Source organism: Thalassophryne amazonica, chromosome 3 (genome assembly GCF_902500255.1).
Source record: "Thalassophryne amazonica chromosome 3, fThaAma1.1, whole genome shotgun sequence".
NCBI lineage: Eukaryota > Metazoa > Chordata > Actinopteri > Batrachoidiformes > Batrachoididae > Thalassophryne > Thalassophryne amazonica.
In genome coordinates, this window is record NC_047105.1 from 39,407,041 (window position 1) to 39,528,936 (window position 121,896).

Below are 121,896 nucleotides of genomic sequence, written 5' to 3' on the forward strand. Positions count from 1 at the left end.
ATTATATGCAAATATTGCCGTTTTGTGCTTGTCCCACACCCAGCCTTTTGATCTTCAATGATAAAAATGAATGGTAAAGAAACGTTTTTTCTAATGTTTTTAAAAATCTCTGAATAAAATATCAGTAAAATAATCAAAACATAATTGGGGTATTCAATGTCATACAACTGTTGTGATTTTTTTTAAACAAAATGTAGTTGTCCCACACTATTGCCGTAATTTCCAGCATAACACTGTAATGTCCCTTTAAACAGTTTGTATGAAAGATTGTTTGGGTAGTTTCTATGGAGATAAACAGTGACATCAGAGCACATGTATATAGCGCCAAATCACAACAAACAGTTGCCCCAAGGCGCTTTATATTGTAAGGCAATGGTGTGGTGGAAATTACATTTACAAGGCCAATAGTGCCCATAGTTAAAGAATCACCCACATAAGCAGAGGGCAAATGTTAGCTCTCCCTAGTTTCTCCGTGATCAAAGTCACACGCATGGATGCATGCATACACACAGAGCCTACTTGGCTATTTAATATAGATGCCCCCAAACTATTTTCACCACACATTTGTGTGTGACGTGTCCCACCTCCATTTTGGACATGCTGTTTTACACGTCAGCTGTATCAAATTACTCCCATGAATATTTCAGCTCTGAATTAATCCATAGGAATCCACTGATCACAGTGAATTATCCTGAAAGTGTTTGAAGTTTCTCCAGAAGATATATTGTCACAATGCAAGCCTGATTTGTCCCGTTGCAGCAGGATTGTGAATAAGCATGAATATAAGCAACAAACCCGATCAGTTTCGTTTCCTCAGGAATGCAGCTCCAAACTTGCAACTTTGCACTGTGAGCCATTCTGTCATTAGCATCACCACGTGCACTGGATGGCAACTGTCACCTGAGCATTAGCAGATGGCATTGCGGTGGCAATCAGGTGTGTGCGCCTGGTGGTCTCTGTCAGCGTGGGTGCAATTCTGTCACTAAAAGGTCTGACAGAGGGCTTTTCAAAGGTCTCTCTCCTGGATCCCATTTTGCTGTCGTGGCACAATGTGACTATCTGTGCCTGTACAGCTGTCCAAATTCATTCTCTCTGCTCACACACTGCTCAGAGCGTAGCATTTCTGCTCATTTAATCCAGGAAACAGAAGCTCTATGAATTAATTTTTCCAAGTCAAGCAGAAGCATGCGCCACACCGCAATAAATCATTTATTGCGGTGTGGCGCTAAGTTTCCAGTGCGCTACTTCGTTGTATGTTATTAAGGGGCTCATATTGTGAAAACTTTTTTTTCCAGTAAAATATGATAGAGGATGGAAAATGCAAAAGGTAAGCCCACACTTCACCTTACTCTGGCAGATAGGTGGGTTGGACCAGTTGTCTACCTACATTAGGTAGGTGGCATCCGGTCCTGGACCAATCCTGTGGTACGGTGGATTTGGCAATTTTTGCGGATTTAAATACAGGTGAGCCCCGTTAACTCACACACTTGTAAGTTGCGGCTTTACTTGCAGTCAGGTTGTGTACCCCGAAAATTTAGACTGCCTATAAAAGTCAATTTTGATTTGATCGTTTTTGTGAAGGATTGTTAGTCTGGACGATTCTGGACGAAGATTTCTTCTTCGCCCTCCAGCTGCTGCAGGTCAGCGATGAGGGTGAAGGATTCTGTGCGGAAGATTCCTGATGATTCAAAGTTTTTGGATGCAGATCCTTACTAGATCCTTACTGTTCAGATTGGGCCAGAATTTGTACATGTGCCCACCACACACGCCTATGTGGCGGGCACATGTATAAATTCCAGTCGAACTGGCAGTAAGCATCTAAAAAGTCGCATCGAAAAACTTTGAATCGCCAGGAATCTTCCACACTCAACAAAGCCCCCATCGCTGATGTGCAGCAGCCGAAGGAGGAACAAAAGGATCCCAAACCCACTCCAGATGAAGAAATCATCACCATCCAGGAAGGAATCACACTTCAAATGGTTGAAACGATTATCATATGACAAGGTAAGCTGATTTTAAGGGGGGGGGGTTTGGTCAACTTAATTAACTCGCAGTTTCACATAACTCGCAGTTCAATTTTGTGGACCCCAACTCGGGCGAGGTAACGGGGGCTCACCTGTACTGGGTCAAGAGACACAGAATGAGCAGTCAGTCGGGTACCTCACTTTGTTCAACCAGAGTCATGAACTCCCCAGAGAAACAAAGTGGAAAACTACGTTGGTGGCCTGAGCTGGATTTTATACTTGGAATTTGACAAAATTGAGTTCAGTACATCTTGACATATTCGCATCCCAACACGATGTGTGGCAGTAGCTTATCATCCCAAACTTGACTTGATTCATGCCAACTATCCTCAATGTCTCACAATTCTGTGCACGTAGAGACTCACCCAACGTAAGCAAAACGGAGGGCTGAAACTGCTCATTTAGGCTTTCTTGCCATATGTCACAGAAGACCAGATTTTGTTTCCTGCTTGCTCTGTGAGACGCACCAACCAAGCCAGGCAGTGCTCTGTCTGACATGACCAAATTATCTGTAGGAGAGTGATAGACTCTTCAGCCATTAAAATACTTTTCACCCTGCTGTTGGAAAAGCAGAAGTGACATTCAATTTAAAGCAACAGGCACATAAACAGATCATTCCTCAGAGAGCAAACATTAATATGTGTTTCTGAGACAAATGGTGTATAGTATAGGATGGTTAAATTGAAACAACCATCTGAAACAACCGTCTACAGCCATTTGACTCCACTTAATACTGGTCATTTCCCAAAAAGGCACTTCTGTGTTTATGGATTGGTCTGTGTATGTTGACTGTGTATTATATGTGGGTTTATGTGATTTATCTTTAATTTTAATCCTTAATTTAAATATAAACTTTAATTTGATTGGTTGAATTAGGCTTCACTGACATGGCCTTTATTCTAAATTACATCATTTGTCTGACTGTTCTTGTGCGTCTATCTGTTCTGAACCAGTATGAAATAAGATAAGAAAATACAATTTCAAATTGTGTTATATCTTTTCTCTCATTACCATAAATGGATAATTTTTTGAGGGTTATTTGTTTAAATTTTACCAAAGAGAATGTCTCAACACAAGGGCCTTATAAACCTGTTTACGTAAGGCACGTCTAAGACCCTGTTCAGACTGGAGTTAACAATCTGTCTTGAATCATATTCGGGCCAAATCTGGCTTAAGACATATGTTTTTTTTCTGAATCTAAATGGGTTGAGCTGGATTCACTGAGGTCTGAACCCAAATGTGGCTTGAATCTGGTTAGTTTGGGGATCATAATGTCATACTTCTGGGTTCACATGGTCAGCATTCAGGTTGTGTACAAATTCCCACCAAATTCTGAAGTCAACTTCACCCAAACTTTGTATTGCATCTTGTTTGTCTTTGGTAGTAGATGGTGATGGCCGCAAAAAATCTGGAGACCAGGAAATGCAAAACAAGTTGGGCAGAATATATCGGAATCAGAACATACTCAAGGACATTGCTGCTACACGAGCAACACATGGGCAAAATAAGTAGGGATGAGGCAGAGCCGATCCAATATTGGTATCGGCTTCCGATACCAACATAATTCACGGATCGGAAATTTCCAATACAGCCTTCTGAGTTTTCCAAGGAGCCACCTGTGTGTGTGCTGAAATGTCTTGCTGACTGCTCTGCTCAGGTTGCTGCTGACTGCAAAGGAGGGGGTTTCCTGAACGGAGGTGTGTCTCAATGAGACAGCGGAGTAATGAGAGATGCCCCCTGTTCAAGTGATCCCTTCCGCAGTTTGCAGCCAGAGCACTAACCCCGGTTGCTGACCAACGTTTCATCACAACCAGGAGGAAGGGTGCGATGATTTATCCAAACTGACTCCAAATATGAGTAAATTAAGTACTTTTATTTATTTTTGGGTGGTTTTTGTGGCAATTTGGAAATCATCAAATCTAGGGTTGTATCTTAGATGTACCTTCTGGCAAATTGTAGCTGAACTTTCAGGTCTTTCTATACTACTTCATCATGAAGATGTATATTTGGGGATACAAAATATTCTCATACAAAATCAACAAAAATGATAATAATAATATTAAAGCAAACAGAACTGTGGTATCAAAATAGTATCGGTATCACCAGATATCCAAATTCAGGTATCAGGATGGGATCGTAAGTGAAAAAATGTGGATCGCCGCATCCCTAATAAGAAGACAGCAAGCCAGCATTGTGTCAAGATAAAGAACATCACGAGAAAGCATAAAAAGGGGAAGGAGAACAATGCAAAAAGCAAAAGAATTTGGCTTGAGCCGGAATGAGTTTGGACGTGCGTTTACGATGAGCCGGATTTGAAAAACAGGTCTCAATGCTCTTCGACAAGAAAGCAATCCAGGTTGAATCCTTCTCGAGCTGGATTACCAACTCCAGCCTGAATGGGATCTATGTATTGTACTCTTGAAATAAAGCCATGCTGGATATTCAACCAGATTTTTCGATGGTGAAAAGCATTTTTGCTTTCTTGTGACACACGATATGAATGCCCTAGCTACATCTCATTTTCAGACCAGCGTGTAAATGGTGTGGTGATGTTAGAGGTTGTAGGCCCTGCAAGTGAAAATGACAACTGCAGAAGGTGGAAACAAGCAACGACACAATTGCACTCTGCACTACTTTGTGCTGGGTAGAAAAATTGTTTCAATTTACTTGCACCTTTACAAATGCATATAAATAAATGGATCATAAAATGAAGTACAACAATGGTGGTATGCTTACTTTATGATGTATGCAATGGAGTGGAGCCCAATTCAATGGAAGTCATAGACTTCACGCTAATGTATCAGACGATAAGCACCGAGACAATGGACTTGAGAGCCTTTTGCAACTTATTTACCTACTTTTCTCTGGTAAAAGAACAGGAAAAAGTATGATGAATATTCACAAAATCATATATTACAGTATCACTGAATCCCAAAAGAAATTGCATCAATGTGTCAGACATATAAAGCATGCTGCACACTCTGAATGCAACCATGCTTGATGTCTGATACATATAAAGTATGTTGTACTCTGAGTGCCTCTAGCAAGACTGTTGTCTGATGTATTTGTGCTGTAACTGAAATTGTGCTGCCATGTTGGACAGGTCGCTATCGAAAAAATGATTTTAAATCTCAGTGAGCCATTCATCATCGTACTTTACCTCAATCTTCAACAGATGTGTCCTATGGTGGCATGGTGGCTTAGTAGTTCACGCTGTTGCCTTATAGCAAGATGGTGATGGGTTTTAGCTCGGTGACCTTCAATATTTGGTTAAAGGTCACTCATCATCAAATTTGACCTCGACCTCCAAGGGATGCTTCTCTGCTGCAAATTTGGCAAACTTGTACAAGCGAAGCGCCGCACAACTGCGTGAAGCTCGCTCATGGTACGCTGAGTCCCAAACAGGAAGTGCCAAATTTTGAGTCCACAGTGAAACAGGAAATGTCAAATTTTGAACACTTCCTGGGTCCCATGAGATCTCATCTTGGGTGACCCAGGAAGGATCTTGCAGGAATTTGGTGGGAAGTTGAGAGTGAAACAGGAAGTGCCAAATTTTGAGTCCACAGTGAAACAGGAAATGTCAAATGTTCAACACCTTCTGGATCCCACGAGATGAGATCTCATAGAATCTTGCAGGAATCTGGTGGCAAGTTGAGACTGAAACAGGAAGTGCCAAATTTTGAGTCCACAGTGAAACAGGAAATGTCAAATATTGAACACTTCCTGGATCCCACGAGACGAGATCTCATGGGATCTGGCGGGAATTCGGTGCCCAAGTTGAGACTGAAACAGGAAGTGACAAATTTTGAGTCCACAGTGAAACAGGAAATGTCAAATGTTGAACACTTCCTGGTATGGGTGGAGCTACAGCGGTGACCAGTGTTGTGCTAGGCTCCCCTGAAATCTGATTGGACACAGATGATTGACATATCTTCTTTGTCTTTCGGCTGTTCCCGTTAGGGGTCGCCACAGCAGATCAATCATTTCCATCTCACCCTGTCCTCTTTATCTTCCTCTGTCACACCAACCACCTGCATGTCCTCTCTCAGCACATCCATGAACCTCCTCTTTGGTCTCCCTCTTCTCCTCCTGTCTGGTGGATCCATCCTCAGCATCCTTCTCCCTATATACCCTGGGTCCCTCCTCTGCACATGTCCAAACCATCTCAATCTCGCCTCTCTGACTTTGTCTCCAAACCGTCCCACCTGAGCTGTCCCTCTGATATGTTCATTCCTAATCTTGTCCATTCATGTCGCTCCCAAAGAGAATCTCAACATCTTCAGCTCTGCCACCTCCAGCTCTGCCTCCTGTCTTTTTGTTAGTGCCACCGTCTCTAAACCATACAACATAGCTGGTCTCACTACTGTCTTGTAAACTTTCCCCTTCACTCTTGCTGATATTCACAAATCACTCCTGCCACCTTTCTCCACCCACTCCACCCTGCCTGTACTCTCTTATTCACCTCTCTAACACTCTCTCCATTAATTTGAACAGTTGACCCCAAATATTTAAACTCATCTACTTTCACCACTTCTACTCCTTGTAACTGCACTATTCTACTGGGCTCCCTCTCATTCACACACATGTACTCAGTCTTGCTTCTTCTGACTTTCATTCCCCTTCTCTCCAAAGCATATCTCCACTTCTCCAGACTAGACTCAACTTGCTCTCTACTCTCACTACAGATCACAATGTCATCTGCCAACATCATAGTCCATGGGGACTCCTGTCTAATCTCATCCGTCAACCTGTCCATCACCACTGTAAACAAGAAAGGACTCAGAGCTGATCCTTGGTGTAATCCCACCTCCACCTTGAATGAGTCAGTCATTCCGACTGTGCATCTCACCGCTGTAACACTATTCTTGTACATGTCCTGCACTACCCTAACATACTTCTCTGCCATTCCAGACTTCCTCATACAATACCACAACTCTTCTCTTGGCACCCTATCATAAGCTTTTTCTAAGTCCACAAACACACAATGTAACTCTTTCTGTCCTTCTCTGTACTTTTCCAACAGTATTCTCAGAGCAAACATTGCATCTGTAGTGCTCTTTCTCGGCATGAAACCATATTGTTGTTCACAGATCTTCACCTGTTTTCTAAGCCTAGCTTCTACTACTCTTTCCCATAACTTCATGCTGTGGCTGATCAGCTTTATGCCTCTGTAGTTACTGCAACTCTGCACATCACCCTTGTTCTTGAAAATAGGAACCAGCACACATCGTCTCCACTCCTCAGGCATCCTCTCACTTTCCAAGATTTTATTAAATAATCTGGTTAGAAACTCTACTGCCATCTCTCCTAGACATTTCCATGCCTCCACTGGAATGTCATCTGGACCAACTGCCTTTCCACTCTTCATCCTCTTCATAGCAGCCCTCACTTCTTCCTTGCTAATCTCTTGTACTTCCTGATTTACTCTCACCACATCATCCAGCCTTTTCTCTCGCTCATTTTCTTTATTCATCAGCTCTTCAAAATATTCCCTCCACCTTCTCAGCACACACTCCTCACTTGTCAGCACATTACCATGTGCATCTTTTACCACCCTAACCTGCTGCACATCTTTTCCAGCTCTGTCCCTTTGTCTGGCCAATCGGTACAAGTCCTTTTCTCCTTCCTTACTATTCAACTTCTTGTACAGCTCGCAATATGCCTTTTCCTTTGCTTTTGCCACTTCTCTTTTCGCCTTACGCCGCATCTCCTTGTACTCCTGTCTACTTTCTTCATCTCACACACCAATTAGCTAAACTGCAGGATTGTCTTACAGACATAAAGACATGGATGACCTCTAATTTCCTGCTTTTAAACTCAGATAAAACTGAAGTTATTGTACTTGGCCCCACAAATCTTAGAAACATGGTGTCTAACCAGATCCTTAATCTGGATGGCATTACCCTGACCTCTAGTAATACTGTGAGAAATCTTGGAGTCATTTTTGATCAGGATATGTCATTCAATGTGCATATTAAACAAATATGTAGGACTGCTTTTTTGCATTTACGCAGTATCTCTAAAATTAGAAAGGTCTTGTCTCAGAGTGATGCTGAAAAACTAATTCATGCATTTATTTCCTCTAGGCTGGACTATTGTAATTCATTATTATCAGGTTGTCCTAAAAGTTCCCTGAAAAGCCTTCAGTTAATTCAAAATGCTGCAGCTAGAGTACTGACGGGGACTAGAAGGAGAGAGCATATCTCACCCATATTGGCCTCTCTTCATTGGCTTCCTGTTAATTCTAGAATAGAATTTAAAATTCTTCTTCTTACTTATAAGGTTTTGAATAATCAGGTCCCATCTTATCTTAGGGACCTCATAGTACCATATCACCCCAATAGAGCACTTCGCTCTCAGACTGCAGGCTTACTTGTAGTTCCTAGGGTTTGTAAGAGTAGAATGGGAGGCAGAGCCTTCAACTTTCAGGCTCCTCTCCTGTGGAACCAGGTCCCAATTCAGATCAGGGAGACAGACACCCTCTCTACTTTTAAGAATAGGCTTAAAACTTTCCTTTTTGCTAAAGCTTATAGTTAGGGCTGGATCAGGTGACCCTGAACCATCCCTTAGTTATGCTGCTATAGACTTAGACTGCTGGGGGGTTCCCATGATGCACTGAGTGTTTCTTTCTCTTTTTGCTCTGTATGCACCACTCTGCATTTAATCATTAGTGATTGATCTCTGCTCCCCTCCACAGCATGTCTTTTCCCTGGTTCTCTCCCTCAGCCCCAACCAGTCCCAGCAGAAGACTGCTCCTCCCTGAGCCTGGTTCTGCTGGAGTTTTCTTCCTGTTAAAAGGGAGTTTTTCCTTCCCACTGTCGCCAAGTGCTTGCTCATAGGGGATCGTTTTGACCGTTGGGGTTTTTCCGTAATTATTGTATGGCCTTGCCTTACAATATAAAGCTCCTTGGGGCAACTGTTTGTTGTGATTTGGCGCTATATAAATAAAATTGATTTGATTTGATTTGATCTCTCCAACTATCCCAAAACTTTTTCGCCAACCTCTTTCTCCTTATGCTTTCCTGGACCTCTTCATTCCACCACCAAGTCTCCTTGTCTTCCTTCCACTGTCTAGATGTCATACCCAGTACTGCCCTAGCTGTCTCCCTCACCACATCTGCAGTACTTTTCCAGTTGTCCAAAATTGCTTCCCCTCCAACCAGTGCTTCTCTCACCTGCTCGCTAAATTTCACACAACAGTTTCACACACAATTTCCTTCAGCTTCCACCATCTGATCCTTTGTTGAGCTCTCACTCTCTTCTTATTCTTTACCTCTAAAGTCATCCTACAAACAACCATCCTATGCTGTCTAGTGACACTCTCTCCTGCTACCACCTTACTGTCTGTGATTTCTTTTAGCTTGCATCTCCTATAAAGAATGTAGTCCACCTGTCTGCACTTTCCTCCACTCTTATATGTTACCGTGTGCTCCTCCCTTTTCTTAAGGTAGGTATTCACCACAGCCATTTCCATCTTTTTTGCAAAATCAACTACCATCTGTCCTTCCCCATTCCTATCCTTGATACCATATCTACCCATTACTTCCTCATCACCTCTGTTCCCTTCACCAACATGCCCATTGAAGTCTGCTCCTATCACCACTCTTTCATGCTTGGGCACACTCTCCACCACCTCATCTAACACACTCCAGAAATCTTCTTTCGCCTTCATCTCACAACCTACCTGTGGGGCATATGCACTGATGATATTCATCATCACCCCTTCAATTTCCAACTTCACACTCATCACCCTGTCAGACACTCACTTAACCTCCAACACACTTTTAACATACTGTTCCTTTAAAATGACCCCAGCACCATTTCTCTTCCTGTCCTCACCATGGTACAACAACTTGTACCCACCGCCGATGTTCCTGCTCTTACTTCCCTTCCACTTGGTCTCTTGCACACACAATATGTCTACCTTTCTCCTCTCCATCATATCAGCCAGCTCTCTCCCTTTACCAGTCATACTACCAACATTCAAAGTCCCCACTCTCATTTCCACCCTTCTAGTTTTCTTCTTCTCCCGCTGTTCGTGGCAACGTTTTCCTCCTCTTCTTCATTGTCTTCGCCCAGCAGTAGCCCAATTTCCACCGGCACCCTGTTGGGCAATTGCACCGGTGGCAGACGTTGTTAACCCGGGCTGCGACCGATCCGGTATGGGAATTCCATTCTGAGTCTGCATAGTTGGGTTGGCTTGTTTTACGCCGGATGCCCTTACTGACGCAACCCTCCTCATTTATCCGGGCTTGGGACCGGCACTCAGAATGTACTGGCTGCATACCCCATGTGGCTGAGTTTGATTGACATATGATGGCACTGAAAAGAGCTGAATTTTGAAATCGGTGATATATATTGACTGCTAGGACCTCCCTGTATAGTAATTGGCAATGTGTACCACAAGAAGTTCTAATCAACCTTAGTAGAAGAAAAATGTTTGCGATTTGAATCTGAACACATTGTCTGAACCACGGACTCCAAAGTTATATCGGTGAGTGAAGGACTGTATTTTATGCCAGAAATGAGGTCCAGGTTGTTAAAAGCGGCATTTCTCCTTTATTTCTGTGTAGGCTCTCAGTTGTCCAGGTGGTTTCCATAGTAGAGAAGCTTGAGTCTTCGACTGGACTGGGTTGCTTGACGCGAGGATGTTTGGCTTCAAATCGCAGAAGCTTCCTCAGCTAAAATTCTTGCTCTGACTTCTGTCTGACCCTTGTCGAGAAGAACAAACAGAAGCCACAAAAGCTGGAGTTTTAAACCTAACCAGACACCTCCTACCGAGAGGCAGACTGCTATTGGCTAGTGATTAAACAATTGCTTTAATTATTCATTTGAAGCGAAACGTCCTCGCGTCAAGCAACCCGGTCCAGTCGAAGATTCAAGCTTCTCTACCATTTCTCCTTTATATATATGTGTGTTTCTCCCGTGATTTTAATGAATGAAATGAGCAGCGCTGATTTATGCTCTGTTGGCCTATATGACATATAATGTGAAGATGCTCAGGCTGAAAGAAATACAGGTACAGTGGGGTAAAAAAAGTATTTAGTCAGCCCCTGATTGTGCAAGTTCTCCTACTTAGAAAGATGAGAGAGGTCTGTAATTTTCATCATAGGTACACTTCAACTTTGAGAGACAAAATCAGAAAAAAAAAATCCAGAAAATCACATTGTAGGATTTTTAAAGAATTTAATTGTAAATTCTGGTGGAAAATAAGTATTTGGTCACCCACAAACAAGCAAGATTTCTGGCTCTCACAGACCTGTAACATCTTTAAGAAGCTCTTCTGTCCTCCACCTGTTACCTATATTAATGACATTGTTGTGTGGGCCGCCAGAAGAGGAGGTACTGCTGGCCCACCACCAGAGGGCGCCCTGCCTGAAGTGCGGGCTTCAGGCACGAGAGGGCGCTGCCGCCATGGACACAGCCGAGGGTGACAGCTGTCACTCATTATCTCTTGACAGCTGTGACCCATCTACTCAACATCATCTCACTCCATAAAGACCAGACGTCATCTCCACCTCGTTGCCGAGATATCGTACTTCTATGGAGGTAACATTCTCTGCCTGTATTAATTGATTCCAAGAGCTATTGTGTTGCAGCTGTCAACCAGAGGACCGGCCTGGGTCGCGACTGTTTTGTCCTACGTCCCGTCAGATAAGTGGTTAAACAGACGCTGCACGAGTGTGTGTTAGAGGTGGAGGTGGCATTCCCACCGTTGTTGTTACGGGGTGTACACACACCCACACTTGACTGTCTTTGTTCTTCGCCAGCAGTACCAGATCCGACAGTCGGGGACGGTGATCACCTGGGAATTCGGGACTTGGCGGCTCCAGTATTCACCAGGTTCGGTGGCGGCGGAAATCGTGTGGTTCCGGCTCTTCTCAGGACAGACGTCTTCTATCCTCGAGCCTGCCAACACGTCACCTTTGTGGATTGACTGTTATCAGATTCTGAGATTGTCTGTGCATTCGTTGTGCACCTTCACAACATTAAATTGTTACTTTTTTGGCTCATCTATTGACCGTTCATTTGCGCCCCCTGTTGTGGGTCCGTGTCACTACACTTTCACAACAGACATCTGTTGGAACTGGTTATCTGTATAAAAGACACCTATCCACAGCCTCAAACAGTCAGACTCCAAACTCAATCATGGCCAAGACCAAAGAGTCCTCGAAGGACACCAGGAAGAAAATTGTAGACCTGCACCAGGCTGGAAAGAGTGGATGTACAATAGTCAAGCAGGCTGGTGTGAATAAATCAACTGTGGGAGCAATTGTAAGAAAATGGAAGACATACAAGACCATTGATAATCCCCCTCGATCTGGGGCTCCACGCAAGATGTCATCCTGTGGGGTCAAAATGATCATGAGAACGGTGAACAAAAATCCTAGAGCTACACGGAGGGACCTGATGAATGACCTGCAGAGAGCTGGGACCAAAGTAACAAAGGCTACACACTACGCAGAGAGGGACTCAAATCCTGCAGTGCCAGGCGTGTCCCCAAGCTTAAGCCAATATGTGTCCAGGCCCATCTGAAGTTTGCCAGAGAGCATATGGATGATCCAGAAGAGGATTGGGAGAATATCATGTGGTCAGATGAAACCAAAATAGAACATTTTGGTAAAAACTCAACTCGTCGTCTTTGGAGGAAGAAGAATGCTGAGTTGCATCCCAAGAACACCATATCTACTGTGAAGCATGGGGGTGGAAACATCATGCTTTGGGGCTGTTTTTCTGCAAAGGGGACAGGACGACTGATCTGTGTTAAAGGAAGAATGAACAGGGCCGTGTATCATGAGATTTTAAGCCAAAACCACCTTCCATCAGTGAGAACATTGAAGATGCATCGTGGCTGGGTCTTCCAGCATGACAATGATCCCAAACACACTGCTCAGGCAACAAAGTAGTGGCTCCATAAAAAGCATTTCAAGGCCCAGGAGTGGTCTAGCCAGTCTTCAGACCTCAACCCCATAGAAAATTTGTTGAGGGAGTTGAAAGTTCATGTTGCCCAGTGACAGCTGAAAACATCACTGCTCTAGAGGAGATCTGCATGGAGGAATGGTCCAAAATACCAGCTACAGTGTGTGCAAACCTGGTGAAGACTTCCAACAAAGATTATGTTACAAAGTATTGCGTTGAACTTTTATTATTGACCAAATACTTATTTTCCACCATAATTTAGAAATACATTTTTTAAAAGACCTACACTGTGATTTCCTGGAAATTTTTTGCCATTTTGTCTCTCATAGTAGAAGTGTACCTATGATGAAAATTACAGACCTCTCTCATCTTTATAAGTAGGAGAACTTGCACAATCAGAGACTGACTAAATACTTTTTTGCCCCACTGTAATTTACTCCTCCTCTGTTCTGTATAAAACCTGTGTAACCTCTTAATTTTGCTCTCTATTGGACTTATTTTTAAATAACCTCTTAATTCTGTTCTCTGAGTGACACCAGGATTGCATTTCACCTCAAACTAGACATGCCACTGCGCGTTTCTCAACTGCACTCAAAAGTATTGGAATACTTGGTATTTCACATGTTTTAATTTGTCTATGGCATTTCAAATACAAATAAATAAATAAATAAATCTAAAGTTATCTTCCTTAAACTCAAACTGAAAGCAAATCTCTACAACTAAATTAATTAAAAACTATAAAATCCAGCTTCCTGATGAAGTGGTGTAGAGGAGCCTTTTCTTAAAAAGAAGACCTGAAAGTTCAGCTACAATTTGACAGAAAGTACATTTGAGATGAAAGCCTAGATTTGATGTTTTGGTGAAAGAAACTTTTGTATTTCTTCATAATTGATGTAAATAAAGTCCAAGACATATTCAGTCACTTGGAAATGTTCATGTTTCCATCCCCTGACTTGTCTGAAGAAAACTGGCAATAAAACTGATTATTATTTACAAGTATTATCAAGTTTTACAGATTTGCTTTCAGTTTGAGGAAGATAGATTTTAGAAATTTTTATTCTTTATATTTTTTTGTATTTCTTGTACTTCAAATGGCATAAAGAAATTAAAATGTGTGAAATACCAAGTGTTCCAATACTTTTGGAGGGCATAGTACCCTAACCTTATGATGAGTGCAAAATGAGTGTGGTATTATTACTCTTTTGTTGTTGTTATTATTCATTCAGCTGCTCCCGATTTTTTGTTCGGGGTCGCCACAGCGGATACAGCCAGATCTGCATTGGTAATTGGCACAAGTTTTACGCCGGATGCCCTGGAGAAACACACACAGCCACTGGTGTTCCAGAGGTCTCCCATCCAAGTACTAACCAGATCCTACTCTGCTTAGCTTCTGAGATTTCTATCAGGCTGACACAGAGCAGACCGGCTGTTACTGTTTTCTTCTTCTTCTTCTTCTTCTTCTTCTTCTTCTTCTTGGTTGTCGGCAGGCTAGGCACGGTCATGTTATTGTTTTGTTAAGAATGTATAATTTTCACTGTTGCTGCACTTTGTGTGGAATCATAGTCATATCGTATTTCATATTGATATGACAATATTGTGATATGATAATTTGGCCACATTGTACAGCCCTACTGTCAACTAGCTGAAAACTTTGAATATTAATTTACATCTACATTTTAAAAAATGCTTAAAGTGGCAGGGGATTAAGAGGGCTGTAATTGGGGGGAGCTGGGGAGCTTTGAAGGTTTTTAGTCATGCTAATGCTCCTCAGAGGCATTTACATAAAGCCTGAGGGACCTAAATGAGATGGTGAGGACTTTCCAGGCATGTGAGATGCAAATAAAAAAAAATTTAAAAACACTTAAAGTGGCAGGGGGTTAAAAAGGCTGTAATTAGGGAGATCTGTGCCCCCCCCCCCCCATAACCTGAAGGTTTTTAGCCATGCTATTGCTCCCCAGAAGCATTTACTGAAAAAAAGTCTGAAGGACCTAAATGACATGGTGAGATGCTGAAGAGGTTCGCTCGTTCATTTCCGCGACATATGCATCTTCTCAAAACCATTAAAAGCCATAGGGAGTAGCTTCAGATGGTCGGATGTACAGAGGGACATCATCATTTTGACTGGTCCCATAATTTGTAGCATACTATAATATTATGATTAAAATACATTTCTTTAGGCTTCTCCAGCACGTAGTATCATTGGCATTATTTTATTGATATACAGAACAACTCCAAATCAACTAGGACTTTAATTAAGTGCTGTAGAGTTGTTTTCAATTGCAGATAAACTGATTGCACAGCCTGTACACAAATAAGACAAGTACATCAGAGCTCGCAGTACAAATCAATGTGGGAGTCATTTTGAGGTGTCATTTTTCACTACTGCACTGCTATACTTGATTTTAAAGTTCCTCCACCTGTCAAATCCCACTTTGTGTTTCTGTCCGCCAAAGAAGCTGATCAAGTAGCTTACTGCTCAATATTTTCCCACCTTGTCTGGAGTGATGCTTTGCCTAATATGGATCTTAAATGAGCACCACTTTATCTATGGTACTGCAATTTATTATGAGTGCTAATCATAAGTATTCTATTAATTAAAGACAGATAACCTATAATTACGGTGCTATTTACAGCCCAGCTGTGATCACAGTAAGTCATAAGAATGAAGATGACACAACAGCTGAAGGATTTCAATTAAGTGACTAAAGCACAAACATGTGAATATGACACTGATGCTTTTGCCACACAGGCTGAGTACTGACAGTAATCATCTGTGGATCTCTTGTGTCTAGGGGGGCCACAGTGTCCTGCTTCACATATTTAACCTGAAAACCACTGTCAAATTTCGTATGCCGACTCAGCGGGAGTCATCAGCGGAATGATGGGCTGAGGTTAGAGAAGCAGACTGGTGACAACAGGGTGCACACCTGCACCATTTCACTGATTTCTCTCATTTAGAGCACTTAGAGTGGAGGAGAGTGGTGGATATAATTGAGACTGAATTGTTGTTTCAAATCCATGACTGGAAGGATGAACCTGGGTTGGGTAAAGAGTAAAATGTTCTCTAATTCAAGGAAATGTACTAAGCAACTGGGTAAATCCTATGACACACAAGCTGTTACATCGCAAGCAGATCTATCCATCCATCTAGCCATCCATCATTGTCCACCACTTACACTGTGCCAAATTACAATGGCGGCAGGCCAAGCACGCCAGCCCAGACATCCCTCTTCTCAACCTCATACTCCAGTCCCTCTTGGGGTTCCCAAGACATTCCATAATAGCCAGATGGTATATACTATATAATCTTCCAGCGTGTTCTCAGCCTGCCCTGGGATCTCCTCCCAGTTGGATGTAACATCTGAATAAAGATGCCCAAAAAAACACAACTGACTCTCATGCAACTAAATTCTGTGTTTGTCACAGTGCTAATTGATTTTGTGATTGGAACAAGTACAGCAATAAAGTCTGAAATTTTACTTAAAAGAAACAAAATCTAGAATGGCCCACAACAGAGATTTAATGTCATGCTGAGATCAAATTAAGTCCTTGATGGGATGCCAGTCCATCACAGGTTACTACCCCCAGCCAAGGCTGGTACCTATTTATAGCGGGATTAATTGGCACAATGCAGAGGAAGTGTCTTGTCCACAACAGATAGGTAGCCTGAGCAGAAATTGAACACAGGTCTACATACTGGGAACTTAACTCCTATCCCACTGAGATAGGAATAGAGCATTTGAGATAGCAAACTCAGAAGAGAGAGGTTTTCATGTGTGGAAATAATGTGTCCAAAGACATCAGTGGGAACAGCAGTCATCCTTGTACAGTTCCCTGAGCTGAACCTTTTTAACACCACATTCCCAGAACACTTCAACTTCCTCCCAACATCCAATCTCCTCCTCATGCATTCTGTTAGGGTGTCAGTTTTCAGACCCAGTCTAAAACGTTGAAACTTTAACCCAAAAAGTTTCTGTATGAAATTTAGTGGTTACATCCTTGATTGTTTTTTGGGGGGGGGGGATTTAGAGCCCACTAGATACGGTTTATTTGTGTGTGTGTGTGTGTGTATTATTATTATTATTATTATTATTATTAGGAACAATAAAAAAATCATAACAATAAAATAAAATAAAAAACATAAAAATAGTATGTTAACTAACACTTCATTATCAAACCCTTCTGACAAAGAAATGCAGTTGAGGCTTGATGTTTTACAATTTAAATAATTTAATCAGATTATCAGATAAGATTATTAAACAAGAACTATATTCTCAATTATGATGGATTGCCTACTCCGGGTAAGGAATACGGTCTTGCCCCAAGTGAAGGACTTCAAGTACCTCGGGATCTTGTTCACAAGTGAGGGGATGATGAACGACCTGTGGTATCGTTCCTTCTTGCACTGAGGGTGCCTTCTGTCTGTCACTGACGGAGCTGCTCAGCTCCACTACAGTCAAGTGCAGGGGGTGAGAGGAGTTGTCCATGATGGATTTGAACTTGGCTAACACCCTCCTCTCAGCCACCTCCTCAGATGAGTGTATTCTCAATTATAAACATAACCAACAACCAACCCTTCAATGTGACATGGGTTGTTCTTGGCCCAACCTAGCTGCCAGCAGAGGGACCTCTTGTCTCTTGTCACTGTAAAACGCCCACTCTTATTTAAAAATTAATGGCAGCTGGTCACTTTCAATTCAGTTATAATTGTATTATATATAGCGTCAAATCACAACATAAGTCATGCCAAGGTACTTCACAAGGGTAAGGTCCAACGCCCCTGAGCAAGCTTCGCCTCTCTTGTAGCTAATGTGACCAAGGGGTGACGGGGTCCCAGCCATGCTTCACAGAATTGTAAACAATGCTGTTGGAGCCCCTCTGCTTAATAAACTACCTAATGGCTCCATTTCCAACAGGCAAAGTGTTTTTATGCATAAAATATTTGGCAAAACAAAAAAAATGTATGAGTGTGAAAGGTTCATATCAGCTGTCGCTTTTATTAAGCAGACAGAAAAGACCTTTTAATCGATAATGAGCAGTGTTGCCACAGTTACTTTGAAAAAGTAATCCAATTACTGATTACTGATTACTCCTTGAAAAAGTAACTTAGTTACTTTACTGATTACTCAATTGTAAAAGTAACTAAGTTAGATTACTAGTTACTTTTTTAGTTACTTTTCCCAGCTGCCGAAAACAACCCTCTGCCACCTCAACATGACAAATACCTGTTTTGCCAAAACTCACTTTATAGTCACCCTTTCTTGACTTCAATGAAAATAAATACTTGTTTTATAAAAAGTAAAATAAAGACCTCTTTCTTGACCTCATATTTAACTGTTGACAGCACTGTAACAGTAAAACTTGCAATTTCGAACCTACATTGTTTATAAATGTAACTATTAAATTCTAACATTTTTCTAACATTTAAATTCTCTATAAACATTTTTCTTGTCGAAATTATTATTATTTTAAGTAATATTAGTAGTTGTAGTAAAAAACGGCTTCACAACTGGACCTTTAATCTAGGGGTGTTGTGGGGGGGGGCACATCCTTGCCCCACGCCCCCATTTCATCTGGATTCGCCCCTGCTTTGGCGTTTGAGCACAAAGAATGGATAACATTTATTTATGCAGAAAACATGACCAGATTTACAGGTAAGAAAGTTTTATTGCGTTTTCACATCATGTGGTCCTCAGAAAGAGAGTTTAGGTGCATTTGAGTGGAAAATAGTGTTAGTTGTTGACGCGTCGCGGAGGATCAGCTGTTTTTAACGACCAGATACAGAGTGGCTCAGCTCAGAATTCTAAATAAAGGAGGAAAAACAGTATAAAAATGTCTTTGTAAAGCTCAGTGCAGGTGTGCTGATCACCGCGCTTTAAGAGGTGAGGAAGAGCCGAGCAGCTGCAAAAAAACGCGGATGAAAAGCTCACAGCGCACTGAAAGTGGGCAGTTCAGTCGAACCCCGACCTCCTGCCCACAGACCAAGTTTAATGCTGCTATCGACCCACAATGAAAAATAATAGTAACGCACGGTGACATGGAGAAGTAACTTTAATCTGATTACTGATTTGGAAAGATTAACGCGTTAGATTACTCGTTACTAAAAAAAAGTGGTCAGATTAGAGTAACGCGTTACCGGCATCACTGATAATGAGTATCTGTAATCAGTGCAGTGGGCTTTCAAACATGACTGCAATACAATGCATTCTCTTTTCTCTTAATTAAGGGTAAACAGCATGTTCACAGTGAAATAAACGTTTCATTCATCCTGGTATATATCGGCATGTAACCATTTTAATAAGGTTTGGTGGTGCAACCATACAGATACAAAGTTGAAATAAGGCAGCGTGGAGTGTTGTAGCACCAACAGACATTCAGTATCTCCAGCAAATTCAGCTGTAGTGGGCTGCTGCTGCCAGTGGAGGATGTGCATATTTGCTTAATGTTTTTCCTCGGTGGAGCAGAACCATAGTTTGTTTTAGGCCTGTCATGCACTGTTGGGGTAAGATGCCCTTAGCAAATATTGATAATCATCCACTGATGGTAATGGTAATAAACCACCTTTGTCATTGCACTGAGGCGTGAGAGAGCAGAATGGATTGTCCAGGGTATTATTTTTCCCTTTCTTGGCCATATTTCACTGCTACTCCCAGAAACAAGCTCATTGCATATTCTGCAGAGCACATATGGTGTTGTATTAAAAAATCTTCAGTTAAATCCAGCGTTATGAAGCGGCAGGGGCAGCACTTAGAGGCCCAATGCAGCAAAACAATTTAATGTCAGTCACTAATCTAGTTGCAGGTGTTCATAAGAGCAACGCTCAGTTAAACCAAATTGGCTTTCACATGGTTATTCAAATTAGTTTAAAATCAAGTGAAATATGCTTATCTGGCCAGAATCGTCGAGATTCAACTCCCTCCTTTCTCCAATATGTGGGACAATGTCAGGATGGGAGCAGCTGAAATAAAGAGTGAATTTACTGTATATTTAAATCAGCCCAGGAAGCAGAATAAAATGCGATCAGGGTTTGTGCTTTTCACACTCCCTTAAGCAAAGTTTTGGTGGGATGACACATGGGCCACGAGAAGTATCCAAACCAGTATCTCAAGAGAGTGACAAGGTAATAAGTTAATGTACTGCCCAAGCTGCAATTAAACAAAAATTATAACCCCAGACTGTATGTCTGACATACCACCGTTTAAGTCTTAAACCCCCACTTTAATCTCCGTAATAAGCATAGAAAGTGACTTTTTGCATTTTTGTGTTTCCGACTGTGATTAATTCAGTGTGTTAGAAGAGAAGGTGAAACCTTTGAAGTTTCTTCAATAAATATTGGTCACTCAATACTTCTGAAACACAAGGTAGGACTGGGCAGCACGTTAGTGTCATAGTTATCACTTGTGTGATAGTGCACATTGTGTATTATATAACAGCTGAGTGGATCCTTGTCATTTGATTGGTGCTTTGTATGTCACATGACATGGATTATTCATCCCATTTGTGTTGCATTGCATTTAGAGTGCAATTTGCTTCCAGTTAGAGTGCAAATTTGGTTCCATACATTTGGTACCATTGCACTCTGCGCACACACACACACACACACACACACACACACACACACACACACACACACACACAACATACGTGCATGCACACACACACAAAACAAATCGACTGCGGTGTAAGCTGTCTGGAGGCTTTTAGCAGGAAGTTAGAATGAAAATCGGGACTAATTTCTGACGTGATTTTTTTTTTTTTTTTTTTTGGCTGCACTGAGGAAAGTACACGGTCTTTTTTTGTAGTACTCACACACACAAGCGCTTCTCCCAGTTGTGTGAGCAACAACGATGATTTTATTGAGCTAACTGAAGGTGCTAGTTCTTGTAACACACACACAAAAATCCACTCAGCTGTAAGCTGTCTGGATGCATGAAGAGCTGTTCAGATGAAAAGCTGACGTTATTTTTGGCTGTACTGAGGAATGACATCAAGTCTTTTTTATGGAAGTACGAAGACAGTGCACAGCATCACCGGACTATACGTCACAATTTGGAGTCCTATTTAAAGTTTGTGTTGGACTTTAGCAGCAGTGGAACACCAAAATGTAAGTCCCTATTCTGTTGTTCATGAATTAATAAAATATCAAATGACAAGGATCTGTTTTAGCTGTTATATAAAACAAAGAATGAATGTTTTTACAATCTTTCAATGGAACAAATATTTAATTCGGTGAAAGGTGAAACATACCATTCAACTTGGCTTCGCCTTGTTGAATGGTATGTTCCAGCTTTCACCTCATGAAATATTCGTACCACTGAACTCATAAACATTCATTATTTGTATACTATCATACCAGTGAGATGGTTTGTGCAATACCACCAATCGCATAATACGGTGCATCTGGAAAGTATTTGCAGTGCTTCACATTTCCAAAATCGTTGAAATTCATTTTTTTCTCAAAATTCTACACACAATACCCCATAATGACAATGTGATTTTTAAAAAAATTATTAATAATAAGAATAATAATTACAATAGGGTCCTCAGGCCCTAATAATTATAACAATAATAATAATAACTAAGAACTAAAATTGTGCCTCCTCTATTAAGGCCATGTCTTCTAAGGCACAGTCGCCTTGGTTCAATGGTTACTTGTGTGACCTTAGGCAGAAGGCTAGAGGTTTGGAATGGAAATGGCAAAGTTCCAAATTAGAGGTGTTCCACCTTGTATGGCGTGATGCTATTTTAGATTATAAGCATGCACTATTGGCTACAAAGCAGGCCTATTATTCTGATTTGATTAATAAAAACAAGAATAATTCAAAGTTTTTGTATGACACAGTAGCATTTCTCATTCATGGACAGCCACCTGTTGGTTGCTCTCCTTTTTCAGCACAGGACTTCCTAGATTATTTCAAGAAGAAAATAGAAGATATTAGGTCAAGCATATCTCATTATGCCTTAGTCCAGCCACTGCACCCTGCTATTGTGGTGGGTGCTACTATTGAGGTCTTTCCTAGATTTACAGAATTTAACAGTATCTCACTAGGCATGCTGTGATGTTGACAAAAAGTACAACCTGCTTATTTGATTCCATACCAACAAAATTGTTTAAGGACTTATGGCCCATTCTTGGACCGACTGTGCTGGAAATTGTTAATCTCTCACTAACTTCTGGATCTGTTCCTAAATGCTTTAAATCTGCAGGAATTAAACCATTACTAAATAAATCTAATCTTGACCCTAGTGTATTGAAAAATTATAGGCCAATATCAAATCTATCATTTTTTGTAGCAGGGGTGGTGGACAAGTGGTTAATGCGCTTGGTTTCAGTGCAGAAGGTTCCGGGTTCAAATCCCACCGCTCCCACATTTCTCCATGTAATGTGGAGTTGCGTCAGGAAGGGCATCCGGCGTAAAACTTGTGCCAATTCAACATGCAGATCCACCTTGGATTTGCTGTGGCGACCCCGAGTGCAAACAAGGGAGCAGCTGAAGGGACTTACTATCAAATCTATCATTTTGTTCTAAAATTCTGGAAAAAGTGGCTTCACAGCAGCTCGTGGACCACCTTACTGAGAGTGATCTTTTTGAGCCATTGCAGTCTGCTTTTAGAAAGTGTCACTCCACACAGACAGCACACACTAAAGTAGTGAATGATCTTCTGTGAGCAATGGACTCAGACACCACCATGGTTTTGGTGGTGTTAGATCTGCTGCGTTTGATACTGTAGATCAGGGGTAAGCAACCTGTTCCAGAAAGAGCCATGAGGGTGCAGGTTTTCTTTGCAGCCACTGACTCCACCAGGTGATTTTACTGATTAATATCACTTTGAGCAGATGGAATCAGTTAATCAGTGAAATCACCTGGTGGAGTCAGTGGCTGCAAAGAAAACCTGCACCCTCATGGCTCTTTCTGGAACAGGTTGCCTACCCCTGCTGTAGATCATCATATTCTACTCGATAGGCTGGAGAATCATTTTGGGATTACTGGAAGTTCCCTTGCGTGGTTGACGTCATACCTGTTCTCATTGTGTTTTGTACAATAACACTACTTCTAATCTTAGTGATATGAGTTCGGGGTTCCACAGGGATCTGTCTTGGGCCCCTTGCTCTTTTCCCTGTATGAAGCACCCCTTGGGCATATATTGCAGCGTTTTGAGATTGCCTTTCATTGCTATGCTGATGATACTCAATTGTACATGCCAATAACTGCTGGTAATCTCAGTCAAATAAAATCTTTGGAAGATTGCCTTGCATCAGTGAGAAGTTGGATGTCTAGTAACTTCCTACTTTTAAATTCTGATAAGACCGAAATGATGGTTCTTGGTCCAGCGAGGCAACAGCATAAATTTGACCAGGTAGCACTTAGCTTGAGTTCGTGTGTTATGCATCATACGGAGAAAGTGATGAATCTTGGGGTAATATTTGATCCTATGTTGTCTTTTGACCTCCGCATTAGAGACATCATGAGGACTGCTTTCTTCCATCTGCAAAATATTGCGAGGATTCATCCCATCCTGTCTATGGCTGATGGTGAGACTTTGATACATGCATTTATCTCTGCTCGATTGGATTCTTGTAATGCTTTGTTTTCTGGTTTGCTGCAGTCCAGTACTAGGGGTCTTCAACTGGTTCAAAATGCTGCTGCCAGACTCTTGACACAAAGCAGAAAGTTTGATCATATTACCCACATTTTGCCATCTCCTCACTGGCTACCTGTCTCTGCGAGGTCGGATTTTAAGGCTTTGCTGTTGGCCTATAGAGTCGTTCATGGACTGGCACCGGCCTATCTGACTGAATTAGTTAAACCTTATGTACCGAGCCTGAGCTTTGCATTTACGGGATGCAGGACTGCTCTGCATCCCAAGGGTGAGGAAAAGGTCTGCTGTACAGAGAGCCTTTTCATACCATGCTCCTGTTTTGTGAAGTGCTCTCCCGGCCACAGTGAGATTTTCAGATTCTGTGGAGATTTTTAAGAAAAGACTAAAGACATAGCTTTTTACCCAGTCTTATGGCTAGCATCCTTTTAATTCTTTTAAGTTCTTTTACTTTTTATTGTGTTTTATTGTGAACTTTTAACTGGATTTTTGATGTTTTAATTTGGCTTTTTATTTTATATTGTTTTTCAGCTGTTTTTATGTGAGGTGCCTTGAGGTGACGTCAAGGTTTGGCGCGATATAAATTGAATAAATTAAAATTGGATATAAATAGAACTTATTGTACATGTACATAAGTATTCACAGCCTTTGCCATGAAGCTAAAAATTGAGCTCAGGTCCATCCTGTTTCCAATTATCATCCTTGAGATGTTTCTGCAGCTTAATTGGAGTCAATGTGGGGTAAATTCAGTTGATTAGACATGATTTGAAAAAGCACACACAGTCTACATATAAGGTTGCATGTTGACAGTGCACGTCTGAGCACAAACCAAGCATAAAGTCAAAGGAATTGTCTGTAGACCTCTGACACAGAAATGTATTGAGGCACAAATCACAGTGGCAGACCTTCAAGGGTACAGAAACATTTCTTCTGCTTTGAAGGTCCCAATGAGCACAGTGGCCTCCAAAATGGAAGACGTTCTGATCCAACAGGACTCTTCCTAGAGCTGGCTGCCCGTCTAAACTGAGTGATCGGGGAGATGGACCATCAGGAACACGGTGGTCACTCTATCAGAGCTCCAGCATTCCTCTGTGAAGAGAGGAGAACCTTACAGAAGGACAACGATCTCTGCAGCAATCCACCAATCAGGTCTGTATGGTATAGTGGCCAGACGGAAGCCACTCCTTAGTAAAAGGCACATGGCAGCTCACCTGGAGTTTGCTAAAAGGCATCTGAAGGACTCTCAGGCCATGAGAAATCAAATTGTCTCATCAGATGAGACAATTTTTTTTTCTCATGGTCTGAACTCTTTGGCATGAATGCTAGGTGTCATGTTTAGAGGAAACCAGGCACCATCCCTACAGTGAAGCATGGTGGTGGCAGCATCATGCTGTGGGGATGTTTGTCAGCAGCATGAACTGGAAGACTAGTCAGGATTGAGGGAAAGATGAATGCAGCAATGTACAGAGAAAACCTGCTACAGAGTGCTCTTGACCTCAGATGACGATTCATCTTTCAGCAGGACAATGACCCTAAAGCATGGTTTACACATAGACGGTTTTGTCGGCGGGTAGTACGTAGACCGTAGTTCCGGCTGTTTTTGCGGTGGAAGGGGCGGAGCATTTCGCCGGCATTTTGACCACCGTACTAGCCGCAAATACGCGGATAAAACATCGCTAAATCCACCGAATAAAGCAGCGTTTTGACGCCGTAGCATCCAGCACACGTCAGACAACGGGGGTTAATACCCAGTTCTATCCTTTACAATTGCAGGTTAAGACGCGTGTGAGAATGGCGGTGTTCTGCTGCCGCCGATAATGCCCTGTGTACTGCTGGATTTATCCAGGCAAATCCTGCGTTACTCCAGGAACTTTTGCATATAGGCACTGCCCCCAGAGTATAATAGGCTGAAGCAGCAGGAATACATGCATCTGTCACTGCAGGGGGAGGGAGATCATACTCAGCCTTTTCTTCTCCTTTTCCCCTCCTCAACGTGTTGCTCCGTCTCCACCACAGGGCTACTCTCTGCTTCTGAACCAGACCTCTTGGTAAGTCCTTGCCGCTGTCAATTTTCTTTTAGGAGGCATACTGGAGCTTCTCTGCAAAAATATCTGGAGCTGGCCGCGAGTGAGAGGCCTGCATGCAGCGCGCTAGCGTTTTTATATTGACCGCCGCCTATCGGCCGTTTGGAACACCGTTACCGGGAGGTGGCGTTTAGAACGGCGTACTGTCCACTAGCGCTGCCGTTTTGTCTGCCTCTGTCGCTGGTTAAAACGCCATTTTACACGCCGTTGATTAGGGATACAACGCCGGCCGCCAATTACGGCGGTGTAAACTGCAGCACTATAGGAAGGGGCAGGATGAAACGGCGATTAAAAAGTATCAAACGCCGTTGTTCGCGTTGTCTCCGTCATCACGCGAATTCTCCGGGAGCACTCCCGGAATTATTCGACATGTTGAATAATTTTTTCAATGATTCCCGGTAAAGCCGGAACTAAGCCATGCCCCCTAGTGCCGGCGTTAACAACGGCGTGTGATCCTTAAGACAGCCAAAAACGTTTCCGGGACGCTTCCAGGAGCTCTTACCGTCTATGTGTAAACGGGGCTTACGCACACAGCTAAGATATCAAAGGAGTGGCTTCAGGACAACTGTGTGAATGTCCTTGAGTGGCCTAGCCAGAACCCAGACCTGAAACAGATTGAACATCTGTGGAGAGATTTGATAATGACTGTGCCCTGGTGCTCCCCATCCAACCTGATGGAGGTTGAGAGGTGCTACAAAGAGGAATGGGGCAAAACTACTCAGATAGGTGCACTAAGCTTGTGGCATCATATTCAAGAAGACTTGAGGCTGTAATTGCTGCCAAGGGTGCATCAACAAAGTATTGACCAATGGCTGTGAATACTTATCTGCATGTGATTTCTTTGTTTGTTTGTTTTTTAATACATTTCCCCAAAAAACTTTTGTCATTATGGGGTGTTGTGAGTAGCATTTTGAGAGAATAATGAATTTACTCCATTTTGAAATAAGGCTGTAACATAAATTGTGGAAAAAGTGAAAGCGCGGTAAATACTTTCCAGATGCACTGTAATAGACACACCTTGAGCCAATTTTTACTTAGTTATTTTTAAATATACCAGATCACTTACTAGGGCATTCCCTTCCCTTACCATTACTTTGCATGGATGCTGATACACCATATTGGTTCATCAAAGGCAGACAAACCATGAAAACTGGGGTGATAATGTCATTATCTGCCTACTTTGGCCACTCCAGAACAGGATATTGTTTTGTGATTTTTTTGTTTGTTTGTTTTTTAATCCTGTGGTATCATTACACTACTGTGTTCAGCAGCTGTATTTCTGGGTAAGTATAATGTTTGGCTTTTTGAGATATATTTTATTGATCTCACAGTGGAGAAATTATGTTTACACTCCAGTTACCTCAGAGAGCAGTTAGTCCACAATTATTACTTGTTTACCATAATAATGGCACACATCAGAATTAAAGACAGCACATACACATTTGACATTGTTTATGTGCACTAAATTTGAAGAAGTCCGTTATCCGAATTGAGGCAAGTGGGTGAAGGTCTTGCAGCAACCCTGAGTTGTGCCTCCATCAGCTTTGGGGGGAGGAACGGGGACCAGCTGCAGCTAAAACTGCGCCGCCCCCACAGAAGGGAAGGGATGACGTGAGCAGAAGCCGGAGCAGGGGGTGTGTGATGGGGGTAGGAGGGGGGTGGGGAGAGGGAGTGGAGCATGCTTCAGTCCTGTGAAACAGTTTATCGTCTTTGTGAGTTGAGATAAGAAAACAGCCAAATGTTCACCCATGCCAAGACATTCCTCTGGAGGAAAACAGCAGGGCAATTTGTCCTTCCGGCTGATAATGATGTTGTGGTTTGAGCAGTGAAAAACACTTTTAACAGCTTCACTTGAACAACCAAATCCCAATTATGAATTAAGAATATTCCCCGGCCTCCGAAATCTTCATCTTCATCTGCAAGGCACACATCTGCTCCAAGATGTCATCCAATTTGCAGTCTGACTTCAAGAGTCATCGCAGTCTGAGAACGCACTGCCTTGCCCACCTCGTTAATCATGACGGACAAGCGAGGGGCCGTGGTTCTTGATGCCGCCGTCTTGCCAATTTTCCGGTAGATCAGGGCAGCACATAAGCCAGAAAGTACCAGCCCTGCCACCATAAGACCAAATATGAATAAGTCCTCAACAGAGAAATGCACAAAGCATGCCACACGCCATGACTCCAAGGTGTCGAGAACATAGCCCGCAGGATACGTTCCATCTGGGCAGGTAGAATCCCCCAGTCATGACGTTCTTGTAGAAAAGATGTTGTCAATAGCGTTCAGAGACCAGCTGATCAATTCCATGGTTAATCCAATAGTAGTCCAATAGATCCAGTATCCAATATAATTTGAGGAATTCACAGTCTGGTGAATTAGGGACTTGAAGGTTAATGCAGAGAGCAGCGATAAGGGAGAGTGGAGGAGATGCGACCGCCCTCGTCGGAGTCCCAAGCTGAAAAGCCTTGGGACCCCAATAAGACTTTTGTCTTATATTTTGGAAAGGTTAGCAAGAAATAAGCAATTACAAATCAAAATATGCTGTTTTTGTCGTTTATACCTCTGAAATGATTTACTAGACATCTTGTCAGGGTTTTAGCATGCTCGTGGCACAGGAATGTCACTGTGAAATACTCTGTACTGAAACAAATCAATCAAACTTTGGTTCCATCAAGCATGTAGGAAAAGCTCACATTAACAGATGCTCTTTGTTTAATGGTAGTGCAGTGTAAATGATAATAATGATAATGTTATTCCACGCCCTATGGTATGGACCCTCTATATTTTTTTAGCAGCCCTCGATTTCATTAGATTTCATTGCCTCGGCAACCCTCAGGCTGCTAGGCACATGATGTAACATGACATCAGATGAAATTATGACGAAATAATGAAAAAAAAATGCCAGCATCCATTAACTGTGTGATTAATAAGCATTTCAGCTGTGATCAGTACTGGAGCTCTGCTGGGACTGTGATCACAGCCACTGACAAAGTGGTCTGTGGTTCTGATTCATCTTCCACCTCCACTTCCACCTCCAGTGTTCTGGTGAGTCAAAATGCTTTCTGTATTGCCATTCGCTGTTTTAACATTTCACATAATCCCCCTGGCGGCCCCCTCCTCTTCCCAAAATGCACCGCGGCACCAGCCAAGTTCCAACATTTCAAAGCCATGTAAACAATGGCTAGCAAGGATGTGGATGGTGTTAATTCAGCGAGTTCAGTGCGATTATGATGATGACACATTCTCCCAAGTTGAGAGTGTTTTCTGGAGGAGGTGTAGCACCTGTGATGGACTTCTGCCGTGCCCCGATGTTGTCTTGTTGTCCATACTTCATGAGGTGTGTTTACATTGCGGCCTAAACTGGAACGCTGCTGAAACCAACCTTTCGCGTAAGTCATGGACCGCAAGACGGTGCGAGATTCGCAACTGCAAAACAGCGAATAACTCATTATGAACTAATTTAACATGCACATAACTGGTGCGCATAATGTCAACTGAATATCAAGCTAATATAATATACTAATACTTTCATAAAAGTATGAAAAACTATCTAATACTAATAACTGAATATAAAGATAATTAGAATATCATGTTAGTATTGATGTGTGTGTTTAGTATGTAAATATTGGATTTGTTGCACTTGTATCTCTCATCGCATTCCCCAGTCCAGTGGATTTATAGCTCGAGCTTCTCTCTCCACATCAAATCTCTCTCTTTATCTCCTCCTTTATCTCCCCTTCTCTCTCTCTGTGTATCTGCAGAAAATATTTCTCTCCAGGGGACATAAAGCCGATCAGTCAGTCCACTACACCGCCTTCCCATCCAATCTGTCTCACTCGATTTTATCATTGCGCCTCTGGTGTTCTGTGTGTGTGCCTTTCTGTGTGTGTGCTGGGGGCAGGGTGGGGTGGGGGGGTGCTCAGAAGGTGCAAAGCAGTCAAATCCAGCGGGAATTGAACAGCATGTTAACAGAACCTGAAGCATATGTGGGCTTCCTGGCACAGGCAGAGAGCTGGTTGAGGCTGAATGGGCCCACCGCTGTTGACCACAGCGAGGAAAGGACAGGTGATCTGCTCGGGTAGAAACTTGCACCTGAGGATACCAAATTATGGCCAGTGGGGCGGTCAGACAAAAAGGCGCGAACGCCGCATTTGCTTTCACTGTAAAACCTGCATTTAAAAGCGAATTGCACAGAAAGCACTTAGGACGGTGACCTTTCCACTCGAGGCAACAACATGCCACATAATGCATGACAGAAACCTTTTTTTTTTCATTTTTCATATTTTTCTGAAACGAGTTGTGAACTGCAAAGAAAAAGGAAAAAGAAATACTGCATCTCCAGCAGGAGCGCTGCGAGAAAATGTCTAGATAGCGAAATGAACGTATGTGTAAGATACGTGGAATTAGTCCAGAAATCCCAATTACGCACGGCAGTAAAAATACAGTAACTATATAAATAAAACAACTTCTCAGCCGTACAGCCGTGTAAACAACCACTCATTTATTATTTAACCTAGAGACACTGTTTATCGCACATGAAGACGATTCAAAGTAACGCGCGATAGTAAATGATAATCTCTCAGTGAGTTCGCTTTCGATACTTTATTAAAATGCCGAGGATGTTTGCATATTTAATCTATTACACTTTATCACACACAGAGAAAATGTTCACCATAACACAGGATACTCGCTCCACAAGTATTGGACCTTAACAAGCTGAGGAAATGCCTTCAAGGGAACATTAATGAGCAATTTTCTGATAATACAACCCCATTCCCCTTGCAGCCAGTGTAATACCAACAATTCATTCTGAGTATGGCACAGAAATACTTTATTTTTCTCTCTCTCTGGCTCCATTTTAACTGCAAACAGGTTGGAAATGATACCATCACCACCAGCTAAAAAGATAACAATCAAAACACAAATAAAGACAAATAACTGCAGCAGACTGCTGTTCATGCTGTGCTGTCCAGAATCGTTGATCTGCTCTGTTCTGGCATATTTCAGCCGCATATATTTTGTTTTCCATGTTCTTCTTCTGCAAACCAAGGACACTATCACGGATCTCAATGACAAGTCATACGGCTGAAAAAAAAAACAACTTCAGAGGCACTAAACCGACAGCACCGTCACGCTCGCTGTTGCTGGAGAAGAACTTACCTTTTAGGATGTTTCATCTTTTACGTTCCCATCAGTTACGTCTCTGCACAGATCAACACCTGATATGTTGTTTTTTCCTGCTGAGCCAGTTTGGCTGCAGACGGTGATTAAGCCATGTGCATGTGCAGACAGCAAGAACATCTTTGCCATTACGGAGAAACCCTGCATGACGTCACTCAAAGCTTTTCTGTAAAGACACGAAAGAGCCATTTTAAAGTCCAAAAATTCCAGATCTGGGTGTCGCTATGTTGGGGACACCGTGCATGACCTGGGCAGGACAAATCAAACCCCAACACACCCCTATCTTTAAGTGTGAACCAGCTAAGCTAATAAGCGAACCGCAGTTCAAATATTTATTACATCCGCCAAGCACGTACTAAAATCATTGGCGTTTATTTATTTATTTGTCTGTCTGGCTGTCAGCAGGATTACGTCAAAAAAAGTTTCACCACAGATACATATTAGGTCATGGAAGACCTCATTAAATTTTGGACATGATCTGGCTCCGGATCCAGATTCTGGATCAATTTTCACTTCATACATGCTTTGAAGGATTACTTTTAGCAGGATTACATCAAAACTACTGCACATATTTTGACAAAATATTCACCACAGTTACATATTTAGGGCATGGAAGACCCCATTAAATTTTGGAGGTGATCCGGATCCGGATTCTGGATAAAGTTTCACTTTATAGGCTTTTAAGGATTACGTCAAAACTACTGTACAGATTCTCACCAAATTTGCACCACAGATAGATATTTGGAGGTGATCCAGATCGGGATTGGTGGACGTCAGAAATCTCTGACATCTGGTTGAATCATACTTTTGGAAACTGGGTGGCAGTTCTCATGAAGGTTTGCTTTGGTGTGGGCATTAAAAATTATGACCTGCTTATTTTCTCAGCAATCGTGAGTTCATTGGCCCAAGCCTCATTAAGCTACGAATAGCTGCTAAAAAAGTGCCAAGGCCGTTAGCATCCAAAATTAAGATGATAAATTCACTTGACAGGACTAGTTATACACTTGGAATTCGTTGTTTTGTACCAGGCTGTAAATGTATTTATTTCTGCTGTAAAGCTGGACATTTCAACATGGATTTCTATGCGAACCTGCTTTTAAGACAGCCTGAAGCAGCCAGTCAAGGAACTGCAACTTTTTCTAGGACTGGGTGTGTCTGATTTGGGACAGTTGAAGCTTGCTTGATTTTAATGCAGGACCAGATTCAGAAAGTAGCATATTATGAACCCCTGATATAGCAAGATATTAGTTTTCTGCAGTGCCACCTTTTAGTCCAGCTCTGTCTGCAGTCCTGTCCCGACTGAAAGTGGCACCATTTTACAGTTTGCTGACTTCCACCAGTTGTGCTCCCCCCCCCCCCCACCTGCCACACACACACACACACACATGCACACCACAGTTTGCATTGGAGCTGCTTTTGATAGGATGCAGCATTCATCAAATAAACAAAAGAAAGCTTTTACACAATGGTTAGGGTGAAAGTCACCGTAAAGAGGAACTATGGAGTAATTTTAGGTTTGTCACTTTGGTGTCAGCACCATCTGTGCTCTGCTAGATTGTCTAGTTTGGTGTGGATGTGCAGGAGAGACAGGGCAAAAGAGTGTAAGAAAGAGGGCTCTGTGGAGAATTCTTACTTTTCAAGAAGAGTTACTCAACAAGAAAATAATTCATGATTATTTTATTATATTTGCATGGTAATGTGTGGCTTTTCCAAGCATGCACATTTTGACCCTGTGGACGGGCACCTGCAAACACCAAACCCCATAGCAGCCTGCTATCTGAATGCAAGTTGTCAGCAAGATATCATTTCTCAAGGTCAGGTAATTTCATGTGAAATAAAAAAAAAATGCATTTGCTGATTCTGGCAGTAAGCACGATCAAGTCATATCTGAAAGTTGCATATTCTTTTGTAATATTTTACTGCCACCTACTGTTACAGTACTGCAAAGCTGGCTTACAGAGCAGACTTGATGCTATCAAAGCATGTGGTTTACATAAAAAAAAATTAATAAGACTATCTTTATAAAGTGATATTCCACACAGCAGTGGTACAGTATTTCTGCATCTACAGAAAAGGCAAAGCCGTACACAACAAAAGACACATATCTACTAAGTCTGAACAACATAATGTGTGACAGCTACAAGTTTGACAAATAAGTAAAACTGATTATTTCTGTGAATATTATAACCAAAAGCAAGAAGGAGGAAAAAAAACACAGGGATTTTCAGCATTTGTCTCCAGTTTGTGACTCATCCATCTCTGGAAGCAGGTGATTGGTGTGCACTCAAGTTCAATTAGGTGACAACACTCACCAACTGACCATTTCATTAGGTAAGCCTTGCTATTATTAGTTTGGACCATATTTTGAATTTAGAACTGCATTAATTGCCTTATTCTTTGTGCCACTGATTCAACCTGGTGCTGGAAACAGTCTTCAGAGATTTTAGTCCATATTGACGTGACAGCATTATGCTCTTGCCAAGCCATGAAATGGTCACCACCAGATTGACTTGTCAATACGAGGGAGGATGGATCCATGCTTTAATGTTGTTTAGCCCAATTTTGGTCCTTACTGTCTCAATGTCAAAGCAAAAATTAAGACTCAGGCCAGATGTCTGTTATCAATCTTCCATTGTCCAATTTTGGTGAGTCAGTGCCCACTGTAGCCTCAGTTACTTGTTCTAAGCTGACAAGAGTGACACCCAGGGTGGTCTTCTGTTGCTGTAGCTCATCTCCTTCAAGGTTCTTCATCTTGGACATTCATAAATGCTCTTCTACACCTTGGTTGAAGCGAGAGGCATCATTCTATCAGCTCAAATCAGTTTGGCCTTTCTTAATTGCTATCAACAAGGGCTTTGAACCTTGGACTTTTCTGTAACGACCCTGGAGATGTCTGCATGTGAAAATCATAGACAGTGAGCAGTTTGTGAAATAAACCAGCCCATCTGGCAATAAAAACTCTTGTAAATCTACTTTTGTCCTCGTTTTGATGCTTGGCTTGTATTTCAGTGGATTTTCTTGACCACACTGTCATGCCAAGATTAATTTTAGTTTCTGTCACATCATTGGTTGATTACATATTTGCTTAAATGACCAGTTGAACATGTGCACCAGTAAGAGGCCAGTAAGTGTACATATTTCTTGTTTGTATATTCCATATTCTTGTAGATGGTGAACCAAAGTCCCATCTCTGTCAGTGACTTTGCAGCAATTTAGACTCAAAATCTTCTTTAAGATGGATTTCAGAAGTCAAACTCATCGAAGTTAAGAAGGTTGTTGGCTTCAGACCAAGCAGCATGCTGTGCCCCGTCCATCTCTGTGGCAACTTGGTTCCCACTGACCAGAGCGTGGTTGCTCCCACCAATAGTCGCATCACAATCAGGGCACTGTCGTTTCTCCATCGCCCCTCCACACTCTGTTATGACATACACATGGCCATTTGGACATTTGTACCAGTGCCCCGGGCGCATTTTCATAGCCGACACGATCATCTTCCTCTCGTCGTCACTGATGGCCAGGCTTGCGAGTGGGAACCGTTTGTTCAGTTCCTGCAAGGCATCTTTCAGTTGGCTTTCATCATCTTCTGTGAACTGGCCACTTTTTTCCAAGGTGTCTCTTATGGCTTGCGTGTCAGATTCCACTTTTTCACCTTCTCCCCTTGTTTCTGCCACGTGGTAATGGGCATCTAGTTCAGCCAAAAGGGTGAGTCTTATCAGCTCCCTCTGCAAATCAAAGAGCTGCTGATCTGTGAACCTTTGCTCGTGGTGATTAAGCCAGCCCTGATACTCTCTAACTTTTCTCTGAAATCTGAAGTTTGTCCTGACTGGTGGTCTAACAATCTGTTTCCTGAAGCCTAGGGTACGAGTGACGACTTTATGTTCGTACATCTTCTCTAACTTTGCAAGTTTTATTTGGAAATCCATCTTGTTTTCCAGCACCCACAGGTCATTTTCTGAGAGATGTTTTTTTTCTAGTAATTTTTCAATGTGCATATATCCAGATATCCACTTCATTCCACTGATGAGCCTGTTGTGGTCCCACTTCCTTTTGAGGGCCAATCTGTTCTCTTGAATATCTTTTGGATCTCCATTTATCTTCTTCTTTACCATCTCAATCTCAGCCAGACTCCGGTTGATTTGAGATCCATAGCGAAGATTTTTGCGGATTGGAGTTAGACATCGGGGACATTGTTTTAGCTTTATGACAACTTCCTCTTCTTCAGTTGCCTCTTGGCTGTCATCAATTCCCATGTATTTGTCCATGCCTGTAGACTCAAAGATATGTCCACAATCCTCTAGCTGAATGAAGAATGCATCAGGGTCATCCTCTGTTCCAAAGAAAATCTCTGTAACCTCATCATGGTCGCAGACGCGACACTTATTTGGACATTTGTCTCCACACAGACCAATGCACGGATGGCCACATTTCAGGATCTTGAGGCAGGGTTTCCTGCATGGTGGACGATCACAAGGCTCATGGCAAAGCTTACTGCAGGTTTGGTGAGGGCAGCTCCATTCACAAGGCTCCATGCAGGGAGCACAGGGGTACCCACATCGATTCATGCACTTACTGTGGAAGCACCGATTCTCACATGGCATCTGACATGGGGGGCAATCACGAGTGCAATTCTCCTTGCACTGATGGGAACAAATCAGGAGATGTTTACACTGATGACAACATGGAATATGGTAGCGTCCCTGATGACAGCTGTGGCAAGTACCGTGACACATGTGGCCACATTTCAGTTGATGCTTACATGCGGTCTGACATGGTGGGTCACTTTCAGAATGTTGGTAGAAGCAAGCACCTTCTTGGGTGTGTCCGCATTTTAGATTTAAGGTGACGATGACCAGGCATCTAACAGGGCATGGTGCTCCACAGAATGAATCACATGGGTGGCCACACTCCAGCATTTTCTGGCAAGGCTCCTTGCATTCAAACATGCTTGGGTCCTGGTGGCAAGGGACCATTTGTTTGTGTTGGCACTGTGGTATGACCTTCTCCACTTCAATTGGACATTTCTTTGGGCATTCTTTATGGCAGACAAATGGACACTGGTGTCTGTCATCACATAAAATATTCGGACATTTTTTTGCACACTTGTACATTTTGTGCTCTGCATCATAAGGGTGACAGACTCTCGTGCATACATGGCCACAGTCCAAACGAAACTCACAAGGCTGTGTGCATCCGCCCTCTGGGGCTTGTTTGAAATCGTCTGCACAAGCAACGTTTACCTCTCTGTTTGGGTGGTTGTAACAGGACAGGGTGAGAGCATTTCCAATCTGACCCTTTTCCCTCAATGTGTAGAAGATGTTGCTCCATAACTTGACTTGCTCCAACATTTCGCTGTTGCCGATGCAGTAAAGACCCTTCTTGGCACGTGACAATGCTACGCAGACACGATTGGCTATCTTCAAAAAACCAACTTTGCCCTGTGCATTGCTGCGGACCAGAGACAACAGGACAATGTCATTCTCTTCCCCTTGGTACTTATCTACTACATGCACTTTGACACCTGTGAACTGTCTAGCTGGCATAAGCCTGCGCAGACAGTGCAGCTGACCCGTGTAGGTTGTGAGGATGGTAATTTGTTCTGGTTCGTAGTCCTGCAAGAGAAAATAGCGGCAAAGAGCAACAACAAACAAGGCCTCGTGTTTGTTCTGGTGGCTCTTGCCATCTTTGATTTCTTCTTCTGGGTGGTTGTGCTCCACAAAGAACAAGTTGGTATTGATACCCTGAAAGAAAAACATTTAGTTGAAACTCAAAACACGAGAATCAGACTTAGGAAATGTTGCTTTATTATCATTATTATTATTAATATTTATATCAGCTATCAATATGTATTCAGCACCAACACAGTAAAATACTAATTCTAAGACAAGAATAAATAAAATTTTACACACGTGTGTGTATATATACGAGGGCTGTCCGTAAAGTATAGGTCCTTTTTATTTTTTTCAAAAACTATATGGATTTCATTCATATGTTTTTACGTCAGACATGCTTGAACCCTCGTGCGCATGCGTGAGTTTTTCCACGCCTGTCGGTGACGTCATTCGCCTGTGAGCACTCCTTGTGGGAGGAGTCATCCAGCCCCTCGTCGGAATTCCTTTGTCTGAGAAGTTGCTGAGAGACTGGCGCTTTGTTTGATCAAAATTTTTTCTAAACCTGTGAGACACATCGAAGTGGACATGGTTCGAAAAATTAAGCTGGTTTTCAGTGAAAATTTTAACAGCTGATGAGAGATTTTGAGGTGATTCTGTCGCTTTAAGGACTTTTCACGGTGCGAGACATCGCGCAGCGCTCTCAGGCAGCGTCGTCAGCCTGTTTCAAGCTTAAAACCTCCACATTTCAGGCTCTATTGATCCAGGACGTCGTGAGAGAACAGAGACGTTTCAGAAGAAGTCGGTTTCAGCATTTTATCCGGATATTCCACTGTTAAAGGAGATTTTTTTAATGAAAGACGTGCGGACGGGTCCGCGCGTCGGGACGCAGCCGACGCGGTGCGGCGGCACAGGAAAAACACCTCCGTGTTGATAACCATTTGTTAAAATCCAGTTGGCTTTTGATGGCTTTCAGTGGAGTGAGTATATGAAAAATTGTTTATCAGCTGGAGATGTTCCAACTTGTCCTTAAGGCTTCCAGCAGAGGTGTTTTTCCTGTGACGGAGCATCGCGGCGGCTGCGAGCCGACGCTGCAATCCGCCCGCACGTCTTTCATTAAAAAAATCTCCTTTAACAGTGGAATATCCGGATAAAAATGCTGAAACCGACTTCTTCTGAAACTTCTCTGTTCTCTCACGACGTCCTGGATCAACAGAGCCTGAAATGTGGAGGTTTTAAGCTTGAAACAGGCTGATGACGCTGCCTGAGAGCGCTGCGCGACGTCTCGCACCGTGAAAAGTCCTTAAAGCGACAGAATCACCTCAAAATCTCTCATCAGCTGTTAAAATTTTCACTGAAAACCATCTTAATTTTTCGAACCATGTCCACTTCGATGTGTCTCACAGGTTTAGAAAAAATTTTGATCAAACGAAGAGCCAGTCTCTCAGCAACTTCTCAGACAAAGGAATTCCGACGAGGGGCTGGACGACTCCTCCCACAAGGAGTGCTCACAGGCGAATGACGTCACCGACAGGCGTGGAAAAACTCACGCATGCGCACGAGGGTTCAAGCATGTCTGACGTAAAAACATATGAATGAAATCCATATAGTTTTTGAAAAAAATAAAAAGGACTTATACTTTACGGACAGCCCTCGTATATACACACACACACACACACACTATATCTGGCTGTCATTATTGAAAGTTTTTGGACAGTGGCATGTTTTTTATAATTTTGCCCAATCAACCACTTTTTGCCCAATCAATGAAACAATCAAAATGTGCTTGTAGTGTGGACTTTCAACTTTAATTCTATAATAATCATGGAGGAATTACAGCCACTTTATACAAAGTCCCTCCATTGGACAAACTCAATATCTCAATCAAACAAAAACAAACATTATGGTTTTGTATGGTAAATATGTTTGGAGTAGGTAGTTCTCAAACACTGATTAACCAAGCAAGAAGGAGACGACTGAGGGAAGCCACCAAGATATCAATTATAACTCTAAATAATTTATAAGCTTCTGTGATCTGCGAAACTGTTATACACCTTCATAGTGGAGTGGCACATACTGGGCAGTGTATACAAATGGCTGCAGTTCATTAATGATGAATGTAATGCAAGTATTTTTTTTGTTAAACTCTTCAAATTAAAACTACAAAACCTGACTGCATATAAAATGGACAATTGTGACAGATGATAAACATTTCTTCTGAATTTAATACTTTTAGCGTTATAAGTAGGAAGCGGAGATATAGGAGAAAATAAAATAACTAACCTTGATGTTTTCATATGTCAGCACAGACGGATGGTTTTCCAGTTCAGAGTAGATGTGTGGAGTCAGAAGACGGGCAATGTCTGGCCTCATACGATGCTGAAAAAACAAACACACACACATATCAGTCCTATAGATACAAATATGTGGCATAGTATATGCACACACATAACACATAACCACATACAGTGCTGCACAATTGTTACTGCTAGTTCCTAACTAGTTGGCATTTTCACACCCAGCACCTATGTTGTGCACGCAGCAAGATAATGTTTATCTTTAAAATGAAATGTGGTCATGTGTGGTCAGAAACTGTGTCCTTGAGATCACAAGAAATGTGTTGTTTTTTTATTTTAATTGTTGATATGGCACAATATTTATATACGGCATCTCAATGCATGTACACACTGCCTGTACACACAGGGACGTGCCTTATTGTGTCACACTACAACAAAACTGAATTGAAATTAAAATTTCAAAACAAAATAAAAGTAAACATTGATTGGAAAAATATTAAACTTGACCTGCCTGTTTCAGCTCTGGGAGGTTTGGTGACTCTTCCCAAAAATGATCTGGTCTGCTTTGACACTTTGTGTGTAGATCTGTATTTCCTATGCCAGAAAACCTCTCACTTGAGTCCAATATTTAAATACCAAAATGCCAGGTTCTAGTGCACTCATCTCATAAAGACAATGAAGATTACATTCTGATTGATTTAATTCATCTACATCCAAACATGCCCATGACTCAGCACCTTACTTTGCATTTTAGATTACCATACATATTTTCTGGACTACAATTTCTCCCAGAGAATAAGTCACATCTGTCAAAAAATGTATCATGAAGAGAACCAAAAAACATTCAAACATCAATTGTACCAGAGTATAAGCCACATTTATTTTTGAAACAGGTATGGAGTATATGCACGGAGTGGTGTGATGTATTTCCGTTAAAATCTCTGATTGCTGTGTCATTTCCGGTTATGGCAGATGGCAGTGTTTCTGTTCAATATCCGAAAACTTTAATAAATTTACAATGATTCTAGTATTTTTTGGTCATTGTTCATGTTTTGCTGTGTTCTCGGCATTTTCTGCCTGCAGATGTGATCCAGCCGTCAACCACACAGGTGTGCCATTTGTTAAAATAGGAGCCGTCCCCGTTCTTTTCGAGTGGAACAACTACTCCATTCCTGCCCGTCGTCCCGGTGTTTGGGAGCGAAGAGAGCGACCAAACCCTCTTGCTGATCACCTGGAGAAACCAGGGATGGAGGTAACTTTGCCTGAGCATGACTACTGCTCTTCTGCAGAGCCAGCTGCAATAGATCTGGTGCTTGACAAGACCAAAGCGCTCCGGTCAGAGGTTACGGCTCTACGGAGGTAAATGGAGGACATGGCCATCAGCTGCAAGTTTGGCTTGGAGTGGTTTGTTGTCTCCAATGATGACATCAGGTTATATACAAGGTAAGAAGGCTAGAACATTTGAATGACTAAAATTAAAATATGTTTGCACAGAGCAATACAATGCAAATAAATAGCAAACGCCATTGACAATTGACAATGATTCCACATGTGTCTATGCAGCCCTATTTTTGTATTTATATAATGCTATTGATTGTTATAGTGGCAATTAACTATTAAGGTGATAATCCATAATGGTAGCGACTTTGGGAAGACTTTGGCTAGACTTTGCGAAGCTCCAGTAAACAGTGAGTAAACTACCAGGACTCAGCCATCTTCACAGTACAGTGCACTCCGCTATAGTCTTCCCTGCACCGGAAATTCGGGTGGCATCAGGCGTAGAACACGGAACTAATGCATGCATATAGTCCATACACCCTTATGTTTTGACATATAGTGGCTTTGGAATATAAGTCGCAGGACTTCCCAAACTACTAAAAACAATCTGTGACTTGTAGCTTGGAAAATACAGTAAGTACCGTGTACATAACGAAGTAGAGTTGAGCATGCCCCAAATTCAGTTGCACGATACAATTTTGATTGTGTAATATAGAGCATCAAGTTGTGGCCCAGAAAATCAAAAATAATGCATCGAAAGAACTTCTACATACATTGTACTGACTAATGGGAGTTTAAAACAATAAATAAACACAATAAAACAAACCTGGAAGTTGAGTCTGACAAAAGGAATTTTCATCTTAACCAGCCTCTCAAACATGGACATCTCCAAGTCGAAGTTCTTCGCGAGATCATACACTGTGGCACTGGGACGCAACTGCAGGGAGACATTCATAAAGTATTTTAAGCACAGGTTCTAAAAGCAAATGGTCATGGATTTAAACCAAATATCGTTGTTTCTATTTTAGGTGAAAAATGATATATTTTTGACCATCGATCTTTCACGTTTTACTGCAGAGATATTTGTGTTATACAATTTAGATTTGGTGAAACCACCTCTTCTCTTTAGCACGTCTACGCTTTGTGTAATTTTCAAAGCATCCAAGCAGCATCAATAATTCTGCTAAACCGCCCCCCCAACCTCAACGCAATATGTAATATTCACTATCTAACACACTTGAATGAACATGATTGGCTGCTGTGACTCATCTGACTTTGAAGAATCTGAGTGAGTTGAAGATTAACAGATGAAGGGCAGGAAAAAGAAATTCACAAATGATGCCCAACAAAGCAGCCAAATGTCACAGAAGTATAAATGAAGTAGCTGATTCACAGACTTAAGAACTATTCATGCATATCTTTTGAGCCTCGTATTTTAACTCAAATGGGCCTTTCACATTGCACGCTTTGGACGCTTCAGGTAACGCCTCCCAATGCGTCAATGCCTCAACGCATAACGTCAGACGCGTCGCATTGGAAGCAGCAAGGGGGGCGGAGACTTCTACATCACACTCTGGCTGTTTCCACAACCCGAAAAAAAGATGAGCGATCGCCATGTTGGATTTGCGTATGTAGAACCACAAAAAAGCTTTAAAAAACAGCAGAACGATTCTCCCATCACCCTGCTGGGAGAAGCTTTTTTTTTTCAGCTACTTTTCGGAGTGACACTGACTGACGAGGACTGACGACTTGGTGTGATGTCGATCGACCGCGACAGCGGGCCGAACCACACAGAGCAGCCAGGGTTCAGGCCTCCTCCCTGGGCAGAGCAACACAGGGAGCCGGCCGGGTGGAGAAGACCCACTCAATCTGAAATTTCCCACTTTGTGGATATATACAAACACCCAGTTTGACTAACGGAGCTTAGTTCTGCAGCTTTCTTGAGGTGAGAATAACTTAAAAATAAAATGTGACATTTACTGCACTGCTGAAAGTTTAATGATCGCAAACGTTAGCTTAGCCTTTTTGCACAGTTGAGCTGAGTGAACGCTTTAATTTGTAAATGGTTCAGTCTATTTTTAGTTTTACCAAATAAAGCTACAGCTTTTTTTCTGAGACCACAAAAAGCTCAACTTTAAATAACTTGGATTTTTGGGGGGGATTTTTCCGGGGGTGTCACCACGCAACAAACAAACAATAAATAGACATACACAAAGAAACATCAGTTAATGACTTGGTTTAGTGTCCGTACAGCTGTTGGGAAAAAGCTGTTTTTGAATGTGACTGATCTTGTTGGCAGGTGATATGTAGGGTGTGAGGGGTAAGAGGTGATTTTTACTGCCCGTTGTGTGATACGTCTATGGTACAGTGTGTCAGTGGAAGCGGGGGTGAGGCCTGTGATTTTAGATGATTTGTCTATTATACGTTGTAAGTTTTTGCATGAATGGGAGTCCAAATTTCCATACCAGACAATTATGGATGAAGTGAGTATGCTTTGAATGATGACAGTGTAAAACTGAAGCAGGATGTTGTGCCTGACTCTGAATTTTTTGAGTTGACTGAAAAAAAAAAAATCTTTTATTGGCTTTTTTGTAGATTTGGTCCAAATGCAGTTTCCATTTGAGTGTGTTACTGATGTGTGTACTGAGGAATTTGAATGACTCAGTGATGGAGATGGGCTGAGTAGAAATGGAGATGGGGATTTTGTGAAAGGGTGAGCATGAGAAGTCGACTATGAGTTCCTGGGTTTTTGATGGGTTAAGCTGTAGGTTATTGCTTTGGCACCAAGTGACTGCTTGGGTGACCTGTTCACGGAAATGATGTTCGTTATTATTAGTGATGAGTCCAGTTATTGTAGTGTCATCTGCATATTTGAGAATGGAAACTGAGCTGTGGGTGGATAAAAATTGGAGCAACTTTAACTTTTGACCCCTGTACAAACTGAAATTGACCTTTCTCGGTGTTCTTGCTGTTTTTACCCCATAACTCCAGACCATTCATTCACAGATAGTCCAAACTATGCCTTTTTGGAATCTTTATGATCAGACAAATAATATGGAATACTTTTCAATATGATTGGAGCATTTTTAAATTTTGACCCCTGTGTAATACTTCAATTGACCCCTTCTTGGCCGCCTTTTGAAAGTTCACGTGGGTACCCGGCATTTTTAAAAGAGTAATGTCTAAGGAGTATGTGTGCCAAATTTGGTGCTTGCATCACCATTTGAAGCATTTTTTTCAGTTATCCGCTGCACTAAAACACATGTATACGAGGTCTGTTAGAAAAGTATCGTACCTTTTTATTTTTACAAAAACTATGTGGATTTGATTCATATGTTTTTACGTCAGCCAAGCTTGAATCTTCGTGCGCATGCGTGAGTTTTTCCACGCCTGTCGGTTGCGTCATTCGCCCGTGGGCAGACTTTGAGTGAGTACTGGTCCACCCCTCTCATCGTTGTTTCATTGCGAGGAAATGGCGGAATGATTTGGGCTTTTTTTCCATCAGAATTTTTTCAGAAACTGTTAGAGACAGGCAGCTGGAAACTATTCGAAAAATTTATCTGGCTTTCGGTGAAAATTTTACGGGCTTCACAGAGAATAAGGACTGTTACTACAGCTTTAAGGATGGACCACAATGGCGCATGGCGCGCCGCGCTCTGAGCCGCCATCGAGAGGCAGAAACCACCACATCATTTCTAAACGGATCGCTGTGTGGATCCGGGACCGTCGTGTGCAATTTCTCTGGTTATCACAAGAGCTGGACATCAGCCATTTTCCGGCAGATTTCACTTTTAACAAGAGATTTTGTCATGGAAAGCCGCGCGGAGGCTTCGCGCGTCACGACCGATTCGCTGATGAAGCGAGACAAAGGAACACCTCCGTTTCGGAGTGTCAGAGGACAAGCCCAGCTCTCCACAATTTCTCTTATACTCACTCGACTGGTAAGCACTGAAAGCCGAGATAGGCATGTCCCAACTTGTCCTCTAACACTCCGAAACGGAGGTGTTCCTTTGTCTCGCTTCATCAGCGAATCGGTCGTGACGCGCGAAGCCTCCGCTCGGATTTCCATGACAAAATCTCTTGTTAAAAGTGAAATCTGCCGGAAAATGGTTAATGTCCAGCTCTTGTGATAACCAGAGAAATTGCACATGGCGGTCCGGCTCCACAGAGCCATCCGTTTAGAAATGATCCGGTGGTTTGTGGCTCTCGATGGCGACACGGAGCGCGGCGCGCCGAGCGTCCTTAAAGCCGTCCTTAAAGCTATAGTAACAGTCCTTATTCTCTGTGAAGCACGTAAAATTTTCACTGAAAGCCAGATAAATTTTTCGAATGGTTTCCAGCTGCCAGTCTCTAACAGTTTCTGAAAAAATTCTGATGGAAAAAAAGCCCAAATCATTCCGCCATTTCCTGACAATGAAAATGCAGCGAGGGGGTGGACCACTCCTCACTCAAAGCCTGCTCACAGGCGAATGACGCAACCGACAGGCGTGGAAAAACTCACGCATGCGCACGAGGGTTCAAGCTTGTCTGATGCAATCACACGTGATTCAAATCCATATGGTTTTTGAAAAAAATAAGGTTGGATACTTTTCTAATAGACCTCGTATGTATGTATGTATATATATATAAGCCTTCTTTTGCTCTTCTATTGTTGTCTTCTGTTTGCATTTGCATGTGTGCACACCTAATTCAGCTCAAGAACAAAGTGTGTTTATGCATATATGTGGGAGAGGTGTGGGCGAAGCAAAACAAATGCTCGTACTGAAGAAATGTGAAACATTGTGTTCTGCTTGATTCAACACCAAAGCTGTGATTAATGAACAGCACCACAATGCCAAAGCTTATTTTACTCCCAAAGTGTGATCAATCCACCTCCATTACATATACACACTCTGGTTAGAGTTCCACAAAAGAAGGTCTCTTAACGCGTGTTCATACCATCAAAGTAAGCGATGGGTTTGAAGCCACAAAGCAATCCCTGTTTGTAATATTACAATGCTTGTTTGCTTTTCGTAAATGTCTTTCAACACTAGTGCATCAATTTGAAGCACTTGTGCAACAATTCAAATTGGAAAGGTGTTACATTGATTTACATATTTAGCACAACCGGCTTCTGGTTCAGTAAACTTTACCGGCTTTTGTTAAACAGACAAATGAGCCCAAGGCGGAGCAGTAAATACGTTTTACGTGAATCAGATGCAGCCAGTGCATGAAAATAAAACAATTTCCAAGCCTAAATGACAATAGCAGTCATTTTCAAGTTAAATTCGTCTTGATAGTCCTTCCTAATAACTTTCAGGAAGTTTTGTTTGTGCAAATATATGCAGCAGAAATTTCTGAATAAACAGGGTACAAGAAGCAAACACGACTGAAGGAAAAAAGAAGACAAAGTTCCAGGACAGAATTTGAAATGTGTGATAACTGTGGGTAGATTTGATCCATGTTGCAGATTGCTAGACAGGCTGTCTGGCCGTATGTCCTTGGCACGCCCAGACAAGTTGTAATAGATATCCACAGAATATTACTGCTGTCGTCTCCATTCGGGGGATTTGTACTGACATAACATGTAGGAAAGCAAACTCACAAATTCACCAGCAGCCACAAACACACACAAAACCCTTTGTTGGGAGGGATTTTCTGTATTTTTTTAGGGTATCTTCAGTCAGAAAAATACGGTGCGCTTCACGAGGTGCAGTTAAAGATATATGGTGCTGTTCATCAGTGTGGGGCCTGACCTGTTGGTGGTCTCCGATGAGGATGAGGTGCTGGCACGCTTGGCTCAGTGTGGTGATGGTGTGAGCCTCGAGAACCTCTGCAGCCTCTTCAACAATCACCAGACGTGGGCGCACCTCCTGCAGAGCCTTACGGAACTTAGCGGCGCCTGTCGTCGTCATGCCGATCACCTGATTGATACCGGAAAATAGAGGTCTTCAGCATGTGTAAAGTACAAGTACATGAACAGTTTAAGTGTACAGCTTAGTCATCCAGCTAACAAGGGACAATAATCCCAACCGCATATAGGAAAAAAATTCAACCTAGAATGCATTGTTCTGTCAGCATCCAGGCTATTTCTTTTCTTTCCAGCCAGACAAATTTCCGGTCCCATTGTTTACAATGCTTGACATTCACGTTTTGTTTTCTTCTTTTGCATGTGTGTATGAGAAAGCTCCCCAACCCAGCTGGATGTACCTGGAAGGCATCCTTAGTAAATGCCAGAAACACCTCAGCTAGCTCCAGTGGCGGCTGGTGAAAAAAAATCTTGGTGGGGCTGATGTGCCAATAAATTTCCCTGCTTAGTTCAGTACAAGCATTCAAATGAACAGTCGGAAAATTACTACAATTCCACAATAATCATTTCATGTCCTTCTCAAAATCAGCAGTTTCACGGATAAAGTTAACCATTTACAGCTATATTAGCCTCATTTATACTTTGGAAAGGAACAGTATCAAATACAATACAACACTCAAGTTCTTGAGCGAGGAACATTTCACCACTTGACACCAATTACACACATAGTACACCAAACTGTACTGCACTGCCATCATCTTCAGCCAAACAGATCATGGGTTTCACAATGACACCCCCCTTAACAGAATAAAAAATATCATCAAATTTAGACTCTTTCAAAATCTGGAAAAATTCTTCAATTGACAAAAGAACATTATGTACATACGACGACGCCTCCTAAAAAAGAGAGGGAAAGAGAGAAAACTATTCAGTGAAGCAGTTTGTGCATTTTTTTTTTTTTTTCTCGCAGACCTGAGCCAGGGTGCGACCACACACCTCTGTGAAAAAAACAAACTAAAAACTTAAAACAGACTTGGCTCCATTTGTAAGAAGTGAGGCTGGGAGCTGGGTTTGTTGGCGTTGTGCTGCTTCTTTTCCACCTACCAAACTCCGAGCCGCCAACATGAGCGTCACCAGTGTGCGGCAGTTTGTGGTCACTCCTTTATCCCAGGTTCCCCTCACCTCCTAAAAACCATGTCCCAAAGTTCTTCAGCTTACTCCAGTGGGGTTTTTGTTTCTGTCAAAAACAGCAGCACTTTGATAAATCAAGGGGTATAAATTCTATAGCGGGTCGCCTCCACCCAAGCCATTAAATTTGGTGATGCTGATTGGCCAAATATTTATTATTCTTCCTTAGCAACCACACACAATTGGTCCGGGGCGAAAATTCTATCGTCCCCAAGATATTAAATTTGGCAATGCTGATTGCCCAAATACTTATTATTTCTCCTTAGCAACATACACAATTGGTCATTTCGCTGCACTTCAAGGGGCTCTTGAGTGAGTGCCCAAGAAGAGAAATGATACGTTCTGTCTGTGGAAATAAATGCACTGTTGAATGAGAGTCAGTTGGTGAAAATGTTGTTTTGATAATTCAGATTACACGTAGGCACATACTATTAAGTAAAACTGACATTTATAAGACTTTAAAAAAAAAATTTTTAATTTTTCTCCTCCACATCTGGGAGAGTGGTGCCCGAGCGCACCCTATGGGCCAGCCACCACTGGCTAGCTCCTTTCAATGCGAAAGAACAGCAGCTCGATTTCAAGCTCCTCACAAAGGACAGAGCTTCTCACCCTTTGTCTGACGGGGACTCCAGCCTGAGGAAACCTATTTCGGCCGCTTGTACCCGCGGTTTAGTTCTTTCAGTCATGACTCACCCCTCATGACCATAGCTGACACTAGATACGACTATTGACTGGTAGAGCCCCATGCAGGACTCCAGCTAGGGGCTCCCAACAAAGCTGACAACTCCTAACTGCTGTTTGGTGCATGTGCACAAACAACAGTCAGAACTCCCCAAAGGCGCAGGAAGGTGACCCGCTCATCTTCCGGTGTAAACTCCAATACAGCAGTGCTTAGCCAGGGGTTCATGAGTATCCCCACACCCACCTGATGCCTCACACCCTGGGCAACTCCAGAGAAGAATAAGGTCCAACTTCTATCAAGGAGAGTGACTCAGGAGCCAAGGCTGTGCGTGGAAGCGAGGCCCACCAGATCTAACTAGTAGCGCTCCATCTCCTGCACAAGCTCCGGCTTCTTCCCCCACTACGAGGTAACATTCCACACCCCCAGAGCTGGCTTCTGCCACCTGGGTCTGTTCCATCGAGGCCCTCAACTTTCACTGCCACCCATGGAACAGCGCACCCAACCCCAGTGGTTCCCCCTGTGGGTGACGAGCCCACAAGGTGGAGATGGAAGGTCCACGCTGCCTTTTTGGCCTGAGCATGCCTGGGCTCCATGGAAGCCTGGCCACCAGGCGTTCGCTGACGGGCCCTCCATCCAGGTCTGGCTCCACACAGGAGCCCCACACTTCTTCTGGGCCAGGTCACATTTCCTCTGCCTCATTTGTCCATGGAGTCTTTGTGAACCATTCTTAGTCTGGTCCCTCACCTGAGACCAATTTGCCATTGGGAGACCCTACCAGGAGCATGAAGGCTCCAGACAACAAAGCTCTCAGGTTGATAGGGACACACAAACCTCTCCACCACAATAAGGTGATGGTTATGGGAAGACATTAGATAAATGTGATTGGTTTTCTAGCACTGCCCAAAGGTGGCATCAAATGGTAATACTTTGTCATGGGGTGTCAGTGGTTACAATCGCTAAGTGCCCTTTGTCATCTCGCACACTATGGCCCTGTTTTCACCAAGGTTTTGTGCTGGCGTCGGTGTCAGACATTTGAATCACTTCTATATTAAGACACTTGAGGTTTTCCAGAAAGCTTTTGCATCAGCTTTGAAGTTGGCATTGGATAGAACTGATGTGCCCGCAGAGAATTATAATCTTGGTGCAGGCTTTTTCTGTTCTGTGATACCATCAATGTCACATGGAAGTCGAAGGTCCACGAGTCTATTCATCTGTAGTATAGTAATGGTAAACTATTCATTTGCTCACTACATGGCAGAAGGTTTGTTCATCCTGAGGAAAAATGAGCAATACAGTTGATACAGGAAAGCTCATTCAAGCTGTATAGAAATCCGGAGCTGTACGATAAAATCGAACGGGACCACTGCAACCGTGATATTACAGTGGTCAGTACCATCCTTAGTTTGATCCTTCATCTCTTCCTCATCTGTTTCATTAAGCAGCATCATTGCAACAAAATTTCCATTTGTCAGCCATGCTGCACTCAAGCGTTGATCTTGCAGTTTTTGTTACATGAAATTTTAAACTCAAAAACACGAAAGCACAATCTTGGAGTAAACATCCAAACTCAAGATCAAATGACGACACTAACACTGATGCAGATGCTGATGCAAAAGCTTGGTGGAAACGAGGTCTGTGAAGCTATAGCCAACTAGAATCTTAAATAGCCATAATAGCGGTCACTGTGATGACCCAAGGGTAAAGTTTATTTCCATTAGATGTTTTATTGTGCTTTTATTTTTGTACTTCCTTTCAACCCGGAAGTGTATCGAAAAGGACAGTGTCAGAAGGCAACTTGACACAAGGTAAAAAACGAGGAGGGTGAGCAAACGCAAGGAGAAACGTGATGGAGCTCAAACGGGGAGAGAAAGTTTAGTTTCAGTCGAAAGTGGCTACAAGGTACGGTAAATTTATCGAGGAATATGTTGTAAATAAGCATGTTATGTCTTTAGTAAAGAGTAGAATATTAAGTTAAAACCCATAAGTAGTCTGTGTTCTAATGTATTGTTTTATTTCTTTGCCCCTTTTTCATAGCTCTTACGTTGGTTTGAGAACGGCAAAAAATCAATAAAACCCCTAAACCATCAATCCGGGCTAACTGATTTCGACTGGAAGCTACAGTAAGAGCTTGACCACTCGCCGCCATATTCCTCAACGTGGTCTTGAGGTTCAACGGTGTGTATCCAAGACGGACAGCGGGTGGCAGCAGTTGGTCGGAAAATTGAAAGGACAACGGAATGAACATCTGAATTAAACATGGAGAACTCACAGGACATTAACGGGCAGACCCCGTGTCTACAAAAGGGAACTGAGAATTTTAAAGTTTCTCTTCAAAATGAAAGTGAGAACACAGTGGAAGTCATGCAAGCAACAATTAAATGGCAAGAAAATCTGGTGGCTCATTCAGAGAGTAGAGGCCAGGACATGCCTGATGTGCCACGCCGCTCTGAAAGAATAAAAACACCAACTGAAAGGATGCTTGCTTATCAAAAGGAAGAATTAAATAAAAAGGAAAAGACTTTTGTACTTATATGAACAGTGGAAAATGGAAGCACGTGCAGCAAGGAAAAAATTAAAATCAGACCTAAGTGAAATAATTCTGTCATCACTCGCAGACATATTAGAAAAGGGGAAAGATGACATCATGAAACTGTACTCTAAATAAGGAGCCATGTGGCACCACCAGCAGATCTACGCAGTAACTCGTGACATTATGAAAATCATCTTTGAAAGATTATCTGGTGTTGATGGAGATTTTGATGGAGAAGATGTAAGAAGTAATCTACGTGAGCTTCTAGATCGTGACTATGCGCTCTCCATATATGGTTCTACTGCTGCAAATTCAAATAGCACCCACCATTCCTCATCTTCTCACCTTGCATCGAAACAGGCTGAGGCAGCCGCAGAGCTGGCAGTGAAGGAGGTCGAGTACAAGATCGCTCAAGAGGAAAGAAAGCAGAAGGAAAGGATTAAGGCTTTGGAAGAACAACACAAGAAAGAAATGGAAATTCAAAGATCTGAGTTGGAGCGTCTGCAGGCTGAGAAAGATGTGGAAGCAGCCCGAGTCAGGCTTGAAGCTTACGACAGACAAATAATACAGGTGGGAGACATCCAATCAGTCAGAAGTGAGCAAGTCATCCCCAACAGCGCACCTCAGCTGCCATCTAACACACCTACATCATCAGTAACCCCTAGTGTCGCTCAGCTTGCAAAGGCAGTTCAAGACAGCATAATGATGAACAGACTTCCTACACCAGAGCCGACGGTGTTCAATGGAGAGCCAATCCTCTTTATTGAATGGAAATCCTCCTTCATGTCACTGATTGATCAAAAGGGCATCTCAGCTGCAGACAAACTGTATTACCTTAAAAGGTATGTGAGCGGTCCAGCTCGTAAATGCCTTGAAGGAACCTTCTTCAGAAATGATGAGGAAGCCTACCGAGATGCCTGGGAAAAGCTTAACCAGCGGTATGGCCAGACATTCGTTATTCAAAGAGCATTCAGAGAGAGGCTATCAGGTTGGCCAAAAATACAGTCTAAAGACGCTGAAGAGCTAAGACGCTTTTCAGATTTCACAAATGCCTGCATGCTTGCTATACCCCATGTAAAGGGCCTGTGTTTTGAAACAAGGTTCGGTCAGATCGGCACACAGAAATGATCACACAGACTGCATTTTGCTAGAACAAACAGGCGTATGTTTATTCCCCACAAAAGCAGTTACATCAAACACAAGTGGTTGCAGCGCATAAAATATCTCTTTCTCTCTTACCGTGACGCCTTTAAGGTGGAGAGCCAACACCTTCGGCAGAGTGCGCTTGTCAACCGGCTGGGCGTTCGTACGCAACCCGCAGCAGACTCTATCAGAGCATGGCTCTGCCCCCTCTTTTCTAGTGTGTGCGCGAAGGGAGGGTGAGTGGCCATCTCAAACTCCCAGGCGCACATAATTCCTTTAATCAACAGGCATCTGAAAGTTATTTCCTCTTGCAAAAACATAATGACCCCAGCTCTTCACTCCCAGTTCAGAATGACCCCAGCATGCTTCACTCCCAGTCGTTAGTGGCTACAAGAACAAATTCAGTGTAATAATAACAAGTACATCATTAGGGTTACTTTAAGACAGGGGCAAAACAACATAATCTTTTCTCCACACAGCCTGGAAATATTAAACGACTGTGAAGAAAACCAAAGGCTCACACAGAAACTGCCAGACTGGTTAGCTGCCAGGTGGAATCGCCATGTTACAAAGGCCCTGATGGAAGGTAAAGAGTTTCCCCGCTTCAGTGATTTTGCTGCATTTCTTTCAGAAGAAGCGGAAGTTGCCTGTAACCCAGTCACCTCTATTCATGCACTCCGTTCTCTGTAGACAACAGGCGACAAAGGTAATCCAAAAGACAATAAAAGAAACAAGGCCAGTGTATTCAATACAAAAACGACTGTACAAAGAGATGAACAATGTACTCATAAAACATGCACGGGATCTCCATGCATGTTGTGCCAAGACACACATCAACTCCACAAGTGCCCAAACCTCATGAAAATGCCTCTGAAAAATCGAAGGTCATTTGTCAAGGACAATAAATTGTGCTATGGCTGTTTGAAACCAGGTCACGGTGTGAAGGACTGTAAATACCGCCTTACTTGTGACATATGTGCAAAAAGGCATCCAAGCTGCCTTCATGATGTAAATTACAGTACTGATCTGAAAAGAGAAAGGCATATGAATATTGAAAATGCAGCACAAATTGACACATCAGAGACAACAACCGCCATGTCACTTAACATCGCCAGAGAAGGACAATCTGTCAACACCTCAATGATAGTTCCAGTGTGGGTGTCATCAACTGCAAATCCTTGCAAGGAAAAGCTTGTCTATGCACTACTGGACACACAAAGTGACACCGCCTTCATTGATCAGGATGTGAGCCATGAACTGCAAACCGATGTTTATCCAGTGAAACTAAAATTAACTACCATGATGGGAAAAAATACAGTTGTAAGCAGTGGAAAGGTGTGTGGTCTTCGTGTCAGAGGCTACAGCTCTGCAACAGTTATCCAGCTCCCTCCTGCATACACGAAGGACTGTATTCCGGCAAACCGCAATCACATACCAACTCGTGAAACAGCCAAACGCTGGAGTCATTTATCACCAATTATCGATGAAGTCCCACCACTCCTCAGTTGTGAAGTAGCTCTCTTGATTGGTTATAACTGTCCCCGAGCCTTAGCACCAAGACAAGTGATACTAGGCCAAAATGATGAGCCTTATGCTGTGCAGACAGACTTAGGATGGAGTATAGTTGGCAGCTCAGAACCTTGCCTTGAGACTGATATGACAAGCAGCCTCTGTCACCGTGTCACTGTAAAAGAGATCCCTCCAGTAACTCCCATGGATGCAATTCGTGCATTGGAAAGTGACTTCAAAGAGGTCAGCAAAAATGACCGAACAGTGTCACAAGAGGATCTTATCTTCCTCGACAAACTCAAAAAGGGCATAAGGAAGACTGAACAAGGTCATTACAAAATGCCACTCCCCTTTAAGGAAAGACCACAGATGCCTGATAACAGACAGCTCGCAGAGGTCCGACTTAACCAACTCAAGAGGAAATTTGCCCGAGACGAGACATACAAGGAAGATTATGTCAAGTACATGAATGACATCATTCAAAGAGGTGATGCTGAGGAAGCTCAAGATGATGCATTTCCTGGTGAAACGTGGTATAGACCACATCATGGCATTTATCACCCAAAGAAACCTGATAAGCTGCGTGTGGTTTTTGACTGTTCAGCCAAGCATAAAGGAACCAGTCTCAATGAGCAACTCCTGACTGGACCAGACATGATCGACAATATGACAGGTGTTCTTCTACGCTTCTGGCAGCATCAAATAGCTCTAATGTGCGACATAGAGAAAATGTTTCACCAGTTTCAAGTCCAAGAGAATGATCGCAACTACCTCTGCTTCTTGTGGTGGAAAAATGGAGATACAAACACACAGCCACAAGCGTACAGGATGACAGTACATCTGTTTGGTGCCGTCTCCTCCCCAGGGTGTGCAAATTATGGGCTAAAACACCTAGCCAATGAGAACAGTCTTGCGTTCCCACTAGGTTCTCAGTTCATAGCCAGAGACTTTTATGTGGATGATGGAGTAACAAGTGCAAAGACCGTAGAAGATGGTATACGGCTGGCACAAGAGGCTCGTGAAATTTGTGCAAAGGGTGGTCTGCGGCTACACAAGTTTGTATCGAACAGCGATGCACTTCTAAACAGCATACCAGCATCAGAACATGCAAAGGACATCAAAACAAAGGACCTTGCTTTCTCTGAAACAACAGAGAGAGCACTGGGTATTCACTGGAGTATAGAAAGAGACTGCTTCACATTCAACTTTGTGCCAAGAGAACAACCTCCTACACGGCGTGGGATGTTGTCAACTGTAGCAACTATATACGATCCTTTGGGATTTGTCGCCCCCTACCTTCTCAATGGCAAAAAAATCCTGCAGGAGATGTGTCGTCAAGGTACTGGATGGGATGACCCACTGCCTGAACATCTAAGGCCACGGTGGGAGTGTTGGAGAAAAGATCTCATCAAACTAGAGAAATTGCAGATAGCTAGATGTTATGTGCCTGGTGGCTTTGGAGAAGTGGTGAAAAGGGAACTGCATCATTTCTCAGATGCAAGCACCACTGGATACGGACAATGTTCATATCTAAGACTGATAAACAGTGACAGAGATGTTCACTATGCTTTTGTCGTGGGAAAGGCTCGTGTCTCTCCCACAAAGGTCACCACCATCCCAAGGTTGGAACTCACTGCAGCAGCAGTCTCAGTCACAGTGAGTAGCCTGCTCAGAGAAGAACTACTGTATGACAATGTGGAAGAGTTCTTTTGGACAGATTCAAAGGTCATCCTAGGATACATAAATAACGAAGCAAGACGCTTCCACACCTTTGTCACGAATAGAGTACAGAAGATTCGCAATAGTACAATCCCACAACAGTGGTTTTATGTTCCCACCTGTGAAAACTCTGCAGACAAGGCATCCAGGGGAACAACAATGGATGAACTACTGTCATCTGACTGGTTCACAGGTCCTAAATTCCTGTGGGAAAGGGAAATACACCACCCCACAAAGGAGAGTATTGAACTTCCAATCGGAGATCCAGAAGTGAGGAAGGTGCAAATATTACACACACAAACAACCGAACATGTGAGTCTTGCTGATCGACTGGTAAAGTTTTCATCCTGGCCTCATGCCATCAGTGCTGTAGCACGTCTCAGACGCCGTCTGCTGAAGGATAAATCAAAGGCACACTCTACTGTAAGTGAACGACAAAAGGCAGAGCTTGTAATCATCAAAGCTCTCCAAAGACAAGCATATCGGGAAGAAATAAAGTTACTAAGCAAAGGTAGACCATTACCGAGTAACAACAAACTGCACCCTCTTGACATGTTTTTGGACAGAGATGCTGTGCTCAAGGTGGGAGGACGACTGCACCACTCATCCCTTTCAAGCTTTTTCAAACACCCAACTGTCATTCCTCGAGAACATCATGTCGCAAAACTGATAATTGCACATTGCCATGAAAGGGTTAATCATCAAGGCAAAGGTATGACAATGAATGAAATCCGATCCAATGGCTACTGGATTCCCAGACTGGGTCAAGCAGTTGCATCCTATGTTCGCCAGTGTGTGTTTTGTCGTAGACTTAGGAGACCTGTGGAATGTGAGAAAATGAGTAATCTCCCAGTGGAAAGAATGGAACCCTCTCCACCCTTTACCTACTGCGGCATGGATGTTTTTGGTCCATTTCTGATAAAACAAGGACGGAAAGAACACAAAAGATATGGTCTCCTCTTCACATGTTTCTATTCTCGTGCCATTCATGTTGAGATGTTGGATGATCTTACAACTGATGCATTTATCAATGGACTGCAATGCTTTATCGCATTACGGGGCTCGGTCAAACAGATTAAATGTGACCACGGTACCAATTTTGTAGGCGCCAAAAATGAATTGAATGCAGCTCTACAGGAAGTTGATGCTGAGAGACTAGTAACTTTTCTCACAGAAAAGCAATGCGATTTTGTCTTCAATGCACCTCATGCAAGCCATGCTGGTGGAGTGTGGGAGCGACAGATAAGGACTGTGAGAAATATTCTGAACTATACACTCAGCCTCTCGCCTAGTCGACTCAATGACACTTCCTTAAGGACCTTTTTGTACGAGGCAGCAGCGATCGTAAACAGCCGCCCACTCACAACAGACAACCTCAACGATCCGAACAGTTTGGAACCACTGACTCCTAATCACCTCATCACCATGAAGGCTACCACCGCTTTACCCCCCCCAGGAAGGTTTGTTCGGGAGGACCTGTATGGACAAAAGAGATGGCGCCAAGTGCAGTATCTGGCAGAGCAGTTCTGGAGCCGTTGGAGGAAGGAGTACCTCCACAACATCATGGTCAGACAACGATGGCACAAGCCTAAGAGAAACATTCAAGTAGGTGATATAATAATGGACATGGACGAAACACAACCACGATCTATGTGGAGGCTCGGAAGAGTCTCAGAAACTGTAACAGACAAAGATGGGCTCGTAAGACGGGTGAAGGTATTGCTTGGAGATAAAAATCTGAGCAAAAGAGGTGAACGCGTGAGTAAGGTATCTGTGGTAGAACACCCAGTTCACAAGTTGATTCTGCTATTAGAAGCTTGTTAGAGATAAAGTTCAATATAAAACGCAGGAAGGTTTATAAGGTCATAATTTTCTGTAAAAGGGTCAGTTCATGTAAGGAAATAATTTGTGTGTTAAGTTAAAGTGTGTTAAAACACCAAATTATTTGGTGGGAGTGTGATGACCCAAGGGTAAAGTTTATTTCCATTAGATGGTTTATTGTGCTTTTATTTTTGTACTTCCTTTCAACCCGGAAGTGTATCGAAAAGGACTGTCAGAAGGTAACTTGACACGGTAAAAAACGAGGGTGAGCAAACGCAAGGAGAAACGTGATGGAGCTCAAAGGGGGAGAGAAAGTTTAGTTTCAGTCGAAAGTGGCTACAAGGTACGGTAAATTTATCGAGGAATATGTTGTAAATAAGCATGTTATGTCTTTAGTAAAGAGTAGAATATTAAGTTAAAACCCATAAGTAGTCTGTGTTCTAATGTATTATTTATTTATTATTATTATTTATTTATTTATTTGCCCCTTTTTCATAGCTCTTACGTTGGTTTGAGAACGGCAAAAAATCAATAAAACCCCTAAACCATCAGTCCGGGCTAACTGATTTCGACTGGAAGCTACAGTCACCAAATATCAATGCTTCAGTCTTGACCCACACTGCTTAGTATCACACTTACAATACCAACCCTGAGGCATGCCCTCAACATGCATGATGTGATGCAGTAGGGGATGCACAGTCTTTTTAAAGTGCTGTATGATTGTGTTAAAACTGTCAAATTTATGCTGTGAAAGCCACATGGCTGAGAGCACCACTTTCTCTGCGCACACACATACACAGAGCCACACACCTAAGGCACTTTATGTATAGGATACTGTACAATAATGTACAGTTTTCCATTCATACTTATAGTATATTGTAGTTCCTTTTAATTTTTTGGATGTTCTGTTATACCGTGCAATTGAATTACGAATCTCTGTCGCACAAAAACAGAGAGAGAGACTGAGAAGGCATTATTTTACTATTTTTTGCTGATATAATAGCATTTTCAGTGCATCTGTACCGTGGCTTTCTTGAGGACACAGAGGCTGTCGTGACGTTTTATGTCTGCCAGTCTGTTCACAGTGTTCTGGTAGGCCTGTTCAGACTCCAGAGCTTTGGTGCGCAGTTCTGTTCTGTAGCGTGTCACCCACAACCTGCAGACAGACAGTAAAAAACAAACAAACAAACAAATCAGAAAGCACTGTAAGACTTATTTGCATAAAGCCTGAAGGCTGTCGTTATAAGCCAACCGTCTGGAGCTATACTCACAGTATCGTTCAAAGCAAAGAATAAGGTGATGCAAGTGGACAGAAGTACTGTGTAGTGGATACATTACAACCAGGACATATCATGTCTCATTTGGAAGAAAACTGACCTATTTGTTAGTTTAAATGATAAGGCTATGTAAACTTGAGTCTTTACTGTGCTGGTTCCACAGTGTTAGAAGATTGGAGTTATATCTTGGCTCTCCCCCTGGGAAACAGTTTCCCAGTGATTACTTGACTTAATTATACACACTGGGAACAGACATTTTACCAGACTGAGGTTGCTTTGGGTATGAGAGGGACTAAGGGAGAGGAAAGAGGAAAAACAAAGAAGAAGGAAAGAAATGCAGAAATGTTTGAATGGTACTGGCAGGATTGCTACGATCACTTAATAAAAATGTGTGTGTGTGTGTGTGTGTATATATATATGTACAGGCCAAACGTTTGGACACACCTTCTCATTCAATGCGTTTTCTTTATTTGAATGACTATTTAGTACATTGTAGATTCTCACTGAAGGCATCAAAACTATGAATGAAAGGAGAATGATGGAGTGCTGCGGCAGATGACCTGGCCTCCACAGTCACCGGACCTGAACCCAGTCGAGGTGGTTTGGTGTGAGTTGGACTGCAGAGTGAAGGCAATGGGGCCAACAAGTGCTAAACACCTCTGAGAACTCCTTCAAGACTGTTGGAGAACCATTTCAGGTGACTACCTCTTGAAGCTCATCCAGAGAATGCCAAGAGTGTGCAAAGCAGTAATCAGAGCAAAGGGTGGCTATTTTGAAGAAACTGGAATATAAAACATGTTTTCAGTTATTCACCTTTTTTGTTAAGTACATAACTCCACATGTGTTCATTCATAGTTTTGATGCCTTCAGTGAGAATCTACAATGTACTAAATAGTCATGAAAATAAAAAAAACGCATTGAATCAGAAGGTGTCTCCAAACCAATAGGAATAAATTGTAATCAGCTGAATATCTATGACGCTTTTTCAATAATTATCCGTCAGTTCAGTCAGTTGCACAGGGCATGTGCTGTCATTAACAAGTATTAGTTTACTTTGTCAGACTATGTGGCATTAGTATAAGATTTTTTCCAGTGTCTTCAAGAAATCCATTCCACAAAGATTTTCAAGGGGATTTTATAAGTGGTGGTCTACTAATGGTTTGATGCTTTTTCCTTCATTGAATAGTTTCAGAGAAGCGTTCATGGATTTCAGGTTGGTCTGTGGCTGCAGATGTTCCATATCCATCAGCTGTAACTTATTTAACAACAGAGAGGTAAGATTTCTGTCTTATCATTGTAAAGAAATGCAATCTTGTTGTCTACAAAGTAATCAGAATGCACATTTTTCTCTATAGTTGTGGTATCTTGATGAGGTGTATGAAGTCCATGAATTGCAAAAAAAAAAAAAAAAAAAACTACCTGTAGAGTCTCCATCTGTCTGGTAAGCTCAGAGTCCAAACATTAACAATGGCTTTCTCTTCCTGTTCGGTCATAACTGAGGTCTCTTTGAAATTGTCTTTAATTCGTTTCATCATCCTTCTCTTCTGATGCCTTTGAATCTGCTCAGAAAACAATACAGCAAACAATGTGAAGTGCACATGCTGGTTTCCACTATTCTTTGCCAAAAATGTTTTACAGCTAAGCTAAGTTTTAAAATATGTTTTAAAACAAACTGGAAATGAAGAAATATCGAAGAATACCCGTTGAACTTTACCTGAAAATTTCCGCTATCTTGCCCAGCCTCAACATTCTGCCCAGCCTCTATTTCAGCTTCATCCAGGTTCACAGCCAGTACGCGTTCTTGGAGTTTTTTGACAAACATCTCCTTTTCTTTTTGTCTCTGCTCAAACTTATTGCCTCCGTTCTCAATGATGTCGTCAATATATCGCTCGCGCTCAATTAGATCTGCCATCTCTGAGATTTCAATGAGGTCATCGTCGTCTTCTGTGACTTTCTCCGTTGCTAAAAACAAAATATCAGACGGTCACAGGACAGTAAAAGTGCAGATTTCTTTTCTGGCCTGATTTACTAAGAACCTAGACAGCAAGTGCTAAATGATGTGGGCAATCAAAACATATGCTCCTTGGAGTGCAGACAGTTTTGCAGGTGATTTATTAAGAGTAAATGTGCAGTTGATATCAGGCGGTAATGTGATGTAGAAAGTATGTAAATGAGGATTTTTTTGTGTGTTAATGTCCATTGTGCAAAATAGAATTAAATCAGGGACTTGTAACTATGCACCTTTGTTATGCGCAAACTCTGCCATGTAATTGAACATGTTCATATACTGGCAATAAAAAACTATCACCTATTTAAAGACATTTAATTCTTCTTCCATCCATAGTATTTTTGCAAACTGGTGAACAATTATGCTGCATTTTGCCAGTGGAGTGCACACAAATGGCATTGCACAGTTATTTGTTCATTCCACCATCAGAATACAGCATAATTATTCACCAGTTTGCAAAAATACCATGACTAGAATAATAGCTAAAGGCCACACAGAGGAAAATGGGAAAATTGACTCAAACCATTGTGAGTCGATGAGTTTTGTAACTATTTGGAAGGTCCGCATTCAATAAAAGTCATAAATAGATGTCAGCGGCCACTTCAAGCATTTAAAGTTACCATGCACTCTGCATTTATTGGCAGTCGGAGCAAAGCAATCAAGAATGGGCCATCCCTGCTCTGATATCACGCAGAGGCATGCATTCTCACCAGCATGGGGGTGTTCAGGTGCAACGTGTAACCAAACAAGGAACGAAGTAAACTGACAGAGACCAATTTTGGAAAAATACATTACCGTCTCTGGCTTTATATAGAACAGCCGTCAAGGAAAATATAGACTTACTGACCTTTGTATGTTGCCTTTAAATTTTGAAATAGGACATTTTACAGGTACGTATATATATTTGTAATAGCAGAGCATGAGCGTGTTCATGTGCTGTGCATCCTGTACACAAATTTCTTTTTAACCTTGATAAATCATGTTGCTTGTGCAAATATGACCCAGAATTTTGTGCACACAGGTGGACACACCTCAAATTGCATATGCATGAATCCAACCACGCTAGATGGATAATAGGTGCTATTTTGTGCATTTGACAGATACTATCCTCATTGTAAAATGTTAGTAACTCAGCTTGCAGGTGTATGTGCAAGTGCAGTAGTGTTTGCACATATTTTTACATGCATAAGCCTGCAGTAAATCTGACCCCTTATACTTGTATTAAAAATTATACACAAATATCACAATGTCCACAATAGTCATCAAGGAAGGACCCAAGGTAATATTTAGCCCACTTTTGCTTGTTTTTCTAGAATGTGTAACAAGCCTCTGGAGTGTTAATTAATTATTTATTAAAACTAATTCCATTAAATTAGAATTAGATTTGGTCTTTTGCTCTTTTGCTTGATGTACTACTTTTATAATTAAAAGAAAAGAAGAAGACAAATTTGTTTTAGTGCAGTGTGACTTAAGAGGGGGAGAAAAAAAACCATTACGTTCAGTTTTCGTTGCATCCTCTGTCTCCCTCTGCAGGAAGACTGTGAAACCCAAACCCAACCACTCCGTCATGATGCTTTGGTTCTTCTTTCTGGGATCATAGTAGATGTCCATGATCTAAGTCATTTCAGAGCAAAACAAACAAACAAACAAAAAAAAAAACGGTGAGTTCTTCACTTGATCATCCGCCTATCTTTGGCTCAAATGTTTTAAAGGTTCATGTCAGATTTGCTAAACGATCCTGAGCAAAAAGAAAGCACATGCTTATTATTTTTACTATTATTATTTGGCATTACTCACAGTTTGTAGACTTTTCCGGTGGGTGATTGACATATGCTTTGTTAGGAAGGACTCGTGGACGATGCCTTCATGAGAACACTTCAGCTGTGTCCTGTGACTCAGGATGTGTACCTCCTCATCACGCAGCTCCTGCATAATCTGGGAAAAGGTTGTGAGTTCAGTGATTTGACCCCAACATGGCACACATGTAAAACTTCTGAATGTGTTTATAATGTGTAGCCAACAAACTGATTACTGCTCAAAGACAAACTCACCTGGCCATATGCCGCGCCCAGGTGACGCGGCCGCGAATCTCTGAAGCAAGGTAACTGAATCAGCTCCCTCAGGTTGAAACGTTTGAGGACCTCACTGTTGCTGCGACCTCCAACTCTCACGATCCCTTTTTGCAGAAATTTATGGATACCTTTGATTAAGAGAGAAAGAAAAGTGCATTAAAGCTATTTCACAAAGCAGGAGTTGATAAAAAGGGGCACTCAGAGAGCGCAACACCTGCATCGTACAAGTATGGCGCAAATTCACGCAAATTAGTTCTATATGATACAGTGATACAGTTAATATATAGTTCTGTGTGGCTGTGATATTTGATCGACCACTTTACACTAAAATAACATGCAATCATTCCACCACATTTAATCCATATTGGCTCCACGATGTCTGAGTGAAACTCTCATGACCTTGAGTTTAATATTTCATTTTTAAAAGGTCATGTAACAAATAGAAAGATGACATGTAACATCATATGAGTGTTCTGTAGTCAACATTGGTGTATCTTTACCAACTTCTTCAATAGCCTTTCTAAATATCATGCATCTACACATCCTGACCAACCCATAAAGTGTAGGGCCATAGGTATGTCCGTGCCTGACCTGGGTGGGACAAATGAAGCACAAACAGCACCCCCCCATCTCAGATTTATGGGGCTATTCCACAGAATAATCACGAATAGCAAATTGGGTGCATATTGCAGCATCATACAGTGAGATAAATAAGTTATTTAGTCCACTGTTGATTTTGCAAGTTTTCCCACCTACAAAAATGGAGAGGTCTGTAGTTTTTATCATAGGTATCATTTACTTGTGTGAAGCACCTTGAGGCAACTCTGTTGTGATTTGGCACTATATAAATGAAAATAAACTGAAATTAAATTGAAAAAAATAGGTACACTTCAACTGTGAGAGACAGAATCTAATATATACGTATATTCAGAAAATCACATTGTATAATTTTAAAATAATTTGCATTTTATTGAATGAAATAAGTATTTGATATAGTAGAAAAACAGACCTTAATATGTGGTACAGAAACCTTGGTCAAATGTTTCCTACAGTTCTTGACCAAGTGTGCACACACTGCAGCAGGGATTTTGGTCCACACCTCGTACAGATCTTTTCTACGGGCCTTATGTCCAAAAACATGCATGGATTTAATACTGAAACATGGCATATGGCAAAACCGAGAAACTGGCATAAGCACAAAAATATATATATGTAGATATATCAAAGTGAGCGTAGACATGGATCTAAGCATGTTCGGTTTGTACATCCCAATCAATGTGGAATTGAGCACATGCACCAAACTCCTCCCTGGCCATGCCTTCTGAATATGCAAATATATTCAAATAGTTTGGTTGTGTTGTGCTGATGGTACCATAAGTGTGAGGTGTAGTGTGTTTGATGACATCTGCCTTTGTCTCTGTGTTTTGTTTGTATAAATTAAAGAACTTTTAGAGACAATGTGCAAAAACACCAAAAGCTGTGGCTCAGTCAGCATTCTCTCACGCAGCTCGCCACAATGTAAAATGAAATAAGTGCATCCATGTGTGTAAATGCAAAGTTCAGAGCAGCCCACACACTGAAGTAAAATATTAGGTGCACGGCGGCTGACAGTGTGTGACATTCACAACATTACACACCCTTTTATTGACAAATACTGAACACAGTCAGGGGCTTGTTAAGAAGCTCTCTCGTTCCACCATCAAGAAAAAGAAAACACATTAATAACAATAATAATAATCATAATAATAGAAAAAACTTATTTGAATGTGCACATGCCCAAATGTGCCCATGCTGGTTTTCGTTCGGAACAATTCCAAAACCGTACCAGCCTCCAGCCTGACGCACATTTGCGCATCACATATGATTTGAATATTGATGGAATGAAAATGTTTGATGGCACCTTTATAGCAATATGTGTGCAGTCAATAGCTCAGATTACATTAGGGACCTTGCGTGCCCTGCAGGATTTTAAACCATGATGGCGTAGTGTGTCACTAATATAATCTTTGTGACTTTGGTTCCAGCTCTCTTCGGGTCATTGACCAGGTCCTCCCGTGTGGTTCTGGGCTGTCTCAGAATCATTCTTACCACACAAGGGAAGATCTTGCATGGAGCCCCAGACTGAGGAAGACTGACAGTCATCTTGTGTCGCTTCCATTTTCTAACAATTATGCCAGCAGTTGTTTCCTTCTCACCAAGCTGCTTGTCTATTGTCCTGAAGCCCATCCCAGCCTTGTGCAGGTCTACAGTTTTGTCCCTGGTGTCCTCAGACAGCTCTTTGGTCTTGGTCATGGTGGATAGGTTGGAATGTCATTGACTGAGTGTGTAGACAGGTGTCTTTTATACAGGTAACGAGTTCAAACAAGTGCAATTAATACAGGTAGAGTGCAGAATAGGAGGGCTTCTTAAAGAAAAACTAAGAGGTCTGTAAGAGCCAGAATTCTTGCTGGTTTGTTGGTGATTCAATGCAGTAAAATGCAAATTAATTATTTAAAATCATACAATGTGATTTTCTGATTTATTTATTTATTTATTTATTTTTTTTTTATTCTGTCTCTCACAGTTTGACCAAACTGGAACAAACTTGGTATACAGTACCTAGTAGTTACAGCCATCATGTGCACCAGATTCGAAATCGGGATCCAATTTTTCAAAGAACTACAGAAAATGTCTGACCTCAAATTTTTAGAAATTTCATCCCGAGTCACAAAATCATTGATAGTACATAGTAAGATCTGGGTATTTAAAGTCTTAATGGCTTCAATCATGTTCAAACTTCTTTAAAGGGGAACTTGTAGTGACTATGGTTTGAATCTTGTTTTATCATGCTCCATCTTTTGAAGCCAAAGCAGTGTTTGTTGCAGTTTTTGTTCAAAGTTGAACAGCTCAAGGTCCTTTCTTTTGCTTTCGGGGGGTTGCCAGGTCTGAGCTTTATAAACCAGCCTGTTCAGATGCAAGACAGATGAAGCCATTTCATCCTGGTTTTGCACTTTTTTGGATTGTGGGCAATTGCAGTAGAGAGCCACCCTGTGGAATAGGCCTGTAAAGAGTTCTAAAAAAAAATAAATTCAGACAACACACAGTTGTCATGGAGGAAGAAATGACCATTGGAGACAAACTGTTTTTTGTGCTCGGCTGAAGACATGTATTTTGCCTCCAAAGTTGGAAATTTTAACATGGGATTCTATGGCAATGTGCAGCCCCCCCCAAACAGCCATTCAAGAAACTACAACTTTTTCCATTTCCAGGGCTTAGTGTATATCACAAATGTCTATGTAATCTCACACTTGGGCATTGATAGTTGGGTATACTGTTCATCCTTTTTTATAAGCATCAAACCAAAAACACAGCACAGTACGTCCTGCTGGCCACTTTTGCACCAAGGTGTCCTTTATTATTTTTCTGAGCCATCGACATTGTACAAACTCATGCTTCTTGTTAAAATTCTTCAAAAGCATAATGCATGCATCCACTGATAGCAAGAGGAGCCTGATACTGCTCTTTTACTAGCTGGACTGTTATGCCACAAATAATTACATCAAAAGTTTGAAGCAATCAACTGGAGCGTGTAACATTGTAATTTCGTTCTAGATCAGTAGTTGTGTTGGATGACTGGGGCAAGATAAGTTTTAAATTATAATGTAACATTCACAATGACATTCTCAGAAATAAAATGTATATGTACAGCAGTGACGTGCACAGGTGATGCATCATGGAAAGAAAAAAATTTGAAATTAATAAATAAATTAAATGGTTATATTTATCCAGTGATTTGTACTATAAAGTAATTTTCCTTATAACTTCACCAGTTTTAGATTATTTTTATTCAAAAATCACAGAATTTTCACATTTGCCATTCAAATACTGAGAAGAGACGTGCGGTGAGGCAGCAGCCAGCTGTGCCTCACCTTAGGGCCCTGTCCCACTGGGGAGAGGATTAATTGCACATGAATTGAGTATACAAATTGTGGGCGATCGTTATCGTCTGCAACAAAAATGGCCAAAAATGACAAATGTCCCAGTATGAATTACGGATATATTAATAATATATAGCGAATATATGATGAACAATCACGGTTATATAACACATGTAGTGAGGAAACTGACACATTGAGATTATCACGGCAGTATTACGGGTGTATTATGAATACATCGTGCATGTGTTGCGCGTGCACGGCATATGCATTGCGATCATAAAGGAAGCACACGCGGGCTGTCGAAATCACTATTCACACCAACAATACAGGCTCTGGAGCAACTGCTGGACTTGGACAAGTTGATCACAGAGTTAATGTTCATGTTGTCATGCGAGGGTTAACTGTTCATGAGTTCGGGGAGCGGGAGGAGGGAAGCCGCTGGGGGTGTGAGACGGTGTTTTTTTTTTTTTTTGAGAGTGTCACAGAAAACAAACGTCAGCGTGAGTTGTGGATAAACAGCAACTCTTCCTTTTGTTGGTGTTAAATAAAAGTCCTGGATTTCAGCAGCTATTACGTCTTTGTGGATTTACACAGCCGGACCGGCACTGACTGGCAGGTATGTCGCTTTCTCCCTCATATAATACTTTGGGTTTACGTGACGTGTTTGTTATGCATTCACAGATTGTCCGCAAATCAGCTGCAAAGCAGATGTAATAAAAAAGTTTTATTTGTGGCCAATCTGTATGCATTCGCTACAACATATTTTAGTTTGTGATGTGGACATGATGGGCATGATATATATCTGTTTTACACACTGTGTCGGTCCGCTGCCAAGCTGCAAATCCCCATCAGTTGCGGATATCAGCGATTAACGGCAGATATACAGCACATAGAGTGAGTATGTATTGTGTATGAATTGAGTATATATGGAGTATGTAAGGCGGATGTCATCCGCATTCAGATTTTTGAAAAGCTCAAAAATCCTGGCTGTGGACATGCGTGCCTCTGCGGATGATCACGGGCATGTTCGGATGACGGCCGACTCATACAGGCATGTTACACGGATATTGCAGATGTTTGGCAGAGCCATACGCAAATCCTCCTCAATGCCAGTGGGACAGGGCCCTTAGATTGCACAATCACTAGCTGAGCAGTGAGACTGCCCCACTGTCTCTCTGTATGTCACTATTAAAATGGTCAAGCAATTTGGTTATATGAACTTAAATTCCATAGTTTAGATGATGTACATAATATACAGTTTTTTGTCAACAGCTGTATGTGTGCATAACGTGTTTCCTGTGCTGCGCGATCACAAAACGGCTGCAAAAAAGGCACCAAGTGAAGCACACAGTTCTCCTGCTTCATGGTAGGGGGCACTAGTGATTTACAGGGATTCTTCTTGCAGCAACTCCTCAGCTGCAGAATAAGTGACAGCAAGCTCCAAGAACAGCTGTTCATTTTTTTTTTTTTTCTCACCTGGTCTTTACTTTCAGAATGGAGGATTACATATTCAAACTGAAACAATTTTAAAACTGGACTGTCAATCGAAGCAGGAGGTAATAATTAAGGGCCCCTTCACACATAGTGTGAATACTGTTGGGAAGGTGTCGTAGCACGGACCCACAACAGGGGGCGCAAATGAACGGACAATGAATAAGCCAAAAAGGTAACAATTTAATGTTGTGATAATACACAACGAAACGTACAGTAATTTGCACAGTCAATTTAACACCAGGTGATGTGTGGGCAGGCTCGAAGATAGAAGACCCCCGACGAGAGAGAAGCCGCGTCCCACACGGCTTCCACCACCAACGGTCTGAAGAACACCGGAGCCGCCAAGTCCCGAGTCCCCAGGTGGCCTCTGTCTTCGGCTGTCGACCCTGGTACTGCTGGCAGAAAGCAGAAATATGATGAGTGAGTGTGAGTCCGCACACTCAGTAATTCTCAGTCCAAACACAGTTGGGAGGGAGCACCTCCACCTCCAAACTAGGTTATCACTCGTGCAGCTCCTGTTGTCTTCTTTCTGGATGGAGTGAGAGACGAAGACCGTCGTCCTCTCACTATCCGCCAATCCAGTCTTCCACAGACTTCACAGGTACGCGGCTGCACACAGATCACAGTTTAGATACACTGAATAACTACAGCAGAGAAGAATTACCTTGGTAATGGTAGTCGATTTCTCGGCGGGGAGGTGGAGTTGCAGTCCGGCTTTTATGGTGGTGATGATGAACGAGTGACAGCTGGTGCAGAGGATGAGTGACAGCTGTCACTTCTGGGTCTGGCGCCCTCTTGTGCTTGGAGCCCGCACTCCAAGCAGGTCGCCCTCTGGTGGTGGTGGGCCAGCAGTACCTCCTCTTCAGCGGCCCACACAACAAATACGTACAAATCAGGGTGACTCATGGCGGTAGAGCTCACCATGAAACATTTCACTGATCTGCACACGTGCACAATGCCAGTGCGACGGTTTGTGCACGTGACGGTGTCTTTCAAGCAGGAACATGTGCCATGGGATGAGCGACACCACATCACACCGCTGATGTGGAGGAAAATAAAAATAAAAACCAGCTGTATAATTAGTGAATATCACTAGGTTGATATAAATAATACATAAAAGGGGACGCAATACAGAAGGCCACAGTTAAATAACCCTGGTTAAATAAAAAGAATAAAATGCCACGCGATTCAAACCCGCACGGTCTGATTACCAGACAGAAACTTTACCACTGCACTACAACCACTGTCTTGTAATAGGAGAGTGAAATGGCTAAAATCAAGAAGCAGATAAACATATTTTCTAAAAAAAAGAAAAAAAGTGCTGTGATAACTGACAGATGGTGTTTGGTACTGTGTATTTCTGCTGATATGTGACTGAAAGTGGCATATTTGTCATATTGTTGGCTTGTCCTGGTCCTGTGGCACGCCGCTCACAGCCCTCTCGGCCCGACATGTGTCCAGTCAGACATGACATTTAGATTCCCTGCTGCGTGTCCAAATGGATATATGTTTTTATGTATTTCCACACAAGCACACACACGCACATGTCCGTCAAAACACTGGACATGTGCTGCAGCTGTGATGTCGAGAACTGGATATGTCTCAACAGCTGTGGGCAGCCAGCCACACCCCCTGTCCTGTCAGCACACAGACCAAGATGTCACTCTGTATTCAGATGAGAGATGCCTCACCTGTGGGGGTTGGGGGAGCATGAACCACACGCACACGTGTTGTGGGGGGAGCCGACACTCTGGCACGCTACATGTGCACTCGGCAACTTCACAGTCATGGGGCACTTAGACAAATTTCACATCCATCTCGACAGTGATTGTCTGCAGACTGTTTTTGTGATGATAGTATGAATGGCCTTGCGAGCGGTGTTAGACATTCGTGCGTGTCAGTTGGAATTTGGCCGACACCTGCCGCAAGAGGGACTGATGGGCTCACACATGGTGCACTCTGTCTTCCAGCCGCTGGTGTGCGCAAATACTTGTAGAAACAGGTGTAGGAGGCAGCTATGATTCTACACGTTTTGCATATGATTCCTGCTTCATGCAGACTTTCTGCGCAAATTGACCAACTTCACACTATCATCATCTATCTCAGCGACAGATATCTGAAGCTTTTGTACAACAATCATTTCCGCATAAATTCAGCATTATTTCATCATAAAAGGCAGCAGAAGTGATCAGACTGCCGCGGCTAAATGAGCTGCTAGCTGATGCGTTCACTGCGGGTCTGACATTTCAAAGCGTCTTGGAATTTCACCTCATTTCTGCTTAAAACGGCCTCATTGCTGCTTGAAACTGACTTTAGAATGATTTAAGAGGTTTTACCTTTATCGTCTGATGGTTAATAATCCCATTAATCCATTTGATAGCTTTGGATGATGAGACTCTGTCTCAGACATGTGGACTGATTTTTATGGGCGGACTGTTCGGTCTGCAACACTGGAGCTGAAAGGTATGCTTCAGACAACAGAAGAGCCGCTCTTTTCAAACGCATTGGGACACACTAAAGTCTGGCTGTGTGGACGTCCAGCAAGGAACTGTCTTTTTCTGCTTTGTTTTCTCAACTTGTGACAATGTCTGGGCTCAGATGGGATATTACGACCTGAAGAATTTACAAAGAAGTGTCATCACAGATGAGCGGTCGACCACTCAGATTCAAAGCCAGAAAAGGTTCCAAAACATAGAGTCACAACAGGACTGATCAGGGACGACTATCTCCCCTGGCAGTGATCTCCACTGAGACAGACTATTAAACTAAAGGAAGATAAGGAAGACTTCTACAAACAAGTCATTGATGCTTTTGTTCAGAAGGAGCGGCACATGGACTTCATTTATAAGTAAAGGTAAGACCATAATAATGTTTTTATTAAATGTGCTTTCCTGTGTGCTACAGTTTGTAATGTAATGTCACTGATGTACAGAAAATGAATTAATTGCTCTGAAATTAATATTTATTTTTTTATTTATTTATTTATTTTTTTGCAGTGTCTGTGTTACTTGGAATGAGGAAACATTTCTTTCATTGTGGCAAACAGTTATTATGTAATATGGGATGTGCATATTTGTGTCTTCCATAAAAGCTGCTGCTGACTGGAACTGCCAGAAAAAATGGCTTTTAATATCATAGGAAATGGTTTGTAATTCACTTCTCAGATTTCACCCAAAGACACTATTTTAAGGCCATTTTTGCAAAAATAAAAAAAAGTTCCGACCTCCCTCACATGCAACCATTGCTTACCTTCAAGGAACTGATCCAACGCATGATTAGTGTAACACACAACCAGCATTGGGGAAGAATTAGCACTTTTGTGCTGAAGATTCTGATTGGTCAACAGGGCTTCTGCAATCTTAAGTCCAACGTAGGTTTTGCCTGAGAACCAGCAAAAGCAATTCACAGTTGTCAGATTTCAAAAATGTAATTGTACAATTGTTTGGATTATGTCAGTTACATCTGCACTGTGAAGTCAACTGAGTAATCTGTCCAACAATGGTGCCTCACCGGTGCCAGGAGGTCCCTGTATGATGGCCAACTCTTTAGTGAGGGCCAACTGGAAGGCTTTCATCTGAGAATCATCAAACCCCAGGATCTCCATTGGAGGCCAGGCATCAGGCTGCAGGATGTGAAATGGTTTGACTGTATTGTCAGAAGCTGCGATGCTTGACAGATTATAAGTATCTCCTTCAACCAGATAAGCTGGAGGTTGAACATCTGTATTGCAATCCACGATATACCTGCAAAAGTAAGGTAGTAAGTACATCTAATGCTGCATTCACATGTTAGCAGTAGAAAAACAGTCATGTCAGTTGTCACAGCAGAAGTCCCATCTTCTCTGGCGATAGACTGTAGGTGAACACATGAGGCGCAGTCATTTTTCTGTGTTAACAGGAAGGACAATAATTTACTTCATTGAAACGTACAACTGACTTTTTGCATTTTGCACGGCGTTCTATTAAAACAGGAAGAACCTGTTCTGATGGTAACTTAGAAAGTTTACTTTTTTAAGTTTGAGATTAATTCCTCTCTGCAATATCACACAAATTAATCACATTTACTTGATTAAAACTGGATGACTCCAAGGTTAAATAATCAATCTCCTGCTGTCCGACATTTCTCCTCATTAAAGACAAAACATTCAGTTGGTCCTCGTTAGTGCAGGAGGCAAAAGATGACCATTTTAAAATTGCTCACAGCCAGAGATGGCATAATCTTCTGTCACAAGTATTGACAGGCATTGAGACGTCAAAGGACAGTTTGTAATTGTATTTTGAGTTACTTCTGAGTAATCATGCCAAATAAAGTGGCAGTCACAAGGTGTGAGGAGGGGTACACACTGGACAAGATGCCAGTGTGTCGCAGGGCCACATATAGACGGACAAACACAGTCACGCACACACCTATGGTCAATTTGGAGGCACCAGTTCAATTACCCTGCTTGTCTTTGGATGTGGGAGGATGGCCGGAGCACCCGGAGGAAACCCACACAAACACTGGGAGAACATGCAGACTCCACACAGAAAGGGCCAGGAGAGATGTGATCCCACAACCCTCTTGCTGTAAGGCAACAGTGCTAACCACTAAGCAACTGTGCCACCATATTATTTTATTATTGAGTAATATAGCACACTGACTGTATATAAATCCTTTATTTAGTTTTCTGGGTTCACAATTGACTATTGTAAAATGATACAGAAATTATTTTTTTTTATTCTTGTTTGTCCTACTATTTTATTAACGAGTAATTATAGTGCACTTACTGTTTAAAAATATTTGAATGAGGCTTCTAAGTTTGCAACTGACTTGTGCCAATGTTACAGGCAAAAAAAAATTGTTTTTGGTTTGATTTCTGGTTATAATTATAGTACACCTATGTTATATGTTTGTTTGTTTTTTTCTTTTAGTTTGGCTTCAAATTTTGTAATTGACTAGTGGACTAGTGTCAGTGTCTCAGGGAAAAATACATTTTTGTTGGAGGAAGAATGTTTAAACACACACACACACACATATAAACAGTGAGCCAGCCATTTGAAGCAAGCAACTGCATGATTCCACCCAGAAACTTTGGAAGCATAAATAGAATTGATTAATTTACCTTTTTTTCCAAAATGAGCAGCCAGTCTGCTCTGTGTCAGCCTGATCCCGTCAGATCTCAGAAGCTAAGCGGAGCAGGATCTGGTTAGTACTTGGATGGGCGACCTCTTTGGAACACCAGCAGCTGTGTGTGTTTCTCCAGGTAAAACTGGAGTTGCGTCAGGAAAGGCATCCAGCATAAAACTTGTGCCAATTACCAATGCGGATCTGGTTGTATCCGCTGTGGCGACCCCGAACAAAACCGGGAGCAGCCGAATGAACAACAAACTTTTTTTCCAAAATAGCGACACTGTGTACAGTAATTTCATATCTGTACAGAGTGAGGTTTTATGAGATGCCGTCATTTGCGCAAACAAAGCAAAACACTTAAAATGGGCAAACTATTGAAGGCCGTCTAGCTCAACACGTCACGCGGCATAAAAACAAACAAAAAAGAAACCACAGTAAATATACTCACGCATCTTCAACCGCTTTTCCAGGTTCAGGTCGTGGGAGAGTTTCTATTTACGAGGTCTGTTAGAAAACTATCCGACCTTTTTATTTTTTGCAAAAACCATATGGATTTGAATCACGTGTGATTGCATCAGCCAAGCTTGAACCTTCGTGTGCATGCGTGAGTTTTTTCACGCCTGTCGGTTGCGTCATTCGCCTGTGAGCAGGCTTTGAGTGAGGAGTGGTCCACCCCCCTTATTAGATTTTTATTGTGAGTAAAATGTCTGAATGATTTGGAGCTTTGCTGCATCAAATTTTTCCAGAAACTGTGAGAGACCTCCAGGTGGACACCATTCGGAAAATTCAGATGGCTTTCAGGGATGATTTTATAGGGATTACATAGATTAAGGAGTGTTACAGCCGGTTTAAAGACCGCCCACAGCGTCTGAGGGCGCGCCACGCTCCGAGCGGCGATCGACAGGCTGAAACGACCACATCATTTCCAAAGTGAAGGCTGTGTTGATCCGGGACATTGTCTGAACACCACAGAAATGGCAGAAGACATGGACATCAACACTTTTTTGGCACATTCCACTGTTACAGGAGTTTTTGTCATGGAAAGAGGAGCGGAGGGATGAGCCACAGAGCCGCGAATGGCGCGGGACAAAAGCACTTCCGTGTTGGTCTCACAGGACGGCTTTCAGATGGCTTTCAGACGGCTTTTGGTGGCTTTTCAGTCGTGTGACTATCCAAGAAATTGTGGATGAGCTGGACATGCCAGAACATGTCCTGTGAGGCTTCATCACGGCGTTACTTTGCGCCATGCGGCTCCGTCCCGACGCATGAATTCTTGTCGCGATGTCTTGTCGAACAAATTTAATCACTAACGACAAGGATTTTAACTAGACATTGGTCTAGCAGTGGGAAATATCAACTAGACATAAGTGAAGAGTTAATGGTCCGTGTCATCGGGCGACACATTTACGGCAGGAAACATACAGCTGTTTATCATCCAAATATCACGGACAAAGTGACAAGAAGAATCAAAACCACTTACCGTATTTTCCGGACTATAAGTCGCACTTGTTTACATGTTTTGGCCGGGGGTGCGACCTATACTCCGGTGCGACTTATAAATGAAAAATATACCGGTAGGATCTCAATTAATTTACTGTAACAAAACAATTTTACGTGACAGTCGATCTATGTTTTAAAATGGCCACCAGAAAAGGAAATGCAATGCATCATGGACACTGTAGTATGGCGGCCGTCCTATAAGTCACGCTGGTCGCGATAACCAATCAGAGAACAGAACGTTGGACGCGTATTCCTCACCTCACCCACAGCGTGTGAAGCTGACGAATATGGTGCTTGCTGTTATTCCGGCATGGCGAACAAAACAGCTTCAACCCTTGGATATCAGTGTGAGCAGAGTGTTTAAGTTGACGCTGAGAGCTGCGTGGGAGCACCGGGTGAGCGATGGCGGAGGATTAGTGTGTGCACTTGGAAGGAGCTGGCATCGAAGATTGTGAATAGCGTTTGAAGCAGACGAACATGGTGTTTATTCCGGGACGGCTAACAAAACAGCTTCAACCCTTGGATATCAGTGTGAGCAGAGTTGACGCTGAGAGCTGCATGGGAGCACTGAGCGACGGCGGAGGATTAGCGTCTGCACTTGGAAGGAGCTGGATCGACAACGCTGGGTGGTCATGAGCTGCGCAGGTAGGTGCTGCATGGTTCGGCTCGCAATGTGGTCCGCAAAATACAAACATATCTGTAGGTAAAATGCAGCTCACAAGAGGGCACTCAAGGCTTGTGTGACTGTTCCTGCGACTTCTGACTACCATAGAAAAATAAAAATTTCAACGTTACTGATAACAAGACAACGGAGAAGGCCCGAAAAAATGCCACCAAAAAGAAAATCATACTCTGCAGATTGTAAGTTACGACTGGTGAAATATGCATCTGAAAACGGTAGCCGTCACAATATTATCATCTGACCTTTTCATGTTCAGTTAACATACCTGTATGTCCATGGGACTTATAGTCCAGTGCAACTTATTTATGGTTTATTTTTCTTTATAATGATAAAGTGGCTGGTGCGACTTATACTCCGGTGCGACTTATTTATGGTTTATTTTTCTTTATAATGGATAAAGTGGCTGGTGCGACTTATACTCCGGTGCGACTTATAGTCCGGAAAATACGGTACTTATGGAAGGAAATATTGCCTCTGTTGTTCCTCCGTTTGTGGCTTTGCCAACATGCGCAGCTTTCCGGCATATTCCACCTGTTTCTTGAAATTCCATGCACGCAAATCACTAACTTGCCTGGAATTAAAATGGCGACCACGCCTCCTTACTGACAGTATTTACCTAATGGTTTTCATTATGCTTTTGTTTTTATTTTGAAAGTTCAAGAAGTGGACTGATATGTTAAACATGGTGCGAATGCCATGTGAAAGAATAAAGTAAGATAATTTTATGTTTACTGAACAAGTAGACTTTTTTGTTTTGTATATTGTTCTGCAAGCCACTTTTAATTAGAAACTCATCTGCGCACCACTGAGTTTTCATTATCCTTAATTTGTTTGGCATTTTTTGTTGAAAATTTAGCAAGTGAACAATGGGTGTGTTTAAAACTATATTGTGGGTGCTCTTAATTCATAATGTGAAGTAAAACAGCATGCCATGTAAAAGAAACAGTTTTATTTTTGTTTAATAAACTGTACTATGTAGTCAAGACTATATTTAGTTTCTTTTGTCTGTATTAGCATATTTGATATTGGAGTAATCCAGAAGTAATTGAAAGTAATCAAATTACATTACTTTAATATTATGGTACTTGGATTACGTTACTGACTACATTTTTCAACAGGTAACTATTAACTGTATCAGAATACATTTTTAATAACTGGAACCCCAAAAGGATTTTATGGAGGGGATCTTGCAAAACACATATTTTCACCTTTGGACCAACAACTGTTGCAAAAAAGCAAAGTCCACGTTTGAGCTGGGAAACATACCAGGTTCTTACAATGCTGACAGGGAGTGCGCCCCAGGATTCTATTTTGGTTTTGACTATGTTTACCTGACAAGCACAGGCTGTATACCTTTTGTGCATTGTCAAAATCTTTCCATCTTTATCTTTACATGCTGTTTTTCTGCCACAATAAATCTTGCTATCCTGAGCCTATACAGCCTCATGAGCACCAGAGCTGTTTTCTTTATTGCAACATGTCAATCATATAAGCCAAATGCCTTTGTTGTTCACATTTTCCGCTGCGTCATCCCCCCCTAGTGGTGATGATAAATCTATGTTCAGGCATGATTTTGAAAATACAGCTTGTGACAGACAACCAGCATGCAAACAGTATAAGAAGACTTTGAAGTCATCCATCTGCATTAACTCACTGGCCATACCGGGGTCATATAATATGTAAATCTTAGTGATTATCACAGTGACGTCTGCTGAACTTAGTTTGAACCCCTTCTGCTATGCACACCTACCTCTGAAAAGGCAATTTGTCTTCCTCCTGCTCCTGTAGGCCCTCAAGAACATATCGATAGGCCTCAAAGTAGGCAGTGGTCTCCACCATCAGGAACAGCTGGTCTGACTGTGGGATCAAATACATCTATGAGCTTGTAAACAGTGGCGGCTCCAATGGTTTTGTTTAGGTGGGGCTACAGGAGGAGTACAATTAGTTTGTTGTGGCACAACAGAAATGGGAGTAGATGTGCAAATATACATTTTTAAGCAAATTTGAAGTTCATACTACAGTGTTGTTAATTCTTGCATACTATATACAGTAGAGATTTAACAATAGTCATTTAAAAAGAATAACCACCACAAGTGTAAAACCCCAGCTTCAGTGAGGAAAGGTCCTACCATATATTTGTTCCATCCACTCACTAAACCAGTCAACTGCAATTAATTCAACTCTTCAGGCTGATAGATGAGCTAATTAGGGAAACTACCTGATTTAGGGAGTTGGTTAGACTTTACTGTTGTGAAGTGCCTTGGGGCAACTTAGGTTGTGATTTGATGCTATAAAATTAATTGAGCTAAATTGAAGTTTACATGCACAGACAGAAGCAATACATGGTAGGACTTAACAAACCTACAAAATTTCGTTGCAAATTTAATTTTTTTGCACACCATCGCAAATGTTTGCAAAACAGTTTTAAGTGTTGCTAAATTGAAGTTTAGGTGCACAGGTAGAAGCAATACATGGCAGGACTTATCTAATGGACAGAAATTCATTTCAATATTCTGGAACTCTGTCTTCTATATAGCAGCAAGTCTTCTGAGGAAAATCTTCCAAGCTGTCTTCCACAGTGGTGACTAGAAATCTGAATGCCGAAGAAGGCTTGTTCACCCCTTTTATAGGGTTGGGTCCATCAATAGGGGCAAGGATGGTCCAAGATTCCCCTGACATCCGCATGGTATTTTACCAGGAGTTGGCAAAAGGTCCCAAACGTTTCAAAACAGTGGCAAAAGAGTAGCAAATAATTGCTAATCACCACAAACAATGTTGCTAACATTTGCTAATAGTCGCTAATGTTTGGCAACTGTCTTTGGCAAACGCTTTTGCAAACATTTGCACGAATGTTGCTAATTGTTGCTGAACAATGCTAAATGTCGCTAATGACATTTGCCAACATTCGTCACAAAAGCTGTCAGTCCAAAAATCGCAACCTTTATCAGCATTCACCACTTCATGAGATACTAGCTTAAACTTTAAATTGCAGATAAGTTTTACTTTTACTTCACATAGTAATGACTGGGAAACTGGGAGAACTGCATGTTACGGTGACTAGTCAAGCTAACACACATGCAATAAGCAGATTGAACTATTTCTTGTTACTGTAGCGAAGCTTAAAACCATCTCTGCTTAAACTCCCTAATATCTTATCTGTTTTACAGAAATTGCGGCTGCTGGTGATGAGAAACTAAGGCTGGAGATGTGATTATGTATTGCAAATGTTAATTTTCCGGTGGTGTAATGGTGAGGCTACTGAAAATCCTTGGGGAGTGGAACTCCATCAAACTCCTTCCAAGAGATACCTATTCACGTAGATCTGTCTACATCCTACATCCTCCAACTACTGAAGGTGCAGGCATGTGCTGCAATATGATGTATGCAGCATTTACACATTAGATGGTTCAACTTAGACAACAGCATTGTGTACTTTTTAGGGACAGCTAGTTGATAAATCCCATTCCTCACCTCAATTTGGGCCAGCTTGTGTCTGCTTTCTTCTGTAAAAGCAATCTGGACCAGTCCCTTCTTCAGGTTTTCAGGATTGCGGTCTGACACCGCAGCAAACAAGAAGCTCTCAAAATTATCACATGACAGACACACCAAGGAGCCGTACAAGAGCCTCTTGGAATTCTGCCAGCAGACAAACTGTAGAAAATATAAAATACACATTCTTCATTCAACATTTAAATATGTATTTGTCTTTAAATCTGTCATTGAAATGGCGAAAACATGCCATGATACCCCAAGTCCACTGTTTAGGGGAGGTGATGGTCTTATGGTTAAGGTGTTGGACTTGAGACTAGAAGTTCCTCGGTTCAAATCCCAGTCTGACTAGAAAATCACTAAGGGCCCTTGGGCAAGGTCTTTAATCCCCTATTTGCTCCCGGTGTGTAGTGAGTGCCTTGTATGGCAGCACCCTGACATTGGGGTGAATGTGAAGCATTTTGTAAAGCGCTTTGAGCATCTGATGCAGATGGAAAAGCGCTATATAAATGCAGTCCATTTACCATTTATAGCAAATATATCTGGCTCACAAGAGTTTGCTAAAATCATATGATGGTCTTTCAGACATTGAGATTACATTACATACATATATTACATTAATATGTTTTTGCATCCTGAGTGTTGTATTTTTGTTTTTACTAAGAAAAAGCCTAAGTCATGTCTGACTTTTGACAATGCTTTGTGACATTATTTTAGCTAGCTGGACAGCTGGGCTAGGTACAGGGCTTCAAGGACAAATTAACAGTAAATACTAAATCATGACAAAATACTACTCTTAACTCATGCAGAGGTTCACCTGAAGGGGCTGAACATCAAACTTGGCAACATAGACTAAACCAGTTGGCGTGCACATGCAATCCACCAGTTTTGTGTTGAAATACACTCGGATATCGTCAAAGCGCTTTTCCCTCAGTCGATTGTTTCCTCTTCCCACTTCCATCTGGTTCTGCAGCAACTGCTGGATCCCCTCCCGGAGCGGCCGCACAAAGTCCTCCCTCAGCAGCCGGAAGTGAGTGTCGAGGTAAAGGTGGGTGTTGGTGTAACTCTTAGAGGTGAGGTTGGGTCTCAGGAAGGGCCTTTGCTCTTGTTGGAAATCCTCAGGCGTTGGGTAGATGGATATGGTTCTGAAATCCTGAACATCTTCATCATCTGAAGTAGTGGAAATGCAAAGTTTCAACTGGACTCACAAATCAAAAGCGTCTGTCGGCATTTTAAAATACAGGTTTTGAAAAATCTTTAAATTTTAGAGTGGTAGCCGTTTACAACTATGCACTGGACATTACCTGGATTATCATTGCCAGTGAGAAGAGCATACTTGTCCTTGTCAGAGCGGAGGGTTCCATCCCTGGACCTCTCCTGGAGGTGCTTGACCAGGTCTTGAATTTTCTCCATGCTCTGCTCAATGTCTGGCTGGATGTCAACTCCTGAAGTCCTCAGGTGGTTGATGGAGGCTTGGAGGAGCGTCAGAATCATACTCACTGTCTGGACGGAGCTAGCAGGGAAGATGCTGAGCACCTAATATGAAGATCATAATGAAGATCAGTAAGCACTTATTTGGCTACTAATTGAAGAAGTTCAAACAGAAATACCAAACTGTAGAAACAAGTATTTCTGTGGTAACATACATCATTTGAACTACAGAAAAAACAGACATGGGGCATCTTAGAACCTCCGCACCTGTCAGTTGAAATAACAAAATGGCTACCTAAACTTGACTCTTATGCTTCATCATGGTTGGCAAGAAAGGTTTCCTTTGGTTCAAGATATGGCTGCAGTAATTGGCACATACTGTACTTAAGGGTATTTACAGGGTGACCCAAAAAAAAAAAAAACAAAAAACAAACAGAACCCATAAAAATTGTAATCAATCCTACAAAGTACTTTGACTTTAATATGTTTCAGTTATCTTGGTTGCTTTGCATAAAAGTCATGTTCTTTCAAAATTATGCTCCAAATGGTATGACGTGTTGGTGAAATAGGCTTCCAGGCAAAATGTCTTTTCCTTGGTTGACCAAGACATGGCGGGGAAGACGACTGGAACGATAGTTTTCCCCAACATGTCCAGCAAATTCCCAAACAGGTTTGGGTGTGATTCTACAAATTTCCTGTGATTCTACAAATTTCCATCAGACCCACAAAGATGATTAGCAACACTCAAGCTGTCTTAAAAATTGGATATTTAGCAAACTGTTATGTGTCGGACGCAGCTCGGAGAACCGACCAGCGTTTGAAGGACCCAGTATGAAATAAGCAGAGCACGGTACAAAGGCTAACTGAATTTAATACATAACAGTGATACAAAAATAACAGAAAGTGCGGTCTGGCGTGGTGCGCTCCCAGCAGCGCTAACGATCCGGAGCCAGAAGCTGTTCGGACCCAAGGACCCCGCCGACACCCCCCAGGTGGCCGCAACAAACCGAGTCTGTGAAAGAAGGAACCATTATGTGAGTCCACACTCTACACACAGAGAGAACACTTAAAGGTGTACAAACAGCAAACACTTCCTGGCTTGATTACTAATCAGCTTCCCAACCTGCAGGCATGGAACATCCAGTTCACAAAACTCCACTGCAGTGGAAGCCGATACATGACTAACATACAGCTCAATATAAAAAGGTGTGAGGGACACCACATTTACTGACTGTATAAATGTTAGTCACAAAATCTAACGTACTTCAGGAAGTGTGCTGACGAGCGTGAGACCTCACCCCCTCCTCTTTCACAGACCGTGCATCAAACCTTGGACGTTCTCTGCATCCACTGATGATGAGATGGCTCCCGAGACGACGATCTCACCCGTCTGGTCACAAGGTCGAGTCTCTGGCAAATACACACTGTATACTCCAGTCTTAAATGCCACCATGTTCCAATCCATATAGATGCACCTCAGCTGTGAGTCCTGACGAGCCGCAGGTGATCAGGGTGAGGTCCTGATAACCTCAGCAACACAGCCACTCAGTCCCAAATGCAAGCCACCTGGAAGGAAAAACAAAAGACAGAAACAAAAAGGCAGCCAGGCCCCCCAGCCATACAACAGTACCCCACCCTCACGGGAAGCCTCCCGGCGACCACACAAACCTGGCCCAGGAGAAACACCCCCCTCCAGGGACCATGGCTGGAAACCGCATCTGCATTCGTCTTCCAACAGAATGGTTGATGTCCTCTCCTCTGGCTGCATCCTTGCCTTTGTTTCAGTCAGTCACTTAGCACAGGTGTGGCCAGGAGTTCTTAAACCTGTGCGGTCAGCCTTTATCCAACCATGTTTGGTCTTTAGTCATAAAACAAAAAAGACAAACACAAACAACCAAACCACCCCCCCCCTCCCCAGAGGACCGTCCCATCAAACCCCGGGAAGAGGAGAAAAGAAAAACCCCAAACCCAAGCTTACAAACAAAAGTGCCAAAACACCCCCCCCCCAAACGACATGTAGGGACCAACACCCCCCAGAGGACTTCCCGCCAGCTCCAGGAGTAATAACCACAGCCGAGGTCCCTCTGGGATCCAACGTCACCCACGGGGACTCCCAGCGCCTCCCAGAGGACCACTCGTCAACCCCAGGAGACGCCTCCCCTCACGACCAACGGACCCAGCCCCGGCCGTCTATGGCTAGATGGACCCACAGCCCTTTCCCCCCCAGAGGACACCACAGTCAAACCCTGAGGGCGGAAACTGGGGGGAAAACACCCCCCCCCCCCCCCAGGTGCAGAGGTTACCAGGGAAACACCCAGCATAACCACACTGCACCACTCCAGCAACGCCGACACTACGGCTCACACGGCTGGAGCCAGAGGAGAAGAGAGGGAACAAAAAGAAAATACCCCAAACCCCCCCCTCCCCTCCCGGGTGCAGAGGTTACCTGGGAAACGCCCAGCATAACCACACTGCACCACTCCAGCAACGCCGACACTACGGCTCACCCAGCTGGAGTCAGAGGAGAAGAGAGGGCATAACAAAAACAAACAAAAAAAAGAAAAAAAAAAACCCAAGTACCACCCCATCACCCCCCAGGGGACCGTCCCATCAAACCCTGGGGAGGTGAAACAAAAAGAAATAAAAAGAAAGGCTAACAGACCAACATACAGTTGTTTGGGTCCTTTTTTTTTTTTTTTTTGGCAGAACTGCAGGGTCACGACCCCAGACACTAAATAGTGAAAAACAAAAAATAAAATCCCACACAAAAACCAACTCAAAAAACACCCACACAAAATGAACTAACACAAAACAAATAAGTGATTTATACCGTCAAGCTCAAACAAATGGAACACACCTGTTCCAACTTAAGAGCTTGACGGTAATGTGACTCAGTCACCAACAGAGGGAGCCAGAGTGCTAAAAATAAAAAAACCCCTTTGGTGACAGAGAAAACAAATGAGCTGCTTTTCTGTGCGCAGCTGTGAGCAACACAACCAAAAATGTGATTCAACTAAATAACGCCGGAGCTGATACAACAGACGCAGTAGTTATCTTTATCCGGGGAAACGGGGCTACAACTGTCACACGGGAAGCACAGCGACCCGTGCCACAGAGCTCCGCCGTGCGCGTGCACCCATTACAGACTCACTCTTGCAGCTCCCGTTTAAACCTCTTATCCGGTCGGAACGTGACGCGAAGCCGTCGCCAGTCACACTCCACCACGACCCTCGGATAAGGCACAACACAGGAACACGGCTGCAAGAGAGCACAAATCAGCATTCAGCAATGGGTCTCAAACACGCACCATCCGGGCGGAGAGCACCCGCAACTGATCCGGATAACTACTGAACGTCTGCTGCCGCCTTCCCGGCGCGTTACCGTCTCTGCTACCGCTGGGTCCATGATGTTTGGCCAGAGACTACTGTTATGTGTCGGACGCAGCTCGGAGAACCGACCAGCGTTTGAAGGACCCAGTATGAAATAAGCAGAGCACGGTACAAAGGCTAACTGAATTTAATACATAACAGTGATACAAAAATAACAGAAAGTGCGGTCTGGCGTGGTGCGCTCCCAGCAGCGCTAACGGTCCGGAGCCAGAAGCTGTTCGGACCCAAGGACCCCGCCGACACCCCCCAGGTGGCCGCAACAAACCGAGTCTGTGAAAGAAGGAACCATTATGTGAGTCCACACTCTACACACAGAGAGAACACTTAAAGGTGTACAAACAGCAAACACTTCCTGGCTTGATTACTAATCAGCTTCCCAACCTGCAGGCATGGAACATCCAGTTCACAAAACTCCACTGCAGTGGAAGCCGATACATGACTAACATACAGCTCAATATAAAAAGGTGTGAGGGACACCACATTTACTGACTGTATAAATGTTAGTCACAAAATCTAACGTACCTCAGGAAGTGTGCTGACGAGCGTGAGACCTCACCCCCTCCTTTTTCACAGACCGTGCATCAAACCTTGGACGTTCTCTGCATCCACTGATGATGAGATGGCTCCCGAGACGACGATCTCACCCGTCTGGTCACAAGGTCGAGTCTCTGGCAAATACACACTGTATACTCCAGTCTTAAATGCCACCATGTTCCAATCCATATAGATGCACCTCAGCTGTGAGTCCTGACGAGCCGCAGGTGATCAGGGTGAGGTCCTGATAACCTCAGCAACACAGCCACTCAGTCCCAAATGCAAGCCACCTGGAAGGAAAAACAAAAGACAGAAACAAAAAGGCAGCCAGGCCCCCAGCCATACAACAAAACTTTTCCCAAAAAGTAAGTTGTACTCGCTGTGTTTTCTCTGCACCTGCATGTGTGTGTGGTGTGAAGTCTCAGTTCTGTTCTGGTCCAGTTCATCTAAGCTCAGGTTATTTAATTTCAGATTTCATTAACTTCAACTTACTTTAAGATCGGATTTGAATTTCTTCTTAAAGGAATTAATATAAGCGGTTCTGGGTGTTCTGCAGGGCCATTTTGGCTCAATACCAAACTTTGGTCGCCAGACATTATGACACGTGACGACTAACACATTGAACCAGATTAACTTGATGAAATCAATGTACCACTTTTCATTTGGAAAAAGGGACTTTTTGAAAATTTGAAAAAAAATGTATTGCCAATAAATTAGGTTTTTGCAATCATTTATTTGTATTTATTGATAATTTATTAAGTTATTTAATGGGATTCATTTTTCTTGGAAAAGGATTGTTCCGCCAAGAATAAAAAAAAATCACTGGCGTTTATTTATTTGTCTCTCTGTCTGCTAGCAGGATCACGTCAAAACTACTGCACGGATTTTAATGAAATTTGCACCACAGCTAGATATTAGGGTTTGGAAGACTCCACTGAATTTTGGAGGTGATCTGGATCTGGATTGGTAGACATCAGAAATCTCTGAGTAGAATAACAACAAAAGGTCCAGACAAAAGTATGTATGTATCTATCTATCTCTACCTATATTGAGATGTGTTGTTATGTTTAAGTGGTTCATTCGTTTGTTGATTTTGCTATGATGTCCTTTACCTCTGACAGAACAGCCAAGATGTTTTCTATATGTTGTGGATATTTGTCTCTGCGGACAGAATCGGACTCTGTCATCATCCCTGCCAGATAGCTGGGCACGACGCTTCGGAGGAACCCAGACTCTTTGATGTGGCCGGCCAGGTGCTGCAACGTACTTCTGTCTGTGTGTGCTTTGAAGGCTTTACTCAGCACCAGACAGAGGAGCTCCAACAGGTCCTGCCTCATTGTTGTCTCACCCAGCGTATGTTGAAGGGCCGACTTCGAGGAGAGGGTGATAGCCACGACAGACGGCTCTTCTTTAGAAAGCGCCTCCAGTGTTTTGAAGCCCAAACCCTGACCCGTGTTCAATCCCTGCCTCTCCTTCTGTCTCGCTCCCACACTGAGGCTTCTCTGCTCTCCTCTACCTCCTCTCCAATCAGCCTTATCTGCTAAAACCCTTCTCAGTCCTTCATCCCTCTCTCCTCTCCCTCTCCCTCCCCTGCCTCTCCCTCGCATCCCTTCACCTCCTCTTTTTTCTATGTTCTCCCTGTGACCTTGATCACTCCCACGACTTTCTCTTCTTCTCCAATTTATTTCTTCCCCATTGTCACTGGCTCCACTTCTCCGTCTTCTCCAGTTCCTCCCATCTGGACCAGTGTCAGAATCTGAGGGTAGATAATGTTTAAATAATAAAGCAAACACTGTTTCCACAGGAAATTATGTTGCATTTATTTATGTTGAAGTTTTGTAGGCGCTTACCTTCACCAGAGTCTCTTCTACAAGTTCTTAAAGTCAGCCGCTCCATGAACTTATGTATTCAGGATCTTAAGATCAGTGTTCAACATCAAAGATGAGTGATTAGAATTCAAGGCCAGAAATTGAGATCAAAGATCACACATCAAACAATGTTCTGAATCAAAGTCAACCGACTGGGATCAAAGTACAAACTCAAAAGCCAACAAAAAGGATCAAAGATGCACAAGTAAAGCTGTACCTACCTCATTAGTAGTCACCGTGATAACTTTAAGTTCCAAACAACACTGATTTGGATTTAAATTTTTATTCTTATTCCCCTATTTAAATGGAAAAATGAGTAACAGATTTTTCTGCCCAGTGCTGGCGTCAGCATATCTGGGCTACTTATAATTTATGTGTAATCCAAAACGATGCATAAAAGTTTTATCACACGCATCAATAATGGACTTCTTTGAGCATTTTAAATGTCTTGGATAAAAAATAAAAAAAAAGACTTCCAGGAATTTCCAGAGAACTCACGAGTTGAAAATAAGTGTTCAGGATCAACTTTTAGCTATCAGGATCAAAGGTCAATGATCAGGATCACAGCTGGGTGATCTGGATTAAAGGTCAGTAATTAGTATTGAAGATCACCAATCAAAGATTGGTGTAAAGTTCAAAGTTCAGCAGATGACATCAAAGTTTGGGATCAAGGCCAATGGAAAAGATAATATTTTTGTTATAGTATAAATAAATTATTTGACCTTTATCATTTGATGGTTAATAATCCTATTAATCCATTTGATTGCTTTGGGTGTCTCAGACTGTGCTCCGAAATGACACATGCACAGATGCAAAACGTGGACCAATTTTTAGGGGCGGACCATTCGGTCTGCGACATGGGGTTGGTCAACTACAGCAGAGTTAAAAGTTTTGTTTGTGGGCTTACATTACATGGGACTGTGGAACCATGGCAGTGGTATGTGCTTTGTGAATATCCTTCTTGGGTTTTATTTATTTTATTCTATATTTTTTAATATATTTATTTATTATTTGGTAGATCCTTTTGTGATTCCTCTTCCGCCACCAACTAGGAACTTTCCTGTTTTTCACCACACTGTCAAAAATAATTGAAGAAAAAAAAAATCTAATCTACATATATTTGTCATTTCTGAGTGAGATTTTCTGAATTTTTTGGTAGCCTCAAATAAATGTGAAGCACATCTCCCAAAGTCTAACTGGGACATATGTTGTTAAAATTCTGTAACTGTGTGAAATTTCCTCACAGTATGAGAGAAAGCTTAAAAAATTAACAACCATAATGATATGAAAAAAAATGCACAAATACTATGCATAATATACTGTTCAAAAATGTTAGACATGAACGTCACCTTTTTTTAAACGACGCAAAGATGCAACAAAATAATGAAAATGAAAACATTACAAATATTAAATAATTACCAGAAATAAACATGAAATAGTCAAACAAAATAAATCTTTATTTTTTTTTAATGGAATTAGTTTGTGTGAGATGATGGTTTTATGAGAACATCACATTGATCAATTCACTGAATCCTATTTGATCATTTATTAGGATGCAAATTATAAACGCAACTCTAATAAAAAAATTAAACAAATTCTTTATAATATTCAATGAATTAATCACTGAAAAGTAGCATTTGCAAATTTATTCTTCTGATCTCATGACATATACATTCAGAAAAAAAAACAAGAAACTGTAGTACTTAGATATTTGCACAGTACTGTGTATGATCACTTAAAGTGTGTGTGTGTGTGTGTGTGTGTGTGTGTGTGTGTGTGTGTGTGTGTGTGTGTGTGTGTGTGTGTGTGTGTGTGTTTTGAGAAACAGTGACGTAGCAGAAGGTGATGAGGCAGTTTGGTGCCCTCTATTGGACGAATAAAGCTCCTGCACGGGAGTGTTGGTTTCTTTTCTTTAGAATCAAAACAGGATGACGTCGCCACCATTTTTAAAAATACAAATAACAACGCACACTTCTGATACACAGAACTACACATGTATTTAAATACACAATGTACCACACAATTCCCCTTATCGGTTAAAGTAAATTTACATATGACTTATTCTTCCTATTCTTATTATTATAAAAATAATAGTAATAATAATTCTTGTTGTTATTATTATTATTATTAATAGTAGTGTTACGTTCCTCTGGAATTCTCTCCCCAAACAGATTCGTGATTGTACCAATTTGTCCACTTTCAAGACTCAAGTTAAAACCGATCTTTTAAGATCTGCTTTTAATTTGTGATTATTTTATTTTTATTTATTTTTGCTTTGTTTTTAAACCCGTACATCGTCTTTGAGCAATGTTAAAAACGCTATACAAATCAAATGTATTATTATTAGTATTAGTATTGTTGTTGTATACCTGACTGTCTTTGTAGACTTTGTAGAGAGAAGGAAGTGGACTTACCTCTTGTTGTGTAGCTTACAGCAGGAAGTGTGTGTTCATCCTGTGCACAGTGTGTGTGTGTGTCCAGCCTCTTTATGTGCTCCATGACTTTCGTTTTCCTTTCATCACCACAGACGTCACCCCCTGCAGCACCAACACACACTATGATGTGCTCCTGACTAACACACACACTTATAACAAACACACTAACAGCTGCACAGAGCAAAGTCAGAATCAATGAACGAGATGCACTCACAATATCACGAAATTACTTTTTTTGGACTATTGTTTATTTTATAAATAAATTATTTATTTCTTGTGTGTGTGTGTGTACCAGAGTTATAATAAAAGTAGTGTCTGATACCCGTCCCCATTTTTATTGGCATGTAAATACAAAATCAGTTCCAAAAAAAGTCTGAGTTGTGTTTTTATTCCAAAATAGAATAAAAAGAGTTTTGAGATCCTGCTTATATACTGAATATCATTCATTCATTCATCTTCAACCACTTACCCAAGATCAGGTCACGGGGGCAACAGCTCCAGCAGGGGACCCCAGACTTCCCTTTCCCCTGTCACACTGACCACCTCTGACTGGGGGATCCCAAGGTGTTCCCAGGCCAGTGTGGAGATATAATCTCTCCACCTAGTCCTGGGTCTTCCCTGGGGGCTCCTCCCAGGTGGACATGCCTGGAACACATCCCTAGGAAGGTGTCCAGGAGGCATCCTTACTGCCCAAACCACCTCAGCTGGCTCCTTTCAATGCAAAGGAGCAGTGGCTCTACTCCAAGCTCCCCACGGATGACCGAACCTCTCAACCTATCTCTAAGGGAGACACCAGCCAACCTCCTGAGGAAGCCCATTTCAGCCGCTTGTACCCGTGACCAATTCTTTTGGTCATGACCCAACGCTCATGACCAGAGGTGAGCGTAGGAATGAAGATTGACCAGTAGATCGAGAGCTTCACCTTTTGGCTTAGCTCCCTTTTCATCACAACAGTACGGTAGAGCGAATGCAACACAGCCCCTGCTGCACCGATTCTCCGGCCAATCTCACACTCCATTGTCCCCTCACTCGTGAACAAGACCCTGAGGTACTTGAACTCCTTCACTTGGGGCAGGGCCGTATTCCCTACCTGTAGTAGGCAATCCATCGGTTTCCTGCTAAGAACCATGGCCTCAGATTTAGAGGTGCTGATCCTCATCCCATCCGCTTCACACTCGGCTACGAACTGATCCAGTGAGTGTTGGAGGTCACCAGCCGATGAAGCCAACAGTACTACATCATCTGTAATGATGAAATCGGTGATGAGACCCTGAGCCCACCAATGATCACCACTATGGTGATGAGTTGGCAGCTCTGCCCCTCTCTTCACTGGAGTGTCCAGAACATGCAGCCTCAGATCAAATGATACGATCACAAAATCGATCATCGATCTTCGGCCTAGGGTACTCTGGTAACATGTACACTTATGAGCATCCTTATGTTTGAACATGGTGTTCGTTATGGACAGTCCATGACGAGCACAGAAATCCAATAACAAACGACCATTCGGGTTTAGATCGGGGAGGCCGTTCCTCCCAATCACACCTCTCCAAGTCTCTGTAATTGCCCACATGTGCGTTGAAGTCCCCCAGCAGAACAAAGGAGTCCCCCGGAGCCCCGTACAGGACTCCATTCAGGGACTCCAAGAAGGCAAATACTCCAAACTGCTGTTCGGTGCATACGCACAAACAAGAGTTAGAGTCCCTGGAGCCGAGGCTGTGCGTGGAGGTGAGGCTCACGAGGTCTAACTGGTATCGCTCCACCTCCTGCACAAGCTCTGGCAACTTCCCCCACAGTGAGGTGACGTTCCACACCGCCAGAGCTAGCTCCTGGTGCCTGGGTCCGCCAAGGCCCTCGACTTTCACTGCCACCCAAGGGACAGCGCACGACACCAGCGGTTCCTCCTGCAGGTGGTGAGACCACAGGGTGGAGATGGAAAGTCCATGTTGCCTTTTCGGGCTGTGCCCAGCTGGGCTCCGTGGCAAGCCCAGCCACCAGGCGCTCGCTGACAGGCCCTCCATCCAGAACTGGCTCCAGACGGGGGCCCCAGGATTCCCCTGGGCCGGGTCTCATTTCCTTTGCCTTGTTCTGTCATGGTGTCTTGTGAACCATTCTTATTCTGGCCCCTCACCTGAGACCAATTTGCCATGGGAGACCCTACCAGGACCACAAAGGCTCCAGACAACACAGCCCTCAGGTTCATAGCGGCACACAAACCTCTCCACCACAATAAGCTGATGGTTCCTGGAGAGTTATATATATCAAATAATCGTACATAAATAGAACCCAGTGTTCACATCGATTGTCATCAAAGTTGAAATTCGTCGCACATTTCATCTGTTTATGAATATTTAGCAGGTTTTCATCATTTTTATGCTTTTTCTATGCATTAACTGGGCCTAAAACTTTTGCACAGTACTATAGAATAAAATATGATTAAAATAGTTTAATAATAGCAACTTTGTATAGTACTGTACTGTCACTTCAAAACACAAATACTTTACAAATAAAAATCAACAGCATAAGAATAGATTAATAGTCCAAACACACAGAATACACACACTTTAAATCTTAAAATGTTTGTCAAAATAAATGAACAGATTTATTAAATGTGAAAAATGAAATAGTAAAATACAGTGAGGAAAATAAGTATTTGAACACTCTGTGATTTTGCAAGTTCTTCCTCTTAGAAATCATGGAGGGGTCTGAAATTTTCATCTTAGGTGCATGTCCACTGTGAGAGACATAATCTAAAAAAAAAAAAAAAATCCGGAAATCACAATGTATGATTTTTTAAATCATTTATTTGTATGTTACTGCTGCAAATAAGTATTTGAACACCTGTGAAAATCAAGTTTAATATTTGGTACAGTAGCCTTTGTTTGCAATTACAGAGGTCAAACGTTTCCTGTAGTTTTTCACCAGGTTTGCACACACTGCAGCAGAGATTTTGGTCCACTCCTCCATACAGATCTTCTCCAAATCTTTCAGGTTTGGAGTTTCAGCTCCCTCCAAATATTTTCTATTGAGTTCAGGTCTGGGGACTGGCCAGGCCACTCCAGGACCTTGAAATGCTTCTTACGGAGCTCCTCCTTAGTTGCCCTGGCTGTGTGTTTGGGGTCATTGTCATGCTGGAAGACCCAGCCATGACCCATCTTCAATGCTCTTACTGAGGGAAGGTTGTTGTTTGCCAAGATCTCGCAATACATGACCCCATCCATCCTCCCTTCAATACGGTACAGTCGTCCTGTCCCCTTTGCAGAAGAGCACCCCCAGAGTATGATGTTTCCACCCCCATGCTTCACGGTTGGGATGGTTTTCTTGGGGTTGTTCTCATCCTCTAAACATTATAAGTGGAGTTGATTCCAAAAAGCTCTATTATGGTCTCATCTGACCACATGACCTTCTCCCATGCCTCCTCTGGATCATCCAGATGGTCACTGGTGAACTTCAAACGGGCCTGGACATGTGCTGGCTTGAGCAGGGGGACCTTGCTTCCCTGCAGGATTTTAAACCATGACAGCATCATGTGTTACTAATGTAATCTTTGTGACTGTGGTCCCAGCTCTCTTCAGGTCATTGACCAGGTCCTCCTGTGTAGTTCTGAGCTTTCTCAGAATCATCCTTACCCCACAAAGTGAGATCTTGCATGGAATCCCAGACCGAGGGAGATTGACAGTCATCTTGTGTTTCTTCCACTTTCTAATAAATAATCATAACAGTTGTTGTCTCCTACCAAGCTGCTTGCCTGTTGTCCTGTAGTCCATCCCAGCCTTGTGCAGGTCTACAGTTTTGTCCCTGGTGTCTTTAGACAGCTCTTTGGTCTTGGTGGACAGGTTGGAGTGTGATTGATTGAGTGTGTGATCAGGTGTCTTTTAAACAGGTAACAAGTTCAAACAGGTGCAATTAATACAGGTAAAGAGTGCAGAATAAGAGGGCTTCTTAAACAAAAATTAACAGGTCTGTGCGAGTCAGAATTCTTGCTGGTTGGTAGGTGTTCAAATACTTATTTGCAGCAGTAACATACAAATAAATTATTTAAAAAATCATAAATTGTGATTTCCGGATTTTTTTTTTTTTTTAGATTATGTCTCACAGTGGACATGCACCTAAGATGAAAATTTCAGACCCCTCCATGATTTCTAAGTGGGAGAACTTGCAAAATCACAGAGTGTTCAAATACTTATTTTCCTCACTGTAGCTATCCATATCATACTTAAATTGTATAAAATATTACTATCGTATTTGTATTGTTCTTTCACAGAGTTAAAATAAAATTCAACAATGTCAAAACAAGCCATCTCCACACAGTGTTCCTATGAAATACATTCAAACATCAATTCTAAATGTATCAATTATGAATAGAGTTAGTGTAAAATACTGCATTCATATATTTTATACATTTTAACTTTCTCGGGTGATACTTTAAATCACCCACATCTCACTGGTTTTGTGACAGATGGAAACTGATTTGTTGTTTTGTTTCCATAACAATTAACAAATAGTCACACAAGGCCCTCAGCACCGCCCATCGCCATTTACGTCATTGTCATTCACAGCAGGCGGCGTTAAATGGTGTTGCCAGGTCAGTGTTTTATCAGCGATTTTGGATTAATTGTTATCAACACCACAGTCTTTCTGTGGATATAGTACTGCAGCTTAAAAAAATTGTGGACAAATTTTGCCAACATTATGTAGACAGACTCTTCTTGGGATTTTTTTTTTAACAGTAGGAGAACAGTCTGTCAGTTCTTTGTCTCTCTGTCTCAAAGGCTGAGGACCCAGAGACGTGAACATCACTGCAGAGATCTCTGCAAGTTTGGCACATTCACTGTATGTAGATATACGATGGCTAAGTCCAGGAAGTCATACAAAGCCTGCATGTAGCTCTTAATCCAGACCTCCTCACTGAGATCAAAGTTCTGAACTTGGTGTATCCTTTGATTCCACAAAGATCACAGTGTCATCTGCAACGTCAAGGTCAGACAAACCTCCCTCGCTGTCAAAGACAGCTTTGTTATGGTTCCCCACAACCCTACCGATCACCAAGTCTATGCAAGCATTGAATAGAATGGGAACAAGAACACATCCCTGATGAAAGCCAATATTCACTCTGCCTCCATTCTGCACTCTGTTTGTTGCCTTAGGTGGATCCTAAAATCCGGAGGTATCTCGGAAGCATTACTTATTATGCATATTAATGAATTTTATGACATTTCTGGCTTTAATCAACTGTAATATTATTAAGATGATTAAAATGGGGTAATTTACTTACATTTTAAGAATGATGTGCTGTTTTAAAGAAAGATTTAGTCATTTTTGTTTTGTTTCTGACCGGGTTGTGGTCAGAAACATATTGAGATGTTCTTACACTGTACAAAATTACCCCATTTAAAACATTTTCGACAATATTATTTTTAATTCTAGACATATAAAATGCATTAGTCTGCATCATAAGTAATGTTTCTGTTTCAGAGACGTTTCCAAGATGTCTCTGAATGTTTCCGGGTTTTAAGATTCACTGTTGCCTGAGTCAACGTTCTGCAGACTGGATTTTGGGCCCAATATTTTATTTGCCTCCAACCAGAATGTGATATTTTTGTTTCTTTCTTTTCTTTAAACATGTTTTCCTTTGTCCGTTTTTAAAAACATTATATGAAATAGTAGTTTTATCATTCTTATTCAGTTTTGCAAGTGGAAATGGAGTTAATTTAGCACAATTATTTGTTGAAGTGGACTGATGTGTAGGATTTATGTTGTAAATTTAAAATTTTGGACTTATTTCCATTTATATTTGTCATGTTTTCTCTGTATTATAATATCGATAATATCGATACCAATGCTGGTATTGATATTGAACGATCCTCATATAAAAAGATCGATACTCAAGCTTTTTTTCTCTCCTGCACGCGCTGACTGCTGCGCACGCAGATTCATCAAAGTCTACTCTCTGTCTGTAAGAGCAGCGCTTCGCTGTGTCACACATCACGGAGCAGCGCACCCTTGTATTGTGGTTTGTCAGCCCTCTACCTCAGGAGATTTTGTTTTAAGTTGTGTTGAGTGATACTGTTGTCACGTACAATGTTTGGCGAAATTCTATCCTCGGTCTGGATCCTTTGGATCTATGAAGTTTAAATATGAAAAAGTATGGGTATCGATATCGGAGATACTAGGCCTGTATTTACTTGGTATCGGATCAATACCAAAATTCCCGGTATCGCCCACCTCTAGCCTTTTCCCTCCACCAAAACAAAAACAAAAAAACCCCTCTCTTAGACTTTTTTTTTTACGTATTTTTATGTTTATGACGTCCAATCTGGCAACACTGCTCTCGTTCGCGTTCACTGTACGTCACCATTCAGAGCTGGGAGGTAAATCATTCTATTCCAACATGTAGTTCCTTACCGCTTTTAGCTTCAGTTCAAGTTCACACTGTTCACGAATGGGTTCGCACTTTGATAGAAGTGTGAATAACCATGTCTGTGCTGCTGGAAACAGCAGTTTGGACAGCAGAGCGGTGTAGCTGTGTAATTAGCTAATGGCGCTAAGCTAACTGGGTTATCAGGCCGTGTTTATGTGCTAATTAGACAGCTAGCCGCCAGTTGGCAGCCACGGAGAGTTAAATCCAGGTTAGCCACACAAATAATGGCAAAGTAATGTTATCAAATAAGCACACACCGAGAAGAAAAGAAAAATGAAGAAATCTAGAAGTCTGACTCCTTCACCTGTGAATGGAAAACAGAGTAATGGTGAGTAGCTAATGTTGCCACTTTTGGTGATCCAGCTGGTGTGCTTTTGTTAATTGCATAGTTTTTGTTGTTTTTTTCCTGCAGCCACTGGCAGTCGGAGTTAACTTTGGGTGTGTTTTTGATACTTGCAAGTCTTGTAGAAGAAGGACTGCAGTACAGGTCTCCATCTAGCAGATGCTCAAAGTGCTTTGCAACGATGCCTCACGTAGTTTGCCAGCCAGGGCAGGTACCCATTTTTACAGCTGGGTGAACTGTGGCGAGTACTCATGGCTTTAATTAAGTGGTAAATACTTTTGTGTAGTGCTGCTCAATCAGGTGCAAATGGTCAAAGCACTGCTTTGCCTGCCAGATGTCACATACTGAGATGACCCCCGTACCAGATTTGTGTGGTTTGCCGCGGAGCCACGTCGCTTCCGGCGAAGTGGCCAACCCGAAGGTGAGAATTCGTACCTCTGCGACTGGCCGCCTGATGAAAACAAGCCTGGGCTGCATTGATTGCCTGTTGAAATCAGCTGGTTTTGTTTTGTCTTTAGCTTGCTTCTAACAGCCAGCTGATAGCTATCACTGCCTGGAACGACGAAATTTATACACCAAGCTGACCTGAAATGAACCATTGTACATTAAATTTACTTTATCATGTTACAGAGTAACATATGTCACATCTAATAGAATCCAGTGGATGTTGACCTTGTGTCTGTGTTTAATTGAGATGTAGCAATTTGGAGATCTTGGGCAGAAGTAGTTGTACCCATGAAGTCAATCAGAGTTAACCAAGGCACCTTGAAGAATTGGGATCAGGGTGGTTGGCATAGCCCAGGGCAGCAGCTTGATTTTGGTCATGATAACAACCAGGGAGAAGGTCCATCAGGCCAACTACATGGGGAGATCATGTATAGGAATCTCCTGTTCCATCTGTTCATGAGTCTTGTAAGTGCAAATCCTCCTGTATTTGGTGGATTTCAGTGAAACTCACAATGGTAGCAGATCATTCAAGTGTAGATAATTGGGCTTTTGTTGCTTTATGATGTTTGTTAATGTGTAAACAGACCTGTTTGACTCTGCAATGTGTAGCTTATTGCCTTGTTCATTCAGGTGTTTCATTACAGCAGACTTACTACCACTGATGGACAAGCAACTGGAATGGGAGAGCAGGAACATGGAGGGATTTCGGTATCACTTCCTGTGCTCAGATCTCTATTTAGTTAATCTTAAAATAGTTGGCTAATTACCTCCGCCAAGGAGGTTATGTTTTCAGTCTTGTCCATTTGTTTGTTGGTTTGTTAGCAGGATTACTCAAAAAATCCTCAAAGCATTTCAGTGAAATTTTTTTTTTACCAGGGGTGTATCTTGGCCTAACTTAGAAGCCATTAAATTTTGGTAATTATCCGGAACACGATCCGGAGCCAGTAATTTTTTAAGGATTCTTTATCATTGCAGGATAGGGCCAATTTCAACATTTTTGCATTGAACTTCATGAAGATGGGTCACAAAGGCTGAACAAAAATTAAGTTACGACACAACAGTAATTCAGCATTTGTTTCTCCTTATTAAATAAACTTTCTCTTTATAAATACATTTGCTGAAGATCTAAGGGTTTAACCCTTTGGGGCTGACACTGTCATATACGATGACTGAGACCAAGCTTTACTAAATTATAAATAACTTTTTAATGATATGAGATGGAAACTTACTTTTTTTGCTGAAAAGTTAACTCCGCTGACTTTTGAGCCACCGTCCACCATCTTTGTACTCCTCATAGAAGCTGTGTGATGACGTCAGCAATGTGAGTGTCCAGTCGGAATTGGTTCACCGTCACATGGTTTTCCAAAATCCAATTGTAGGGCAGATTCATCTCAAGTGTTAGAAGTGATGTGTTACTAGTTTATTATAGTTTGCCGTGTGTTTTGAATAAATGTGTGGAAAATTATTTTCCGCTTTCCTTTTTTTTCTTATTTCTGATTGTAAACCTGTATTACACTTATAAAACACAATATAGCATATATATTTTGAAAGTACAGGTTGTCCTGTAAAAAGAGACATAAAACTTGATTGTGGGATGCAGGGAGAGCTGTTAACAGCAATAATAAAACATTTATGCCAGGCGAGTGAACTGTCCAAAAAATGCTCTCGGACCCCAGAGGGTTAAACACTGAATCTGAAACATGACGGTAGATGCGTGAAACGACATGGAATAAGTCTCTTTGCCAAAGGGTATTCCGTGTGACATCAGTGACCCTATGGCCTTGGCGGAGGTTTGCGCTCTCCGAGTGCTTCTAGTTGAACTATTTTTTTAAAGTTTGCATCCCTATAAAGTTAGATTACCTTCATTTCAGAAATAATTTTGGGTTGTAGCTAAAACATTTCGCTTTACATCTGCTGCTTTGTATCTCTTATTTTTACACAGCAACAAAATAGTTTATTTGCACATACATCCTGGGTGTGTGGAAGTAATAACACTTTCATCAACTACACATAATTTACTACTTAAAACATTTGCTAAATTACTGTTGTGTCTAACTGCCATGATCTCAGAAAGTTATTGTTGTTTTCGAAGTGAGATGTGCAATTTGGTTAGAAATGTTAATTTTTTTTAATATCTCTGGTAATTGATTCTATGCCTTGGCTTCTTGTCAATGAGCCTCGTCACTGCGGCAATCCAGCACAGACTGTGAACAGTACTGTCTTTGTATCAGATTCCAAACGGAAGAGGAAAATTGCAGACATCGCACAGGCGCTGACTGTGTGTCCTGTGGATGTAGCAGCTTTGAGGAGGATGGCCATCAGCGAGGGAGGACTACTGACTGACGAGATCCGCTGTAAAGTTTGGCCTCAACTTCTCAACGTCCCCACTCAAGTCTTGGAACAGGAGCCAGGTATCATGTAAAATAAAGACAGCAACAAAGGCTCCACAGCAGGCTTTCAGTTTTAGATGTTGTTGAGGGGGAAAAAAGTTACCTTTTCTCAAAATAACAGAAAATCTCAGGTTTCCCCTCGTGAGTCCGTGGGCAGTGCAAGATAGAACAGAGAACAACAATAATTTGAATTCAAGTTAATCCTACCAGGTTTATTAAATCAGCAGATCAGTCATCAAAAATCAGTCATTTTTGTGCAAAAATGGATTCAGATTGCATACACATCTTTAATAATGCCAAAAAACTGATACCTACAGCATTGTGCAGCAAACTGAACTCTCTTCTTTTCAAAAACAGAGTTTTTAAACTTGCAGTCCAGAAATCTGTCCAGGTGGGGCACCCAGTCCTGCACGTCTTTGGCCTGAGCACAAACATGTACTTCATGGTAGAGGTGGAACATTGTATTAATCCTTAGCCCCTTGTTGTGATGGAAACTGATCTAATAATCACCCTGGGTGCAGAGGTTTGCAAGCACATACACCCTCACTCTGCCTTTGCGGCAAGTGTAACTAATAATTAATGTAGATTAGTTTTAACGAGTCACTCTCTTCAGCTCCGTATAAGAACAGGTCCACGAATTCAGTTCACAACCAAGTTATTGTATTCTCCAGACACTTTCAAGATTGGCTTCCGATAACAAATAACCCAGTCATTGTTCTCCCTGTGGAAGCAAAGTTCTTTCACACAGTCAAAGTATGAGATCACTCACATTTTACAGAATGCAGAAGCAGCAATTAATTTTGAGCAGTACAATCATTCAACTGTACATTATTGATCAGCATAGTTCAAACATAAATGTACAAACCCTTTGATTATAAACAGAGGCAACAGCAACATTATTTGCAGTACACATCTTGACCTCATGACCTTTGAACATATCATGGAACATGTCAGGCATTAGTCATGACTTTATTAGTCATTAGTCATTTATTCAATACCTAGTTCATTTAAACCTGCATGGTGCATACTTCTAAGCATTTGTTACTTTTTGAAAGTAATGAACACAAAACCTTTTATTCAATTTGGTAACTCTTAGCATTGTTAGCATGCAAAGCTAATTATGAGTAAAATAGGATATATTTTCATTTATTCTTTACAGTGCATTGTCATTTTTACTTATTTATCTCACAATGTTTGCAAAAAAATATATTACACTATTTCTGAAGTATCTTTGGATGTTAAATCAGCAATTGTGGAATCATTTATCAGCTTGCTGTGTTCCAGTGAACCTGATCTCTGAGGGCACCGCGCTCTGCCCTCAATCTTGTGCACCCTGCCTCTTATCTTGCATGCCATGCTCTCCCGTGCCCATGCCCTGTCCAAATTCGGCCTTTCATGTCATCGTTACCGATTCAAAATTTATTTAAAACTTTCAAAAATCAATTTATTAAAATAATGTTTTCTCCATTTTGTTTCAGTTCTTCCTCACTGCTGTAAATGTACTTGCTGTCACACAACCTTCTCGGCTTCCATACAACAGTGCGCGCCACGTTAACAAGTAAGCTCAGCTTATTAGCACAGAGCAGTAACACAGTCAACCCGGTCCGTAAGGCCTGTACATTGCCATGTTTATTTCCATCAGTCACCAACATTTCGGCAAGTCTCTCTCCCGCTTTCTGCAGGAGGCGGGATCAGCCTGCTTTGTGTTTGAGGGGTACTCAGTACAGTGAACCAGACAGTTGAAAAAAATGCCATCACTCCATCCAGAAGGTTTGGAAGAATAAATGGAATTGGTTAACTTACCTTTTTCTGCCAAAATAGGAACCTAAAAGCCAAATCAGACCACGCTGTATTTGACTTTAAGAAGACAACGCCACCAGTTTATTACAAACATTGAAATGTTTCATGAATTGGTTTAAGATTTCATAATGGAATGTTTGGCAAATAGGTTTTGTGAGATTTGTCATTGCGTACTATTCAATCAAACTTAAAATTAACAAAATATTCTAGGCAGTCTGGTTCGCCACATCTCTTAAAAAGTCAGAATAAAAACCGCGCTGCAGAGTACATTCATCCAACGCTAATGACAAGAGCTGTAATCCAATTCAAAAACATTTAATGACAAAATAAAGTTGTTACAAATGTCTCATGCAGCTCTCTGCTGCTCACAGATTAAACGTAGTGTTTGCAAGTTTTGAACATGGCAGCAAATGCTATATCCATCTAATGTTAATGTGTTTTTAATTTTAATTAACATTTTAATTGTTATTTGACCCATGTATAACATCAAATGGCATGAAATATAACACAAAGTAATGAAATATGAAGTTTGTATCATATTTAACTTTATATTAAATTGGCTCAAGCTTTGGCTCTTAAAATGGATAAAAACTGACAAAAATGAATCATGACAGTTCAGTATTCAAGCATTGTAAATAATCTTATGACTAGTAAATTTGATGTGCAACTACAGTGTGTCATTCTTCTGATATCAAACCAGGGAATGATTGTAGATTCAGTGCCTAGTCTTTTAATGTCAGAACAAAAATTCTGGACTGTTTTCAGGTTTTTGCATGAGTAGGTGATGGTCTAGTGGTTAAGTGTTGGGTTTGAGACCAAGAGGATTCTTGGTTTAAATCCCAACCTGACTGGAAAATCAAAGTATATTAAGCTTTCTTGTGTTTTCAGTCATTTTTTGTTTAGTTCAAGTGCAAAGAGAAAGTAAATAAAGACTTGGGGATAAATGGTATGCTCCATCGAAGGTCAGAAATTTCCACTTAACCTCCACATGTACCACATGTGCTCAAAGTTCACAGTTCAACATGGTTGCTCCAGGTAGTAACAGTCATGAAAGTTGTGGTTTTACTGTTTTTAGCGTTTGTCTTTTTTGTGTGTTCAATTTAGTGAGTCATGCACAGTGTAATTTCTTAGTGCTTCTGTCAACATGTTGCTGCAGTATTTTTATGCGTGAAATGCTCTGTCATATATTGATTATGAACTAGTGGCATTCTCACCCTTTACTTAAGGTGCCCTGACACGAGCATGTTTTTGATTCACGCAACAGCACGACCTGTGTCGTGATGTGTCGTGCTGGAGAGTAAACTTGTCTTTAACGAGTGCAAACAGGACGCCAGAGGGGCGCCGGTGTGTGCTATTGAGCACAGAGAATTTTGAAATGTTCAAAAAATCTTTCACGCACAAATGTCGTGCTATGTGGCACAATCTAATCTCCAACAGGACGTGCAGCTCGTCAAGTGAAATAAAGAAACGGTGAACTGAGCAAGTGGTGACGTCAGCAGATCACATCAGAGCGCAGCTTGTGTAAAGGATTATAGCAAGAAGTTAAATCTGTTATAAACATAAAAATAAATACTTTAACAGCTGCACACAATGTAAACAACTCAAACAATTGCCTATTTAGACAGCTCAAAATGCTTTCTGCAGCTTGTTAGGCGTGCGTGCGCAAACGGCTTCAGCCTCCTCTGTGATTCAGGAAGTGATTAGAACCGTTTTCAATGGCCAATTTGAAGAAAGAAAAAAAAGATTACTCCGCCACAAAATAATTATTTTATATACGCAGTGTCCACCGCAGAGCGTGTGGCAGCCGGTAGTACAAAGAACGGCATCCAGCTGTGAACACAGCAGGTGGGATTGTCACAACACAGGTCGTTCTGTTGCGTGAATCAAAAACATGCTCGTGTCAGGGCACCTTTAGGAGTTCTGATTTAAATGGAATGCGGCAAAAGTCTCCTTGTGTGCATGCTCAAAGTTTGGAGCCACTGTCATTGTCTCCCATCACCCTGGTGTGGGGGCACAGAAATGCTGTTTGTACTTGTGTGTGTGTGTGTGTGTGTGTGTGTGTGTGTGTGTGTGTGTGTGTGTGTGTGTGTGTGTGTGTGTGTGTGTGTGTGTGTGTGTGTGTGTGTGTGTGTGTCACAGTAACCTCCCACAGGTTGAGGGTGGGACACCAAATTTGTGCCACATACATTCATTGCTTGATGATCTCTGTTGACTTCGTTGATGAGTGACCCTGATCTAATTTTCAAGGTCACATAGCAAAAAACCTGAAACACGGTGTTGCCAACTCCTCAGTCAGAAAAGTGGCTATTGGCCGTCCTAAAAATCGCTAGAAGTTGCTAATTGATGTCCTAGTCTTATTTACATAATATGATGTCATAACAGATGCTGTAGGACAAAAGAATAACGTTGTGGGAGAGACAAAAATGTGAGTAAAAATACCTTAATTAGTACTACAAATAAACTTGATTCTTTGTTTGTTTATTTATTTTGCTGTTAAAATTGGCCATCACTTCTCAAAATAATAACTTCTCAATGCCAGGGCTTCTCGGAGTCTGGAGACTAATTAAGCCTACATCCGGACTGACAACCTCTTAATTTGTCACACGACGCTCTCTTATGACATGTTCGTTCATCTCTTCCCACTTAGCCTAAATATTATTGCCTACTTTTCTACTGCTGGGTGTGCACTGTGCATGTACAGAGCAATGATCAGATCATTGCAACAGCAGTGATTTCCGTGCAAAACTAATTTTTTTGGTTTTAAATCTCGCTCCAAAACAGGATGTGGTCAGCCGCGGCAGCATTGCGCGTGTGATTCATTTGCACTTTGAATGTGGAGGAGTGTAGATCTCCGTCCGCTCTGCTCCCAGTGCCTTGCAGCTGCCACTCAGTGAAAACAGAGACTGTAGATCAGTATGTGCTTTCACTTTTGAGTCGCCAAACACCAGAAAGTCTCCAATGATGCCAGGAAAAGTAGCTTGAATTGTCGTTAGTCACTTTTGTGAAAATACGTTAAGAATGTTTGGAAAGTCACCAGATTTAGTGAGAAAGTTGTCAGGTTGGTAACACTAGAAAAATGTTGCACTCCAAAGAAGTAATATGCACAAGTGATCTTGAGCAAGTACATTGTTGTTCAAGATCTGGTCTCAAATATTCCATTCTTCTGACGGAGCTCTTTGACCAAGTGCTGACAGCTACAAGATGCACTGAGATCAGAGCGTTTTGTGCTTAGCCATCATAACTGCAGGTCTGTTTGACAGTATTAAAAAAACAAATATAGCTGACAGTGTTAGAAACACAAACGTGTGCTTTGATCATCGCTGGCCAAAATATGAGCGAGTTGCTGCTAACAGACGTGTACTTGACAAAAACTGTTGCAAGAAGTGGTTCATTGTGTTCATGTTCAGAGATGTAACAAACAGCTTGTGATGGGCCTCACATTTTAGCATTCAGTGTGATTGTTTACTGGAATAAAAGTTACAGTTTTGTTTCATTTTATGTCTTACCTTGAATTTGTATAATAAGATGATTGATTGTCTCATGCTGTTACAAACTCGGCCAATTTAGTTTCTGTTTTGCAAGAACGTTAATAATGGAGTCTCAGCAGGTTCAAGCTCTCTCACACACTTTTTTCCCCCTCCTTCCTCTAATGATGTGAATGGTGACATTTCCTCTCCAGAAATGGTGGAACGGGAGAACAACAAGGACTACAACCAGGTTTTGTTGGATGTCCAGCGTTCATTACGTAGGTTCCCACCTGGTGAGTAAAAACCATTTATTTTCTGATAGCCTACAAGCCTGTACGATGATTACAGTGAGTTGTGCTGTTTTGTTTGATACACAATGTTTACAGTTGTTAATGGTCCATCCAGTATTGTAATTGGTTGCATGTTTAAAGGAAAACTTTGCTTTATGTTTTAATAGATGTGTCTCAGCACAGTTTTAGGGTTCATGACGGGTTGACATGGTGCAGAGTTCAGTGTTGAAGGTTGATCCATTGTCTAGGACAAGTAAAAAGAAAACAAAACAGAAAGCCGTATAGACCATTTAAGGCGGGTGTGTGAACATGATCTGTACCAGTCCAAGCCCTTGAAAGGTTTTGTTAACATTGGGGAATAGAGAAATACTTTATCTTTGCTCAAACCTAGATTCAGGTAGGACACACCAGCATGTAGAAGTTGTGATGTCCCTGTGGGTTTTTTTTTGTTTTGTTTTGTTTTTTGATGGCTCTTGTTCATTCTGTTGCAGATCATCATCCATCTACAGTTAGGAACCTCTATTATACACAGTTTGCTTTTACTAAAATAATTCAAGATTCATGTTCAGCTTTTGTGCCTCTAGTGGATGAAGGAGGGAAGGACATGTAACCACATGCATACAAAACTGCTGATGGCAGGCACACCAAGCGCATTACTCAGAAAATGGAATTTGGTGCAAATATTTCGTATTCATGAATATTACTGAATGACCAACAGAACAGTGATGGCGAGATGTAGCCTCCAAGACAAAGGGTTTATTACATAAACACTCATACGAGCTCATTAGAGACTAGTGACATCTACTGGTGAAATAATGTATAGTGGTGCACTTACCATTAGCACTCAATAAACTCATCATTTTACCAGCTGGTGTATATCGTGTCTGTTTTTTCTGCAGAAGAAAAAATGGTTTCCCTCTTGTCCATAGGACAGTTTGGCCAAAATGCTTTGTTGATGCCTGTAGTGGCACATGCGAATCTTCAATAACTTGGCTGTTAACGCTTACTAATGGGCCTGTACAGGTATGCCAGATGAGCAGAGGGAGGGTCTACAGGAAGAGCTGATTGACATCATCCTCCGAGTTCTAAAACGTAATCCCCAGTTGCACTACTACCAAGGATACCATGATATTGTTGTCACTTTCTTATTGGTCCTGGGAGAGCGTCTAGCAACCGCGCTGGTAGAGAAGCTCTCCACACACCACCTCAGGTACACATACACACTTTGTCCTGTGAATGATTGTATACCTCTTTCATAATCATGTCTAAAAATACTTTCTGTTGTACCCTCCTCCTCAGGGACTTCATGGATCCAACCATGGACAACACAAAACACATTCTTAACTATTTGATGCCCATCATTGAGAGGGTGAACCCTGAGGTGCATGACTTCATGCAGCAGTAAGACTGTGTCTGGTGTTTCTGTGACCCCTTATCATTTTAAATGATGTCTGTCTGCAGTTAATAGTTGATCGTATTGTAAATAAGACAAAAAGCTCCTCATAAGTATAGTTTTCCTGTCAAATGACCATAATGGGCACTGCACGTTTTAGTTTATTAAAAGCAAAAATGGCTTCCAAGTTATGAACGAGTTCAAAAACACTTTGAAAATTGCAGTGCCACAAAACTCATGGAATTTTTGCAACTATGTAAAGAAACTGCTATAAATCCTCATTTGCAATAAACTGAATTGGTTAAAAAAAAAATCTGAAGCTTTCCTGCTGTCCATACATGTCACACTTAACCTTTTTGTATAAGCACCTCTTGCTTTTAGTTTTTGTGTTCTATTAACCGGTGTCATTAAATGTGTTACTGGTATGTTGAAACTGCATTCTTATATTGCATTCCTTTTTCTTGGTTTCCTTCCGTTTTGTCTTTATTTTCCTGTGACTTATCTGTGATTCATCCAAAGAAAATGCTTTAAGTGTAATTCTAAAATTTGGTGAGGGGGTCTCAGACCCCACGTTGGCAACCACAGCCTCAGACTACAGATAAATGTCTGTTTGTACCATAAAGGTCGACAAGAATGCTGTAATTTTTAGTGTTTTAGCCCAAATAAATCACATTTTTAGCAGTGATTCCCAAATCCGTTGGATTATTTGAAGAGAATTTCTTAAACAATGGCATTTGCTGTAACACGGTGAAAACATTTCCCTTTTTTCCCAAATGTTGAAAACGGCCTGTAGTACGCTGAAACAAAGGTACTGCAAAGCTTTGACAGAAGGAATAAAACGACACACCTGAGGGACTCTGATTCTGTTACCACAGTTGAAGTTCCAAGAACTTTGATATGAGTAATTGAATTGTCAGGATTTACAGTAATCACAGACTAACAGCTGGTAACTTTAGGTGTGTTTCAGTTTTGAAGTCTTTTAAGTCACTTTCTACCTCAGGTTTGCTGGAATATGCTGATGTGTGTTGTACTTGCATCCTCAGAGCTGAGGTGGGAACCGTCTTTGCCCTCAGCTGGTTGATCACATGGTTTGGTCACGTCCTGTCAGATTTCCGCCACGTTGTCCGGTTGTACGACTTCTTCCTCGCCTGCCACCCCTTGATGCCTATCTATTTTGCTGCTGTGGTGAGTGCATCTTGTCTGCTCTTTCCAGTGAATTTCTTTTGTTTGTTTTACTTGGGTGATGTCTGGTTCACATCCCAGACCTTATACAGTTACGCCTCCACTATAATTGTACAAGGTCAGAGATTGTATCAATGACCTAATTTCCCTGAAAACCCAAGTCACATTTTCCCTAAAAGAATCATTGTGACCAATCTTTAATAGACTTCTTTTCCACCCCATGGGGTTCCCTTGGATCCATAAAAAGGCATTGAATTTGTTAATCTAAGACTGTGTTAGTATTAGTATTAGTATTTAAATATCTAAAATCAGTGTTTCAAAAGTCTTAAAAATGACAAGATGTAGAAGAATTTTATTCATGTTGTCTTGACATTGCAATTACAGATACCAAAATAAATGTCAATATCTATTTGTTTATAATTCAGTGAATGTCCCGTGTAATGCTACCCAAGTGATCTAGCAGAACCAAGAAATCTCTTTTGTTGAACGCTCAGTGTTCTAGCAGCAAACAGTGTAATGTTGGTCTTAAATTTCATTCCGGCTTTTGAGGGAGGCTTCCCAAGGGAAGATAAACTTCTGTCTAATTTGATCTTCAAAAAAAAAGTCTTAAATTTTTCCTTAAGTTGTGGGAACTGACTCCAACATGAATCACTAATATATGCTATAATAAACTTTCTGTAGCTTGTTCAGCTGACAGTGGGTTTATATAGTTACTGACCAAGTTGAGTTATTTTCCCTCAAAGAATAGCTCAGTGCCCATCCTTCAGGCCTCTGGTCCATCCGAAAATGTATCACTGACACCAAAATAACCACTATCCTTTTTAGCCCATGGTTTTCAGCAGTTGGCTTCAGCCCACTAATGGACCCTGTAGCACCATCTAGTGGGCTGTGATTTTTATTTATTTATTTGTGTGTTGAAGCTAATTTTTAGTATTGTGCACCATTGATAATATTATTATTCCAGTATTAGTCTAATCTGTGATGAAAATTAGAGGTTTTAAAACCATATAAAACGTATAAACAACAACTGCTGAAGTAAATAATACATGATTTGTAACATTTTAAACATCAGTTTAAGACTCAGTTTGACAAGCTAATGTTCTATGCTTGGATGTAAGGATGGATAGCAAAAAATTAAAAGTTCCTGATGTGAACAGTAGAGTTAATATTTCACCTGAAAATACTGAAGTTGTGTGAAAATACAGTCCAGATTTATTGTTTTATCGTTTGTTTGTTTTTTGTATTGATTTAATTCCTGGGTTCCCATCTGTAAGAGGGAGTGAGTTTGCATTGAGCTTGCTTTAGCATATTTAAAGAATAATGCATTTGGAGAGACGCCCATTGAGACGGATGACAAGGTGATGACAGTACTCCTTTGGCTGAAGTCAGCCAAGGGCTTAAATGGTAAAATACCAACTAACACTGTTTGTATATATATATATATATATATATATATATATATATATACACACGAGGTCTGTGAGAAAAGTAACGGACCTTATTATTTTTTTCAAAAACTATATGGATTTGAATCACGTGTGATTACATCAGACATGCTTGAACCCTCGTGGGCATGCGAGTTTTTTCACGCCTGTCGGTTACGTCATTCGCCTGTGGGCAGTCTTTGAGTGAGGAGTGGCCCACCCTCTCGTCAATTTTTTTTATTGTTTAGGAATGGCTCAGAGACTGCTGCTTTGTTTGATAAAAAAAATTTTTCAAAAACTGTAAGGCACAACTGAGTGGACACCATTCAATAAATTCAGCTGGTTTTCGGTGAAAATTTTAATGGCTGATGAGAGATTTTGGAGTTTTACTGTCGCCGTAAGGACGGCCCACGGCACCTGACGGTGATCTGCGCTCTGAGGCGGCGGCGTCTCGCTGTTTCAAGCTGAAAACGTCCTAATTTCAGGCTCTGTTCACCCAGGTCGTCGTCAGAGAACAGAGAACTTTCAGAAGAATTTGGGATCAGGAGTTTATCCAGACATTCCACTGTTAAAGGAGATTTTGTAATGAAAGAACGTGCGGGCAGATTCACGTCGGGCCAGAACCCGACCGCGGGGGGTCGCCACAGGAAAAACACCTCCGTTGGAAACCTTAACGGACAAGTTGGAACATGCCCAGCTGTTAAACAATTTCTCAGATACTCACTTGTTGAAAGCCATCAAAAGCTGCCTGAATTTTACAAATGGTTTTCAACACGGAGGTGTTTTTCCTGTGGCGGCGCGAACGGATTTGGGGCGTCGTCACGGACCCCACTCGGCAAATTCGTCCGCACGTTCTTTTATTACAAAATCTCCTTTAACAGTGGAATGTCCGCATAAACTCCTCATGCCGGCTTCTTCTGAAACTTCTCTGTTCTCTGACTACGTCCTGGGTGAACAGAGCTTTAAATTAGGATGTTTTCAGCTCGAAACAGCCAGACGGACACCACCTCCGACCGCGCCGCGCCGATCCGCTTTGTGGGCTGTGCTTAAAGCGAAAGAAACTCCACAATCTCTCAACAGCCGTTAAACGTTACACCGAAAACCAGCTGAATTTCTCGAATAGTGTCCACTCAGTTGTGCCTTACAGTTTTTGACACACGGATATCCCTCACCGGTCCTGAAAAAATTTGATAAAGCAACGCACGCCGTCTCCCTGCAGCGTCTCAGACAAAGAGATTCCGACAGGAGGGGGAGTCCACACCTCACTCAAAGCCTGCCCACAGGCGAATGACGTCACCGACAGGCATGACAAAACTCACGCATGCGCACGAGGGTTCAAGCTTGTCTGACGTAAAAACATATGAATCAAATCCATTTATTTTTTGAAAAAAATAAAAAGGACTGCTTTTTTTATCACAGACCTCGTATATATATATAATACACACACACACACACACAGTGGCTTGCAAAAGTATTCAGCCTCTTGGTATTTCATGCATTTTAATTTGTTTATGGCATTTCAAACCCAAAAAAATCAGGCTTCTCAATATAAAAATTTCTAAATTATCTTCCTTAAACTCAAACAGAAAGTAAATCTGTACAACTTGATATAAATTAAAAATATAAAAGCCAAGATGATGGGTTGCATAATTAATCAGCCCCTTTGGTATAATACCTGTAAACAATCAGTTTAATTGCCGCTTTTTTTCAGACAAGTCAGGGGATGGATACATGAACATTTCCAAGTCACTGAATATGTCTTGAACTTTATTTACATCAGTTATGAAGAAATACAAACAGTATGGCACTGTATGGTAAATCTGTGTGGAGTAGACAGTTCTCAAAAACTGAGTGACTGTGCAAGAAGGAGAAGAGTGAGGAAAGCCACCAAGACACCCAGACAACCCAGAAGAAGTTACAGGCTTCTCTGGCTGTGATTGGAGAAATTGTGCACAGTGCAAGTTTTGCATTTTGTATCCCCAGTTATACAGCTTCATGATGAAGTGATACAGAGGAGGGTTTTCTTTCACCAAAACATTAAATCAAGGCTTGCATCTCAGAGGTACCTTCTGGCTGATTGTAGCTGAACTTTCAGGTCTTCATTTTAATCAAACCCTCCTCTGTACCACTTCATCATGAAGCTGTAAAATTGGGGATACAAAATGCAAAACATGTGCTCTGCATAATTTCTCAAATCACAGCCACAGAAGCCTGTAACTTCTTCTGGATTGTCTGGGTGTCTTGGTGGCTTTCCTCACTCTTCTCCTTCTTGCACAGTCACAGAGTTTTTGAGAACTGTCTAACCCACACAGATTTTGTATTTCTTCATAACTGATGTAAATAAAGTTCAAGACATATTCAGTGACTTGGATTTGTTCATGTATCCATCCCCTGACTTGTCTGAGGAAAACTGGAAATTAAACTGATTATTTACAAGTATTATACCAAAGGGGCTGGTTACTTATGCAACCCATCATCTTGACTTTTATATTTTTAATTCATTTATATCAAGTTGTACAGATTTACTTTCAGTTTGAGTCTAAGGAAGATAATTTTAGAAATTTCTATATTGAGAAGCCTGATCTATGTTTTGAATTTGAATGCCATAAACTAATTAAAATGTATGAAATAACAAGGGGCTGAATACTTTTGCAAGCCATTATGTGTGTGTGTATCCATCCACTGGTTTCTCCAACCAGAGCTTCAGTGAAACCACAGATGTGTGCAGTGACCACTTTGTGTTGCAGATCGTACTCTACAGAGAAGAGGAGGTGTTGGAGTGTGAATGTGACATGGCGATGGTTCATCACCTGCTGTCTCAGATTCCCCAGGATCTACCTTACGAGATGCTGATCAGCCAAGCAGGGGACCTCTTTGTCCAGTTCCCACCGTCTGAACTGGCTAGAGAGGCTGCTGCACATGAAAGGTACTTCACTGGCAATTTTTTATTGTTTAAGCAATATGTTGAGCTGTGCTTCATGTCTCTTTTCTTTCTCTGATTATCTCCACTCCTTCCTTCCTTCCTTCCTTCCTAAGCTTGGCAAGCTCTACATTTAAGGACTTTGAACTTGCATCCACTCAACAAAGGCCGGACTCTGTTCTGCGTCGCCGGCGTCGGTTGAATCAGGCTGCACTGGAGAAGTCGGGTTCAAACTCAGTCGTGGTGGTGGCCCGGCCGTCAGCAGCACGGAGGTTTGTCCGATTGGCCGTCATGGGTCTGACGGTGGCTTTAGGTGCAGCAGCATTCGCTGTGGTTAACACGGCGCTTGAGTGGGCGCCTAAACTGGACTTGTTCCCTTAAGTCCTGCAATTTTTACACTAACTTGTCAAGGATGGAGTCTAGTTGTTGGGGTTGCTTTTGGGACCCTTTGAAGCAACTCTACTTTGGCTGCTCGCTGTCTGAAGCGTGTTACTTGAACGGAACCGGTTCAGTCTCCCATAAGATGCACATAAACATCCAGCGCCGGACTTCAAGGGCCATTTTTGTCACTCTATTATGTGTGCAGCTGTATACCAGCAACTGTTGGTGATCTGTAGAATCCATCTTGTAATGAAGACTTATTTCTGGGTGTCATTAAACTTTATAAAATATATATTTGGTAATAAATATTAATATAGCTGACGTTGAGTTTTCCTCACAGATTAATGTCGAAAGTCTTTGTGGACTCCTTACACTTGAAACTGCTGCCAATTTTGAGAATGAATAAGTTGAAAATAGACCTGGTCAGAGTTTTCATCATCCCTGAATTTGAAGTACAGAAGTGCAAAATAGGGTCAAAAATAAATACAAAGAACAAATGGTGTCTGCACAGAATATTTAATAAAATGTCCAAAGTGATTGAAGAATAACAGCAACAATAACAAAACCCTGTCGTATTAAAGAATACAGACATAAAATGTACAGAGGATGCAGTTATTGGCACACTTTGGTGAATTTACATTAAATCACTTTAATTTCCAAGCTACTGGATATGTCTTGACTCGATTTACATCAATCATTCAGAAATGCAAACAGTGTGGTCCTTATGGTCAATTGGTCTGGAGTAGGCAGTTCTCAAAAACTGAGTGACCATGCCAGATGGAGACTCATGAGGGAAGCCATCAAGACACTGTGACAAGGTATTCTAGGCTTCTGTGACTGGAGAAATTGGGCATAGTGGACCTTTTAGTTGTTGCATCACCAGTCAGAGCTTCATGTTGGAGTGGGGCAGAGAATGATTTTCTTAAAAAGATGCCATTAAATTTGAGCTACATTTTTACCAGAAGGCATGTGGGAGTCTCAAGCCTAGATTTGATGTTTCCTTGATTTTAAGCCCTTTTTTGTTCTGAGTTTGACATTTTGATGACAGACAAAAGTAGCGCTATGCATAGTCTTGCTAATAACATCTACAGAAGCCTATAACTTTTTCAAGTTGTCACGGTTCTCTTGGTGGCTTCCCTCACTAGTTTTGTCCTTGTGCAGTAGCTCAGTTTTTGCGAACTGTCTGCATCAGACACATTTATCTTACAGTACCGTACTATCTGTACTTAATTAATGATGATAATCAAATCTAAGACATTCACTGACATGAAAATGTTCACATCCATCCCCGTATTTGGAAAATGAAACTTGTATATGTAATAACATGACATGTAATAAATTAGAATTTTGCAAAACTGGTTAAATTGCATTTACTTCTGAATACATTTTCTATTCTTAAAATTCAGGGTTGCCAACAATTCTGATCTGGACTGTTTGTGTGTGCAGTCACAACCCATCTGTTAACTATTTGATACCAGGACTGAGACCAAATAGTTTTCTAAGACTCTTCAGTCTCGTTTAATGTGTAATTCAAACACGTTGCTGCAGTGAGACTCACAAGCACTTTTTTAAAGCTATTTTTTATTGTGTTCCTTCAGTTTGTTTGTATCAATACTATAAAAATGTCTTCCTCTCTGGGACCCAGTATCTTTCAAATATGTTGCCAGTTGTTATCGCTTTAGCTGTGGCTCAGGGTCACTCAGATTGTGTGTAACAACCGTTAACTAAAGGATATTACTGTAGACTGTTTGGACGTCATTGCTTTGGATTTAATTTTGCATTTGGAAACGTAAATCCTACATGAGTCCCCAGAAAGGAATGCATGTCTCACAACCCACAAAGAAATAACTTGGCTGTGGATCTTGAACTCTACCACTCTTTGAATGCACCACTGTTAAATAAATGTGCCATTTTTTTTTTTAAGTAGATGACTGTGCAGTAGGTCAGCTCAGTTACTCGCATTTTACTTCTTAACAACTGAAAATATAACTGGAGCACATTAAGTTGAACTAAGTGCATGTAATGGTCTTTAAGAACGATACACATTAGTGCTCAGTGGTGAAAGCTTTCCAGGAATTATACCAACTACACTTACACCACGTGTGGGCAGGTTACCGCAGTTAGCAACCTCTTTAATGTGGCACATGGGTAGTGAGATGTGCCACGTCAAATAAAAAAAAAAAAAAAAAAAAACCCTGTGTAGGAATTCCAGCAATTCCTGGAAGGCCTTCATGGCTGCTTCTACAGTGCAAACACATTTCAAACTGACATTGGTTGAAAGGCCTTTTCTCAGAGTTCATGTAGCACCTGAAACATTGAGTTGATATGTTTGGGGTTTTGTGTGTAAATTATAGCTTTATTTTAGTTCAGACCACTGACTAAACACTATTTCTTTGTGTGTAGAAGGGAATCATTCACATTTCAGAGGCACTATGGCCCATGTCAATATTTTCAATAATGTGTCACTTAACATGGAGTTGTACAGGTTCCAGCAGTGTAACACACCCGCAATCTTAATATTGTTTTTCAGGGGTAACTGTGGGAATTTTCAACCTGGGCCTTTTTTTTTTTTAAATAGATGTTTTGGGCAGAAACAATCCTCATAGTCAGCAGCTTCTTCTTGCCCCAGAGTAAGCAAAGATATGTTTACCACAGTAAATGTAAATAAATTTTATAAAATTACATTTGTTTTTAGTTAGCATCTTACCTTAGCTTTTTGTTTTGATGTGGCTCTGCATGAAATCATTACACAGTAGTTTGAGGCGCTCGTTCATTTTGTAAGCAGGACGAGCATCGTCCTCTTACTTTGAATAACTGTTTAGCCAATGACACAGTGAGACTTCTAACTCAGTATTAGACTACACTCAAAAACTGACTCGTTGGATTGGATTTCCATCTAATATATGTAGTCTCAACAAAATTAAATTATCTTCCATGGATGTGTTTTATTCGAGTTGGGGCTACATGTATTTATTAGATGGATATCCTGCACATAATTGAACTAAATTTATCCAATGAGGCTTTTTTTTGTTTTTTGTTTTTTTTTGAGTGTGCTTAAAATGGTTTATGTCCTGATTGAAAAGTTGAACCCTAAAACATCCTAACAAAATAAATTAAACATTTAAAAAAAAAAAAGGCCCAGGATAAAATTCTGGTGTTCTGGTGGGTGTTGAATTTGAGCTGTCCATTTCAGTTGAAGTCATTCATCAAATGAATTTTTTTTTTCCCCCTTCCCCACACCTTGTTAACTCCCTAAACACTTTGACATAACTTATTCAGAAGTTTGTGCTAAAGCAACTTCACTTCTAAATGTCTGCCACATGTTGAGTCCTTAAGACAGAGTGTTTTCGCTGTTCGGGAAACTTCTAAATATTTCCTAAATTAATGATGGAGAACCTCCATCGACAACTTGGTCTTGATATTTCTGTATTGGGACCCAGTTCATCTCCAAAAAAAAAAAAATGAAGGTTACTTTGAACATGATGAGGATCTGAGATAACTATAATAAACTTTTTATCATTATATGGTGGAATTTGTTTACGCTTATTGCACTTATTGTTTTATTTCACTGTTGTAAATTTGTACAAAAGAATGCTAATAAACTAGAAAGACAATGTTGCATTTATTTGTTAAAAGGCAGTAACTCTTCCATGTGTACACTGTACAATCCTAGGCATAAGAATTGCAACGCCTGTTTTTTCCATGGATGTAATTCAGAAATGAAATAAAATTAAGGGATTGAGAAATTTATTATTGTTGGCACCCATTTTAATAATTTCCTCAAGCTTATTTGGCAGCTATCACATGACTTAAATTAACCAATGACTGAATGTTTTACTGCATGAAATGACAGTTTCCAGTTTCATCTTCACAAAAAAAGGTGAGCTGTCAAGAAACGCTACAAAAATATTTAAGTTAAAAGTTACCAGACAATTGCCCAAGATCTTAAAATTGTTCCTCTTTCAGCAGTACACAAGGTTATCAAGAGGTTTGAGTCAAAAGTGTCACCAAAATCTTATTGAAAGCCTTTGGAAAGAGCTGAAACCTCCCACTTAAAAAAAAAATAAAAACACTAAACGTGTGAGCACAGCAATGTAAGAGTAGCAGATAGTACCAGCAGACGGGTGCAAGAAACTTCAAGACAGTGTTGTGGAAATTCCAGGACAGTGTCCTTGAACACCAGACAAACCGTCTAAAGTATTTTTGCTGTGGTTAAATATCACCTTAAAACTGTTGAGAATTCTTTTAGTGAAGCTTAGGGCTAGTGGCCGGCGATTACCATAGTAATTATGTTTTTCTTGTTGCTTAACGCTGATAAATTAGACTGTATTTTTCGTCTTTCTGATGCCTGATTGTTTTTTTTTTTCCTGTTTGAGGTGTGGCTCCATCCAGAGATGGGTGTGGTGTCTGTTTCTGTAACCCTCCTGTCCTGTGCACCGGCAACATTTATACAACCCCTGGCAAAAATTATGGAATCACCGGCCTCAGAGGATGTTCATTCAGTTGTTTAATTTTGTAGAAAAAAATGCAGATCACAGACATGACACAAAACTAAAGTCATTTCAAATGGCAACTTTCTGGCTTTAAGAAACACTATAAGAAATCAGGAAAAAAATTGTGGCAGTCAGTAACGGTTACTTTTTTAGACCAAGCAGAGGGGAAAAAAATATGGAATCACTCAATTCTGAGGAAAAAATTATGGAATCATGAAAAACAAAAGAACGCTCCAACACATCACTAGTATTTTGTTGCACCACCTCTGGCTTTTATAACAGCTTGCAGTCTCTGAGGCATGGACTTAATGAGTGACAAACAGTACTCTTCATCAATCTGGCTCCAACTTTCTCTGATTGCTGTTGCCAGATCAGCTTTGCAGGTTGGAGCCTTGTCATGGACCATTTTCTTCAACTTCCACCAAAGATTTTCAATTGGATTAAGATCCGGACTATTTGCAGGCCATGACATTGACCCTATGTGTCTTTTTGCAAGGAATGTTTTCACAGTTTTTGCTCTATGGCAAGATGCATTATCATCTTGAAAAATGATTTCATCACCCCCAAACACCCTTTCAATTGATGGGATAAGAAAAGTGTCCAAAATATCAACGTAAACTTGTGCATTTATTGATGATGTAATGACAGCCATCTCCCCAGTGACTTTACCTGATATGCAGCCCCATATCATCAATGACTGGAAATTTACATGTACTCTTTAGGCAGTCATCTTTATAAATCTCATTGGAATGGCACCAAACTAAAGTTCCAGCATCATCACCTTGCCCAATGCAGATTCGAGATTCATCACTGAATATGACTTTCATCCCGTCATCCACAGTCCACGATTGCTTTTCCTTAGCCCATTGTAACCTTGTTTTTTTCTGTTTAGGTGTTAATGATGACATTCGTTTAGCTTTCCTGTATGTAAATCCCATTTCCTTTAGGCGGTTTCTTATAGTTAGGTCACAGACGTTAACTCCAGTTTCCTCCCATTCGTTCATTTGTTTTGTGCATTTCTGAGACATGTTGCTTTTTCTGTCTTGACGCTTTGATGTCTTCCTTGGTTTACCAGTATGTTTGCCTTTAACAACCTTCCCATGTTTGTATTTTGTCCAGAGTTTAGACACAGCTGACTGTGAACAACCAACATCTTTTGCAACACTGCATGATGATTTACCCTCTTTTAAGAGTTTGATAATCCTCTCCTTTGTTTCAATTGACATCTCTCGTGTTGGAGCCATGATTCATGTCAGTCTTGGTGCAACAGCTCTCCAAGGTGTGATCACTCCTTTTTAGATGCAGACTAACGAGCAGATCTGATTTGATGCAGGTGTTAGTTTGGTGAATGAAAATTTACAGTGTGATTCCATAATTTATTCCTCAGAATTGAGTGAGTCCTTTTTTTTCCCCCTCTGCTTGGTCTAAAAAAGTAACCGTTACTGACTGCCACAATTTTTTTTTTTCCTGATTTCTTATAGTGTTTCTTAAAGCCAGAAAGTTGCCATTTGAAATGACTTTAGTTTTGTGTCATGTCTGTGAGCTGCTTTTTTTCTACAAAATTAAACGACTGAATGAACATCCTCCGAGGCCGGTGATTCCATAATTTTTGCCAGGGGTTGTATGTTGCCTGTATATTCGTTTTGTGAATCGTGTCTGTAACATGGCCCAAGCAGTGGGTCACCCCTTTGAGTCTGGTCTGCTTGAGGTTTCTGCCTCAAATTATCAGAGGGACTTTTTCCTTACCACTGTCACCTGTGTGCTTGCTCTGGGGTTGGTAAGGTTAGACCTTACTTGTGTGAAGCGCTTTGAGGCAACTTTGTTGGTATGTGGCACTATCTAAATGAACATGAATTGAGCAAAACTTCGAAGTTGCAGAACAGCAGCTTTATTTACCGGCAAAGGAAGTGTTCCAGTTTTCAAAAAAAAAAAAAAAAAAAAACCAGGACAGCTTCGGAACACAAGATAATCCTTTCTGTACATTTCAGGGGTCAGTTTCCCCACCTAAAGTGGGTGGTCTTTCCAAACTTAGCAAATCTTACACCAATAAACCAACTATTAGTGACATTATTTATGCCGGTGTGATAAGACCACTTTATCGAAAATCACCAGGCATGGAGAGTTCATCTCTGGTCATCAGGCCCTGAGTCATGGAAATTTACCCCTTAAGACCCAAATTATCATTTTCACCACTGAATGGTTTTGATCCAATATTCATTTTCTTACAAATTTTGCACACAACCCATGCCCTTGTAAACATCTATCTGTAATACAAAACAAAACCATCTTCTGGCATTTGCATATCATCTTGATGAATTTGTTATTAGCATATCTTGTTTTGGTCTCATGGGTTTATAAACTGTATGTATTTCTACATAATACATATTTTAGCGCATCATTTGAATATATCAGGTGTGCATTCCCTAAATGCTATTAACTAATATGTGCAGAGTATACACTTATTCTTTCATACATCTGTTAAAATATCAATATACAACATAATCATCTTGTAGCATTAGCATATTTACATAAGATGCGTTTTTGTTAAGCTTATCGCTAGTCTTTGAGAAAATTATACCACATTGCAACTTTCAAGATAAAATCACAAAGTGCTTTACAATGACAATGAAAAATACAGAAATGAAAACAGCTGACATAAAACTCATTAAAGCAAGCCTGTATTGATGGGTCCTGCAGTTCTCTTTAAAAGTTTCTACAGCGGCCACAGATCTCAGGTGTAGTGGCAGTGCATGGCACAGCCTCAAAAGTACCGTCTCCTTTGTTTTTCAGCCTCAACTGAGGGACCACTAAAAGCGATCAAGATTTTAAACTGAACTCTATGGAGAGCCAATGCAAAGATGACACAATGGGTTTCTTATGAGAGCTCTTAGAACCTCTGAAGAAGCCTTGCAGCTGCATTCTTGAACTTCTGTAAATGATCCACTGAGATCTTACTGAGGCTAAAGAACAGTGAAATACAAAAACCCAAATGTGACAAAATAAAGTCATGGGTAATCATCTTGAGCTCAGCTTGAAACACGATTCATCTAAGGTGGATAATGTTACATACCCCCCTGCCCGCCTGACCCCTACGCAAGGATGAAGTCCTTTGTGCAATCAGAAACTCCGGGAGGACAACACGGGACATTCAAGGAAGGCAGACCACATGACTAGGTTGTTCAAGGCATGCTAAGTGGGAGCACACAATGCCATGGTCGACATGAACTATTGACCATGTTAAAAAAAAAAAGAAGGGATGTAGAGGACGCTCAAAGACACGCAGGCGGTGCTGTGTTTGGCCAATGGATACTCAATGAACACACAATGATGTGGGCAGTTTGCTGTGATTTCATGAACAAAGTTCATTATAAAGTACAGTTGTATTTGCAATATAGGTAATTGCAGGAGAATACAATGGCAAACGAAATTCAATTACTCACTCTTGCAAAAAAGTAAACAGTGGATAAGCTACTGACAGGTTTTTTTCTTGTTTTATTTTAAGAGAGGAGATGTGATCAGACGTGAATGACCTCCGTGGTGATGAGTGCTGGAGCGCAGCACAGATCCACAGCGGGCATTTTTGCTCGACTTTTTCAGCATCTTGGAAAGTGGCTCAGCCCAAGGCTTGTGTCTAAATGACAGTCATGATTCTACATCCAGATCAGATCAGGGGATGTTTGTTCTTCAACAGCTTGGCAGAGTGATGGAAAAAGCTCTCTCTCATATATATATATATATATATATATATATATATATATATATATATATATATATATATATATATATATATATATATAAACACTCAGGGGCCTATTAGGAGGCAGAAGGGCCACTGAACAGGCTCAAAGAACAGCATTGATCACCAAACTGTGGCACAGGAGCATAAAGGAAGCTTAGTGGACAAACAAGACTCCATGGTTGTCGGAGGTTGCACAGAGGAGGCATAGAGGATGCTCAGTGAACATACTGTATAGATCAGCAAGAAATTTGGTCTTTGCAACACCGAAACAATGCACAAGGGGCATTGGAGCACTTACACAGTGTGGTGTTTTTCCATTCCCTTGTGCATACTGGAATTTTTTGGGGGGCGTACAGTGTGTCATCTGCATAATGCCCCGTTTACACCAGACTGACACCCATATATGACCTACAAGACCATGACATGTTGTCAACTTTCACAGGTTTTTGCTGGTCTGCAGTTTATCTGTCATGTGCATTTACACCAAGCATGCATTGCGACTGAATTGTGCGAGTGAAATATATGTTAATATCCATGATCGCTGATACAACCCCATGCAGAATCGACTGAGTCTGTTATGACCAATAGGATCAGGTTGGGAGCTGTAAGAGTTAATGGGACCGATTATGAAATGTAGTTTTGTAGCAGCATAAACACATTATGCATTGGTTGAGATCATTCTATTGTGGATTTAATATAGCAAGTTATTGTTTATAAGGCTGTGTTACTTATTTCTCCCCAAGTGTAATTTACAGGTGTTTAAAATCGATTTTAAAATTGCTGATTCACTGTGCCCCAGACACTAATTCACGGGGAACAGTGAATCAACTTAGAATATAATGAAAAAGCACGATTATAAAGATTTCATCATTATTAAATATATACTGATGCATATACAAATTATAATCTGGCAAACCAGCTATGAAATGTGTGAGTGCCTTATATAGTGATATAAGTCCTTTAGAAACTATTATAAATACAACTGTCATCATTTCTGCTCAAATGTGAAAACAGTTGTTTATACAGTAGTGTTCAGAATAATAGTAGTGCTATGTGACTAAAAAGATTAATCCATGTTTTGAGTAAATTTCTTATTGTTACATGGGAAACAAGGTACCAGTAGATTCTCACAAATCCAACAAGACCAAGCATTCATGATATGCACACTCTTAAGGCTATGAAATTGGGCTATTAGTAAAAAAGGTAGAAAAGGGGGTGTTCACAATAACGGTAGCATCTGCTGTTGATGCTACAAACTCAAAACTATTATGTTCAAACTGCTTTTTTAGCAATCCTGTGAATCACTAAACTAGTATTTAGTTGTATAACCACAGTTTTTCATGATTTCTTCACATCTGCAAGGCATTAATTTTGTTGGTTTGGAACCAAGATCATTTACGAGTGTGCTTGGGGTCATTGTCTTGTTGAAATACCCATTTCAAGGGCATGTCCTCTTCAGCATAAGGCAACATGACCTCTTCAAGTATTTTGACATATCCAAACTGATGCATGATACCTGGTATGCGATATATAGGCCCAACACCATAGTAGGAGAAACATGCCCATATCATGATGCTTGCACTACCATGCTTCCTTGTCTTCACCGTGAACTTTGGCTTGAATTCAGAGTTTGGGGTCGTCTCACAGACTGTCTGTGGCCCTTGGACCCAAAAAGAACAATTTTACTCTCATCAGTCCACAAAATATTCCTCCATTTTTCTTTAGGCCAGTTGATGTGTTCTTTGGCAAATTGTAACCTCTTCTGCACATCTCTTTTATTTAACAGAGGGACTTTGCGGGGGATTCTTGCAAAGAAATTAACTTCACACAGGCATCTTCTAACTGTCACAGCATTTACAGGTAACTCCAGACTGTCTTTGATCATCCTGGAGCTGATCAATGGGTGAACCTTTGCCATTCTGGTTATTCTTCTATCCATTTTGATGGTTGTTTTGCGTTTTCTTCCACGCGTCTGTTTTTTTTTTTTTTTTTTTTTTCCCATTTTAAAGCATTGGAGATCATTGTAGATGATTTTTTGCACCTGTCTATAAGTTTTCCCCTCTCCAATCAACTTTTTAATCAAACTCCGCTGTTCTTCTGAACAATGTCTTGAACGTCCCATTTTCCTCAGGCTTTCTAAGAGAAAAGCATGTTCAACAGGTGCTGGCTTCATCCTTAAATAGGGGACACATGACTCACACCTGTTTGTTCCACAAAACTGATGAACTCACTGACTGAATGCCACACTACTATTATTGTGAACACCCCCTTTTCTACTTTTTTTTTTTTACTAATAGCCCAATTTCGTAGCCTTAAGAGTGTGCATATCATGAATGCTTTTTCTTGTTGGATTTGTGAGAATCTACTGAATCTACTGGTTCCTTGTTTCCCATGTAACAATAAGAAATATACGCAAAACCTGGATTAATCTTTTTAGTCACATAGCACTACTATTATTCTGAACACTACTGTATACACAAATTATAGAAATAATTCATGGAAAAATACATGTGTAAGCTTCAATAAGTAGTATTTGTCATCCAGTTGATACTGGGGCTTAGTAAATCACTTTCTAGACTGATTCACTGTGCCCCAGGTGCATGCGACACGAATCATGTTATCAAATAGCTGATAGTCTGGAGAAGACATAACACAAGCTCATCAGCTGGACAGGGTAGTCTACTAACTAATCATTTTTGGGCCACCTTTCCTCTGTTGTGAGAAATAAATACAAAGACATTGACATCCACAAAATTTACTGTTGATAGGAAAAAACTAACTTCACTTGCCACTTAGTTTTACCCTTAATGTATCCAAAAATAAAACACTAATTTATAAGGAGGGTGTCTTTATGCATAAAAACATGGTACAACTGCTGCAAATATATGTAGTTTTGCAAATATATCTATGGATTCACTGTGCCCCATTATTCACTGTGCCCCAGTTTCCCCTACTCAAGATGTGTCCAAGTGGGAGAAAATACCATGCAAAAAAAAACAAAAAACAGGTCCCACAACAGAACCTTGGGGCACACCACAGGACCAAATGGCAAATGAATGAGAATTTAGCTGTAGCAACTGAAAAACATCTGTTTGAGATGGGATGAAAACCACTTAAGGGCTGTCCTAGTGCTGCCCACCCTTGTCCTAAGTCTCTCAATCACTGCTGTCGTTCTGCATACGCTCATCACACACTGTGCGTAGGGCACCGATTGCCTGTTGGGGCACCAAAAAAAAAAAAAAAAATCAAGTTCCTGGATTGGCATAATCAGAGAAGTGGATAAAAATGCACCCCTGTCTCTTTTCTCTCTTGTGAATGAAAAAGATGCAGCAGAGGGGTATATATATATATTTTTTTTTGTAAACTGGACTCGATCTGTCTGTGTGATTTGGGGTGAACACGTTTTCATGTGTGCCTGTTTAACTTTTATTCTTCACAAAATGGTGATCGCTACCTCTGTGCCTCCTCTACCTCGGACTTATTTCCCCCTTTTTTTTTTTCTTTTTTTTTTGCATAAACCGAAGAGACTTTTCTGTTTTCCCCATGTTATGGGAAACTGCTTAAACTGTAGACGATTTAAAAAAAAAAAAAGAACAAGATCAGATTGCATTTTTCCTCGCCTTCAAACAGGT

The 121,896-nt window shown here is 41.5% G+C and overlaps 2 protein-coding genes and 1 long non-coding RNA gene across 3 annotated transcripts; 2 read left to right on the forward strand and 1 right to left on the reverse strand.

Annotated features, from left to right (window-relative positions):
• Nucleotides 1-33,429: 33,429 nt before the first annotated feature.
• znfx1 (zinc finger, NFX1-type containing 1) lies at nucleotides 33,430-87,594 on the reverse strand. Its single transcript, XM_034166075.1, has 19 exons — nucleotides 87,554-87,594; nucleotides 85,122-85,186; nucleotides 84,384-85,027; nucleotides 79,222-79,453; nucleotides 78,735-79,087; nucleotides 77,900-78,079; nucleotides 76,179-76,285; nucleotides 70,648-70,880; nucleotides 70,387-70,518; nucleotides 61,706-61,854; nucleotides 61,452-61,589; nucleotides 61,151-61,268; nucleotides 59,361-59,608; nucleotides 59,066-59,205; nucleotides 57,393-57,525; nucleotides 45,725-45,892; nucleotides 40,816-40,926; nucleotides 38,698-38,793; nucleotides 33,430-36,546 (listed from the first exon to the last, which is right to left on the reverse strand). Exons 2-19 carry the CDS (start codon nucleotides 85,165-85,167, stop codon nucleotides 34,051-34,053), a joined length of 5,724 nt encoding a protein of 1,907 aa, XP_034021966.1. The 5' UTR covers nucleotides 85,168-85,186; nucleotides 87,554-87,594; the 3' UTR covers nucleotides 33,430-34,050.
• Nucleotides 87,595-93,902: 6,308 nt separating this feature from the next.
• On the forward strand, nucleotides 93,903-110,825 carry tbc1d20 (TBC1 domain family, member 20). The gene is made up of 8 exons (XM_034166077.1): nucleotides 93,903-94,323; nucleotides 97,017-97,196; nucleotides 102,655-102,735; nucleotides 103,756-103,942; nucleotides 104,032-104,133; nucleotides 105,169-105,310; nucleotides 109,479-109,657; nucleotides 109,768-110,825. Exons 1-8 carry the CDS (start codon nucleotides 94,269-94,271, stop codon nucleotides 110,030-110,032), a joined length of 1,191 nt encoding a protein of 396 aa, XP_034021968.1. The 5' UTR covers nucleotides 93,903-94,268; the 3' UTR covers nucleotides 110,033-110,825.
• A 12-nt stretch (nucleotides 110,826-110,837) lies between these two features.
• LOC117506563 lies at nucleotides 110,838-121,403 on the forward strand. Its single transcript, XR_004559502.1, has 3 exons — nucleotides 110,838-112,526; nucleotides 119,477-119,479; nucleotides 121,394-121,403. It is a non-coding gene; the product is annotated as an uncharacterized LOC117506563 (long non-coding RNA).
• Nucleotides 121,404-121,896: the final 493 nt, after the last annotated feature.

What these genes read in the sequence shown, in the direction of transcription:
- znfx1 (XM_034166075.1), bottom strand. Translation starts at nt 85,167, where the DNA reads ATGGAGCGGCTGACTTTAAGAACTTGTAGAAGAGACTCTGGTGAAG. An exon ending in CACTGGCAATGATAATCCAG is followed by an intron (nt 79,088 to 79,221) that starts GTAATGTCCAGT and finishes CCACTACTTCAG; the next exon opens with ATGATGAAGATGTTCAGGAT. An exon ending in TGGGCGCGGCATATGGCCAG is followed by an intron (nt 61,590 to 61,705) that starts GTGAGTTTGTCT and finishes ACCTTTTCCCAG; the next exon opens with ATTATGCAGGAGCTGCGTGA.
- tbc1d20 (XM_034166077.1), top strand. Translation starts at nt 94,269, where the DNA reads ATGAAGAAATCTAGAAGTCTGACTCCTTCACCTGTGAATGGAAAACAG. An exon ending in CTATCTATTTTGCTGCTGTG is followed by an intron (nt 105,311 to 109,478) that starts GTGAGTGCATCT and finishes TTTGTGTTGCAG; the next exon opens with ATCGTACTCTACAGAGAAGA. An exon ending in GAGGCTGCTGCACATGAAAG is followed by an intron (nt 109,658 to 109,767) that starts GTACTTCACTGG and finishes TTCCTTCCTAAG; the next exon opens with CTTGGCAAGCTCTACATTTA.